At 48.4% G+C, this 143,560-nt stretch overlaps 2 long non-coding RNA genes, 2 pseudogenes and 1 gene segment (V, D, J or C); 4 read left to right on the plus strand and 1 right to left on the minus strand.

The window, feature by feature from the left end:
- Positions 1-24,740: 24,740 nt before the first annotated feature.
- On the minus strand, positions 24,741-32,798 carry SLC6A10PB (solute carrier family 6 member 8 pseudogene; annotated as a pseudogene). Its single transcript, XR_001756138.3, has 14 exons — positions 32,494-32,798; positions 30,850-30,981; positions 29,809-30,058; positions 29,233-29,365; positions 28,162-28,296; positions 27,971-28,074; positions 27,756-27,850; positions 27,328-27,437; positions 27,075-27,215; positions 26,896-26,998; positions 26,709-26,809; positions 26,456-26,626; positions 26,103-26,274; positions 24,741-25,120 (listed from the first exon to the last, which is right to left on the minus strand). The product of XR_001756138.3 is annotated as a solute carrier family 6 member 8 pseudogene, transcript variant X1 (transcript).
- Positions 32,799-33,855: 1,057 nt separating this feature from the next.
- LOC105379539 (uncharacterized) lies at positions 33,856-43,740 on the plus strand. 4 transcript variants are annotated; one of them, XR_002958848.2, is made up of 5 exons: positions 33,951-34,816; positions 35,075-35,182; positions 35,285-36,011; positions 42,570-42,759; positions 42,845-43,740. It is a non-coding gene; the product is annotated as an uncharacterized LOC105379539 (long non-coding RNA). The 4 variants fall into 4 exon arrangements; XR_001756140.3 differs by lacking the exons at positions 42,570-42,759; positions 42,845-43,740 and adding an exon at positions 33,856-33,944 and having other exon boundaries at positions 34,307-34,816; positions 35,075-37,832; XR_001756139.3 differs by lacking the exons at positions 42,570-42,759; positions 42,845-43,740 and having other exon boundaries at positions 33,951-34,431; positions 34,594-34,816; positions 35,075-37,832.
- A 7,160-nt stretch (positions 43,741-50,900) lies between these two features.
- LOC102723999 (rho GTPase-activating protein 23-like) lies at positions 50,901-93,659 on the plus strand (annotated as a pseudogene).
- Positions 93,660-134,778: 41,119 nt separating this feature from the next.
- On the plus strand, positions 134,779-141,018 carry LOC105379540 (uncharacterized). The gene is made up of 3 exons (XR_951353.1): positions 134,779-134,812; positions 138,688-138,811; positions 140,982-141,018. It is a non-coding gene; the product is annotated as an uncharacterized LOC105379540 (long non-coding RNA).
- Positions 141,019-141,874: 856 nt separating this feature from the next.
- On the plus strand, positions 141,875-143,482 carry LOC112268316 (immunoglobulin heavy variable 3-23-like). The segment is given in 2 exon segments: positions 141,875-141,955; positions 142,064-143,482. Coding segments are annotated over 2 exon segments (444 nt in total).
- Positions 143,483-143,560: the final 78 nt, after the last annotated feature.

The raw sequence follows: 143,560 nt of genomic DNA on the forward strand, positions 1-143,560 counted from the left end.
AACAGTACTGGCCTTTATTCTACCAATCCCACTACTGGGTAACTACCCAAAGACAAAGAAATCATGATTTCAAAAAGATACCCACACTTCTATGTTTACCACAAATCTATTCTCAATAGCATATATGACAACCTGAGTGTCCACCGACAGATGATTTTATAAAAGAATATAGCATATATGCACAATTTAATACTAGTCAGCCACAATAAGGAATGAAACTGTGTCTTTTGCAGCAAGATGCCTAGAACTGGGGGACATTATAATTAGTGAGCTAACTCACAAACAGAAAGCCACATATCACACATTATTACTTATAAGTGGGAGGAAAACAGTGTGTACACAAGGATATGGAGAGAGGGATTATGGACATTGGAGACTTAGCAGAATGGGAGGGTAGGAGTTGGGAGCATGATGAAAAATCACCTAATGGGTACAATGTACGTTACTTGGGTGTTGGGTACACTAAAGCCAATACCACTGTAATATTTCTGTGTAACAAAGGTGCACCCATAGCCCTTAAATTTATACAAATAAAGATAAAAGCAATTACAATTGAAAATATAAAATTATTAAGCATTGGGAGATACACCTAATGCTAGATGACAAGATGGTGCAGCGCACCAGCATGGCACATGTATACATATGTAACTAACCTGCACAATGCGCACATGTACCCTAAAACTTAAAGTATAATAATAAAAATAAATAAATAAATAAATAAAAAATAGTTGACCAAAGATCTTGAAAATTAAAGTTTAAATCATGATCAATAAATGAAATTAATATCAGTTGAACTTCATTTAACTTAAAATCCTTTTGTACTCAAGTGATTTTAAGAGAATGAATGTCAAGTTTTAGATGAGAAGATTTGCAAATCATATCACCACCTGTGTAATTATAGTAAGAAACTTCAAAACTCAACAGTGAATAAAAGAAGAGGCAACCCGTGGATAAAATAGGCAAAGTTTTGTGCAGGCATTTCATTAAAGAAGATGTACAGATTACACATAGGCATATAAACAGGATCTCAACAGGATTTTTCATCAGAGAAATTCAAATCAAGACCACTATAAGATACCCAAACACCCTTTTTAGAATGGCTGAAATTAAGAAGAAAGATGGATCACACCAATGCTGGTGAGCATACCAGGTTTCCAGAGTCTAAAACATTGCTAATGGGAATGGAAATAGAAACAGCTACACAGGAAAATAATTCTTAGTTTCTTGTAAAATTATATATGCCCTTAACACATTACCTAAAAATCCCCCTCCTGAATATTTGCTTCAGAGAAATATAATTTTATATTCAAACAAAACCTCTATGCAAATATTCAACATAGTGTGTGTGTGTGTGTGTGTGTGTGTGTGTGTGTGTGTGTGCATGTGTTAGAAACTAAAAATAACATGAATGTATGAAAATTCGAATGGGCAAAGAAGGTAGGCCCCATCTATACATTGAATACCATCAGCATAAAAACTAACAAATGACCGATACACAAACTATTACAAGTGAACTCCAGACATTACGCTAATTGAGAGAAGCCAGTCTCAACGACCAAAGGGACATAGTTGTAAGAAACACTGCCATTCTCAGATATCAGTTGTATGGGCTGAGCTTTCTCTGTCTCTTTCCTGACCAGGCCCAGATGTTGAATTCCACCACTTGCAGATTGAAAATTCTGTTCTTTTTAACAAAGCACTAAGGTTTGAATTGCATCACAGACTAATACAGACAAAACTGGGCTTGTTTGAAGAGTGTCTGATATTTGTTCTGACCCCAGAAGAACTCCAGGTCTCTCCCTCCTTGGTTTTCTCCAGCCAGCCAGCCAGCAGGCCTGCAGTTTAGCCATTGTCTCCCATGCATCCACCTGTTTCTTTCCAAGGGCCTTCCTTTCACCACAGCCTCCAATATTTTGGAGAGCACACTCAAGCTTTGAACTTTTCCACATTCTATTGTAAACGAATGTAGGTAGTTTAAGACCAGATTCAAGATTCTATATTATGGCTAAATTACAGCAGCCCCTCTTTCCTGGGACAGAGCTCCTAAGTAAGTTTCTGCAGATGGAGACAGATGAGCTTTTTCCTCCCTCAGCATAGGCTCTGACTGCTCAGCGGAGGGTTGGGGAGAAGTTTCCCACTTTATCAGCAAGCAGTTCTTGCTGGGGTGGACTCTCTGCCACAGGAGCAGGGCTGTGAACCAGGGACCCAATGTCCTCTGTGGTGCTGCACCCAGGGAAGAGCCTCCAGCCATGAGTGGGGCTGTGTGGAGGAAGTGAGTCTCTTATCAGTAGCTCTTGTCCAGAACTGAGCCTCAGCAGCTCGTTCTGTCATCAGGGTCAGAGGGCCGATGTCCTGGTTCCTAGGGAGCAGCATCCTAAAATGGGAGCTGGCATATATGAGAATAACAAAACCTACAAATTCAGAAGCCCTTTGGTTTTCTTTCCAGAAAATATAATTTCATTTTTTGTGGGTGTATGAGAACACCCTAGCAAACCGTATACACACCCACATTGATGTTTACAGGTCTATGACACTTTTATCTCTGTAAGTAAAAATTATTGGTCACTGTGATCTTTTCTGCAACTTTGCCATTTCACTGAAGGCGAGGACAGGTCCTTCTGCATGGGTTCAAACAAAAGGCTCAGAGACCACCTGGAAAGTGAGGAGCTCACCTGGTTCTGGAAGTTTGGTCTGTCTCTTCCCCTCTGTTGCCCCACAGAAGGTCAGCCCACTCTTTCCAGGTACTAAGAAGAGAGCCCAGGTTTGTCCTGATTATATGACTCACCCAGCTTCTGATGACTCTCCTGTTACCAAAATCCATGGATGCATATTTATTATGTAATTCACTAAACTAATATCAAATACCAAAGTTGCAATGCCCCTCACCAGAAGGTATGTTCATGCAATTCAGTGGAGGAGAGGCCTTTCAGAGACAGAAGGATCAAGCTAGATTGGTCAATATATGAATGAGGACAATAGACTTGATTCTTGTTGTCCTCAAGTACCCGTGTCACAGGTGTGATCTGTCAGGGCAGGAGCAGAGTTCTTTGTGTGCTCAGATGGGAGGGCTCACGGAGGTTCTCCCTGGTTCCCAGGAAAGTAAGTGAAGTAATCTTGGTGATGAGACTATTCTCCAGTTATGACCTATTATAGAGTTTGCATATGAAATTGTCACTTCAGTCTGCCATCTACATCTTTTAACATGAAAGTGTACAGAAATTAGGCCACATCCTCAGGATCACACGTTGAGGAGAATGCAGATAGGCCCCACTGCTTTCTCCAAAGATCTTCAATAGATCTCAGGGTTCAAAACTGCTCAGAATGGCAGCTCTCAGGTGTTTCAGTTAAAATCACCCACTTCCTGGGACTGGAAGTTTCCCTCTAACCAGGATGGATAAAAATAAATCACACTCTTGATCTTGTCCACACATTCAAAAATTCCTAAAGGCAGAGCTGATTGATGTCCTCACAGACAGACTACTGCCATTCAGAGGTGACCTTGGTATTCAAGTTCTAGCAATTCTGAGAATTCAAGGACATCTCCATCTCTCCAGTGCTTTGTACCTCACATAAAAACAGCTTTCTCATTGGAGTGTCTTGTGTTTCCTGATATAAATATGTCACAAAATTATTTTAAATAGAATGAGAAATAAAACCCAAACTTACTCAAAACACCAATTCCTTGGAAATTATTTTGAGAGCTGGGAGTTCATGAAGAACTCCAAATTATTATTCCAACACCTCATTGCCATTGTCAGTCTATGAGAAAATCAGCACCAATCACACATCACAAGCCAAATCAGTAAACCAAGAGTCTTCTATTGAAGATCTTAGGATCTCAGGCAGATGCTGAAGACACTGTCTCAGTAGCACCCAGAAGATCTCAGAGCTTGTCCATGGGGCCTGCTGGATACTCACATGGGACATCCAGCGGTCACTTCATCAGAGCCCCCAGTGGGCTGTGCTAGTGCCTGATGAAACCAGGATGAGGCAAAGGCATCTGCTCAGTGTCATAGACAGTAATGGTCCCAGAAATGATCCCAATTGTCTCCATGCTAATCAAATGTGGGTTCACTGTGAGGAGCATGTCCTGTGGGTGCTTGTTCTTCAGTGAAAGGACCTCTGTCTACAAAGTGTTTGGAAGTGGAGCAGGGCATGCATTTCCTCAAGTGAGATTAGGACTTGGAGCATTAGCATCTCACTCTTGGATGGCTGATGTGCAGCACGACCAGAGTGGCAGGACAGGGGCTATCCAGGGCTGCACCTTAGGTCACAGTGTAGGGTAGGTTGGGGACGCTATCCAGGGTGTCATTGCCTGCATTAGGGGTACTGGTTGGTAGCACTGTACAGGGCTGCACTGCCCACGGCAGAGAGGGTGGGTTATGGGTGCTTTCTGGGGCTGCAATGCCCGTGGAGGAGGACAGGTTAGGGCACTATTTGGTATACGCTACTGGCGGCATTGGGGGATGGAGGTGGGGGGTGCTATTGAGGGCAGGACTAGCTGTGGGGGGGTGAGCTTGGTGCTATCAGGGGCTGTACTGCTGGCAGCGGTCAGCAGAGTTGGCATCCAAGGAAGGAGTGGTTCTCCTCTCCCTGACTCCACACTCCAGAGGGCGACCCACACTGGGTCATACTGGAGTGCGGCAGGCGCACAGCGTTTGCATGGGAATCCTGAGCACAGCAGAGCCCCCACACCCACCGTGGTTCCTGGGCCTGTGCACTCTGGGTCTGTGCCTCAGAGGCTGCCAGGCACCCCTGGGGACACCACGGGAGACAGGGCACTGTGTGTGGAGGCGTTCGGAACAGGAGTTGGCACCTGCGTGTGGAGGGCTGGCTGGGTCTGAATTTTTCTGCTTCTCCTGCTCCCCAAGGAGTGCAGACCCGGTGGGCCCAGTGGTTTCTGTGGAGTGGGGAGCTGGGTGCTGTGGTGTCTCCAGCACCCACCCCAGACCCCAGTTCCCGGCCAGCTTGGGCCAAAAGGAGAGGCTGGACTTTGGAGGGTGGATGTGAGTGCCTTTGCTGAAACTGGCCCCTGCCACCCAGTGGCCAGCATGACAAGTTGAGGCTCTAACCCTTCCACCCCTCACATCTTCCTCTAGGCTTTTCTGGTTTTGCCCGCCCAGCTGCTCCATGCCAGGAGGAGGAGGAGACACCCAGAGCCTGCGACACCACAGCTCGCCTCGCTGCGAGTGGGTGGCAGCGACGGAGACTGCAGTGCACCAGAGCGGTAGGAGAGCGGCTGTGCTAGGAGGGCAGGCGGCTGCAGCCAGGGTTGGGGGTCAGGCTTACAGCGATGGATGGGCTGCAGCAGTGGCCAGGCCGTAGGAGCTTTGTAGGGAGGGCTGGTGCATTGGCAATGGGCCTGTCTTTGCCCTGCCCCTGCCATGGATCTGGCCCTTTACTGCCCTGCCTTGCCCTGTACCTGCCCTACTGTTACCTGGACTCTAGGCCCTGTCCTGCTCTGGTCCCATCCTGACACTGTCTTGGCCCTGTGCTACCCTGTCCCTGCCCTGGTCTTGCCCTGGCACTGGCCCTGCCCTGAACCTGCACTGGCCTGACCTTGGCTCTGGCCCTGGCTCTGGCCCTGCCTCTTGTCCTGACCCTGGTCCTGTCATGGCGCTGGCCCTGCCAATGGTCATGGTCCTGCTCCTGTTCTGTCCCTGACCGGGCCTTGGACATGTCCTGGCCTTGCTTTGGCCTGTCCCTGCCCTGGCCCCACCATGGGCCTTCCTGTTCTGCCCTCTCCTGACACTGACCTTGCCCTGTCATGGCCCAGTGGTGCCATTGTCCTGCCTTACCCTGCGCTGGTTGTGCCTTGGCCCCGCTTGGTGCTGGCCACTCCCTGGACCTGACCTGACCCTGCCTTGGCTTTTGCCCTGCCCTCACTATGGCCTGGCCCTGGCCCTAGCCCTGGTCCTGCCATATCCCTGGCCCTGCCCTTATCCAGGCCCTGCCCCTGCTGCTGCCCTGGCTCTGGCCTGGAACCTGGTCCTGTCAAGGACCTGCCCTGACTCTGCCATGGCCCTGGCCCTCCTCTGCCTTTGTCCTGGCCCTGACCCAGACCCAGACCCTTTCCTGGCTCAGCACTGGCCTTTCCCTGGCCCTGAGCTGGCAGTGGTCTGTCCCTGGTCTTGCCATCACCCTGCCCTGCTGTGCTCTGGATGTGTCATCACCCTGCCCTGGCCCTACTCTGCCTTTGACCCTGCCCTGGCCTTACCTTGACCCTCACCTTAGTCTTCGCTAGGCCCTGCTCTGGAGCTGGCCCTAGCACAGACCTGGCCCTGACCCTGGCCCTGGTCTTTGTCCTGCCATAGCCCTGGCCCTGAAGTGGACTTGGAGGTGTCCTGGCCCCAGCATAACATGGCTCTGCATTGGTCTGTCCCTGCCCTGCCCCTACCATCACCTTGCCCTGCTCTGCCCTGTCCCAGTACTGACCCGGCCATACTATTTCCCTGCCGTACCCTGCCTTGGCTGTGCCCTGGCTCAGTTCTGGTCCTGGCCCCAGCCCTGCCCTGGACATGCTCTGACACTGCCTCAGCCTTGGCACTAGCCTGGCTCTTTCTTGGCATCAGCCCTGCTCTCTCTGTGGACCGGCTCTTGTCCTGTCCTGCACTGGCCATACCATGCCCTCTCCTGCGCTGCCCTGACTCAGCCCTGACTCAGCCCTGGCCCAGCCTTGGCCTTGGCATTGCCCCTAGTCCTGCCATATTTCTTGCCCTGTCCCTACCCTGGCCTTGGCCCTGACCCTTACCTTGCTCTGGCCCTGCCCTTACCCTAATGCAGCCCCTGGCCCTGTCATGGCCCTGCCCTGGACCTGTCCTGGCCCTGGCCCTTCCCCGCTTGAGACCTTGCCCTGGTTCTCCTCTGGCCCTGACCCTGAAATGCCTGGCCCTTACCCTGGCCTTGCACTGCTCTGGCGCTTGCCCTGACTCTGGTCCTGTCACTGTCACTGGCCTAGCCCCAGCCCTGTTGCTGGTCTTACCATGGCCCAGACCCTGCCTTGGCCATGCCCTGACACTGTCCTGGACCCTGGCTGTGCCAAGAACCTGCACTGTCCTTGCCCTTGTTTTGCTCCTGCCCTGAACCTGGTCCTGCCCAGGCCATGGCCATGGCCCTGGCCCTGGCCCTGCTCTGGCTGTTCCCTGGCCCTGCCCAGGTCCTGGCACTGGCCTGGCCCTGCCCTGCCTTGGCCCTATTCTTTCCTGGCCCTGCCTTGCCGGCCCTGGCCCTGCCTTGGCCCTAGGCTGGCTTTGGCCCTGCCCTGGCCCTACCTTGGCCTTCACCCTAGCCTTACCTGGGCACTGTGTTGGACCTGGCCATAACACAGACCTGGTTGTGGCCCTGGCCCTGCCATGACCCTGTCCCAGACCCTAGCCCTGCCAGGTACCTGTCCTGGCCCTGCTCTGGGCCTGGCTTTGTCCCTGGTTCTTAGATGACCCTGGCCCTGCCCCTGCCCTTGCCCTTGCCCTGGCACTGGCCTTGGACATGTCCATGGTCCTAACCCTGGCCCTGCCCTGGAGCTGCCACTGTCTTGGCCCTGCCCTGGCTCTGGCCCTGCCCCGGCCCTGGCCCTGTCCCGGCCCCATCCATAGACCTGCCCTGGTTGGTCGTGCCCTACCTTAACCCTGTGCTACCCTGGGCCTGCTCCACCCTGCCCTGGCCCTGCCCTCCCTTTGGCCCTGCCCTGACCCCGCCTTGGCCCTCACACTGGCCCTAGCACAGACCTGGTCCTATCTGTGGCCTTGGCCTGGCATTGACCCCTGCTCCTGACCCTGGTCCTGCCATGGCCCTGGCCCTGCCAATGACCCTGACAGCCCTGGCCCTCGCCCTGTCTTGGCCCTGGCCCTGAACTGGCCCTACCCTGACCCTGGCCCTGAAGTGGATTTGCAGGTGTGTTGTCCTTGATTTAACCTGGCCCTACCATGGCCCTGTCCCTCCCTTGGCTCTGTCCTGGTCTTGTGCTGACCCTGACCCAGACCTTGGCCCTGCCCTAGCCTTGTCCTAGACCTGGCCATGGCCCTGCCTCTGCCCTGGACTGGCGCTGGCACTGGCATGGACCCTGGCCCTGGCCCTTTGCTACTTAAGGCCATACCCTGGCCCAGCCCTGGTCCTGACCCTGTCCTGGCCCTACTTTGGCCTGGCTCTACCCCGGCATGCTATTCTGGCCCTAGCCCTGACCCTGTCCCTGTCCCTGTCCTGGCCCTAGCCCCATTGCTGGTCCTGCCATTGCCCTTGTCCTGACATTGCCCTTTCCTGGTCCTGGCACTGGCCTTGTCCCAGCCCTGCTCTGGCCCTGGTCTGAACCCTGGCCCTGCAATGGACCTGCCTTGGTCCTGCCCAGACCCTGGCTCTGGCCCTACCTCTACCCTGGCCATACCCTTGCCCTGGCCTGGACCCCGGTCCTGGTCCTTGTCCTGCCCCAGCCATGGCCCTGGCCCTGCCCTGCCTGTGCCCTGTTCTATCCTGGGCTGGCCCTGCCATGGCCTGGTCTTGCCATTGCCCTGCCCTAGCCTGCCCTGCTTGTGCCCTAGATCTGCCCCGGCCTTTGCCCCTGTCTTGGTTCTAGCCTTAACTCTTAGACTAGCAAGGAGTATATATTTCTGGCAAAATTCCAGAAATGATTAACTAGATCGCTTATGGGCAACTGGTGAATCCACACTGATCCCTGGGATCACCATTTCCTTTTCTAAGAAGTCACCCAAGACCAACCTCATGGCTTTTTTGGATCAGGCTACTGGATGGGAACATGGGAGGGTGTGGCACCTGAGCCACCACGCCCAGCCTCCACATGCTTTTCAAAAACATTCCCATGTTTAAAAAAAGTTAACCATGGGGCTTTAAAGCACCACATGCTTTAAATGCCCCTTGGTGACTTGAATGTTCTACTCAGTTTATCATGAATGTTTTTCTGGGACAACTGACCTGTTTCCAACATATTTATTTATTTATTTATTTATTTATTTATTTATTTACTTATTTTTGAGACAAGTTCTCACTCCATCACCCAGGCTGGAGTGCATTGGTGTGACCATGGCTCACTGCAGCCCTGCCCTTTTGCCTCAGCCTCCCGAGTAGCTGGGACTATAGGCACGTGCCACCACGTCCTAATTTTTAAATTTTTTGTGGAGACAGAGTCTTGCTCTGTTGCCCAAGCTGATCTCAAACTGCTGGGCTCAAGAAATCCTCCCACCTCATCCTCCCAAAGTGCTAGGATTACAGGCATGAGCCACTGTGCCTGGCCTCTCCAGCGTTCTTGAGTGTTCCTGAGTGTCTACCCAATTCCTCAATGGTGGATGTCGAGACTGCAGCTCTGTTTCTGACGTCATAAACAGTGGCCTCAGCTAGTCCGTTTTCTTTGGGCCTCCTGATCCTCTTGGAGCACCCGTGCCACTCCTATTATCTGTCTGTTTCTTTGTTGTTGTTGTTGATTTTTTTTCTTTTTTCTTTTTCTTTTTTTTCTTTTTTTTTTTTTTTTTTTTTTTTTGAGACACAGTCTCTCTGTGTCGCCGAGGCCGGAGGGCAGTGGCACAATCTCGGCTTACTGCAGCCTCCGCTTCCTGGGTTCAAGCAGTTCTCATGTCTCAGCCTCCCAAGTAGCTGGGACTACAGTCACATGCCACCACGCCTGGCTAATTTTTGTATTTTTAGTAGAGAGAGGGTTTCGCCATGTTGGCCAGGCTGGTCATCTCCTACTCCTGTCCTCATGTGATCCGCCCACCTCGGCCTCCCAAAGTGCTGAGAGTACAGGCATGAGCCACCACACCCACCCCCTTTCTTTCCACATTCTTTATGTCCCACGGAGAGGCTCAGTTCTTGAATGCGAGCAGGTACTCATGGCGTGAGCAGGTACTCATGGCCTGAGCAGGTTAGATGGTTAGGAGTTAAGGGCTCCAGACTTCGTATGCAACTTTTCTGAGTGGTAGAGAGCCTGCCTAGTGGGTATTCCAGTACTGCTGGGATGCAGTCACCTGTGTGGATTAATATTTTGCAAGGGTGTATGGGATGGAGTGGAGCAGGAGAGCCTGAAGTGGGGAGACCAAGTTGGAGGTTGTCAGTGAGACTTGCTGGGAACCTGAACTGGGGCACTGGTAGCAGAAGTGGGGTTGAGGGGACAGAGCTGAGAGGCCCACGTGGAGTTGAATCAGCAGGCTTTTCCAGTCTCTGGGAGTCTGAGATGATCTTGGTTCTGCTCTGGGCTTTCGGAATGCCAGGACGCAGCCCCCTGCTGGAAAGGGAGCTCTGGCTGCCCATGGAGTAACACTATCGTGCTAGGTGTGAGGGCTGGTTGCAGAGTGGGACTTCTGGCCAGGCCTGGGGACAGCAAGGAAAGGAGGGGACAGGGAGAGCAGGGTTGAGCAGGGGAGGCCTAGCAGATGATCAGGATAGGGTGCTTCCGGGCAGTTGAGCTTGGGTTGCTGGCTTCACAGAGGTATTGAGGCTGGGACAGAGGGAATGTGATGACAGGATGGATTCCAGCCTCCAGCAGAGCGATAGAAGATCGGGGAGCAGAAGGAAGAGGGAGGCAAGATCAAGAAGGAGGATGTGAGCAGGTTAGTGGCCAAGGAGGGGAGCATGTTCCGGAGAAAGCCTGGTGCTTAGCACAAGTTTTCAGTGGGACTGGGCTTAGGACACATAGGAGGTTAGCCTGAGAACCCCTGAGTAGCCCTTGTAATTGGGAAAGGGGGCCTGGCCTGAAAGGAAACATCACACCTAGAAGCAAGCCAGTACCCTTGGCCCCCATAGTCTTCTGCTGCTGCCTGGATAGCAGTGGGAGAGTTCCAGCTTCCCAGCCAAAGCCTTCTGAGCTTTTGTCCTGCCTCTGCCACTACTGTCTCAGTCCTATCACTTGACCCAGAAGCCTGGGGCTGATCTGCCCTTTCTTCTTGTCCCATGTGACTGCCCAACCATCATGGCCATTTCTCAGTGTGTGGCCCAGCAGGGTGAGGCACTTTCACGTTTTCAGGTAGCCAACCTCAAGAAGTCTTCAGCCTGCAGAGCTGGACTCCACCCATGAAAGAGCCTGTAGATGTCGCCTCCTAAGCCTCTCTCTCACAACCCTTGGGACCACTGCTGTGGTGGGGCCACCACCATCCCATATAGACCAAGTGGGCTCCCTGCCACCTGCCTTCCCCCCTTTGGCTTGTGCACCCCACTTCCAGTGGCTTGCTATCACATGGATCCTCCAGGACGCGGCTCCCCCACAGTCTCTGCTTCGGCCTCCCCCTGTCACGAAGCAGCCATGTGGGTCTCATGGGAGAGCCTCACGTAATACATGCTCTCCCCCAACTCAATTCTCTGAGCATTTTGGGGGTCTCTGTGCGGAACACCCCCTCCAGCTGCCGGCCCAGCCAGAACCTCCTCTTCATGAATCTCTGAGGCTTCCCTGTGGAGCCTGTTCCGAGGGGCCCACACCATGTCCCTGGCTGACCCATAGTGCTGTCCTCAGGTCCCAGGGCAGCCTGCATATGCAGCTCTGAGGCGTGGCACTTGACAGGGTTGCCCATCATGGAAAACCTGGGCTCTTCCCCTTTAGACTGTTAAGCTCAGTGCCAAGGGCCTGGCACATATGAAGGGCCACTGAAACCTTTGGTGACTGAATGGGCTGTCCCGGGCTGACGGCGACAGCTTTAGGTGCATGTCTGGGTTGAACTTGTCGGGCTTTTTAGACAAGCAGCCCAGCTTTTCAGGTCTTAGGAGCTATGAGAGTTTGTGAAGATGGATGCATCGGGGCCACCTCCAGGGGACCACACTGGATGAGCCACTGGTTTCCGCTTGTGGAAAACTCCGGCAGTCGCTCCTGTTCCCTTCCTGCCAACCTTGCACTTCAGGGGGACAGCTAGCGAGAGGCCCTCTTGAGTCTTGGAGTGTGTTGGGGACAGCAGCTCCCTCTGGGCTGGGGTTTGTGTGTTCAGAGGACCTGCACTGCTTTCTCTGCCTTATTCAGCTTAAATGGTGGTCAAGGTTAGGCCCAAAGTGCTGGTTAGCAGCCAGTCACAGGAGGGCCCCTGTTTGTGTGGAAGCCCCCTGAATTTTTGCTGATCTGAACTTGATCCACAGGCATCTTTTGTTTCCTCCTTACCCCTCCAGGGTAGAATCCCATCGCTGTCATTAGCCCAGATGGAGCTGCCCGTGCTTCTCTGCTGAGCTGCTTTTTCTTCTTTTTTAGGTTGAGTCATCTAATCACAGACTACCTTTGCCTAAGTTGTCTTACCTCACTCGGTTGCTCTCTACCCTCCAGCTTACCCCAAACCGCTCAGATAGCTGGTTTTAAAAAAGATACACAGCAAAACCCCAGAAACCCAGCTGGTCTGTCACTTGTTCTCAAGAAGAAGGGAGGACAGGCGAGACCCACACCTGCCCCTTTGCCCTGTGCTTACTGCACTGTCCTCAGGATGGGCGAGCTCCATCTGGGTCATGGGCTGGAGCTGCCACAAGGCATGTTCTCATTTGAAACGGCCTCCATTTCCCCCAGCTCTAGCCCTCCTCTTCCCATCTTCTCCAGTGTCTGTGTGCTGGGAGGCTACAAGGAAGGCAACGCAGCTGTACCAAAATGGACTTGGGGCAGCCCTTTGGGGCAGCCTTCTCGGGTCTGCTCTAGGTGACTCTCCCAGTTGTAACCTGTTTTCCTGATTCCAGACTTGTGGGTAAGAGTCGCTCAGGGCAGTAGAAGCCCTGGTGTTAGTCATTCTTCACTGAAGCCTTCCTGAGGCATCACCTGACTTGCTTCCTTGCCTGGGCGCTGCCTCATTTTTTTCTTCCACAGTTGGGGCATGTTCACGCAGAGTCCACTGGCCACCCTGCGGTAGGCCTGGAAAGTCAGCAGGTGGCGCTGGGACACCAGCTTTCTGCTGGCTGGGGGCAGAGGAGTGAGCTTGTGTGAACGCCATGTATATACAGGGGCTGGGGGTTGAATGACTTGACTCACCTGAAACCTGTCAGGTCAGCAGGGCGGGCCGAGGGTGGCCACAGCATGGAATCTTTTGGTCGGGACTTGCTTCTTCCCCATTTCCTATTAAGCCCATGTCCTCTTCCCCTTGCTCATGGGGGAAGACAGGGCTGCCGAAAAGTGCTTATGAGCCGTGGCTCTCCCCACTTGATATGGTTGGCCCTGTTTCTCTAGAGTCTGTGGAGAGGATCTGTTTCTCCTGTCTTCTCTGGTTTACTCAACCCTTTATAAAAGCACGACAGCCCCGCTCAGTGTCCAACAACATTCTATCAAGGAAGCCCAGTCAGACTGAGGCATTTGGGGCTGCCGTGTGTCTGCCAAGGCCACATCTGGATTCTGTTAAGTTTCATTCACTGGCCTTTTTTTGGACCCCAGGCCATTCTATTGGTGACCACCCTGCCTCGTAGGTTCTTTCCTGTTTTCTGGAAATGAATAGCTAAGAACAGTGATTCGGGTAAGATTACTTGGGAGATTCAGCAGAGGCAGAAGCTAAAGACCATGTTCTGTGCCCTGTCCTGGGGGCCTGGGAAGCTACAAGGGAACAGACAGAAGCGCAAGTTAATGTGCCTGAGTGACCCAATGTGAGGGAGCAGGAAAATGTTCTAGAAGGCTGGCTCCCAGGCTGAAAAATGCCAGTGATCAGAGAGGACCTGGTCTGCATTGCTTGGGCCCTGGGTGGGGGCTGAGGGTGTGAGGATGCAGAGGCTGGAGCTCTGGGTTGTGCCTTCAGGTCGTGGCATTGAATGTTTTTTCTCCCTGCAGCCATGAGCCTGGCTTGCCCATCAGCACGGGTCTGAGATGGCGCCTTCCCACCCCTGTCTTCTGTCTCCTCTGTTGCTAGACTGAGCAGCTCTGTGTCTGTCTCTGCCACTCTTGGTGCCAGGCTCCCAGGTGAACACAGGTGCAATCTAGGCCCAGGGAGATTCTGTCCAGCCTTACATGCAGCCTCAAATCTGTACCTATCAGGGAGCACTTCCTCTCCTGGGAGTGGGATCTGGTCATCTGGAAGCCCAGTCCCGCCCCCCGCCCCCCTTTTTTTAGCTATACTTGCTGGAGTGGGTGCAAGACCCCTTTTCAGTGTGCCAGGTATGGGAGTGCAGAGATGAAGGCACAGTGCCCAGACTAAAGACCTTCATAGCCTGGTAGGGCAGCCATATAAATGGATGGCAGCCACGCAGAGAACCGAGAATGAGGTAGTTACATGCAGGTGCCTAGGGGGCTGCTGCAGGAGCCCCCAGAAGGCGTCCCTCTGATGGGGTGGGAGATCTGAAAGGGTTTCTGGGGGGGAGGTGAGGATTGAGCTGGGTCGAGAGGACATTACGGCCTGGAGGACTGCCACACAGAGCCAGGTGTGTCCCAGGAATGGTGAGGGGTTAGGTGTTACTAGAGAAGGGGGCCACGTGGTTAGTGAGGGAGGAGAGCTCACTGAGGGCATGCGTGCTGGCAGCAGGTGGCTTAAGCAGAGGGCTGACGTGGTCGGATTTGCCTTGCTCTGGGAGGTGGATGGGAAAGCCGTATGGTGGCAGATAGGGAGGAGGCGCCAGCAGTGGGGATGATGGCGGGTATGTTTGCAGTTGACATGGAAAGCGCTGGGTTGTGGCCTGGGCTAGGGGGCCAAGAGGGCCGAGTCTAAGGTGGTTTGCCTGCCCACGACTACAGCAGGGGCTACACGAGGTGGTCAGGTCAGGCAGGACAAGGGAAGGCCCATTTTGGACAAGCTGAGTCTAGAATGTCTCTGGGGACATCCAGGAGCCAATGTTTAGCAGGAGGTTAGGTGTGAGTCTGGGCCGCAGAGAAAACCCTTTCAGGGATAAGAGTGGCTGGGAAGAAGGTATAGGGTGTCAGCTGAAGAGTGCAGATCCCAGAGGGAGCAGAATAACAGTGGGAGGAGGGTGTTGTGAGGGGACCTCAGGAGGGTAACTTAGCAGCAGAGCAAGGAGCTCAGGGTAACCGCCTGCCTGGGTGGTTAGGAGGCCACTGGTGGCCCTGCTACTGGCTTGGAAGGGCAGGCTTTGGCCAGCCTAGATTGAGGAATACATGTGAGGGAAAAGACCAGGGGCTTGGGCAGGGTGACTCCAGGAAGGAAGCAGTTGAAGGTGAGGTTCCTGGGGGGAGAATGATCCCGGGTCATCCAGCAGGAAGAGAGAGGACCTAGAAGGTGTGAAAAAGAACTATCAGGCTGGGGGTGCAGTGGGAGGAGTATGCCTAGGGTGCTGTGGGGGTGGGGAGCACCTCTGAGGGTTGGCAAGAGGAAGGGGAACCAGGGCCTGGCAGAGGGGAGCCCCAGACTGTCTGAAGGCTGGGAACTAAAGGCCTGGGCTGGGGCTGAGCAGGGTCAGGCTTTCTGACAGACACGGCGTGGATCTTGCGCTGGACTTTGTGTATGCCCTGGCGTATCTTGGAAGCCCTGGTTCTCAATAGCCGGGAAAGGCCTGGAACGGTCCGAAAAGAGCTGGGCCTCTGCTGCACTGCCATGGAAGCATTTGTGTTAGCTATTTCCCTGGGTACTGGGGTGACAGCCATGGGCACTCACCAGCAGCCGCTTGCCTGGCCTGGTGGCGGGGATTATAGCCTTCAGTCTTGCTTGGTCCTCTCTCTACCACCAGGTGGCATGACCCCCACCCCTCAATTCCAGTTAGGAGTAGCGGTCCTCTTCCTCTCTACATCACTGGGATCTGCTCTGGGGCTGGGCAGCTCCTTGCCGGGGGTTGGGTCTTAGTCAGACTTGCCTTTCTTTCTAGGCCTCTCCAGTGACTTCTGGCCATGCCGATGTGAGTCAGATGCGTTCTTTCTCTCTGGCTCCTAGGGCGCTCAGTAGCTTCCTCCACCTTCAGGCTGTAGCCCAGTCGGGGGCAGGCTGGTCGGCAGCTGGGGGTTGAGGCAGGGAAACTTGAGCCCTAGGCCACGAGGTCCTGGGCCACTAATTTTAGAAAGCACATGTCACTGGAAACTCTCCTTCTCTGCCAGGAATCAATGGCCTGGCTCTTCTGGTGATGCCAGGGGCCCCTGGGAGCCTCTCCCCAAACCGGGAACCTCAGGGGTGTCTCCTGGCCTGGGTGGGTACTTTCTGTCCTGAGTACATCTCGAAAGGGGCTCTTCCGAGGCCCTGGACAGCCATGGCTTGGGCCAGGGAGGTAGCTCACCTTGTCTGCTCTCTACTTTCTCCAGCCCTTCCGGGCTGCCCCTGGCCATGAGCAGAGGCTGCGAAGTGTGAAGGCCTGGCTGGGGCAGGAGGCCACTTCGACTCTTCTGAGTAAGCTGTTGTTGAAGCACCCTGGACTAAGCAGATTTGTCTCTTCCTTCCCCCAGGCCCTGTGTGACCCTTGCCTTCTGAGGTGTGTGAGAAAGGAACCCCTGCCTTGTTTTGACTGTTTGAACAAGTCCTTCCCTCCTCTGTTCCTGCCAGCTAACATCTCGGGGCAAGGGTGAACCAAGGGAAATGAAGTGGCCATTCCAATCTCTGTTTGGGGACTAGCATCTGCCTCCAGCTGCCACGTGTTTGCCTGTCTCTCCTGGCTTCTTCAGATAGGCAGCGTGTGCCTGTGTCCTGATTCCTGTACACCCTCCAGCCCAAGAAGACCTCGTTTGGGGTGCTGTTACATAACGGATGTGTTCCAGTGCAGCCTGAATGACGGGTTGGGAAGGAGGCTGGCCAGAGAAGAGAGTTCTATCTTACGTTGGGACCTGGGAGCCGTTCCCTGTTAGTTTAGAGAGTAGAGTGGTTCCAAGCTCAGGTTCTGGAGTCAGGCAGACATAATTTGGAATTCCAGCCATGTCCGTTTCTGGTTTTTGGCCTTGGGTACATTGATTTACGCTGCTGAACTTCAGTTTCCTTCTCTATAAGCTGGGGCAGTGATAGTAACTTCCTCATCAGGTAGATGTGAGGATGCGGCCTGGCATGTTGGAAGTGCTCAGATTAATTAGCTTCTCTCGTTACCTTACCAAGGCAAGCCCAGCCTTGAGGGGAGGAAGGTGGTGCTGTGGCTTGTCTGGCACGTCTAGGCCCCGACCCGGAAAGTGCCACGTTCCGGGACCTCATGCTGTATCGAGGCTCTTCCCAGCCCCCAGGCTCCTGCTTCCAGCCCCTCCCAGAGCTGAGGGTGGCCGTTGGGCACAGCGGCAGAGGACAGCTCCTGGGCTCCACCTTTTCCCTCACGCTGCCAGCACCAGGTTGGCGGCTTCTCGCTCAGCTGCCTTGGCAAGAGGGCAGGTCCAGGCTGGAGCCAGGTGTTGAGTGGCAGCAACCAGGAGGTGCTCCTGCCAGCCCTTCATGCACTTTTTCTCACTTCTCCCTTCTTTTTGTAAATAATCACGCCTGCTTAGATGCCTGGTGACTCTCATCTTGCAGCAGGCCACACTGTTGGCCTCCAATGAAGCCTTTAAAAAGCAGATGGAGAGTGCTAGTGAGGCGGCCAAGAAGTACACGGAGAATGACCAGCTCAAGAAGGTGAGTCCAGTTTCTCGACCCACCATGGGGCGTCCTGGTGTTATACTGCAGGAGCCATATTCTTTAGGGCCTCAGTGGCCACTGCTAGCCTATCACCCTGGGAAATGTGCCTGAAAAGCCAGAGTTGGGTGGAGGCACAGAGGGGAAGTCCTCAGTGGGGAGAGTATGCCTGCTGGAGACGTCTGTGTGTGGGGGTCCTGGTGAGGAGGAGGGTGTTGCTGCTCACGTTTCCATCCATTGCTTCCAGTCAGACCCTTCCCTGAGAAAAATGGCCCCTCAGTGAGCCAGGCCCTCTGCTGTGAACCGAAAGCCCTCAGCTAGGCCATTGTTCCCTGCAAGATTGCCGCACCCCCTCTGGAACTCGGGGTCTGTGGCATCCCTCAGTGCTGGAGAGGAGGTGGGGCCAGGGTAGTTGGCCAGTCTTAGAAGTCCTGTCAGGAGGTGAGCTGCAAGGCAAGCTCGGAGGGATGTGGATGCAGAGGTGGGATAGAGCTGGCCAGGCCGACTGGGGGCCCCTGACTGCAGTGAGTGGCACCGTGTAGAGAGCACAAGGCACCGCCATCCGCGGAGGGGTTGGTGAGCACCATGGAGCTGCTGAGCCCTGCTGCTCGGGAAGGAGGCAGGGCCAGGGGCCAGGGCAGGCAAGGCGTGCCCGGCGAGCTGCAGCAGGTGGCCCCACTGGCGCTTCTCTTCCCCTTGGCGGGCAGCCACGCCCTGGCCTTTGCCTAAGAGCTGGGAGCAAGTGGTGGCTCTGTTCCGCGTTGACATTTCCGAAGAGGCGAGTGGCCAGGGCAGCTTGAGGAACCGCAGCTTGGTGGGGAGGATGGGGCTGGAACCTCTCCCTCCCTCCCTCCTGAGTAACCCTGACCTTTGGCACTTTTCCCAGTGAGCTGCTGTTGACGGAGGCAAGTTGGATGTCGGGAATGCTGAGGTGAAGTTGGAGGAAGAGAACAGGAGCCTGAAGGCTGAGCTGCAGAAGCTAAAGGATGAGCTGGCCAGCACTAAGCAAAGTGAGGCTTGACCTCATGTCCTTCCCCGCAGGGAAGTCCAGAGGAGCGTCCTCTGCCCGCTGCTGCCCATTTTGTGCCAAAGTACTAGTAACAAGCCTTGCACGCATGCTCAAGGGCTGTGTGAAAACAAACAAATAGCACCCTATGCCTCCAACCCCAATGCAGCCATGCTTAGCCGGCAGGCCAGTGAGACTAAGTGGTTTGAATGGGGCTCAGGAGGAACCAGGCTGCAGTTGGTGGGACTCGATTGCCCTGCGCTAGAGCAGTGCACGCTGGGGCTTTCCCATCCAGAGTGTGGCACGGTAGCCCCAGCCTGCCTGGGGGCTTAGAATGAGGGGAGTGTGGGAGTGGTGTTCAGGAGCGGAGTGGGCAGCTCCCAGGCGGCCTGCCTGTCTTTGGTCTCCCATGCATAGACTTAAGTCTGGGGCGTTTTCCCACAATACCACAGGCCTCGCCTGCTGCTGCTGTCTGCAAGGCATGGTTGTCATTGGGTCTCGCTTTCAGGCTGGGATCTTGTTCCCTGTCTCCCACTCTCAGCCTCCCTGGAGGTTACCCTTGCCGAGAGCCACTAGAGTTCCCCTCCATTAAAGGGACTGGGGGATGTCCTCTGTATTTCTTTTGCTTTATCTTGAGCTTTTTTGTCAGCCTTTCCCTCTACTTTGGGGGCCTGCAAAAGCAGAGCGGTTTTATTTTGAGAAGTAGGCTCCTGTATAACCTCGTTTGAGATAGATTTGGGCCAGTTTCTGGTGTCTGTAGAAGCTGGGTTTTTACCCCCGATTCCTGTCTTTTCATTTCTGTTTTCTTGGTCATTTACATCATTTCAAGAACTAGAGAAAGCTGAAAACCAGGTTCTGGCCATGCAGAAGCAGTCTGAGGGCCTCACCAAGGAGTACGACCGCTTGCAGTAGGAGCACGCAAAGCTGCAGGTCAGCCCTCACGTATCGCTGCGCCCAGGGCAGGAAAGCAGAGCAGGATGAGGCAGCCCCTGCGGGTGCGGAGGGAACCTTCCAGGGGCCCAGGGGCCGGCTGCCCTCTCCCCCACTCCCCCTGGCCACCTCTGCCCTACCGAGTGGGACCATTCACCGGGCAGGAGAGGGGTGGCCTGGCAGCAGATGTAGACACTTGCCGAGGCAGCCCTCAGGAGTGGCACTGGCTCACTAGGCTCTAAGCCTTCCTATCTTCGTGCTCAGGCTCATTCCATGGTTTGGGGCCCAGTCAAGAACAAAGAAGCAGGTGAAACTCTGGGACCCACTGCTGGCCTTCTTTCCTAGAGTGCTGGGGGGTGACATAGGGCAAAGATCCCTGGGCAAGTAAGGGCACAAGGTGTCAAAAAGGCACCTCCCCTAGCAGGCACTAGTTGTGGCCATCACCTGCTGCCCTAGGCCTGATCCAAGTCCTCAGACTAGCTTGGGTGCACCAGGCCACATTTGGAAGCCAGGCGGTCTTGACGTTGGGAGTGAGGGCCACATAAATACTCCTAACTTTGGACAGCTGGCCTCAGTGCTTGGTGGCCCAAGTTTGGGCACCACAGCAGGTGGGGAGGAAGGGTCCAGCCTCAAAGAGGGCACCCATGCCCTCTGTATAGGGCAGGCTTGGCAGACGGGACTTGGGCTTCGAGGGCACCTGTCAAAGGTGTGCAGAGTTGGGAAGGGCCTGATCAGGTCTTGAAGGGTACTGGATACCTTGCTGTTCCCTGCAGCCAGGACTCAGCCCCCAGTGAGGTCCTGGCAGTCCTCCCTGGCTGGCGTTAGGTCCAGGGCTTTCCTTAGAGCGTGGGCCAGGGCTGATGCTCCTACCCTGGCAGGCCTTTGGGTGTAGCCGGGGAGGGGGCCCCTTGCTCACTTGAATAGCTCTCATTAGGAGAGAGGGGAACCGAGCTGGACCTCTGGGGCAGGGGGCTGGAGATGGCAGGGGAAGAGTGGACCTGGCCAACCTACTGCTGTGGGATTTCTGTCCCTTTCCAGGCTACAGTAGTTGGTCCCATGGACAAGAAGAAAGAGTAAGGGCCTCCTTCCTCCCTGGCCTGCAGCTGGCTTCCACCTGGCACGTGCCTGCTGCTTCCTGAGAGCCCAGCCTCTCCCTCCAGTACTTCTGTTTGTGCCCTTCACTTCCCCCATTCCCTTCCACAGCTCATAGCTCGTCATCTTGGCCCTTGTCCACACTCTCCAAGCACATTACAGGGTACCTGATTGCTACACGTTCAGAATGCATTTGCTGTTATCCTGCTTGGCCTGGCCAGGCCTGGCACAGCCCTGGCTTCCACGCCTGAGCGTGGAGGACACGAGTTAGTTGTAGTTTGGCTTGCGGTGGGGCTGACTTCCTGTTGGTTTGAGCCCTTTTTTGTTTTGCCCTCTGGGTGTTTTCTTTGGTCCCGCAGGAGGGTGGGTGGAGCAGGTGGACTGGAGTTTCTCTTGAGGGCAATAAAAGTTGTCATGGTGTGTATGTGGTGCGGTGTGTGACTGTGGCCATGGAGAGGGCTCTGCTTTCTTTCCTGCCTGGAGCCCCCAAGGGGCCACAGGCCTTCAACCTGTTTCCACCACTGAAGGCCAGGCTCACACCTGTTCTCAAAGGCCCTGCCCTCTCTGTCCTCTTGCTCCCCGGGCTGGGCCAGGCCTCGCTTCAGGGCCACCCACTGAGTGTGTGTCCTGTCTGCCTCCCTGGGTGTGGGCAGCTTGGGAGGCTCAGTAAACCGGCAGGGCTTCTGGGTAGAGGACTCGCTTGCCTTCTCTGGGTTCCCGTTCGTCACATTTGGGACAGACAGAACGTGGCAGAATGCCACTAGTCACTCCCTGCCCCACCCCCTCCTGAAGGTTTGCAGGATGACCTCTGACTAATGCCAGCTGGGAGAGGAGACTTGTCCTTGGCAGTGACCTGGAGCTGGCCCAGGGCAGAGCTAGGCAGAAAGGGGCTGGGGCCCTTGGCCCTGAGAACGTGCTGGGTGTGTGCCTGCCACCAGAGCGCTGTGCTGGTGCTGGCTCCAGGGCGTCCCTCCCGTGGCTCCCTCAAAGCTGTGTCTTCCAGGCCCACAGCAAGCCAGGCCAGAACCGAGGCTTCCTGCCTGGCGCCAGTGCCCAGGCCCCTGCACTGTGCTGCTCTCCAGTAGCACATGAGGAAGGCAGTCCCCGCCCGCAGCACAGTGCTCCCACCCTGCAGGGCCTCTGCCATGCCTGGTGTCTGCATGAGGACTGGGCGGAAGGGTCAGGGGAGCAGGTTAGAGGTGTGTCTCCTGGAACTGGGGGGACCCCTGAAGGATGTTGATGCTGGCAGGGTAGCTGATGGCCTGCTGTGCATGCTTGCTTCTGCCTGCCCTGCCCAGGCCCAGGCCAGTGGTTCCCTTCTCTAGCATCCTGTCGCCCTTCCCTTGTGCTCAGAGCACAGCTGCCTCGTGACAAGTTCTGTCCCTTTCCAGGCGGTCTGAGAGGTGGTGTCTGAGGGAGTAGGGGACACGTGGGCAATACCCTCTGGTTGCTGTGCCAAGGCCGAAGGCTGATACCACTTCTCCAGGAAGTGTTCTCGGCTACCTTGGGCCTCCCTGAGCTCACCCTTCTCTGAGCTTTGAAAGGCTAAAGTCCAAATGGGTGCTTCCCTCACCAGCCCTGATGGCTTCTTCCACTGTTCTGCCTAGGCTAGCAGCAGACAGAAAGCTGCACGAGGCCAGCTTCTGGAGCGCCCTTTCTAGTGGAGTGATGGAACAACATTGGGGCAGGGGGTGTGGGCACAGGCTCTTAGAGATGAAAATTGAGGCGCTTGCCCAGCCTAGACTGGAGGGCGGCCTGCAGGCTTGCGCTTTCCTGGATCAGCTTCTGTTCCAGGGCATCTGCACCCGTGGGCATCCTGATCTGTTTTCTTACCCATCTTCCACTAGACTGTGAGCTGCTTGAGGGCAAAGCCTGCTGCTTGTTGATCTCTGTGTCCTAACCCCTCATGCGGGAGCTAAGTCCTGAGGTAATGGTGTCTCCATTTCAGAACCCACTTTAAATGACATGCTTCTGTGAAGTTTCCTTTTTTCAATGTCTTTTTTCTGTGTGTTTGGTGTCATTGTGGTGCATGAGGTGGCTTGGAGGGCATTTGGCCTGGAGGTGTGGAGAACAATTAGCAGAGGGTGATTGTCATCCAGGCAGAGACCTGGCTGACAGTGTATAAAGCAGTTGGCCTGAGCTCAGGGGTCCTGAGGGTGACCGTGGGCTGCAGGACAGTTGGAGTCGGTTGGGGACAGGGGCTGTGTGAAGGCCTGGGGCACCCTAGGGAGAGGTCTTGCCGACGTTGGGAAGCACCTTTGCAGCTAAGGAGGGCCAGGCTGGAGATCTGGGAGCTGCCAGCCAGGTGGGGTTCTTGAAGGCGCAGGCATGGTGAGAGGACAGGCTTCTCGGGGAGAAAAAGAAAACTAGAAACAGTGGTTGCCGAAGAGATGGGGGCCAGAGCAGGCTCCAGAGCCCCCAGCTGAGCTAGGGTGGGACTGCGCTGCCACTCCTTTCTCTGCTCCCTGTCTGGTCCATGTATTTCTCACCCAGGCTCTTGGTTGGCCGTATTCTAAGCCAGGTCCCTCTCCTGGCTCCAGAAGTTTAGGGGTAAAGCCCCTCCATAGGGGGTGCTGCCTGCTGAGGAGCAGGGCCTCTGGGGGTTCTCCCATAGCACGATAGCAGTCCTGGGCAGGACGCAAAGGGAGCAGCCCAAGCTGTCACTTTGCTCTGAGGGGTCACCTGCTCCCCCTTCACAGGCTCCAATCCCTGATGCTCTCTGTGCTTGCCTGAGCCACCCACTGCATTGCCTGCTGTGCCCTGCCATGGTGCCCAGCCCTTTCAGGGTGGGGTGCCACATGCTCATCTTGTGCATGGGTCCCGCCCCTTGAAGGACCTGTCTGTACTCACTGTCTTCAATTCCTCTCCGCCTCTTCTCATGGTAAAACGCATGTATATCACACATATATATAGTGTCATCAATGTATATGTAATGAGCCATTTTCACCATCGTTAAGTGTGCAATTCAGTGGCATTAAGTGCAGCCACAGTGTTGCGCAGCCACCACTTCCGTCCACCTCTAGAATTTATTTTCTCAAACTGACACTCTGTCCCCACTCAACACTCCCCACCCTGTCCCCAGCCCCTGGCACCCACCCTTGCCCTCTGTCTCTGTGGATCTCCCTCCTCTCATGTAAGGCCCTGTCTCTCTCTCAGGAGCAGAACCCTATAGCAAGTGTCTCTTTATGATGGATCATTTCACAGAAATGCCCTCCAGGGGTCAGCCATGTTGTGTCGTGTGTTGGAGTGCCTTCCCTTTCCAGGCCGGCTCATATTTCCTTGTCTGGGTAAACTATGTTGTTGTCTCTCCCTTCGTCTGCAGATGACAATGGGCTGCCGCCACTCCTTTTCTCAATCGCACACCAACCAGCCTTTCACACGCAACCCCTCATGCAAGCCACCCTCACCAGGCCCCTGTGACCCTTGCCAGACTCAGTGAGCATTTGCAGGTCACTGTCCTTCACCAGCAGCAGCAGCAGCAGCAGCACTGGACAGATGGAGCCAGCCACTGCTCCTCCCTGACCTGTGAGGGGTCCTCACTGGCTCAGGTTGCAGGACCCCACCAGGAGCTCTCAGGCATCCTCCCCCATTGCTGCCACATCTTCCCTCTGCCCCTCTCATTGTGTCCCCGGACTTGCGGCGTCCCTGTGAGCTCACCCAGGTTCAGGGCTTTCAGTGTCATCTCTATGTGGTAAGAACTTGCAAAGTTCCATCTCCAGTACTTTCTGGAACTCCTGTGTCCACCTGCCAACTAGACATCTCCACTTGGATGACACTTCCTGCATGACACACCCAAGGCTGACTCCGGACCATTCTCTCCTTGCCTCCCCATTGCAGGACCTGGCAGCTCCATCTTTCCTCTTGCTCAGGCCAAATCTGTTGTCCTTAACTCCTCTTTGAGCCCTGCATCCTGGTCATGCACAACCCCTACTGGCTCCACCTTCAAAATTGATCCCTGATGCAAAGAGTTATCCCCTCTGCTGCTATCAGCCTGGCCCAAGTGACACAAGGCACCTGTTCAGTGACAAATTCTTGGGGTAACATTTTGAAAATTTCAGCACCCATGGCTTTACACCCATCCTTCCCCGTGGGTGTGGCTGCTCTCCAGCTCTCTCATCCTGCTCTCCCCAGGTGCCTCGGCTCCAGGGGGACAAGGTTTTCCCTGGGCTGCTGCCTTCCCTGCTCCCTTCCCAGTCCCCAGAAGGGTGCCGGCCTCAGAGGCCTCCAGAGTAGAGCCTTGCCCACCACAGCAGCTCCAGCTGGAGGAGGTTCCCCCTACTTCCTGCACCTCGACCCCTTAGAGCAGCAGAGGCAGAAGCAGAGGCCTGCTTTGGAAAATGACAGGTTTTTATTGCTATGTTTGCAGTGGCTTTTTAGCACAGTAAGAATGTCCCCGCAGGCCCACCACCCTCACGCAGCCCCAGCCCTCCAGCCTCTGTCCGGGTGTCAGGGAAGCCTTTCTTGGGGTCACTCAGCCGTCTCGGGACTGGACGTGACAGACATACGTGGGTTAAAGCCGCTACACAGAAGACTGGAGGTGCAGGAAGTGCATCCGCCTTGAGCCTGGATGTGGGAGCCGTGTCCGGGGTCCCTTCCCGGGGGTGTGCCCAGCCCAGGGCACAGGGTGGGAAGCCTGAGCAGGCCAGGTTAGCAGCCCAGACACCCAGGATGGAATATTGCAGCCTCTTGCCCCACAGACCTGTGGGCAAAGGGACAGTGTGGGGACAGCCCCGAGGCCCCCACCATGCACTTTTCCAATCCATTCTGGGTCTGGGGACCACACACACACATCCACACAACAGACTCGCACATGCAACAGCTCGAAGCTTTTGTTTTGCCTCTGAAAGTTAGATCTATAAATTCACACTCCTAGGCTAGGGGCAGAGGGGTAAGGTAGGGCTCACAGGAATGGGAGTGGTAAGGAGAGGATGGTTTGGGCTCCTTCCTCTTTTTAGAAATATACAAGCAGAAATCTCATTCTCTCAAGTTTTTATAAAATGTGCAAAATACAAGCCTCCTTTGCCTAGAGGCACCATTTACATCTGGTATTCACCTTTGCTAAGAGATAGAGATCTATATATACTCTACGTGCTCACGCACGCGTGCACTCGCACCCAAGCTCACACAATTGATATTGGTGGTGATTGGCGCAGGAACCAGAAGGTTCCACTGCTGGCTGGCTCTCTAAGCTTCTATAACAGGGATGGGGAGAGGGGTATAGCCCAGCTGAAATATTTGTCTTGGTTCTGCTGCCCCTCCCTTGCCTCCCTTCTCCTCTCTCTCCTCCCTCCCGTCTCTCCCTCCTTCCCTTCCTCACATTTCCCAAGCTGCCACTGCTGCTTCTGGGGTGAGGGGTCACCCAAGGGTGTGCTACAGAGCAGAGCCTGGAGAGGTGGGCAGGGGGTGGGCGTGGCAGGGGCAGGAGGAGTGCAGCACTGTGGGTGGGGGTGGGGCACTAGGCGGGGCCTAGGACCAGCTGGGCTAGGACTGGAGGGGGAGAGGCATCTATTTTTGGTGGGTTGTGATATTTTTGGCGTTTTATTAAAAATGGAAAAAGTTGTTTTAGTGAGCACTCATGGTGCTTTCTCCCCTCCTCTCCCAGGCAGACCCCAAAAGCGTCAGGGAAAGGCAGGCCCCCTGGAGGGGTGGGGTGGGGATGAAGCAGGGGCTGCTATGGCTACCAGAGGTGAGCTGGTGATGTGAGCTGAGCTGTCCCATGACACTCTCCACCACGACGACCTTGCTGCTCTCGGACACTGGGGTCAGGGTGGTCAGGCCCCTGACATCTGCATCCTGAGCTCGGTACTCCAAGTGGTGGAGGCCCCAGATGGTCTGGGTCAGGTGCTTCCAGCACTGCAGGAGAGGACATGTTGAAGCCCCCAGAGTCACCTGCTCATCCCCATGGTGACTTCCTCTGCCTCTCTCCAGCTCCTGCTGCCTGCCACCCTAGTCAGGGCCACTCCTTGGCTAGGAAGCAGGCTGGGTTGAATGTTCATAGCAGGGGAGGGGAGGGCAGGCCGGGAGGGAGCCTTACCTCAGCCATGGTGCCCTTGGCCCTGAGGAGGCAGCCCAGGAGGTGCAGTGGCATGCACAGCATGGAGGACAGCACGAAGGCCCAGCCCATGGCCTCACCCCACCACGGGTACACGTTGGTGTTGTTGTAGACCAGCGGCTCGTAGTACACAACGTTGAAGATGAAGATGCCCTACAGACCAGAATGCCGTGGTTAATGGGGCCCCCACCCCGCCCCGCCCCCCCCACCCCGCCCCACCTCCCCCAGCCCTTACCATGCAAACCAGCGGGGTGAAGAAGGACCAGCACCATTTCATCCAGGGGCAAGGTCGGTACCCGATCATACAGGCAATGTCGTCCGTGAAGCGGTCAGCTCCTGTGGCAAGGCGAGGCGGGAGGGCCAAGCTGGAGACCTGCCTTCCCCGCCACCATGCCCCAGCCCAGCCCTCAGCCATGACCTACCATACACCCAGGCCACCACCACGCACTCCCAAAAGGCCTGCCAGAGCAGGGTGGTGCCGCTGGCTGAGTAGTAGTCAAACAGCTGGAAGACATACATCCCACCCTGGGGGACAGAGCCCAGTCAGGGAGGATGGCAGACGGCCACCAGAGGTCACAGGCAGACCCCCCACCCCACTCACATCAGTCACCATGGAGAGATCAATGACAAAGCGGAGGGCACAACAGAGGGCCACAGAGATCTCCCTTTGGAAACAGAAGTAGTAGGAGGCTGGGAGGAGGTTGAGGAGGCCGGTGATGAAGCCCTCCACACCTACAAACTGTGGCCAGGCCAGCTCAGGCCGAGCCCCGCACCACCCTCCACCCCTTTCCTTGCCCGCAGCCCTCACTCCGCCCCTCTCCTGGCTCCCTGTCCCAGAGCCCCATGCAAATCTGGCTGTCGAGACCAAGCAGCAACAGCATGAAGAAGAACAGGGCAGCCCAGAGTGGGGCCACTGGCATCAGTGTGACAGCCTGTGGGTAGGCGATGAAGGCCAGGCCCGGCCCTGTGGGAAAGGTGCAGGCTCTAGACCTTGCAGCCGATGTCCTGCCCTGCGCGCACCCTGAGCCCTGCCTGCAACACTCACGCCCATGCCCATGCCTGCCTCTGAGGTGCTGTCAACCCTGGGTCATGCAGCAGGGGCTGGGAGGTCCTGTCTCTGTCAACATTGAAAAATCCCAGGACCTGCCCCCACAGGCCCACAATCTGAGAAGTTCTGTTTGAATCCTCATCACTTTTCAGCATTTCTATTGCGTGTTCTTGTACATCATGCATCTGGGTGGCAGTTGCTGCTCTGGCGGCGGGGCTGGGGGTAGGGCCCTACCTGACTCTGCCACCTTGGAGATGTGCATGCCCTGCTCTGCAGCCATGAAGCCCAGGATGGAGAAGACCACGAAGCCAGCAAAGAAGCTGGTCCCACTGTTGATGACAGCCAGGATGATGGCGTCCTGGAGGGGTGGAGGGGCCAGAGTGGATGGGTTAGGCTGCTGGGCAGGGCAGGGCGGGACAGGGCACGGGTGGCAGGGCAGCAGTGCTTACTTGTAGCAGTTGTTGTTGAAGCGGTTGTAGCTGCCCAGGGCTGTGAGGGCCCCCAGGCCAATGGCATAAGAAAAGAAAATCTGGGTCCCCACATCTATCCATACCTAGAGGAGGGCTGGAGAGCGCAGGCATGAGGGGCCTGCAGGGCTCCCCCACAACATCCTGCTGCAGCCTCCCCACCTCCACCTCACCTGAGGGGACCCCAGCTTTGACCAGTCAGGCTTGAGATAGTAAATGATGCTGTCCAGGGTGCCAGGCAGCAGCACTCCAAGCACAAGCAGCACGACCAGGACCACGTAGGGGAATGTAGCAGTGAAGTACACGATCTGGGGGGCCAGGCTGCTCAGCGGGGACTGCGGCACCACCTCCCTCACAAGCCCACTCCGAGCACCTCCGGTCCCCCTTGCGGGCAGGTATGTTCAGAGGTCCCCATTCTCCTCCGAGCCATAGCTCCCGCCAGAGGAAGCTAGGGGCAAGGCTGGGCCCCGGCAGCCCTGGCAAGTGCAGTGGGGAAGCTCTCTGGGCGCCTCGTTTGTCTGCAGGGATGCATGTCAGTGGGGAGCGGGCGGGCCTCTGGGAGCTCTCCTCAGTGGGGACAGGAGGCATGGAGCATGTGGGGAGTGAGAGCTGTGTGAGTGTGTGGGCAGTGCACGCATGGGAGGCCCAGGCAGGGAGCGGGATATTGGATCAGGGCCGGGCCCCCCTCCTCTTCTGGAGAGAGGTCGGGGCTGAGCAGGTGAAGAGTGGAACTGGGCCAGGCAGAGGCAGGCAAGATGCGGCTGCCACACTGTCTGCCCCCTCTTCCCACATGCTGCTCTGGGGACCTTGTCCCCCAGGGAGCTGGCCATGTCCCACAGCTCTGGACATTGTCTTCTTTGTTCAGGTGACTCCCCAGCCTGACCAGGAGCCCCCAAGGGATGTGGCCAGACTCTGCTCTGTGTCCCCAAGGCAAGATAGGCAGGTAACAGATGGCCAGACCAGGTCCAGCAGACTGTCACAAGAGTCAGAGACTGGCAGGAGGGCACCGGTGGGGGTGATGGGCACAGGGAAGGGACAGTGCCTGCTGGGGCCTCTCCCCACAGGAGCAAAGGCTGCTGGGCCCTGGATTTGCAGGGTGGGGAGTGTTGCTTGGCTTTCAGTACCTCCCCCTTCCTTAGGGCTAGACTCTGTCTGGTCACCTCCCGTTGCCACGGGTGTGCCTGGCACAGACATCCAGCTCCCAGGGCTGAGCCACCCTCCCCCCTGCATGCCTCTAGTGGTACCTTTCCCATGGATTTGACCCCCTTTCAGACACAGAAGTAGACCAGCACCCAGCAGGCCAGCAGACAAAGGGTCACCTCCCAGTTGAGGGCCCCTGGCACCTCCAGTCCCCCAGACAGCCTCAAGACTTTGTTCCTAGGGGAGGGAGGGAGGTCCCATGAGGCCTGTGCCAGCAGAGGATGGAGCCACAGGGTCCACCCCCAGGAGTCGTGGCTCCCTTCTCTCCCACAGCCCAGGGTTCAGTGGGCCCTCTTGTCCATCTGGGCTGGGCCTGGAGCCCACGAGCCCCTGGCCTTTGGGAGGCCACTCCCATCCCACCCCACATGCAGCCCCAGCTCCCCCATCAGGCGGGAGTGACCAGGACAGTGATAGGCTGCCGAACCCAGGAGCAAGGCTGACCTGGCGCAGCCCCTGGGGCTGGCCCCAGGACTCTCCGAGGGCAGACAAGGGCAGGCAGGGTCCAGGAGGGACTGCCAAGAAACACCCTGGTCCCCTCTCAGGGCCATTCCCCTGGAGCCGGGCAACATGAGGGAGACCTGGGGGATGGGATGGGCTTGGCCCAGAGGTGCTGGACTCACTCCCAGAACTCGATGACAGGGGACCGGCGGTCAGCAAGCTGGTCACAAGTGAGGTTGGCCAGGCTGGCACTGGCACAGTCTTCATGGCGGAAGATCTCCACACAGTCGGGAGTGTTCCAGGTGTGGCCACATGTGGCCCAGGGCAGCGTGGTGGTAAAGGACTTGACCAGGTAATAGAAGCCCCAGGCCAGCACCATGATGTAGTAGGTGTTGCAGTAGAAGACGATCACCATGGAGGCATAGCCCAGGCCTGGGGCCGGGAAGTCCTTGCCATGTAGATTCTTTCCTGGCCACCTCCCCTGCCACCCCTTTATCTCCCCACCCAGGCTGGCAGTGCTCCCACCGTCTGTCCTTCTGGAGCCTTGTTTGTGGTGCTCCTGACTCCCCTGGACTCCCCCTTGTGTGAGCCCCAACACTGGGCTGACTCCCCAGCCTCTCTCCTCTCCTCCAGCCGCCCCCTAGACCCAAGGCAGAGCGAGCCCCTCTCCTCCTGTCCCCATCTGACCAAGTGCTGTTGAGTCTCCAGCCTTACACACCTGGCCCCTTCTGTGGGTCCCACTGCCACCATGGCGGTTCCAGGAGGTCCAAGCCTCCACCTGGCCACCCAGTAGCTCCAGTCCTCAGCAGCTGGTGGTGGTGGTGGTGGGGAGGGGGGGAGTTTCTAGTAGCCTGAGGTAGTGTTGGAGACAGTTGCCCCCGTAGTGGGCAACCTCAGTACGTCGCTCCACCTGTCTGTGCCCCAGCGTCCTTGGGGACAGTAATAGTAGGACCTACCTAGAGAGCCAAGTGTGCTGGGCAGGTCCCATCCCCAGCCCGGCTATGCCTGGCCTGTCCTTGCCTTGTGGAGCTGCCTATGCCCCCTCTAGTCCCTGCTTCCCCAAGTTCACTGTGCGGCCTGAACATCTCCTCCAGGCTCCCCCCTCGAGACTGGGATGCCATCACGTGGCCCCAGGCCTGGTGCTCAGGACAGGAAAAGATTTCTCAAGTGGGAGCCAGCTGGGAAAAGGGGGCAGTCCCTGAGGCTGGCCAAGGGCTGCTCACCTTTGAACAAGGGACAGATGTTCCAGACATTGATGCTGCCGGCCTTCATGAACTGGCCCAGCGAGATCTCCAAGAAGAAAATGGGGATTCCTCCGACCAGGGCTATCAGGATGCAGGGAATAAGGAACACACCTGGGGGTGGAGGCACAGGGTGGACTCAGGGTGGCCCCCAGCCAGGCTGCCCAGGCCCAGCGGGCCAGCCCAGACTCCAAAGGCCCCATCACAACTTCCCACTGGGTGAGTCAGTGTAGGGGTGGCCACGTAGGGTCTTGAGGGGCTGGGTTCAGTGTGTTGAAGAGGTGCTACAGTAGCCCCTGGGCCATTGAAGTCCTATTCCCTGGGTGGCAGAGAGGCGCTAGGCCCACAGGGCTTCCACCCCCACGGTCACTTGGGGTGATGGCCATGGAGGACACGCACGCTCAGACACGCAGCCTGTCCCTAGTGCCGCAATTCCCTGTTTCAGGCAGCACAGTGAGGGCACGTGCGTGTGTGCATGTGCGCCAAGGCTGGGTGATCAGGCCTGAGGGGCTCATCCAAAGGCAGGGAGCGCGACTGTCCTGCACTTGGACGCTTGCCTGCAAGTGTGAGGTCCAAGGCAGAGGGCGGATGGGTCACAGTCCCCTGCTGGTGGGATGGCCACGTGCAAGGACAGAGGGATACAGGTGCGGGAAGAGGGGCCAGGCCGGCCTTAGCAAGCCCAGGGAGTCAGGCTCTACAGGAGATAGGCAGGGCATGGCACAGGCCCTGGCCAGCAGGCTGGGGTGGGGGTGGCAAAAGGGCAGGGAGAGCTGGGTGCCACTACCCCCTTCTCCTCTCTGGGCCTCCTACCCTTGCCCTGGCTGGGCTCGCTCCACTACTCAGAGGCCGAGCTTGGCTGCAACTTGCCTGACTCCAGGTCCCAGCATCCTTCTCCTAACTTTGGGCAAAGGCCTTTGCTCTGGACCTCTGTTTCCCACCCATCACTGGGTCACTTCGGCTTCCAGAAACCCCAGTGCTGTTTTGTAGTCACAGGACACACGCGTGCCCATCGCTCTTGCTAAGCTGGGCCCGGGCAGGCGGACGGGCATGGGACGTGCATGCAGTGTTTCCAGTGGCGGCGCCAGGCGGGCCAGGCCACAGGCTTCCCAAGCCTGGCTCAGGTACCCAGTGTTCCAGGCCCGGGCCAGAGGGGAGGAGCGGGAGGGCTGCGAGGGGAGGGCAGGGAGAGGGACAGAGTGGCCCATTGTGTGTGTGTGTGTTCGTGTGTGTGCACACGTGGGGGGCCCACACAATGTGCCGCTTGTGTGCCCGACCCGCAGGGGCAGCCAGGGCTCCTTACCTCGAGGAGACCCCAAGGCGCAGGCCTGCTTTCCCACCTCGGCGGCCAATCGCTCCTTCCAGCCCAGGAGTCTGGGGGGCAGCCTCGCGGGCATCGCCGGCCCCCGCCCCTCACCCTGCCAGGCACATGACTGCGAGAGGGGTGGAGGCGGACGGCCCAGCCACCGAGCAGCAGCGGTGGACCAGGGGCGGCCCCGACCCCGCGTGCCCAGGGGCCAACCGCTGCCCGGACTTCACCCCTCCGCGGCGGCTCCGGGGATTGGGGGTCGGGCGTCAGGGGCCGGCGGCCTGCTGGGGGAGGGGGCCGCGGGGGGCGGGGGAGCTCACCTCCGCCATTCTTGTAGCACAGGTAGGGGAAGCGCCACACGTTGCCCAGATCCACGGCGAAGCCCACACACGACATGATGAAGTCCATCTGGCGCGTCCAGGTCTATCGCGCGCGCCGGCACGGCCAGGCCACCGCCGGGTGTCCCCAGGCCCGCGGGGCCGTCGCCCTTGGCCCGGGCCCCGTCAGGCCCGGGCGCGATGAGGGGGCCCTTCTTCTGGTCGCCGGACACGCTACAGATGCCGTTCTCGGCGCTCTTCTTCGCCATGGCCCCTGCGGGCCTCACGGCCGGGCTGGGGTCGCGGCACCCTGCGGGGGGCTGCGGTCAGGCGCGGGGCACCGGCGGCACCGGGGAGGGCCCCGAGGGCGCGGGCCGGCCGGGGGCCGGGGGGCGGCCGGGCCGGGGGACGGGGCGGCGGGAGGGCGGCGGGGTGCGGGTCACAGGCGGCGCAGTCAGAAGCAGTCCACGAAGCACTTGAAAGTGAGCCTGAAGAATCTCCTGTGTGTCAGGGGCCCGGGGGCGCGCGGGCGTCGGCGGGGCCCGGCCAGGCGTCCGCGGCAGCGGTTCCGAGGCTCTTGCCCGCGGCTCGGGCGGTGGCGGCTGCCACGGCTCCTCGGCCGACCCGAGGCTCAGCCTAGCGGGGCGCGGGCGATATCGGCGCCCGCAGTCTGCAAGCGGCGGCTGGAGCAGGGGCCTGTGGCCCGCGCCCCCGGCCCCGGCCGGGGCCCGCGGCGGCTGCCCGGCTCACCCGAGACTCCGTTGGCGGCGGCGGCAGCTCAGGCGCGCCTCGCCCTCTCCTTCTGGGCGGCGGCGGCTGCAGCCGCTCTCGGGGCCGCGGCGGGCTCAGCGACTCGCCACCGCGTTCCGACTGTTCCTCTCTTCCCGGTTCCCGGCCGGCAGCCGCTTAAAAACCGACTCCGGGATGATGTCACTATCGCCCCACCCCCACGGCTGGCCGGCCCCCCTCTCCCTCCCGCCCTGCTCGTCACAGTCCGCCCCCCTTGTCCCTGCCCTCCTCCCGGGGAGGAGTCGCCGCTCCAGCGGGAGGCAGGATGGTTGCTACCTGGGGCGGCCGCCAGCTCCTCCCGCAGGGCTCCGGGCCGCCCCTCACCCCAGGGTCGCCCGCTCCTAGTGTGGCCCAGGCTTCCCGGCCTGCCCCTCCCAGCCCTAGGAAGACGTCCCCCGGGCCCCCTCAGCCCTCCGCCTCCCCTTCTCTCCCTTTCTCCCCGCTCCTGGCAGGCTGCAGCCGTCTCCTCCCGGTGCTCGCTCCTTCCTTGAGCTCTGTCCACCGCTGCCCACTGGGGGCTAGAGCTTCCCGGCTACCCTGGAAGCTGGAGGCTGGGACCAGCTCTTCAGGTGACAGGCCTCTGTGTCTCCACAGTGGCCAGAGGGGAGCCTGCCTGACTGATGAGCAAGGCTCCACTTTGTCACCAAGGCAGAGAAGGGGCCCGGGTAAATGACCCCGGTGGCCCCCACCCCTGCCTGGCATGAGAGTGGGTAGGGGCTTCGGACTTGAGGGGACTGGAGCGGGAATAAGGCAAGGCTGCCCCCTGGTGCCTGGCGGGTGCACAGACCCTTCCCCAAAGGCCTCAGGTCTGAGGTCCTGGCTGCCCGCCCCCCACCCACCCCGTGTTCCTCTCCCCAGGACCCCCAGGCCTACCCAGCAAGAGCCAGCTTGTTGGGCTGCCTCTCCGCCACCAGCTGAGCAGCTTGGTTAGAATTTTCTAGGGCAAGAGTAGCCTGGGGGTGGGGTGGGGAAGGAAGTGGTCATTCTCCTGGCCTGGGAGGTAAAGTGTGCCCCCCTCAACTTCAAGCTCCCTGATCTGATCGTGGACACTGCAGTCCCCAGATGGCTCATCCCGTTAAGCTAAGCCCTCGGCCATCCCTCCAGCTTTAGGAAGAAAAGCAGTTCTGGCCCAAGCCAGACTGAGCTTCCTGGGTGAGGGAGGGGCAGTGTCCCTACCCAGGCTTGGAGGAGGAGCCTCAAGGGGTGTGTGTGGTTGGGGGAGACAGGCGGTGTCACCTGTGCTTAGACCAGGGGCGGTGGGCGGGTACCCTTGAGGTGGCAAGGTCACACTGCTCATCAGAAGTTTCTCACTAGGGTCTTCTCTGGCCCAGCCTTTGACTGAAGCTGGTCTGGAGACAGGGGCGTTAGAGAAGTGACTCATAGATGGCCTAAATAAGCGGGGCCACTCAAGGACCCAGGACAGGGGGAAGAGGGCCAACCCAGCTGGACCGCAGGCAAACCCCATGGCCTTTGAGAGAAGAGAGAAGAGGACCCGGTGAAGTAGGCTCCGAGGGCCTCAGCCCAGCAGGAGCGCAGGGTGGGCGCGTGATGTCATCGAAGGGAAGACAGTGACCTGGGGGAGGGCCGCTTTGAGGGAGAGTGCAGGCCACCGCCAGAGAGCTCTGGGAGCCGAGGGCAGGGAAGACTTTCAGATGTTGCTTGTCCAAGGGGTGGGGGTGGAAGGGAGAGAGAGCAGAGGCTCGAGAGGGATGTAGGAGAGCTGATGGCACTTTGGGGACAGCCTCAGGGCTGCAATTGAGGAGGGCTCCCTCCCTCATGCAGGCTTTTCCTCCAGGAGCTGCACCAGGAACTCACAGAGGATCAGGGAGAATTCTGAGAACATGCTACTGTGGTGCTGCCTAGAGAGGAAGGATAAATGATGACAAGTACACCTCTGAGTAACGTATGGGCACTTGTTCATGAAAACTGTTTTTCTGAAAGCTTGTGAAGGTCTTGAAATACTCGCTATCAGTTGAGGACAAACATTTACACCCTCCTTCCACAGGGAGTTCAAGCAGGCTGGATGGGTCCATCTATGGATGATCTTCCCCAGCCCCTTCCTCTTCCCAGCTCATCCCTGGCTCTCTGTGTGAACAGGTCTCATCAGTGGAATGTGGTTGATGAAGTGAGGTCTTCAATTTTCTCATCTACTGTGTAGTCATGTTATTTTCCTCATCTGAGGCTTAAAAACTCACCTGCATGCAGCACATGACAGCTTAAAATCTCTTGTGAACAAAACAGTAACAAAGACACCCACCAGCGTTGAGCATCCCGTGTTGATGACAGCGACCACCAGGGGTCAACGTCCTCTTCACAATCCTGTGTCAGAGCATCACTTGACTGATTTCATTAGCAACTTCCCAGGAGAATCAGCTTACAAAATACTTGTCCCATTTTCCATGCAGATGTAACCCATCTATTTCACTGAAGAAATGGGAAGAGCTGAATGCTGACTACACTGAATGTCTGCAGGTTGTGCAAGTTTGTGACTTTATCACTTTCTAATTTCTGATCTGTGTGGACCACTCTACAGATTTTTCTCACTGGTGTGATCAGCCTTCTGGATGTCAAATATAATAGACTTTCAATAATATAAAAGTCAACACAAGCTCCTCATGGTTTCAGTGCTCAGTGATGACTCTAAACTTACACAATGTGTTTCTTTATTAGTTTTGTTTTCTGGTATCTCTACTCGGCATCTTCACCACACCCATTTTATGTTTCTTATACAGGTAATTGATAATTTTAAAATTTATTGGTGCTTACTTTAATTAAATAAGCAGACAATATCTTAGAATTTAAAAAAAATGTGCAGTAAAAGGAAATGCAATAAATTTTAATGTAAGGAAACCAGCAGCTGAAAGCAAGGGAAATCTCTTCTGCTGCATAGGAGGGTATGGAGACCTCATAATACGATGATTTTCTGCAGTTTAATCATTATTGCCACACAAGTGATAGCATCCTCTCTCTTTATATCAGCACATTCCCTAACGTACAATAAAGACTGAGCACAGATACCGCCAACCAGACTGACCAGCACCTCTCACCGAGTGCCTGAGCTGATAGTGATAGATATCACATTTGTCTAACAAAATCATTACACCCTGTAAGGATACCCACCAGTCATAAGGAGACAATTTAAAAAATTTAGTCAAAGCCCAAACCTGATAGGTAGTCATTTATACTTAGAAGAATTAACTCTTATCTTCACATGTATTTTTCTTAATCATAGAGAAGCTACTAGAGTCACTGTCCAAGTTACTGAATATCTTATTCCTAGAATGAGACACTGCACAATATGTTCTGACACGAGGGGATGTAGATATAGTTAAGGGACAGGAGATGTGATCACGGGAACAAGAGTCTGTGATCCAGCAGTTCTTTCTCCCTCACAGTTGACCAGAAACAAGGCCCCAGCAGAACAATGGAAACATTGACTTAGGTCTCCACAGTCTGATGTGAGATAAACAGCAGGTAGTTTATGCTTCCGTTTTATAGTAGGAAATTTAATAAAGAAGGGCCATTTTGGGGATAATACTATTCTCTAGGATGCTTAAATGCCCCCAAACAGAGAGCACTACAGTGTCCCATGGCCAGGAGCTACAATACCTGGGTCTAGAAAGCAGTGGACAGAAATATCGGTTTCTCTTGCCACATGTATGATGAAAATTTGAAGAATGTTTCTTTCCTTCTCCATAATCATAGGCTGCGATGGACTGGAGGTCCTGGTACATAAGAATAAATGTGTCTCCAGTAGGAACAGAATTAGTCCCATAAAATAATTGTGCTGCCGTGGTTCTCATACTGTTGGAACAGCTGACCAAGAAAGTGTTGTAACAGCTGCAGTGTTTATTGATTCCTATCATATTTGGGGCTACATTCGCAGCTACCAAGGGAAAGAGAGAGAAGTAATTCTGGCCTAGATAGAGTCTATAGATTTTTTTTTTCTTTCCTTCAAACTGAGGTTTAAAAAAATCACATCAACTAAAATGCAGATGATGATCAAATGATCAAGGACAACAGCCATTAAATGTTTCAGGTGTGTTTTAACCCAAAGTCGCACAACATGTGAGAACATGAGCTCTGGAGTCGGGAGAATCTCTGAAGAGAATCTAGAAGGTGGGTGGGAGGAAACAGTGATTCACGTCTAAGGAAATTGCAGGGCTACCTCCTGTAGGGGAAAGGAAAGCCTGAGCCTCTCCTACAGTGTGCTGTCTAAAAATTTTTGGCTGACTTATTGTATTCTTCAACACCAAATTTTTTTAGTTCTCTTTTAAATTTTTTTATCTCTTAAAATTCTCACAGTGTTCTTGCATGCTGCCACTAGCTTATTAAACAAGATTGTAATATTTAAATTTTCTGCCAAGAAATCCATATGCTTTTATATTCATTGATGCCAGTTTCTGGACCTTTATGTTGTCCCTCTGTTTGGACCATATTTCCCCATTTCTTCATTTTCCTTGATGGTCTTTGCTGCCATCTACTCATCAAAAAAAACAGCTCTTTGTTCATCATAACAAACAGCCATACTCTTCCAAGCCTAGGCCCTTAGAGAAAACCCTCACCAATCACCCCATCAGTGATTGTGGATCTCTCAAAAACTTCATAATAACTTCATAATATTCAAACTTCTGTCTTTGTTCTTAGTGGCCCCCAGGTTTTAGAGCATGTTGGGTTGTGGCAGGACTCCTAAGTAGGGGAGGTAGAAACTATTTACTCAAGCAGCCTCTTGAACAGGTACACCATTCAATACAGTTTTATTATTGAGGTATGATTCATCAGAATAATGTCAGTTCAAGCGCCTCTCAACCAGTTGTCTAGCATTGAAATGTTATAATTTATTATTTGGATCTGTCTGTCATTTATCTTTTGAATCTTAGGTAAAATTACAAACTGATATAAAACTGCCTATTTGGCAAATGATCTGCTGCAGAATTTTCATCTTCTATGTATCTCTGTTTGCACTTAAATCCAAGTTTATATTAGGCATGTATCTAGAATGTAGAAATAAATCTTAAAATTCCTTCATTTTTAAAAAGATTATGGGGTTTCCAGAAGATGGGAGAACCTTCTTTATTTATAAAATACCTGATTCCACATTTTCCAATAGTTTCCTCTTTATCAATCTCCTCTCACATTATACTATATTAAGCAAGGAGAAATTAAAACACACCATCCACACTTTGCATAGAAATCCCCTCAATCCCCTCAGCTTTTTTTTTTTTTTTGACGGAGTTTCACTGTTGTTACCTGGGCCTTGGCCTCCCAAATTGCTGGGATTACAGGCATGAGCCACTGCATTGGGAAGCTTGAACTGGGCAGAGCCCACCTCAGCTCAGCAAGGCCTACTCTCTCTACAGACTCCAGCTCTGTGGGCAGGTCATAGCTGAACAAAAGGCAGCAGAAACTTCTGCAGACTTAAACGTCCCTGTCCAACAACTCTGAACAGAGCAGTGGTTCTGCCAGCATGGCATTTGAGCTCTGAAAATGGACAGACTGCCTCCTCAAGTGGGTCTCTGACCCCCGTGTAGCCTAACTGGGAAACACCTCCCAGTAGGGGCCAACAGACACCTCATACAGGTGGGTGCCCCTCTGGGACAAAGCTCCCAGAGGAAGGATCAGGCAACAATATTTGCTGTTCTGCAATATTTGCTGTTCTGCAGCCTCTGCTGGTTATACCCAGGCAAACAGGGTCTGGAGTGGACCTCCAGCAAACTCCAACAGACCTGCAGCTGAGGGACCTGACTGTTAGAAGGAAAATGAACAAATACAAAGGAATAGCATGGCCAGGCACAGTGGCTCATGCCTGTAATCCCAGCACTTTGGGAGGCTGAGGCGGGTGGATCACAAGGTCAGGAGATCGAGACCATCCTGGCTAACACAGTGAAACCCCATCTCTACTAAAAATACAAAAAACAATTAGCCGGGCGTGGTGGCGGGTGCCTGTAGTCCCAGCTACTCGGGAGGCTGAGGCAGGAGAGTGGCGTGAACCCAGGAAGCGGAGCTTGCAGTGAGCCAAGATCGCGCCACTGCACTCCAGCCTGGGCAAGAGCAAGACTCTGTCTCAAAAAAAAAAAAAAAAAAAAAAAAAAGAAAGGAATAGCATCAACATCAACAAAAAGGGCATCCATACCAAAACCCCATCTGTAGGTCACCATCATCAAAGACAAAGCTTAGATAAAACCACAAAGATGGGGAGAAACCAGAGCAGAAATGCTGAAAATTCTAAAAAACAGAGCATCTCTTCTCCTCCAAAGGATCACAGCTCCTCACCAGCAACAGAACAAAGCTGGATGGGAATGACTTTGACGAGTTGATAGAAGTAGGCTTCAGAAGGTCAGTAATAACAAATTTCTCCAAGCTAAAGGAGCATGTTCTAATCCATCACGAGCAAGCTAAAACCTTGAAAAAAGGTTAGATGAATGGCTAACTATAATAAACAGTGTAGAGAAGACTTTAAATGACCTGAGGGAGCTGAAAACTATGGCACAATAATTTTGTGATGCATGCATGAGCTTCAACAGCTGATTTGATCAAGTGGAAGAAAGGATATCAGTGATTGAAGATCAAATTAATGAAATAAAAATAGAAGACAAGTTTAGACAAAAAAAGAGTAAGAAGAACAAACAAAGCCTCCAAGGAATATGGGACTATGTGAAAAGAAAAATCTAAGTTTGATTGGTATACCTGAAAGTGATAGGGAGAATGGAACCAAGTTGGAAAACACTCTTCATGATAGTATCCAGGAGAACCTCTGCAACCTAGCAAGGAAAGTAAACATTCAAATTCCGGAAATACAGAGAACACCACAAAGATACTCGCTGAGAAGAGCAACCCTAAGACACATAATTGTCAGATTCACCAAGGTTGAAATGAAGGAGAAAGTTTTAAGGGCAACCAGAGTTGTGCCATGGCACAGTGTTGTGCCAGGTCCTTTCTCTGTTTTCTTGCCTGTTTATTTATGTCAGATGTGCCACCTACATGTAATAAGGTCAGAATTCTGCCTCCAGTAACACATCAAAGGTGACCTTTGATTGTACTTTTGGTTTATGCTCCAAAATATTGATTATAAATTTCATCACCGTCATATTTTATGTCAAAATAAATCTGCATAATCTGAATGTCAATACATTTTGGAATCTACTAAATAACTGAAATTGCAAGAAATATTACCCACTCCAAAAGCTGGAGAGATGGGCATGTCCAGAATTGCAGTTAGCACTTGCTTAACTGGTGCAGAAACTGCAGAAGCTGCAGAAGCCACAAGCTGTTGAAGGCACTTATATGGTAACCACTATAGACGTCTGAAAGACAAATGTGGACTCGGTAAATGTGACCATTCCAGAGGGTCTTATACTTCTAAGGTTTCTGGACTTTCTCTCCAGAAACCTCCAGATTCTAAAATATACAATCCAAATAAATTTCCTGTGGGTCAGAATTGAAGATGAAATGAAGATGATTAATTACAGAAAACTATACCAGGAGCCTACTTCAAAAGCTTCTAAAGGGAATGACTTTTCCAGAACCTTATCCTATGTGAAGGAAGACAAATCTCCCATTCCAGATTCTCTCCCATTCTTCCATTATTATATGAATGAGTAAAGTTAGCCAAAAGGGGTAAGATGTACGTAAATAGTCCAGGGAAGCCAAAACCACAAAAGGGAGTAACAGCCAAAAATGAGCTTTTCCCCTGGAGATGCTTTTTCAAGGTCACAGCCCAGAAGAGGAAGCCTATCGAATCTCTAGGTTTCCATTGGAAGAACAGGCAGTGCTTACCTGCACTGCACAATCCATTCTAACTAGGATGATGACTATGGATTAAAGATGAAAGTGTGGCAATGCACAGACTCTATCTGAGGAGAATACAGAAACACTAAGACAATGACAGAGGGTGAGACAAAGGCAGTACAGCAATGTGAAGCCTCTGACATCATGATTTTTAAGACCAACATCTTGTAAATGCCATCATAGATCTCAGCTTCTTTTATTATGGGGACTTTGCTGGTTTCCTAGCTGAGAAAGTGAAAATAACAACCTGCATGCACTTCCCAAGTCTCCACCTGTATCCTGTTTGCTTTAAATCTCTAGGAGAAGAAAGTCAGATAACTGGGCCTAGTGTCAGCATAGGAGGCACTTCCTAAAAGCTACATATTAGGAAGAAGGGAAAATGTGTGTTATTGGAATAGTGGATATGGAGTGGGCTTTCATCTGAATGTATCTGCACCTGCTGGTATTCTCAGATGCAACATTCAACTGCAAGAGCCCAGTGAAGAAACACGGCACTCCCAAATCTCCTGTAAGTTTTTGTCTTCATTTTGGTTCCACTAATGAAGTGAATCTGGAGCTTCAGAGAAGGGGCTCCCTTCTGTGTCATTGAATCCTTGCTCTGGGTCTCCTTGCAGAGTTCAATAGGTTTAGTAAGGCTAATCAGTTGTTTCAAGAGATGGTGTCAGTAGCATATGGTGTCACTGAAGGAGTGTGATAAACCAGGACACAGCCATTTCATGCTGGGCTAGAGAAGCTTGGGGGAAATGATTTGTAAGTCCCAGCAGGAACCTCTTTGCAAGGCAGGGTCTGGGCTGTTGGGGGCACAGACCAGGTGAGTTAGATATCAATATGTAAAGATGAGGACCTATGGATATTAATTGAAAATACATAAATACTTCAAAAAATTCCAATAAATTGAGTCCAAAATTAACCCCAAATTATTCAAAACACAAATTCCTTGACAAATATTTTGGGAGCAATGAGTTCATAAAGAATTTGAAACTACCGTTTCAGCTTCTGATTCTTATGGTTCCTGAGATGAGAAAATCATCTCTAATCACACATCACAGAGCAAATCTGTAAACAAGAGTGTTTCTATTGAAGATCCTGGGGGATCTGAACACCAGGCAGGTGCTGGAGACACTGTTTCAGGAGTGCCCAGCAGATCTCAGAATGACCTGCTGGTCACTCACGTGGGACATGAGCAGTAACTTCCTCAGTCATCAGTCAGCTGTGCTGGTGACTGATGGATCCAGGACAGAACCACGGCACCTGCTCAGTGTCATGGAGAGTGATGGTTCCAGAAATTATCCAGGTGGTCTCTGTGCTTATAAAATGTAGGTTCACAGTGAGGAGCGTGTCCTGAGGGGGATTGTTCTTCTGTGAAAGGACCTCTGTTCATGAATGTTCATAAATGGAGCAGGGCATGCATTTCCTCAAACAGGAATAGGGCTTGGACCATCAGCATCTCACTCTTGTAAATCTGATGTGTCATTTATCTTCCCTTTCTTATTATTAACCAGGCTTTCTTCTATGAAATGCTATGTCATGAATATGCAAATAACCTGAGATCCACTGAGGTAAATTTGGATGTCTGTGCCCTGAGAGCATCACCCAACAACCACATCCCTCCTCTATAGAAGCCCCTGAGAACACAGCTCCTCACCATGGACTGTACCTGGGGGATCCACTTCTTGGTGGCAGCTGCCACAGGTAAGGGGCTCCCAAGTACCAGTGATGAGGAGGGGATTGAGTTCAGTCAAGGGGGCTTTTATCAACTCCTCCATTCTCCTCACAGGTGTCCATTCCCAGGTTCAGCTGTTGCAGCCTGGGGCTGAGGTGAAGAAGCCTGGGTCCTCAGTGAAGGTCTCCTGCCAGGCTTCCAGATACACCTTCACCAAATACTTTACACGGTGGGTGTGACAAAGCCCTGGACAAGGGCATAGTGGATGGGATGAATCAACCCTTACAATGATAACACACACTATGCACAGACGTTCTGGGGCAGAGTCACCATTACCAGTGACAGGTCCATGAGCACAGCCTACATGGAGCTGAGCAACCTGAGATCTGAAGACATGGTCATGTATTACTGTGTGAGAGACACAGTGCAAAAACCCACATCCTGAGAGTGTCAGAAACCCCAGGAAGGAGACACCTGTGCTGACACAGAGGAGATGACAAAGATTATTAGATTAAAGATTTGCTTAGAAAATGACATTAAGTCATTAAAGAAAAGGAACAATATTAATGTGTATTTGAGAAATTTTAATTATTTGAGAGATTTTTCATACAACATTTATTCTGTAAACAAATTTCAATGATTAGAGAATGAATCAAATTAATGAAACTAATATAGAACTTCCTCTGAAGGTATCTCTGTAAACATTAATTTCTTAATCAGTGCTGTAAGTATTTTGGAATACAGACACAAAATCACATTTTAAGTCTGCATTTATATCTATTAAAAATGCCAAAAAAATCTCCTTTTGTGCGTGTAGCATTTTGAATTCCCACCCTCAATGCATGATAGTTCTTGGTTTTCCACATTCATATTGCCATGTATCCTTATGAGAGTTGTGTGTTTTAACCAATCTAGTAGGTGAGTAATGGGATCTAATTTTTATTTAAATGCACATGTCCCTCAAAAAGTTCATATTTAACAATTTTCCAATAACTTTTGTTGAGATGCCTCTCCTGATATTTGGTTCATTTTAAATGCATTGCTTTGTTTTGATTCATTGTAAGTTTACTTGCATATTGTTTATAAAAGTCATTTAACAAATTAAAAGAATTCATTTAACAAATATGTGACTTGGAAGTATTTTTTCCAAGTCTGTGGCTGTCTTTACTCCCTTATCAGTGTGTATTGCAGAAACATACGTGTGTGTGTGCATGTGTCTGTGTGTGTATGTGTGTGTTTGTACAAATTTAGATTCAAAAACATGTAAAATTGTATTCATTCATAGATGATGTTTTTGACATTATATCTGAAGTCTCATTATAGAATACCAAATAGTGGTTATTTTTTCTATGTGTCTAACCTCAGGCCACAATCAACTCATGAGTGTTTAAACTTCACCTACTTGATTGGAGGACTATTCACCTCAGATATTTGGAATACTTCTGTAAGGAGATGTGTTCGTCTTCCCAATATTTATTTTCATAATCATCTATTAATATGTGTATTGGTTTATGAATATATATTTCATACTCTGAAGAAGATCCATGCTATATTACTCATTTTATCGTTCAAATCACCACAGATTTATTAGGTCCTGGGAGCTCATTTAGTTTGGATCCTGTATCCTTACAGTGCACCTCATCCTTTTGTTTTTGAACACTTCCCTGTTTCCTTGTATTACAACAAATTCTAAGTTCATTTTCTATATTACCTCTTTTGTACATAGAATTAGCCATTTTTCTAAAGCTTGCTTGTTTCTAACGTTAACGAATAGCAGTAAAATAAAAAAAACTGTGATACCGTGTATAATTACTTCTAGGACCTCTCAACCTACTGGCCTAGCAGACGTGCATGTTTATATGAACCCATGTTTATGGACGCATCAAAACTACTTATGTACCTAATCTTCTGTAACTTTATTATATTAAAAATGAGAACACACTGGTCTCCTGACCCAACTATGCTACCACGTGGACCTTTCTAGCCTTCCTTCCTTGACTGTCCATAACCATCCACTTTAAAGTGAGGAATCCTATCCCACCAATTGCCTTATTATTACCTGGTTGCACAATTTTAGGACACATGCATAGCGGTATCAGAAATGTAAAGCTCATTGGAAATATGTTTATCTACTAGAATAGAGTGCTATGTGTAGTTTCTTTACATTTTAAACATACAGAATTTCCTCATTTTCAAAGTTAATTAGACTAGCAACTTCATTTTCTACTTTCTTCAGTGAAGTCATTTCAATTACACCATATAATATCATTTATTTGAAATTCGGTATAAACCAAAACTATAGTCAAGTAAACAGATAGAGGATATTCAAGGAATTTAGAGAATGAGTATTAAATAAGTAAAAATGGCACTGTTTAAGAATAGTAAAATTATTTTTAGTGCTATAAAATGGTTGAGACACGATGCAGTTAATTTTTCTAAGCTCATAATTGTGTGATGGAAAATATAAACCTAAATATATACAATTTTTGTAAAAAGTATTTAGCAGTTCATTAAACCCAGGATTAAATGCAGACTGTATAAAGTTATCTAATAACTTATTTGGTGAGGGTGGGGATATCATGAGATGCATGCAAAAAAGAATGAAGTAATTTTCCTCATTTGCATGTAAGATGTTACCATTCACTAAAGACCTTTAATTTAAAAAAATCAATTTTCAACGTGACCCAGGTTTTTTCTTCCTGACAAGCAAATAACCCAGATAATTCTTTTCTTTCCTTGGTTGATAAAGATTTTCCCCAAACTTCAGCTCAGTTCAGGCACACACTGTCCCTGAATGGGCATTTACCCACAGATGGGTACACACACCTGTCAACATGGGGACTCTTCCGTCAGACAAACACACCTTTACTCACGTGGATTCTTCCCTCAGACAAACACATATGTCCCCACATGGACTCTTTTCTCAGACCACCACGTATGTCCTTACATTTACTCTTTCCTCTGGTAATGACATTTCCTCATGTGGACTCTTGTCTCAGACAAACATGTCTGCATGTGAACTCTTCACTCTGATAAGTACACATATTTCCACAGTGACTGTTCCCTGACACAAGCAGATATATCCAATGTTGAACTGTTTTATGGGAAAATGATCTCAAGATAATAATTATAAAATCCCTCCCTGACAAGGTGTAGATCTGCATTTTTTTATTGTACCTTAACTTTGCCTTATTGTCAAGAACAGTAGTTTGTAGCTCTAAATGCACCGATTAGAGATTGGTGTCCGTTTTCTCTGGAAATGTATTTTTAAGTTCTTACTGGATGTATTTTTTTGATAATGTTTGCTACTGTGAAGATACCTGAACAGGGTCCACACTAGAAAATAAAAAAGACTAATCAGCAGATTAACCCTGTGCATCCAGACCCACGAGTCCTTTGACCCTGCCCCCCTGAAATGGAGACACAGAGGATGGATGAGCAATGCCGAGCGGTGCACCCAAGACCACAAAAAGAAAGACAAGGAAATGTGTCCCCTCCCCTCCTCATGAAAGGCAGCTCATCCCCTGTTCCTTCAGGCCCTAGCGAGGAGCCAACCCATGTCTCTTCCCTTCCTCAGTGTCCACACCGTGGGATCTGCACTGATTTGGGCTTCCCTTCTCATCACCCTCAATATTAGTGTCCCTTGTGAATCAGGTCCAGGTGCGGCTGCTCCACATGGGGCCGTTCTTCCATTTCCTCAGTGTTTGCAGAAGTCCTGTGTGAAATTTATTGATGGAGTCAGAGGGGGAAAAATTGTACACCCAGTGGCTCACTGAGACTCTCATGCAAAGCCTCTGATTTCACCTTTACTGGCTACAGCAATGAGCTTGGTCCAGCCAGCTTCACGACAGGGATTTGTGTAGGTGGAAACAGTGAGTGATCAAGTGGGAGTTCTCAGAGTTACTCTCCATAAGCACAAATAAATTAACAGTCCCAAGTGACACCTTTTAATGTGCAGTCTACCTTAAAGGGACCAAACTGAAAGTCAAGGACAAGGCCTTGTAATACTGTGAGAGACACAGGAGAGGGAATATCTGTGTGAGCCCCAACAGAAAAATCTCTGCAGGAAGACAGGAGGGAGCTGCATGGTAGATGCTCCTCAGAACCACCAGGGCGCCTTGAGGACAACCTGGGGGCACTCAGAACCACCAGGGTGTGCTTAGGACCATGGGGTGCTCAGGATATTAGGGGGTGCTCAGGATCATGAGGGGGTGCTCATGACACCAGGGGGCACTCAGAATCACAAGGGGGCACTCAGGACACGAGGGTTTGCCCAGGACCACCAGCAGGCACTCAGGTCACCAGGGGGTGTTCAGGACCACCAGGGGGCGCTCAGGACACCAGGGGGCGCTCAGAACCACCAGGGGGTGCTCAGGACACGGGGGGGGGGGGGGGCGCTCAAACCACCAGGGGGCGCTCAGGACACCTGGGGGAGCTCAGAACCACCAGGGGGCGCTCAGGACACCTGGGGGCGCTCAGAAGCATCAGGGGTGCTCAGGATATCACAGTGCCCTCAGTACCACGAGGGGGCGCTCATGACACCAGGGGCACTCAGAACCACTGGGGGGTGCTCAGTACACGGGGGTTCTCAGGAAGCAGCTCCAAATCAGGAGCCTGAGAAGCTGTGGTTTTCTTTTAAACCTTGGTGATTCCCGACCTGGTCAAGCAAAAGTCTTCCCCAGGATCTCTCACCATTTCTTCCTTGTAAATCCATGATTACTTTTACCTACAAAACATTAACTTAGAACAGGAATTTAATTCAACTTTTAATGCTGCATATTTTCCAAGTAATACTAGCAATGATCTCTCAGGACAATTTTTAAAATAGGTTATTTATATATTCTCTTGATTAAAAATAATACTATTATTAAAATAGTAAAATTATAAAAATCACACCTGTAATCCCAGAACTTTGGGAGGCTAAGGCAGGCAGATCACTTGAGCTCAGGACTTTTAGAACACCCTGGCAGCACAGTGAGGTCTTTTCTATACAAAAATAATAATAATAAATACCTGGGTGTGGTTCCACCTGTGGTAGCAGCTACTTGAAAGGCTGAGGTGGGAGGATCCCTTAAGCCTGGGAGGTTAATGATGCAGTGAGCTGTGATTGTGCCACTGCACTCCAGTCTCGTTGACAGAGTGAGACCCTATTTAAAGAAAATGTATATCCTCAATATAAACTGTTTCAATGATTAGAGTTTTGTATTTTTGTGCTGTAATAGTCAAACAATTGTACATGTTTTTTAACATTAACTCAGCGTATACATGGCATTTTGTTTCTTTTTCTTTCATCTGCTGTTTTTGGAAATTAAACACGACTTTAAATGCTCTTGTTCTCCATTTTGGTTGGCTTCAGGTGTCCTGTTTTTCAGACTGTTTCTCCATCTTCCCTTTTTCTTTGAAAGTATTTTACCTTCCTCAGTCTCCATGAAGGAAAAAGAAAGTCACTTTACTTTCTGACCTCCAAGTCTGGTGAATCAGTTCCCTTGTCTTCATAATCATTGAAGCCAACCAAGTTTAGAGGATAATGGCTCTCCTTAGAATATGCTCATCTACCTGCAGACTCTGCCCTACTCACCCTTTTCCAGGTCCTGCAGACCATCCCCTCATTTCCCTAAGTACCACAGAGTGGGCTCTGCAGCTCCTGCTGCCCTCTGTGTGTTCAGCCCTGGGGCTCACTAGTGTTTTGATGATGAAGTCCAAATCCCCATGTGCTTGGACCCTCTGAGACCATCCTCTAGGAAGATGCCATTGTGAGTGAGCCCTGAAAATCATGGGCTGTGTTCAGTTTCATTATCCTGGATGTTCTCTATCATAAAGGAATATTGACAAATAAATACCAGAGTTTGTATTGAATATTCATGCCAAAAAAGTTTTTTTTTTAATTTTTCAAATGAAACAATTTTATCTTTCCTGGTTTGAAAACTACAATCTAAATTTAACAAATAATGTAATACAATGTTTGTCTTATTAGTTATTCAATTTATTAAAAACAGACTGATATTTAAAGTTAATACCATTGCACATTTGAGTGACATATTTGGCAAGAACAGCATTTACATTCAGCTTTAACAAAACATGTATTTAAATATATTTGTCTTTTTAGTATTGGAATAGGCAGACATACACGTAGAAGAGCATTATTTTCTACTACCACCTCAAACTGCAAACACAGTTTAAATTCAATTAAGTAATTAAAAAATATGAAACAAATAGGTGTGCTATTTTGGTGTTTAGATATACGTTCACTTTTGCATGGGCATATGTATGTGTCTTTGCTGGGCTGTTGTGTATGTATGTGTATTTGTAGAACCATGAAGTTTTCAAATACATCATTAAATGACATATTAATCTTGGCCAGGCATGGTGGCTCAGGCCTGTAATCCCAGCACTTTGGGAGTCATAGGCAGGCAGATCACCTGAGGTCAAGAGTTCAAGACCAGCCTGGCCAACATGGTAAAACCCCGTCTCTACTAAAAATACAAAAAATAGCCAGGTATTGTGGCAAGTGCCTTTAGTCCCAGTGTGACAGGGAAATGTGGGGTCAGAAATCCCACACAGAGTTTCTACTGGTGTACCACCTAGTGGAGCTGTAAGAAGAAAGCCACTGCCCTCCAGAACCCAGAATGGTAGATCCACTGACAGCTTGCACTATATTTCTGGAAAAACCACATACACTCAATGCCAGCTCGTGAAAGCAGCCAGGAGGGAGACTGTGCCCTGCAAAAGCTTTTTAAAACTTTTCATTTGAAAAATTTTAAAAAAGTTCTGCCACAGGGGCAGAACTGCCCAAGACCATGGGAACCCACCTGTTACATCAGGTAACCTAGATTTGAGACATGGAGTCAAAGAAGATTATTTTGGAACATGAAGATTTGACTGCTCAGCTGGATTTCAGACTTGCATGGGGCCTGTAGTTTGGACCAATTTCTCCATTTGGAATGGCTGTATTTACACAATGCCTGAACTCCCATTCTTTCTAGGAAGTAACTGACTTCGTTTTTATTTTACAGGCTCATATGGAAGAGACTTGCCTCATCTCAAATGAGACCTTGGACTGTGGACTTTTGAGTTAAGGCTCAAATGAGTTAAGACTTTGGCAGACTCTTGAACAGGCATGATTGGTTTTGAAATGCGACAGCAATCATGACTCTAGAGGACCACATGTGAAATGCAACAAGCAGGAGCAGAAGACAAGTAATTCATGATTTCACTGTAGTGCATTAAAATGGTAGACTCACAGAAGTAGAATAGAATGTTGGTTACCAGGGGCTGGAGGGGTGGACTGGAAAAGGAGAGATTTTGGTCAAAGTGTAAAATGTTCCAGTTAGACAGAAGGAGTAAGTTGCAGTGTTCTAATGCACAAGATGGAAAATATGGCTATGAATGCATTGTATATTTCAAAATGGCTAAAAATGTAAATGTTAAAATTTTTCCCACTAAGAAATTATACAGGTCGGGAGTGGGGGCTCACACCTCTAATCCCAGCACTTTTGGAGGCCGAGGTGGGTGGATCACAAGGTCAGGAGTTCAAGACCAGACTGGCCAAAATGGTGAAACCCTGTCTCCACTAAACACACAAAAGTTAGCCAGGCGTGGTGTTGGGCGCCTGTAATCCCAGCTACTCGGGAGGCTGAGGCAGGAAAATTGTTTGAACCTGGGAAGCAAAGGCTGCAGTGACCGAGATCGCACCACTGCACTCCAGCCTCGGCGACAGAGTGAGACTCAGTCTCAAAAAAAAAAAAAAAAAAGAAATTACACATTTGTGAGGTGATGGATATTTTAAATAGCTTGATTAACAATTCCATGATGTATACATGTATCATAGCATGTGTGAAGCGACCTACCTGTATGAAGGTGAGGTGACCTGGTCACGTGACAGTGAGGTGACCTGGGGGATGTGTGAGGTGACCTGGGGGATGTGTAAGGTTACCTGGGGGTATGTGTGAGGTGAACTTGGGCTCATGTGAGGTGACCCAGGGTGCATGTGTGGTGGCTTGGGTGCGTGTGAGGTTACCCGGACATGCATGAGGTGACATGGGGAACTCATGAGGTGACTTGGGCATGTATGATGTGACCTAAGGCATGTGTGAGGTGACCTGGGGGACGTGTGAGGTGACCTGTGGGACGTGTGAGGTGACCTGGGGGATGTGTGAGGTGACCTGTGGGAATGTGTGAGGTGACCTGTGGGACGTGTGAGGTGACCTGTGGGACGTGTGAGGTGACCTGGGGGATGTGTGAGGTGACCTGGGGTACGTGTGAGGAGACCTGTGGGACATGTGAGGTGACGTGGCGGATGTGTGAGGTGACGTGGGGAATGTGTGAGGTGACCTGGGGTATGTGTGAGGTGACGTGGCGAATGTGTGAGGTGACCTGGGGGACGTGTGAGGTGACCTGTGGGACATGTGAGGTGACCTGGGGGATGTGTGAAGTGACCTGGGGGACGTGTGAGGTGACCTGGGGGATGTGTGAGGTGACCTGTGGGACATGTGAGGTGACGTGGCAGATGTGTGAGGTGACGTGGGGAATGTGTGAGGTGACCTGGGGGACGTGTGACGTGACGTGGGGAATGTGTGAGGTGACCTGGGGAACGTGTGAGGTGACCTGGGGGATGTGTGAGGTGACCTGGGGGACGTGTGAGGTGACCTGGGGAATGTGTGAGGTGACCTGGGGAACGTGTGAGGTGACCTGGGGGATGTGTGAGGTGACCTGTGGGACATGTGAGGTGACCTGGGGAATGTGTGAGGTGATGTGGGTGCGTTTGAGGTGACGTGGGGGATGTGTGAGCTTAGCAGGAGTGTGTGTGAGGTGACATGAGGAATATGTGAGGTGACCTGCCTGATGTGTGAGGTGACCTGAGCACATGTAAGGTCACCTAAGGCGCATCTGAGGTGACATGGGGGACGTGTGAGGTGACCTGGGGAACGTGTGAGGTGACCTGTGGGACATGTGAAGTGACCTGGGGAATGTGTGAGGTGACCTGTGGGACATGTGAGGTGACCTGGGGAATGTGTGAGGTGATGTGGGTGCGTTTGAGGTGACGTGGGGGATGTGTGAGCTTAGCAGGAGTGTGTGTGAGGTAACATGGGGAATATGTGAGGTGACCTGCCTGATGTGTGAAGTGACCTGAGCACATGTGAGGTCACCTAAGGCGCATCTGAGGTGACATGGAGGATGTGCGAGGTGACCTTGGGTGAGTGTGAGGTTACCTGTGGGATGTGTGAGGTGAATTGGGACTTGTGTGAGGTTACCTGGGAAATGTTTGAGGTGACCTGCGGGATGTGTAAGGTGACATTGGGGATGTGTGAGGTGACTCAGGGCACATGTGAGGTGACCTTGGGGATGTGCAAGGTCACACTGTGTGAGTGTGAGGTCATGTGGGATATTTCAAACTTTGTAAGGAAAGCCTGCAACAATATATGGCTCTAGAAGCTTCACACTCCAACACTGTTAATGCGCACATCCTCAAGGAACTCTAAATGTTTCCAGGTTAGCTTAAATGCCATGGAGTGACACCTGCCCCAGGTACACTCATATATGCATCCTGGGTCTCCCTATCAACCCCTATCCTCAAATTTTCAGTTCATGTTTGCTCCATGATATCAACTCTGATATGCTGAGGTTTTTTTTTTTTTTATCTGTAGTTGTTCAGGTTTGCTGTTTCACTCTCATTACTCTGGGCTCAGTCCTCTCCTCAGGTGTCCCACTTCAGAGCTTGCTATGTAATAGGAGACATGCAAATAGGACCCTCCCTTTTCTGATGAAAAGCAGCCCAGCCCTGACCCTGCAGCCGTGGGAGAGAAGCCCCAGCCCTGGGATTCTCAGGTGTTTCTATTGGGTCAACAGCAATAAACAAATTACCATGGAATTTTGGCTGAGCTGGGTTTTTCTTGCTGCTATTTTAAAAGGTAATTCATGGAGAACTAAGGATATTGAGTGTGAGGGGACATGAGTGACAGAACAGTGGCTATGTGTGGCAGTTTCTGACCAGGATGTCTCTGTGTTTGCAGGTGTGCAGTGTGAGGTGCAGCTGGTGGAGTCTGGGGGAGGCTTGGTCCAGCCTGGGGGGTCCCTGAGACACTCCTGTGCAGCCTCTGGATTCACCTTCAGTAACAGTGACATGAACTGGGTCCTCTAGGCTCCAGGAAAGGGGCTGGAGTGGGTCTCGGGTATTAGTTGGAATGGCGGTAAGACGCACTATGTGGACTCCGTGAAGGGCCAATTTACCATCTCCAGAGACAATTCCAGCAAGTCCCTGTATCTGCAAAAGAACAGACAGAGAGCCAAAGACATGGCCGTGTATTACTGTGTGAGAAATCCTGTGAGGAGACACAAGTGTGAGCCCAGACACAAACCTCCTACAGGAACGTTGGGGGAAATCACTGCAGGGGACGCTCAGGACCCATTCATCAGAGTCAACCCCAGAGCAGGTTCACATGGAGGCTGGGGTTTGTTTCCTGTCAGGATTTGGGACTTCCTCTGCTTCTGACAGTTTCTCTAGGGAAACTCTTTAATTTTAGATTTCTGTACCCACCAATGTCATCTCTACATATTTTTTTTAATCATTGTAATATGAGGACTCATTCTCACATGCACAGTATGTACATTGCCACCTACAGGAATGAGAACTCCTCAACCATGCGCACCAGCATCAGAGTCGTGAGGAAGCTCAGGGGTGCCCGGTGAGTCTTCTCCAGTCAGACTCAGGACAGGAACTTCAATGGGATTCCCTGACTAGAATGGCTTTTAGGGATTTTGATTACAGCCAAGAGAGAGGCTGGACCAGGTTCAGTGTCATGTAGGACCTCACAGGTTTTATGTATGACATTTCTCCTGAAAATATTCAAATGAGTATCAGCACTGATCTGGTGCTTTCTGACTTTCATTTTTAGTGGTTCTTGCTTTTCCATTTGCTTTTCCTGCTTTCTGGAAAAAATGATGTTGTCCCTGTGGTCTAAATCCTGGGGCTCAAGCCCTTTCCCTGGAGCTTAGGTGGGGCTCAGGCTGTGACTCCTGCAGCCATTGGGAGAGGCTGCTGAGACTTTCTTCTCTCTCATTATTAAGCACACTCCACTCTGTTTTCTGGAGACGCATCTGGGAATGCATGTGGCCATTAGGAATGAGGGCATAAGCTTCTTTGGTCAAAGTGGGGTGAGGATGTGGAATTGATCCTGTGCTGTGTAAACTGTCACAGAGTCACCTTCTTTACCGGTAGTGTTAGAAGAGCCTGTAAAAGTTGTCGGAATCCAACTGGAGTCCCTTGTGTTCAAATCCTGACACATGGAGCTGGGGAAGGCCATTTATGGAAGCTTCTCATGCACATACCCCTGAGAACAAGACCTAGTTTTATAACACTCCAAAAAACCACAAATTGAACAAAGGCAACCACAACAATAAAAGAATTACTTATATCCCTAAGAACAACAGCTAGCTTTATAACACTCAGAATAGCCACAACTGTGCACAAAGGCAACCACAACAACAAAATAATTACTTATATCCCTAACAACAAGAGCTAGTTTTATAACACTCAGAAAAGCCACAACCTTGCACAAAGACAACCACAACAATAAAATAATTACTTCTGTGAAAATATCTGCACAGCAACTGCCTGTCCAACCTTACACTGATGTCAACCTTATTATTGATGCTTCTAGCCTGGGATCGTTCTCATCAAAATGTCATTCAGATGCTGCGTATGACAAAAATTGTGTTTTTCAGTGCAGTCATGTTCTAGTAAAGCCCTCAGAGACCCTCTCCTTCACCTGTGCCGCCTCTGGATTTCCGATCATAACCAGTACTTCCTCCTGGAGCTGGATCTGCCAGCCCCCAGGGAAGGAGCTGAAGTGGGTCAGGTGTGTAGGTCATGAGGAAGCACACAGTACCACCCGCTTCTCAAGAGTCCAGTCACCACCTCCAGATACACATTCAGAAAGCAGTTTTTCCTACAGCTGAGCTACATGTGCAATGAGTACACCACCATGGATTTTTATGCAAAAGACACAGAGGGGGAAGTCATTGTGGGGCCAGACACAAACCTCCCTGCAGGGAAGCTCAGAACACCAGGGGGTGCTCAGGTCACCAAGGGGCGCTCAGGACACATTAAGGCAGGTGCAAGAGGGGAAAAAAGGTGCTGGAGGTGGGGTTTTTCATCACTGACATATTTTACTCTCCACCATATGTATTCTAATGTATATTATTGTATTATTAGACAATGATATTTATATAAATATATAGCCATACGTAGGTGCACCAAGTTGTCCTCTCCATCTAATGTGGACCTTGTCCTTCAGGACTAAGTCCTTGTATATATTTGAGCACCTCATAAATTATGGTCAGTTATGTAGGATCTCTCACTTGTTCTGTGTCCCTTCCTCCCTCCTCTCTCACACACAAACTGACACACACAAAGAGTTCTACAACTTTAATTACCTGATGTGTTGAAGAAAATGTATTGAAGTGCAGCTTTTTCAGTTTAACTGCTGTTCACGTTGATGTAGGAATAAGAACATTGTCTTTCTCAACTGTGTAGTTCTCTAAGCTGAGTAGCACCTTTCTTTACAATACCCAGATACTGAAAGCAATCCAAATATTGATCAGCAGGTTAAGCAGTAAACACTTTGTTCTAAATTCATTCACTTGAATAATACCCACTGTTCAAACAAGTACTGCTGGAAATGAGCAACAAGGGTAAATTCACAAGTACTTATGACGAGTAACATAAACCAAAGAAATACAAGTACATACATACAGTTCCACTTTTATAAATTCTATAAAATGAAAACTAATCTAAAGTTACATAATGAAAACCAGTAGTTGGCCGTGGTCATGGTATGAGAAGGGAAGGTGTAGGAAGTGGAAATTACAGGACAACAAGAGGAAATTTTGAGGATAATTTTTTCTGTTTTGAGAAAAGTTATGGTTATGTCATTATTTGTTAAATGGTACACATTAAGGGAAGATAGTTACTTTCTAATTTCAACTTATTAAAATACTACAAATTGAAACATATATAATTTGGTAGAAAAGAATTTAGAGATGGATAAAATATATGAGAAATAAAAAAGAAAATCTCAGAACGATGGCATAAGGACTTCAATCATCAAACTAAAGAAATTTTAAATTTCTCAACACAGAATTAAAGATTCATAAAACCAGCTCCTGGATCATTGATTTTTTGGAGTTGATTTTCATGTCTTTATCTCCTTCAGTTCTGCTCTGATCTTAGTTATTTCTTCTCTTCTGCTAGCTTTTGAATTTGCTCTTGCTTCTCTAGTTCTTTTAATTTTGATGTTAGGGTGTCAGTTTTAGATCTTTCCTGCTTTCTCTTGTAGGCATCTAGTGCTATAAATTTCCCTCTACACACTGCTTTAAATGTGTCCCGGAGATTCTCATATGTTGTGTCTTTGTTCTCATTGGTTTCAAAGATCATCTTTATTTCTGCCTTCATTTCTTTATTTACCCAGTAGACACTCAGGAACAGGTTTTTCAGTTTCCATGTAGTTGTGCAGTTTTGAGTGAATTTCTTCATCCTGAGTTCTAATTTGATTATTGCACTGTGGTCTGAGAGACTGTTTGTTATGATTTCTGTTCTTTTGCATTTGGCGAGGAGTGTATTACTTCCAATTATGTGGTCAGTTTTAGAATATGTGCAATGAGGTGCTGAGAAGAATGTATATTCTGTTGACTTGGGGTGGAGAGTTCTGTAGATATCTATTAGGTCTGCTTGGTCCAGAGCTGACTTCAAGTCCTAAATATCCTTGTTAATTTTCTGTCTCGTTGATCTGTCTAATATTGACAGCGGGGAGTTAAAGTCTCCCACTCTTGTTGTATGGGAGTCTAAGTCTCTTTGTAGGTCTCTAAGGACTTCCTTTATGAATCTGGGTGCTCCTGTATTTGGTGCATATATATTTAGGATATTTAGCTCTTCTTGCTGCATTGATCCCTTTACCATTATGCAGTGCCTTTCTTTGTCTCTTTTGATCTTTTTTGGTTTAAAATGTTTTATGAGAGATTAGGATTGCAACTCCTGCTTTTGTTTTTTTTCTTTCTTTTTTTTTTTTTTTTGCTTTCCATTTGCTTGGTAAATATTCCTCCATCCCTTTATTTTGAGCCTATGTGTGTCTTTGCACATGAGATGGGTCTCCTGAATACAGCACATCAACAAAATAGATAGAAAGTTAGCCATATTAATAAAGAAGAAAAGAGAGAAGAATCAAATAGATGCAATAAAATGTAATATAGGGGATATCACTACTGATCCCACCGAAATACAAACTACCATCAGAGAATACTATAAAAACCTCTATGCAAATACACTAGAAAATCTAGAAGAAGTGGATAAATGCCTGGACACATACACCGTCCCAAGTCTAAAGCAGGAAGAAGTCGAATCCCTGAATAGAACAATAATAAATTCTGAAATTGAGGCAGTAATTAATAGCATACCAACCAAAAAAAGTCCAGGACCAGATGGATTCACAGCCAAATTCTACCAGAGGTACAAAGAGGAACTGTTACCATTCCTTCTGAAACTATTTCAAACAATAGAAAAAGAGGGACTCCTCTCTAACTCTTTTTATGAAGCCAGCATCATCCTGATACCAAAACCTGGCAGAGACATAACAAAAAAAAAAAAGTTCAGGCCAATATCCCTGATGAACATCAATGCACCAATTCTCAATAAAATACTGGCAAACCGAATCCAGCAGCACATCAAAAAGCTTATCCACCACGATCAAGTCGGCTTCATCCCTGGGATGCAAGGCTGTTTCAACATATGCAATTCAATAAGTGTAATCCATCACATAAACAGAACCAATGACAGAAACCACATGATTATCTCAATAGATGCAGAAAAGGACTTCAACAAAATTCAACACCACTTCATGCTAAAAACTCAATACTCTAGGTATCCATGGAATGTATCTCAAAATAATAAAAGCTATTTATGGCAAACCCACAGCCAATATCATATGGAATGGGCAAAAACTGGAAGCATTTACTTTGAAAACCAGCACAAGACAACGATGCCTCTCTCACCACTCCAATTCAACATAGTATTGAGAGATCTGGCCAGGGTAATCAGGCAAGAGAAAGAAATAAATTGTATAAAAATAGGAAAAGAGGAAGTCAGATTGTCTCTGTGTGCAGATGACACGATTGTATATTTAGAAAACCCCATCGTCTCAGCCCAAAATCTCCTTAAGCTGATAAGCAACTTCAGCAAAGTCTCAGGATACAAAATCAATGTGCAAAAATCACAAGCATTTCTATAACCCAATAACAGAAAAACAGAGAGCCAAATCATGAGTGAACTCCCACTCAAAATTGCTACAAAGAAAATAAAATACCTAGGAATACAACTTACAAGGGATGTGAAGGATCTCTTCAGGGAGAACTACAAACCACTGCTCAAGGAAATAAGAGAGGACCGAAACAAATGGAAAAACATTCCATGCTCATGAATAAGAAGAATAAATATCATGAAAATGGCCATACTGCCCAAAGCAATTTATAGATTGAATGCTGTCCCCATCAAACTACCAATGACTTTCTTCACAGAATTGGAAAAAAATATTTTAAAGTTCATATGGAACCAAAAAAAATCCTGCATAGCCATGACATTCCTAAGCAAAAAAAAAAAAAAAAACAAAGCTGGAGGCATCATGCTACCTGACTTCAAACTATACTACAAGGCTACAGTAACTGAAACAGCATGGTACTGGTACCAAAACAGATATATACACCAATGGAACAGAGCAGAGGCCTCCCAAATAACACCACACATCTACAACCATCTGATCTTTGACAATCTTGACACAAACAAACAATGGGGAAAGAATTCCGGAACTATTTAATAAGTGGTGTTGGGAAAACTGGCAAGCCATATACAGAAAACTGAAACTGGACCCCCTTCCTTACAGCTTATACAAAAATTAACTCAAGATGGATGAAAGACTTATCAAGACCTGAAACCATAAAAATCCCAGAAGAAAATCTAGGCAATACCATTCAGGACATAGGCATGGGCAAAGACTTCAAGTCTAAAACACCAAAAGCAATGGCAACAAAAGCTAATACTGATAAATGAGATATAATTAAAGTAAAGTGCTTCTGCACAGCAAAAGAAACTATCATCAGAGTGAACAGGCAACCTACAGAATGGGAGAAAATTTTTGCAATCTATCCATCTGACAAAGGGCTAATATCCAGAATCTACAACAAATTTACAAGAAAAAAAAACCCATCAAAAAGTAGGTGAAGGATACGAACAGACATTTCTCGAAAGAAGACATTTATGCAGCCAAAAAAACATGAAAAAATCCTCCTCATCACTGGTCACTAGAGAAACGCAAATCAAAACCACAGTGAGATACCATCTCACACCAGTTAGAATGGTGACAATTAAATAGGAAACAACAGATGCTGGAGAGGATGTGGAGAGATAGTAACATTTTTACACTGTTGGTGGGAGTGTAAATAAGTTCATCCATTGTGGAAGACAGTGTGGCGATTCCTCAAGGATCTAGAACTAGAAATACCATTTGACCCAGCAATCCCATTACTTGGTATGTACCCCAAGGATTATAAGTCATTCTACTACAAAGACAAATGCACCCGTGTGTTTATTGCGGCACTATTCCCAATAGCAAAGACTTGAAACCAACCCAAATGTCCATCAATAATAGACTGGATAAAGAAAATGTGGCACATATACACCATGGAATACTATGCAGCCATAAAAAAGGATGAGTTCATGTCCTTTGCAGGGACATGGATGAAGCTGACAACCATCATTCTCAGCAAACTAACAGAAGAACAGAAAACCAGACACCGCTGTTTTCACTCGTAAGTGGTAGTTGAACCATGAGACCACATGGACACAGGGAGGGGAATATCACACACTGAGGCCTGTCAGGAGGTAAAGGGCTAGGGGAGGGATAGCATTAGGAGAAATACCTAAGGTAGATGGCAGGTTGATGGGTGCAGCAAACAACCATGGCGTGTGTATACCTATGTAACAAAACTGCACATTCTGCACATGTACCCCAGAACGTAAAGTATAATTTAAAGAAAGGATTACATATTCCATTAAATATCTATGAGAAATCAGTGACTCCTGAATATACACATGAATACACGCTGGGTCTACCTGTATTTTTAGGGAAACACTAGAATACAGCAAAATAATGTCATGATTTTATTAAAAATGGGGGTTTATCAAACCACACCAGGCATGTCCAGCTCTGTCCTGGAGTTGGTTCAGGGAACAGGTGGGTCCTGTGTTTAGCAGCCATGACAACAAGCTCACAGCGTCAGTTCTAGTTGACACCTCAAAAAGGCGAAGGGATCTCAACTAAAATGTCATGTGGATGTCACATCTGTGGGTGCTGCATACTCCCTCGATGTGAATATGGAAAAGTTAATTACCTCTTGAGGGGTCTGTTGAGATTAGTGCTGGTCTCTAAGGAACACCCAAAATGGCTCGATAGAGCCAGAAAGCAGACTGGCTCAGGGCTTTTGTGATGGTTTCGTGGTGGGTCAGAGTGAGGCTTCCCACTCACAGGAAGGGGATTGCACAGTGTGAAACACCCACTGGTGTCAAATGAGGAAGCTCCTGCGATTCCTAACTAGATTCACATTGTGTGATAAAAGACACACAATAGACATAACTTCATGGTCGGATATCACAAAATGCTGTTAAAAGATGTGGTAAAAAGGCAACTTTAAATTTTTAGTCATTGGAGTGTGTATAACACAAAAATCATTTTCAATATTTTGTTAACACATGCAGGCAATAGGACAAAGGTATGTGATGAGGGTAAAATCTCGAAAGTGTGAATCTTCCAGCTACCAAGTCATAGGGTAATAACTGATGTGTGCTGAGGGAGGAAACCATCATGCCATAGTGCTAATGGTATAACCCTTGGTGAATAGAGTTCAATATTTTATTGAAGTTTTCATAATTTTTATTTGAAGGTGCCATTTTTCAACATATTCAGATGCTTGTGAGTGCCATTGATTCTGTATCATATGAACAATGGCAATACCTTCCATGTTTACATAATATTAAAAACCATGTTAAGACTGAATATTTGGTGTAATGGTGCATCACATTATTCTAGCTTCCATACTAGTTGTTTTATTTGTTTGTTTTCTCCTTTGTTGGCATTTGGTTTCAAATTCATATGTCAGGTCTCTATAATGTAGGAATTTATTTAAAAGTGTCTTTTTTGTCCATTTTGATGGGGCTTCTAGGAGACATAAGAACCTCCTCTGCTTGCAACACATTTCAAAATTACACACTAATGTAGAACATCTGTATTTAATCCTGGTTTTTAGTTAATTGACAAGCTCTAGTAAGAGAATTAACTTCTCCATTCTGGGCTGATTTTACATCAGGTATAGGAATATACCCTAGGTGAAAGTTTGTACCAGTAATATGAATTATTAGGTAATAACCTCCACCTTTATGATTTAGGTGTTATTCATCAGGAAATAGTGTTAAATCAGGAGTCTCAATGAAAGTATTACTTAAGGGATATACAAAATATGTTGCTAATCTACATAAAACAGATGTGAACACACTCTTAGTATCCAGCCATGTTTCCTCTCAACCACACAGTAACTTTGACTTCACTTGGGACTTGTTCTAATTTTCAAATTAGTTACTTATTAATCTTAATGCTTCTAGATATTATGTGTGACTATTTTAGCAGAGAGTGAAGAAAGACAACCTAGGCTGACTACACAATGAGGAAAATCACAACCTGATGAAACAGGAAGCCTCTGGAAGTGAATGGCTCCAGGATTGAATAATTTGACAGCTCATGTGCCCAAGAAGTTTCTTTTCTCAATTTTCCACACTGATGCATCCAGAAAGTCAGCTTCACCCCTCGGGTGACTCCCATCATGCAGTTACATGGTGACAATATTCCCATGGTCACATACATATTTTATATATTGGCTGGAAAAGGGGCAGAGACAGTTCTTCAATTCTCCTCTGAAGGACCAGGAACACCTGAACAGACCACCTCCCCTGCCCCCATGACTAGAACTGCACCACGTGCCCACATGGACACTCATCCCTGATGGGGATAATAAGACTCCACTGATGAGGCCAACTATTTTAGCATATAAATTAGTAAAGACTGATATAAAGGTTTCAACAACTAATTGAAGTCTGTTCTTCTATGTCCACCAGAGACTACAGATGCTCCAGTGATATCTTGTTCTTCTTTGCTGCGTGACTGTGTCTCTTCTCCTTGTTCCATCCTCCAGAGAATCTCTTTCAGCTCCCACAGGTGCATTCCTCTGTTATATGTAACTGACAATTGATAAATTAGTGGAAGCCCTTACACTGAAGGAAGAGTCTCTGACCTCATCTCGGTCCATATTCCTAGAAAGGCATTGTGCCCGTAAGTCTGGGTGTGACCTTCTGAGTGTTCCTGACCCTCCTCCAGATGAGATGCTCATCTGTGTGTTCTTGTCCCTTCCACTGGGGTACAGCCCCCCTGTTTCCCCCAGGTGTTCCCTCCCACAGCTCCAGTGTTCCCCATCAGTGTCATCACCTCCCAGATCTGCTGCCCTGCCCTGCAGACTAAAGCTCTGATTCCATAAGGAAGAGAGTTGTGTCTCAACAGAACTTCGTGGCAGTGACCTCTGTTCCCATCTCAATTCCTGAGGAGTTGCACCAGTGCCCCTAGGGTACTGGTTTTGGTGGTTCCCCTGCAAAGTAATTTTTAGTTCTGTAGTGGATATAAGGGAGTCGAGTCTGAATGCCTTTCAAAAATGGGGGCTCTTGTTCTCTCCCAGACAGACACTTTGGGAAAGGAAGATTTTGTGACTGCCCCTTTTTTGGGGAAAGGGATTCAAGAGGATAGAAAAGCTCTTCAGTATGTGGTCCCTTAGAATTTCAAACTACAACAAGCTAACCATATTCAATTTCAAGCAATCCCATATATATTTGTATTTTTATCTTTAACAGCCTATATTTCATACGCCAGACTCTGCCTTAGGTAATCTCATATGCTGGCTTTGTTACTCTCTACAAGAACTTGCTTCTTGTTAAATTTAAGATTTTTTTTTAACTTCAGTTATCCTAAGCATTCAGAAATTTGCAAAATTTCATCTTGACTGTTTATCTGTTATTGTTGATGTAGTTGTAAGAAAAAAAGAAAATATATTCCTCATTTATGTACATTTTCAAGTTGAGTAGTAGATTTTTAGTACTACCAGAGTAATAAAATAATTTGAACATTGTTAAGCTGCTTAACAGAAAATCAAATTATGGTAAATTTGTTCAATGGAATACTACACAACATTTATAATAAATAATTGTCTGATACATGCAACAAGAAGGTAAAATATCTAAGTATTTTTGCTGAGTAAAATAAACCAGGCAAATGAGAAGATTTACCATATAATTTCATTTATATAAATTCTGGAAAATAAAAACTGAACTTAAGCAATATAACAACAAGGTAAAATATCTAAGTATTGATGTTCAGGAAAATAAAGCAAACAAGAATATGTACTATGTTATTCCATTTTAATAAATTCTGATAAATTAAATTCAATCTACAGCAATATAAAGAAGATCAGAATTTACCATTTGGGGAAATGGTAGAAGAAGGGAAGAGGAAAGGAGGAGGAATATGGAAGAATGAGAGGGAAATTTTGAGAATTTTCTGGTTCACCTTGATAACTAGGATGGTTACATCAGGTTTATCAATTGTACACTTTAAATATGTGAAGTTTATTATCAGTAAACTGAAATTTATAAAATTTATTACCAGCAAACAAATGAAAACTTGCACAAGAAGTAAGTGATATAAAGATAGAAAAAATACTAAATTTCAGAAACACCTAATAATTTATCTTCGTGAACCCTAGTTCTCACCATATTTTTAGGTGAATGCTAGAATGCAGCAAAATTACACATGTTCTCAATACAGAAAGTGGGTTTCACAAGCCACACTAGGCATGCCCAGCTCTGTCCTGGAGTTGGGTTAGGGAGTAATATAGGGCCAGTGGATGAGGAGCACAGGCCCAGATACTGGGGCTCACTAACCTCAGGTATGAGCTCTTAGATACATACAAAGCCCCTCCACGTATGGGTTTACTTCGCCATCTGTAAATAGAGAAACCATTGACCCCTAAAAATATGATTTACACAAATATGTAAAAATGTAAGAGAGTGATTAGTGCAAAGTGTTTATCACAGCACAATTTCCTAATAAGACAGCAAGTTTTCCAAACACCATCATTGTCATCAGATTCTTGCAGGGCATCATTACCTTATCTGGGCACTGCCCTCTGCTCAGGCGTCCCACCCCAGAGCTTGCTATATAGTAGGTGACATACAAATAGGGCCCTCCCTCTCCTGATGAAAACCAGCCCAGTCCTGACCCTGCAGCTCTGGGAGACGAGCCCCAGCCTTGGGATTCCCAAGTATTTTCATTCAGTGATCAGGACTGAACAGACAGGAATCACCATGGAGTTTGTGCTGAGCTGAGTTTTCCTTGCTGCTATTTTTAAAGGTGATTTATGGAGAGCTAGAGAGATTGAGTGTGAGTGGACATGAGTGAGAGAAACAGTGGATATGTGTGGCAGTTTCTGACCTTAGTGTCTCTGTGTTTGCAGGTGTCCAGTGTGAGGTGCAGCTGGTGGAGTCTGCGGGAGGCCTTGGTACAGCCTGGGGGGTCCCTTAGACTCTCCTGTGCAGCCTCTGGATTCACTTGCAGTAACGCCTGGATGAGCTGGGTCCGCCAGGCTCCAGGGAAGGGGCTGGAGTGGGTTGGCCGTATTAAAAGCAAAGCTAATGGTGGGACAACAGACTACGCTGCACCTGTGAAAGGCAGATTCACCATCTCAAGAGTTGATTCAAAAAACACGCTGTATCTGCAAATGAACAGCCTGAAAACCGAGGACACGGCCGTGTATTACTGTACCACAGACACAGTGAGGGGAGGTCGGTGTGAGCCCAGACACAAACCTCCCTGCAGGGGCGCGCAGGGCTACCAGGGGGCGCTCGGGACCCACTGAGGACGGGACAGGTCCCAGGAGCTGGTGCCGGGAGAGGTTTCCTTTCTCCTCAGCTGGAAAAGTCACGTTTATCTTCGCAGGACTCTGGAGTCTTCTAGGCTGTGATATTTTGTTACTTATATTTATTATGAATTTTATCATTAATATTTAAATTTTAGTAATTATTAACATTCTACATATTATTATATTTTTAAGTATATACTTTCAAGAAATAAACATTCCTAATTGTTTGCACTGATTCTTCCAGAGTTTTATTAACATTTGTTGACATCAGCAACTACATAGCTATAGGGACAAAAATTTATACCCATAGAAAGATGTATAAATACACAGACCAATGCGTATATATGTAGGCATTTGTATTAAACATTACAATGAAATGATAAAAAAAGTTTGAAAAAAATCAAACTTAATTAACTACATTATTAACTTTTAATTATTAAATTATTACAGTAATTCATAATTGATTTCCCAGATTTTCAATTGTTTACATAAATTGGTTTCTATTGGTTCATTTAAAATAGTACATTGGTCATTTTAAAGAGCTAAGAGTAAATGTTAAATGTTGTCACAATAAAAGATAAAAATTTGAAACAATGAATGATAATTATATCAGTTATTTCTTAATTATCTTAGTTATTTCATATTGTATTCACAAACCATAACATTGCCCTTTACCATGTACATATAAACAACCATAATTTGTAAATTTGCAATAAATTTTTTATTGTAATTTTTTATATTTATCCCAGATTATAATCTTTTTCTTCACTTCCAGATCTCACTGGATTGTCTCAAGGGCCCCATCCACACCACTGAGCCCTGATGAAAGGCTCTAGGCTGTGGCCGGGAGAGGCAGTCTCTTCTTCCAGAGCACACTCTGTTTGAGGGGGAGATGTCATCTCTGCCCTTGAGGAGCCCCAGCTGATGGGGGAGCTTTTGCCCTTAGGAAGCTCTCAGTCTGATGGGGAAGACGCTGTCCCTGCCCTCAGGAGGCTCTTGGTCTGAGAGGGGAGACATAATTCATTCTCTCTGAGTGCCCTCAGTCTGATGGGGGAGACACCGTCCCTGCCCTCAAGAGGCTCCAAGTCTGATGGGGGAATATTGGCTCTGTCCTCAGGAGTCCGGTCTAAGGAGGGTGTCTCAGCCCCACTCCTGAGGGTAAGGATTCCATGGCCACAGTCTGGACAGTGGGCCAGTCACGCTTGACAGTGGGCATGTTGCCAGCAGGACCCTTTGGGATGTGTCTGAGCCTGGAGGTGAGTGGCACGGGGGCTGGCAAGGCTAGGGTGGAGGCAAGCAGGTTCCGCTGTCTGCCGCCTTCACACCTTTCTCCTTCCACATGCATAGATGAGCCCACCAGCCCCAGCACTGACCTCCAAGCCAAGCATGTCCCTGCCTTTGCTGTGGTCTCCAGTGCCATGAACTCAGCCGCTGTCCTGGGCACCAGCCCATCTTCCCCGACCTTCACCTTCACCCTCGGACGGCATTACTCGCGGGACTGCAGTGAGCGCTCCCCACACCCACAGCCCCACCCTTTCCCTCACTGCCCAGTCCCAGGGGTCTCTGTTGGGTCTGCTGCTGGATGTCTGGCCTCTTCCTCTGGTTTCTGCTTCTCCTGGGGCACCTTGGGAGAGTCACCTCCCCTGCCTAGAAGGGAGGGCTCTGGGAAGCCCCTGACCTGCTGCCCCGCTGACCCTGAGGCCCGATGCAGGCGGCTTTGCAGGCAGCATCAAGGCTGGCCGCCGCTCCTCCTACCTGCTGGCCATCAGCACGGAGCGCTCCAAGTCCTGCGATGATGGACTCAACACCTTCCGTGACGAGGGTCAGGTTCTGCGGTGAGGCCCTGTCTGGACATGGGGTGGGGTGGCCACAGCCACCCTGGCCAGCTGCTCTGGGGCAGGGCTTTTGGCCTTGGGGGTCCTCTATGCATGGGACAGTGTGCCTCCCCCGCTGGAAGGCTTCTGGGCTTGGGGTTTGGTGGGTGACGAGATAGTGAGGTCCCAGCTTTGCTGCCCACATCCCTCACCCTCCACCCTTGCTTCCCAGGCACCTGCCAAACCGCATACCCAGCCTGCTGTTGCTCCGGAGCTTCTTCACAGACGGGGTGAGTTGCAGGTCTGTGTGTGTGCGCAGGAGTGAGGGTGTGGAGAGAGAGGGTGTCAGGGAGGTGGGGCCACAGCCTCGGCATGGGGGTTCCTGCTCCAGCTCCTGCCTTCCCCCTCCTCCCTGCACCCCTCACCCTTGTGTCCACCGCGGGACCGGCCCTCTGCTGTGGGCCCCGACATCCCTGAATGACACCATGCAGCCCCACCCAGGGGCCCCCGTCTGGACTGCCTCTTTCCAGACTCATCCCCCATAGCCACACAACTCACTTCTCCACTGTCTTCGCAGCTTTTTAGGTCTTCCCTGAAATTCCAGCCTCCACTCCTGACATTTCATGCCTCCCTTCGCTACTCTGTTTTCCTCCTCAGCACGCCTCATGCACAATTGGTGTTTCCCTTCCTCCCTGCCTGGCTCCCCAGCTAGAATAGAAGCTCCCCGAGCTTATATTTGGGGCTTCATATGTTTCCTTCACTACCCTGAGTCAGTATTTGCATCGCATCTTGTCTTCATGGGATGGGGTCGGGGTGGACACTGGAAAGGTGTGGCCTGGACACAGGGTTGAGATTGGTGGACAGGTGGAGTTCCCAGCCTCAGGACCTGGGGAGGCAGGATCAGGCCTGTGATAGCCCTGGCTGTTTGTTTGTTTTGAGACAGAGTCTCACTCTATTGCCCAGTCTGGAGTGCAGTGGCATGATCTTGGCTCACTGCAACGTCCACCTCCTGGGTTCAAGCTATTGTCCTGCCTCAGCCTCCCGAGCAGCTGGGATTACAGGCGTGTGCCACCACACCTGGGTAATTTTTGTATTTTTAATAGAGACTGGGTTTCACCATGTTGGCCAGACTGGTCATGAACTCCTGACCTCAGGTGATCCACCCACCTCGGCCTCCCAAAGTGCTGGGATTACAGGCCTGAGCCACCGCACCTGGCCTCAAGTGATCTTCTTGCTTCGGCCCCCCAAAATGCTGGGATTACAGGCATAAGCCACCACACCTGGACATATTGTTGTTTCTAAAATCACATATATATTTTTCATGCACGATTTTTCTTTTTTTTTTTGAGATGGAGTCTCACTCTATTGCCCAGGCTGGAGTGCAGTGGCACGATCTCAGCTCACTGCAACCTCCATCTCCTGGGTTCAACCAATTCTCATGCCTCAGCCTCCCGAGTAGCTGGGATTATAGGCATGTGCCACCACACCTGACTAATTTTTGTGTTTTTAGTAGAGATGGGGTTTCACCATGTTGGCCAGGCTGATCTTGAACTCCTGACCTCAAGTGATCTGCCTGTCTCAGCCTCCCAAAGTGCTGGGATTACAGGCATGAGCCACCGTGCCCGCCCCACCTTTCCCTGGCTGTTTTTGATTATAGATGGACTGGAAAAGCCATCTTGATGTCAAGCGCTCTGTCTCATTGGTTGGTTGAACACCCCGGTGATATTGGCACCTAGCTTATTTCTTATCACTTCTTCTGCTTACTTAACTCTCCCTTGACTTGCGCCCTCTGGCTGGAGTCCTGTTGACACTGTCACTTCCTCTGTTTAACGCCTCGTGGACATGACTACCTGCTCCACTCCCTCAGCCTTTGTTGATGTTCCCACTTCCCCTGTTTATTTAACTCCTCGTTGACACGATCACTTCCTCCATTTTCTTAATTCTTCTAAGTCTATATAGTTACGGGAGGCTCCGAATTGGCTCCTCTAGCGTGGTGAGGCGTGTGGTCTGCTGACAGGTCATAGCCTTTCCTCCTTTCTGGCTTCTCCTTTATGTAGGTCTCATGACCTCAACACAAGTGGTCCAGAGAGGACAAGCAATGCCCATGAGGTCGCATGGCACATCGGGGTGTAGCACAGATATATATCAGGACTGTGCAGCCACAAGTGGTCCATGGGGTTCCTGAGATGCTGGCATTGTGGGAGCCACCCTAAATTGTCCTCTGTTGTCTCCCTGCAGTCCTTGGATAGCTGGGGCACCTCTGAAGATGCTGACGCTCCTTCTAAGCGACACTCAACCTCTGACCTCTCAGATGCGACCTTCAGCAATATCAGGAGAGAAGGCTGGTTGTATTATAAGCAGATTCTCACCAAGAAGGGGAAGGTAAGATGGGTGGAGGAATGAGGTGGAAGCTGGCTCCAGCAGAACCCTCCAGCCTCTCCTAGGCCTACCCTGACAGCCTCTGGAGCCAGAGAGAACCAGTGTAGGTTGTTGCATGAAGGATGGAGGATAGATGCTAGGAAGAACTTCCTGGCAGGGGGATTTAAAGAACTTATGTAAAAGAAGTTAACAAGAGAGGTGGATTTTGCTGTGGGATGGATCTGATCGAGTCGTGCTTGGAATTCTGGCAAAACCATCCCACAGTGGCCCTGGCTTGACAGGCCATCCTGAAGATGGCCGCTGGGGCTCATGGAAAACAAGGAGCAAGGCCGGGGTGATTTCCGTAGGAGAGTTAAGGCCCAAGAAGATGCAGGCAAGCCAGCAAAGGGCTTAGTGTTCATCCTAAGGGCAACCAAAGGCTCTCGGGGGCTCTTGCCAAGGGAGTTACAGCTTTAAAATATTCATTTGGCTCCCTGGGAGTGAGTTAGGGAGGGGCCACGCTGGAGGCAAGAAGACCAGTTAGAGCCACCATGGAGATCCAGGTGAGAGGCAAAGGGGGCTTCGGGTAGTACTTGGGGAGGGCCTGGGAGGGAACCAGCAGGACTCTGAGAGGAGAAGGGCAGAGCCCCTGGATCCATGGGGTGCAAATCCTGGCCCCAGGCTGTGCTGTGGGCTGGAGAAGTGGGAGGAGAGACCACTGCCTTCCCTCCCGGCAATTAGGATGAACCCGGGTTTGACTCTTGACTACATCACCCATTGCTCTGAGAGCTGGGTGACTCACCTGGCCGTGACTCAGTGTCCTCGTCTGTAAATGGAGCTAACAGTAATCCCTAGCTCATAAGCCTATTGCTAAGGATTAAATGAGATGATCTAAGTAAAGGGTTTACCCAGTGCCCAGCACTTGAAACTGCTGTACTTCTGCTTACTGCTATTTGTTTTCTTTTTTTGAGATGGAGTCTCACTCTGTTGCCCAGGCTGGAGGGCAGTGGCGCAATCTCAGCTCACTACAACCTCTACCTCCTGGGTTCAAGCAATTCTCCAGCCTCAGCCTCCTGGGTAGATGGGACTACAGGCACTCACCACCAAACCCAATTAAATTTTTTTTTTGTATTTTTTTAGTAGAGACGGAGTTTCACCATGTTGGTCAGGCTGGTCTCGAACTCCTGACCTCAAATGATCTGTCTGCCTTGGCCTCCCAAAGTGCTGGGATTACAGGCGTGAGCCACTGTGCCCAGCCCACTTACTGCTATTTGAATTTTTTGCCCTGCCTTCTGGGGTCTTGAGGGTCCCTGGAAAGAACATAAGCTTTGAAGCAGACAGACTTCGAGTTCCTATCCAGCCACATATCAAGCACATGGCTTTGGGCACCCCACTTACCTTCCCCGAGCCTCACTTTCTGATCTGTACGATGGGAACAATGTTATCCTACCCCAAGGGCTGCTGTGGATTAAGTGAGGGTGAAGTCGAGGCGGGACTGATGCGCCTCCGTGGAGAATGACTAAGGCCTCCCTGCTCGGGAGCCTCTGTGGAGGTTCTGGGGAGTTAGTGGTGAGGGAGCCAGGGCAGCCCTGCCCTCCTGGGGCTCCTGTTGCTCCTGTTGAGCAGAGAGAACGCATGTGGCATCATGGTTCCAAGTGCACAGACTGCCGTGATGCCCGGGTGCAGGGGCAGGTGGGCGTGGGTAGGGAGGTATCCAGAGGCTGAGACACGAAAGGATGAGAAGCCACAAAACTGGGAGACAGTGGAGGGGCCTGACAGGGAGGATGTCTCCTTAGAGGGTCCTGGGGAAAGGTGGGGAGAGGTGTGCTGGGAGCCAGGGCGAGAGGTGGAAGATGAGCTGGGTAATTGGGTGCCTGCCCAGAGTGTGGGGCCTTCATACCCAGAAAGAGCCTGTCCAGGGTTTTATTATTTTATTTTATTTTATTTTATTTTATTTTATTTTATTTTATTTTATTTTATTTTATCTATTTTTGAGATGGAGTTTCACTCTGTTGCCCAGGCTGGAGTGCAGTGGTATGATCTCAGCTCACTGCAACCTCCGCCCCCTGGGTTCAAGCAATTCTCGAGCCTCAGCCTCCTGGGTAGCTAGGACTACAGGCGCCTGCTACCACACCCAGCTAATTTTTGTAGTTTTAGTAGAGACTGGGTTTCACTATGTTGGCCAGGCTGGTCTCGAACTCCTGACCTCAAGTGATCTGCCTGCCTTGGCCTCCCAAAGCGCTTGGATTACAGGCGTGAGCCACCGTGCCCGGCTCTGTCCAGGGTTTTAAATGTGGGCTGGGGCTGGCAGGAGACTGGGGTTATGTCTGTGACAGGAGGAGCCAATCCCATTGCTCTTGTCCAGGTGAGTGAGGGTGGGGGCCCCGACCCAAGGCAGTGGTGTGGGGCTGGGTGGAGCGGACACTTTAGAGAGAGATTCCATGGGAAGGACGGCCAGGGCTTGCCAGCTGCTGGGAGGTATGGAAGGAGGAGGAGGCGATAAGGTTCCTGGATTCCTGGCTTGGGCTGAGGGAGGGTGGTGGGTGGTGGGTGGTGGGACCCTCCCTGGGCCATGGCACACTGGAGGAGCAGGTTTGGGGAGAGGAAGCCAAGTGGCTCCACTTGGGCTATGTGAGTCTGAGGGCCCTGGGACAGACCCCAGTGGAGATGTCCTGGGGACAGAGGCTCTGAGGGCGTATTACTAGAGGGAGGCCCACCTGGGGACGGCCTTTGTCTGTCAGCACCCACGAGTTACATATGCCTCTGTGCAGGGGCTTGAAGGAAGAAGGCAAGAGACCTGGCTGAGCCTTGAGAGAAGTGGGGGGGGCCGGGGAGGCCAACAGAGACCAAAAAGAGCCAGCAAGTTGGCAGCGACCCGTGGGGTGGGAGCCATGAGGCAAGGAGGGACCAGCCACGTGCACTGTGCGAGGAGAGCCGCAAGTGGGCCAGCCCTTCCAGTCTAACGTGTGAGCCACATGAAGGGTCCTTGTGAGGGTGGCTGGCTCCCCCTGCTGGGGAGCCTGACCCTCAGCCCCTTGGGGCCCTGAGCCCAGTTCAGGGACAGGAGCTGTCCCCTTCCTGCTCACTGGCCAGTTCTGGAGGACCAGGCCTCCACTCCCTTGCTGGCCAAAACCCGATGTCACTTGTTCCTTTGGTGCTGTGGCCTGGACGTTAGAGGAGAGTCTTCAAGTCAGCCTCAGGCCCTTGGTCCACCCAGGCCGTGGGCACCCTCTCTGTGCTCCCTCCCAGCCCCAGCCTCTTTCAGAGACACGGACTGTCAGGCAGAGGAGGGAAAGGGACAGTGACTTGTCCCCTCAGCCTCAGCCCCAGCATGGGAGCTGCATGCAGCCTTGGTGACCAACTCCCTCACTCATTTACCAGCCGGAGACACTGAGGCCTGGGAGTGCGGTTGACTTGTCCTAGGTCATGCCGCTGGTTTAGCCTCAGAGAGGTGCCCTTGTCACCACCTCACTGTCACATTAAAATTCTCCCTGGAGGGCTCTGCTGTCTCCTACTCTGAATGTCCCTGTCCCCCTCCAGCAGTTCTGTGATGAGCAGGGCTCACAGCTCAGGATCCACATGATGGGAGGCCAGATGTGGGCTGTGCCCATCTGCCAGCCACGGGACCTCTTTGTCTGGTTTGTTCTGAGAGCTGAGGCCTGTGCTGGATGTGGAGCCACCAGCCAGCAGAGAGGAGCTCTTGGTCTGATGGGAGATGGAGCTCCTGCCCTCAGGGTGCTCCAAGGATCATTAATTCATTTATTCAGCAAATATTGATGAGCGCTTGCATGCTGCTGTAGGCCCTGGGATATGGAAATGAGAGGACGGACAAGCTCCCTGTCCCCAGGACAGCCTGAGGCTGCAGTAAGTTCTTGGAAAGGATCAAGCTGATCAGAAGCGGGAGCTGCATTGAGGGAAAAATATGGCCAGAGAAAGCCTCGCTGAGGAGTTGACATTGGTGATGCTGGAGTTCAGATCTGAAGGGGAAGAAGGAAGCAGCCACATATAGAAGTGAGGGAGGGGGGCTTAGGCAGAAGGAACAGCAAGCGGAGAGGCCCTGAGAAAAGAAAGGCTTGGCTCGCTCACATGCAAGGGCCCCCTGGCTTGACATAGTGAGAAAGGTGTGAAGATGAATTTGGAGAAAGGCAGGTACAGACCACAGGAGACTTTAGATTTGATTCTAAGGGCGATGGGATCTCTTGAGAGGATGCTGAGCATGGGAGAGATGTGATCTCCTTTTCATTCTAACATGATCGCTGCAGCTGCTGCTGGAGAATGGATGCAGGAGCAAGAGTAGAGACTGGGAAGGTCTGTGCATCCTCCAAGCAAGAGGCGTTGATGGCATGGAAAGATGTCTTTCCTCTGGCAGGAAAGACAGAGACAGGGGATGTTTTGGAGGCAGAACAGTTGTGACTTCCTGATGGATGGGATGTCAAGGGCGAGGAAAAGGGAGGAGTCAAGGGCAGCTCCCAGGTTTCTGGACAACTGGATGGATTGACTGAGCTGGAAAAGATGGGGGTAGAGAGTGGAGAAGAGGTTTGATGGTAAGAAATCACATGGCCTGGCAAGTATTGTGCAAAGTGCCCATGGGAACTGCAAATGAAGACACTGAGCAGGGTGGGGGTGCCGGGCTGTGGCTGGGGGAGATGCTGGGCTCGGGAATGGCCATCAGCAGGTGGACCTGGTTTAAAGGCATGGCACAGGTGACATCCTTGAGGGAGGTGTGCAGGGAGAGGAGAGGAGGGGAGAGTCAGGGCGAAGTTCTGGAGCTCCGCCTCCTTTAGGGCGGGGTCTGTTACCCTCTGCTCTGCTGACATTTTGAGCCAGATAATTCCTTGTTGGGGGAGGCTGTCCTGTGCATTGCGCAATGTTTAGCCGCATCCCTCAGATGCCATAGCACACCCTCCAGCTCCCTCCACACAAATGTCCCGTGGTGACGAGTCTCCTGGCTGTTTAACTACAGGTGTAGAGGGTGGGGGAGGGGAAGTAGAGAAGACTAGGAAGGAGCCAGTGGCATTAGGAAGAAAGCCGGGAACGTGGGGTCTCAGGTGCCGAGATGGGGTCTGGAGAGGGAAGGAGGGGCTGGCTGTGTCAGATGCCGCCAAGGGGTTAAGGCAAGTAAGTTGGGGAGAAGCAGCCATTGGCTTTGGCCACATGGCGGTTCTGGGTGTCCCTGAGAGGAGCTTCTGGGCAAGTGGAGTCTTGGGTGGGCGGCAGGAAAGTGGGGAGAACGACCCTCTAAGAGTGCGGACAGCTTCTGAGCAGGTTTGCTGGGGTGAGGGGCAGCCTGGGGAGGGGCGTGGGCTGGGAATGGCTTCCCGAGGATTTCATGTACGGAGGGCCATGCTGGGTGTCTGAGCATTGCCACCGCTCGGTGAGTGTTGATGTTGGTGTTTAGAGGGGGAGAGGGTTGGGGTCTGCTGGCGGGCTTTAGGGTGATGGGTAGGGGTGTCTAGGCAGGCGAGGGACTGAGAAAGCATTGGTGGGCTGTGGGCAGGAGGCTGCCCAGGTCTAGCCGGGTGGAGCAGGGGGCTCCTGGTAGGCAGCGTGGGGTCCATCCCCCGGCTGTCCTCTGTCTGCTACTGTGAGAGCAGTGGGCAGAACTGACCTCTCACCACTCCTGTTTCCCCCAACCCCGTGTCTCCCTGCAGAAAGCGGGCAGCGGCCTGCGCCAGTGGAAGCGGGTGTACGCCGCGCTGCTGGCGCGCTCGCTCTCGCTGAGCAAGGAGCGGCGGTAGCCCGGGCCGGCGGCGGCGGGGGCTGTGGGGGCCGGCGCAGGTGAGGACAAGGCGGCGCCCGTCTGCGTCGGCTCCTGCCTCGTGGACATCTACAGCGAGACCAAGAGGAGGCACGTGTTCCGGCTGACCACCGCTGACTTCTGTGAATATCTCTTTCAGGCTGAGGACCGGGATGACATGCTGGGGGGATCAGAGCGATCCGGGAGAACAGCAGGGCCGAGGGCGAGGTGAGGGCCCGGCCAGCCCGGCGGCCACAGAGGGCGGGCGGGGTGGCCTCTCACCGGCTGTGGACCTGGGATGTCCGCTCTGAGCCTCACTTCCCTCTGCTAGAAAGGGGGGCTGACAGGAGTGCACCTCGTGATTGTGTCCCCCTAGGTTTCGGGGTGACGAGGGTGCAAGGGCAGGGCTCATGGAGGACCTGGCGTCCTCGGGTGCGGGGACCAGCAGTCACCATCCTGACCCTAATGATGACAGGGATTATTGTGACTGTGTTAGGATCGCCATGAGCAGGCTCTGATGTGGAGTGGTCAGCTCCAGGCCAGTCTCAGCTTTTCTCAGCAGGCGAGGAAGGCAGGGGCCTCCTATGGAGTGTGTTAGGGCATGAGTGTCCCCACACCAGAACTGCACTGGGCTGGCCTGACTGCAGGAGGATGAACACATTGACCTTGTGAGGAGGCTGAGAGGCTTGGCCTTTGGCCACAGGTGGGCAGGGTTGGAGCCAAGGGCCTCGGCAGGGACTTTGGGAGAATTTTTTTTTTTTTTTGAGACAGAGTCTCGCTCTGCTGCCCAGGCTGGAGTGCAGTGGCGCGATCTCAGCTCACTGCAACCTCCGCCTCCCAGGTTCAAGTGATTCTCCTGCCTTAGCCTCCTGAGTAGCTGAGACTATAGGCACATGCCACCATGCCTGGCTAATTTTTTTTTAATAGAGACGGGGTTTCACTGTGTTAGCCAGGATGGTCTTGATCTCCTGACCTCATGATCCTCCCACCTCAGCCTCCCAAAGTGCTGGGATTACAGGTGTGAGCCACTGCGCCCAGCCGAAGAATTTTTTTTAATGGCGCCCATTGCGGTCAGCCGTAGCTACACTCCAGGGGCCTAGGTAGGGATTCCTCCCTGTTTACTTCTTTGGCCAGGAGCCTGCACAGAAGTGCCTTGAGACACCCACACAAAGTCATGTGGGCATCCCGGGCCTGGGGTCTCTGCCAAGAGGGCAGTGGGCCTGGGCCTGCTCTGGCCGTGGGAGGGGGCGCTAGTGCATGGCCTCTTGCTGAGGACACATCCTCTCGCTGACCAGGCTCTGCTCTCCCGGGAACAGCTTTCCCCACTGCAGGGAGGAAGGCACCTGGAATTTGGGCCTCCTCCTCTGGGGGCCTGGCTTGGCTGTCTCCAACAAGGCTTAGTCAGGGGGGTTCCAAGTCACATCACTATGGCAGTAGCAGTCCCTCCTGGGGCACCTCCTCCATGCCTGCTCAGCATCTGCCAGGAAAGTGGCGAGTGCTGCATGATTCTGCACCCAGCCCCGAGCCTTCCCTTTTAGCCCCCCATGTTTATTACCGAGGAGACTGAGGCTCAGAGAGCCTAAGAGGCTTCCCCAAGGCCTCAGCTGGTGAGAGGGTGCTGGGGAGTCCAGGCCTGGTCTTTCTCACTCCAGGGTCTGGGCTGTCCACCTGGCAGGTGGACAAGAGGGGAAGCAGGGCTAGGGATGAACCCAGGGGTGGGCTGGCTGTGGGCACTGACATGATCCGCTCTCTCCTCTCCTGCTTCAGGACCCCGGCTGTGCCAACCAAGCTCTGATCAGCAAGAAGCTTAATGATTATCGCAAAGTGAGGTGAGGCCTAGCCCTCATGGAGCAGTCTCCTCTGTGGGGGTGGTAAGGGGCTGAAGGCAGAGGATGTCTTCCTGGACCACCTCCAGGGCTGCCCTCTGCTGGGGAAAGGGGTATCCAGGGTATCCAGGGTCTCCAGGCTGCAGTTTGGCATGGAGGCATTGCCTCAGGGTGGAGGGGATGTCCCGAGGGGCAGGAGGCCAGGGTGGGTGGCCTGCTTGGCCACCCCAAGTGAAGACCTCTCCTCTCCCCCTTTTTCCTACACAGCCATAGCTCTGGGCCCAAAGCTGATTCCTCCCCCAAAGGCTCTCGCGGCCTGGGGGGCCTCAAGTCTGAGTTCCTCAAGCAGAGTGCGGCACGTGGCCTCAGGACTCAGGACCTGCCCGCAGGGAGCAAGGGTAGGAAGGTGGCCACTGAGACAGGGTGGTGTGTTGGGGAAGAGGGCATGGAGAGGGGAGGGCATGTGTGTGTGTGTTGGGCTGTGTCTGCTCGTGTGTGCCTGACTGTGTGCCAGGGTTACCGGTATGTCTGTCTGCGTGTGCATGCCTGTGAGGGTCTGGGGGCTCTCAGGGTCTTGGGGTGGAAGGGCCTGGAGCCTGATTCCCCTCCCTGACATCCCTGCTGGGTGGTCCTCTAATCTTTGCTGGTGTCTCTGCAGGGATGAGAGGCCCACCCTTTCCAAGAGCAACCTTTCCCATTTCCCTCACCTTTGGCTATTAGAAAGTTCTTACCTGGCTGGGCAAGGTGGCTCACACCTGTAATCCCAGCACTTTGGGAGGCCAAGACAGTCAGATCACCTGAGGTCAGGAGTTCAAGACCAGCCTGACCAACATGGCGAAACCCCAACTCTACTAAAAATACAAAAGGCCGGGCACGGTGGCTCACGCCTGTAATCCCAGCACTTTGGGAGGCCGAGGCGGGTGGATCACAAGGTCAGGAGATCGAGACCATCCTGGCTAACACGGTGAAACCCCATCTCTACTAAAAAACACAAAAAATTAGCTGGGCATGGTGGCAGGCACCTGTAGTCCCAGCTACTCAGGAGGCTGAGGCAGGAGAATGGCATGAACCTGGGAGGCAGAGCTTGCATTGAGCCAAGATTGCGCCACTGCACTCTAGCCTGGGTGACGGAGCAAGACTCCGTCTCAAAAAAAAAATACAATAAAAGTACCCGGGCGTGGTGGTGTGCGCCTGTAATCCCAACTACTTGGGAGGTTGAGACACGAGAATCACTTGAGCCTGGGAGGTGGAGGTTGCAGTGAGCCGAGATCACACCACTGCACTTCAGCCTGGGTGACAGAGCGAGACCCTGTCTCAAAAAAAATAAAATAAATAAATAAATAAAAGAAAGTTGTTCCCTTGGGCCAGCAGGCATGGTGGCTGACACCTATAATCCCAGCATCATTTTGGGAGGCTGAGGCTGGAGGATTGCTTGAGGCCAGGAGTTTGAGACCAGCCTGGGTAACATAGCAAAGTCCTATCCCTACAAAATATTTTTTTATATATTATTTATTTATTTAGAGACAGAGTCTTGTTCTGTCACTCAGGCTGGAGTGCAATGGCATGATCTCAACTCATCGCAACCTCCACCTCTTGGGTTAAAGCGATTCTTGTGCCTCAGCCCCCTTAGTAACTGGGATTACAGGCATGCGCCACCCCGCCCGGCTAATTTTTTTTTTTTTTTTTTGAGACGGAGTCTTGCTCTGTTGCCCAGGCTGGAGTGCAGTGGTGTGATCTCGGCTCACTGAAAGCTCCGCCTCCTGGGTTCGCACCGTTCTCCTGCCTCAGCCTCCTGAGTAGCTGGGACTACAGGTGCCCGACACCACATCTGGCTAATTTTTTTGTATTTTTAGCAGAGACGGGGTTTCACCGTGTTAGCCAGGATGGTCTCGATCTCCTGACCTTGTGATCCGCCCGCCTCGGCCTCCCATAGTGCTGGGATTACAGGCGTAAGCCACTGCACCCGGCCCACGCCCAGCTAATTTTTGTATGTTTAGTAGAGACAGGGTTTTGCCATGTTGGCCAGCTGGTCTCGAACTCCTGGCCTCATGTGGTCCTGCCAGCCTCAGCTTCCCAAAGTGCTGGGATTACAAGCATAAGCCACTGTGCCTGGCAAAAAAATTTTTTTTAATTAGCCAGGTGTGGTGGTATGAGCTTATAGTCCCAGCCACTCGGGAGGCTGGGGAGGGAAGATTGCTTGAGCCCAGGAATTTGAGGCTGCATTGAGCTATGATCATACCACTGCACTACAGCCTGAGCGACAGAGACCCTGTCTCTAAAGAAACAAAGTTCTATGGCTTCCGCCTTGTAGTTTTGGCCCACGAGCCACACAGAAGTCCTTGCATTGCTCTGGGCCTCTCCTTTGGGGTAAGCATCCTCCCCTTCAGGCCTTCTCTCTTGCCATACAATGTCCCATCAGCCCTGGGCATCTGGTTTCTTCTCTGATGGAATCCCCATACATCCAAATGTGTGAATGTGGCAGTGAATGTGTGCGACCCTCCTGGATACTCCAGCTCACTCTGGCTCTGTCTCCCCCACTTCAGATGACAGTGCTGCAGCCCCCAAAACCCCCTGGGGCATCAACATCATCAAGAAAAATAAGAAGGCTGTCCCAAGGGCATTTGGGGTCAGGCTGGAGGACTGCCAGCCAGCCACGGAGAACCAGGTGGGTCTCTGCCACACGCCAGAGCAGGCCCGGCAGGGGGAGACCAAGGCACAGAGGGTCAGAGCAGCAAGGGACATGGAACAAGCTCTCCACCTCATTGTACAAACACAGCTGGGAAAACAGCCCAGAGAGGGGAGGCCTGCCCTGGGCCTCCCAGGGAGGGAGCAGCAGGGCTGAGGCTGAGCCCGGCTCCTTCTCAGACCATGGCGAGGCTTTGGTGTCATTTGTAGCTCTCAGACTGGAGGCAGCAAGGGCCTTTTGTTCCCCCCAAGGGTTCCTGGCAGCAGCTCTGGGCCTTGCATTGTCCCCTTCTTGGCCTCCCCAGCTCCTCTGGCCCCTGTCCCCCCTAACACCCCTCCCCTGTGTCCCCAGCATGTCCCCTTAATCGTGGCTGCATGCTGTCACATTGTGGAGGCACGAGGGCTGGAGTCCACAGGCTTTTACCGAGTGCCTGGCAATAATGCAGTGGTGTCCAGCCTACAGGAGCAGCTCAATCGTGGGCCTGGTGACATCAACCAGCAGGATGAGGTGGGTGAAGCTGGGGGCATGGTGCCCCCTGGAGGACAGAAGGGACAACGACCCGGCCGTTAGTTCTTGTACTCAATAACCATTTATTTTAGAGTAGGGTTTCTCAACCTCAGTGGACATTTTGGGAAGAACAATTATTTGTTGTGTGGGGTTGCCCTGTGCGCTGGAGGAAATTTGGAATCATCCCTGGCCTCGATCCACTAGATGCAAGTGTCACCTCCCAGTTGGGAAAATCAAAATGGCTCCAGACATTGTCAAATGTCCTCTGGGGGTGGAGTGGGAGTTTGGGGGACAAAATTGCCTCCTTCTGTTAGAACCACTGATTTAGGGCCATGTAAGTATCAGGTTAACTGTCCTAGCTAGGTGATAGGAGCACAGTGGGAAATGAGACAGACGGGATCCTGGCTCCTCCTGGAGCTTACAGTCCTGCAGGGAGACAGGCATGAACATAGAAACAAAAGCAGAAAATAATGACAAATTGGGTTAAGCGCCATGAAGGAAACAAAGTCAGGGCTGGGGTGCAGGTGACAGGGCAGTGGTGAAGGTGGCTGCTTTAGCTATGAGGGTCAGAGAAGGCCTCTTTGAAGAGCGACTTTTAGGCGGGGATGAGGAGCCAGTTGTGTGGAGGCGGGGAGGAAAGTTCTGGTTGAGGGAACCAGCACATGCAGAGGACCTGAGACAGGAAGGAGCTGGCATGAATGACTGCGGTGTCACGGATGCTTAAACTGTGCCCAGTGGAGGCAGCAGCTGCCACTCACTGTGTCCCCACAGTGCCTGGGACTTTCTGTGAATGGGGAGGTGTTGGAGCCCCCGCGCTGGCAGGAGCAGGGAGGGGCTGGGGCCAAGTGTGAGTGTGGGCACAGGACCTCTCTGGGGACTCAGTTCTGCTGCCACCATCCTGATGAGTAGAGAGCTTAGTCTAAGTGGGTCCCAGGGAGGGCCTGGTGGGCTTGATTGGGCTCTGGGGTGAATGATCATGGAGGCATGGGCATTGGGCTAGGCCTGCCTGTGGCCTGACATCTGACTCCTCCCCCAGCGCTGGCAAGACCTCAATGTGATCAACAGCCTGCTCAAGTCCTTCTTCCAAAAGCTGCCCGAGCCTCTTTTCACTGATGGTGAGTAGGAGGTGGAAGTGGGGGTGGGGAGGGGACACCAGTCTGTGCCGCACCCCTGACCACTACTTTTGCATTTGGTTTTACTCTTTTTTTTTTTTTTTTTTTTTTTTTTGGAGACAGTCTTGCTCTGTCGCCCAGACTGGAGTGCAGTGGCGCAATCACAGCTCATTGCAGCCTCAAGCTACTGGGCTCAAGCGATCCTCCCACCTCAGCCTCCTGAGTAGCTGAGACAGCAGGTGAACACCACCACACCCAGCTAATTTAAAAGTTTTTTTCAGAGATGGGGGGAGTTTCTCACTATGTTGCTCAGACTGGTGTTGCACTCTTGGGCTCAAGCAATCCTCCTGCCTGCCCCAGCCCCACAAAATGCTGGGATTACAGGCATGAGCCACCACGCTGGCTTTTTTTTTTTTAACACAAAATCTTATTAAAAAAAAACATAGATTGTGCAGATGTGAATAAAAACAGCACAGGACCCTGTGAATCTCCTCCTCCCTTTCACGGGAGGTTGTGGCTAACACTTTCTGAGCATTAGTGTGTGCCAAGCACAACTCCCTACAGCAACTCCATGAGGAAGGTGCTATTGTCTTCCCTCTACAGATGAGGAAACCAAGGCTCAGAGAGGTTTAATGCCTTGCCCAAGGTCACACAGGTTGTAAATGGCAGAGCCAGGATTCCACCCCAGGCGTCGGGCTCCGATGCGCTTTGGCTGTTTGCTGAACTGCTTATTCACAATCTGTTGTGTTTCTCTCCTGGCCCTCTTATATGCATGGCAGAGATACACACGTGCCTGCGTGGGGTTTGGAGTTGGGTGGGTTCAGGGGTGTGCTGGCAGATGTTTAACATCTGTTTCTGGGAGAAAAAAGCCCTAATGCCTAGCGTTTTCCAGCTTCCATGGTGTAAATACTCCTACCATGGTTTATTTCAAGCCACCAACATGATGTCACCAACATGGAATTGGGAAGAGAGGCACACAGTTGCTCTCAGGAGCTGGTGTGAGCGGACTCCAGCACACCGCTGGTTGAGTTGTCTTTAACAAAAGCAGAGTTGTAATTCTGAGATTCATTCGTGTCAGTGCAGAGAGCTCTACCTCATTCTTCTTTTAAATCAACCACATAGAATTTCATGGTTTGAATAGACTATAATTTCTTTAAGTACTCCTCTATTGATGGATATTTAGCTTGTCTTCAAATGTTTGCTATCACACAACCTGTTGCAATGGCTTTCCTTGAATAAGTCCTTGCACGCCTGGATCTGTGCTCTCTAAGGGGATTCTTAGATGTAGAATTGCCGGGTCAAAGTCCTGGTGAACCTTTCTGAGACCAGTGTCAATTGCACTCTGAGAAAGAGGCCCTGATTTAGACTCCCACTAACAATGTAGGAGTCTGTCTCTCCACATCCCCAACAGCATTGGATATTACAACTATTATTGTTATTTGAAGGCCAGGCATGGTGGCTTATGCCTGTGATCCCAGCACTTTGGAAGGCTGAGGCGGGTGGATCACCTGAGGTCAGGAGTTCAAGACCAGCCTGATTGTGGTGAAACCCCATCTCTACTAAAAATACAAAAAGTAGCTGGGTGTGGTGGCAGGTGCCTGTAGTCCCAGCTGCTAGGGAGGCTGAGACAGGAGAATTGCTTGATCCCAGGAGGCAGAGGTTGCAGTGAGCCGAGATCGCACCACTGCACTTCAGCCTGGGTGACAGAGCAAGACTCCATCTCAAAATAAATAAATAAATAAATAAATAAATAATACAATAAAATAAAAATAAAAATACTATTATTTGACACAGGATCTTGCTCTGTTGCCCAGACTGGAATGCAGTGGTACAATCATGGCTCACTGCAGCCTCAACCTCCTGGGCTCAAGTGATCCTCCCATCTCAGCCTCCTGAGTAGCTGGGACTACAGGTTTGTGCCACCATACCCATCTAATTAAAAAAAATTTTTTTTCTGGTAGAGGCAGGGTCTCACTACGTTGCTCAGGCTGGTCTTCAACTCCTGGTCTAAAGTGATCATCACTCCTCGGCCTTTCAAAGTGCTGGGATTTTAGGCTTGAGCCACCTCACCCAGACAGCATTAAATATTATTAATATTTTAAACTTTTGCTAATCAGATAAGAGAAATGGTATCTCATTATTGTTTTTATTTTCATTGCCCTAATTACTAGGGAGATTAAATCTTTTTTCATTAGCATACTGGCTGTTTCTATTTTCTCTGTAATTACTTGATCAGACCATGTGCCCATTTTTCTGTTGGGTTGTTTATCTTTTTCTTATGTTGATTTGTGGGAGAAAAGCTCTTTGTGTTTTACACATATTAACCCTTTGTTAGTTTTTGCAAATATTTGCTTTGGCCTGCCATTTGCCTTTTCACTTTGCAGTATAGAAACTGAAAACAAAATTTTTGTTTGTTGTTGTTTTGTTTTGTTTTTTGAGACAGAGTTTCACTCTTGTCGCCCAGGCTGGAGTGCAATGGTGCGATCTCGGCTCACTGCAACTTCTGCCTCCTGGGTTCAAGCGATTCTTCTGCCTCAGTCTCCCGAACAGCTGGGATTACAGGTGCCCACCATCATGCCCAGCTAATTTTTGTATTTTTGGTAGAGACGGGGTTTCACCATGTTGGCCAGGCTGGTCTCAAATTCCTGACCTCAGATGATCCACCCTCCTTGGCCTCCCAAAGTGCTGGGATTACAGGCGTGAGCCACCGCGCCCTGCCTAACAATTTTTAATTTTATTTTTATTTAATTTTATTTATTTTTTTGAGACTGAGTCTCACTCTGTCACCCAAGCTGGAGTGCAGTGGTACGATCTCAGCTCATTGCAACCTCGGCCTCTTGGGTTCAAGCCATTCTCCTGTCTCAGACTCCCAAGTAGCTGGGATTACAGGCACCTGCCACCATGCCCAGTTAATTTTTATATTTTTAGTAAAGATGAGGTTTTGCCACATTGGCCAGGCTGGTCTTGAACTCCTGACCTCAATTGATCAGCTGATGTGCCTCAGCCTTCCAACGTGCTGGGATGACAGACGTGAGCCACCGTGCCTGGCCGAAAACAATTGTTTAAAATGTGACCAAAGCTGTTCATCTTTTCTTCATGGATTCTGCATCTCATGTTTAGGATGGCCTTAGGATTATAAAAATATTTTCTTATTTTTTCCCCAGAGCTTTTATAATTTTCACAATTGGCTCTGCCGTGTGATTGCATTTGTGTATTGTGAGCTAGAAATGATCCCCCCCGCCCCTGATGGTAGCCATTTGTCCCGGGGACATCTGTTGAGGCCCCCATCCCTCCCCCCGATTGGAAGTGCTGCCTTTATCATATAATAAATATCCACATGGCCCACTTCCCCCCTTTCTAGCCTTAACATTGCTCTGCCTTTTCTGCCGTGCCAGCCGGCTTCAGCTGTGCCATCCATTCAGGATGTTTCAGTCCCTGGTAGGGCAGATCCTCCCGCGTTACTCTTTCTTTAAAAACTATTCCTGGCTGTCTTTGTGCATTAGCTCATCCAGATGAATTTCAGAATAGGCTTATCATGTTCCATTCTTTAAAGGTCCCCATGGAATTGTTCTGAAGGGAGTTGGGGGAATCCTTGGTCGAGGCTGTCTGAAGCCCCTCCTCCTCTCCAGGTGCCCTTCTCTTCTGACCTGCTGAACCTTGGTGTCCATGTCCTGGAGACGGGGGCATGGACCCCTTTTCTGCGATCAGCATGCACCTCAGGTCGTATTGCCTCCCAAATGAACACAGCTGGGCTACCCCAGGTCAGGTGCACACCCGAGTGTAGCTGTGGTGAGTGCAGCTGTGGTGAGTGCAGCTGTGGTAAGTGCAGCTGTGGTGGGTGTGTTCACATACACAAGAGGCTGTCGCCCATGCTGGAGCCCCCGAACTGGAGGAGTTCAAAACACAGCCCTCCCAGCAGGGCCCTCGGCCTGGAGAACAGGGTAAGGTGCTGCCCCTACCTCTCTAAAGAGTCTCTGCTGTGTTCTAGACAAATACAATGACTTCATCGAGGCCAACTGCATTGAGGACGCGCGGGAGCGGATGAGGACGCTGCGGAAGCTGGTAAGGAGAGAGAGGTGCTGCCAGGCACGAGGTGGGGCAGCTGCCTGAGCACCTCTGTCCCAGGAGGCAGGGAGTCCGGTGTTACCCACGACCCCTGTGGCCTTGCCCTGCTCCACTCAGGGCATCAGTTTCCCCATCCACACAAGAGAACGGGGGGTTAGAGGATAGGTTCCAGACTCCCTGAGGCATGGTAGTGGGAGATCTTTGGGGCATGGTGGTGACGGGGGACAGCGGCAGGCCCTTACAGCCTGTCCCCATGCCCCTCCTCTCTCCTGCTCAGATCCGGGATCTCCCAGGACACTATTATGAAACGCTCAAATTCCTTGTGGGCCATCTCAAGACCATCGCTGACCACTCTGAGAAAAACAAGGTGGGTAGGAGTCCCGCATGGAGTCTGGGGGAGGCAAGCACGGACTTACTGTGTGGGGGCCCTCAGCACGCACTGAGCTCCTGCAGGTCCAATAACTCAGGCCCCTCTAGGCACGCCCTCCTATATGACTGCTCCGTCCCCATCCCGCTCCTACATGCTGGTCAGTGCTTTCCCCCAGAGAGCCATCTCCTGAGTTTCTGAGGGCTTTCCAGAGGCAGGGAACCCCGGCTCCCCGTATCGGATGCATTGCCATCCTCCGACTTAGCTCAAGTCCCTCGCATTGCATTTTCCTCATCAAACCCCTTATGCCTTCTGGTTCTGCAGTGGGGAAAATGAAGGGAGTGATAGGATTTTTTGTGTTTTTTGTTTGTTTGTTTTTTTGAGACGAAGTCTCACTCTGCCACTCAGTCTGCAGTGCCTTGGCACGATCTCAGCTCACTGCAACCTTCACCTCCCGGGTTCAAGCAATTCTCCTGCCTCAGCCTCCCGAGTAGCTGGGATTACAGGCACCTGGAAGTGATCGGGTTTTTTCCCAGGCCTAAAATAACCCCTGGGACCTCCAACATGTTTCCTACTGCAGGGTCTCCCACTGCTGGCACTGACCACTCAGGGCTGCCCTGTATAGGTGTGCAGGTTGGGCACTGCTCATGGCTGCTGGGCCTGGGGATGAAAGGGGCTGAAATCTGGCCTGTGCTCTACTCATCAAGCATCTCCATGCCCATACAAGGGGGTGTCCACCCTCTAAGCTGGGGACTGGTGAGGATGTAGTTGGGGACAGAGGCCTTAGGGGCCAGAGTGAGGGAGGACTGAGTTCAGGATGTTGACAGTGACCTGCTTTCCCTGCTGCCCAGATGGAACCCCGGAACCTGGCCCTGGTCTTTGGGCGGACACTGGTGAGGACGTCTGAGGACAACATGACAGACATGGTGACCCACATGCCTGACCTCTACAAGATCGTGGAGACACTGATCCAGCACGTAAGCCCCTGTTCCGGGGGTCACCCGGCAGCCCCTGGGGCCCAGGCCATGTTCCTCTGAGCCCCTCACTCTTGCTCAGCCTGGCGGGGTGTGCCCCAGGAAGGGCTCGGCAGCTTTAGAGCATGCTGCTAGGGTGGTATGTACTCCTCCAAAGCCATGGGCTGCATTTCAAGGCAAGGCAGGAATGGATCCTGGAATCCTTGCTGCCCTGGGATGTTGTGTCCCCAGCAGGAGAGTCAAGAGGCCCCCGAGCGTCCAAGATGCCTGGGAAAGGCAGAAGAGGAGGAAGGGCAGGGAAGGTGCTACAGGTGGAGGGCAGAAGGGGCAGCTTCAGAAGGTGGCCCCTGGAGAGGTGTCCTGGCAGACACGAGCAGACGGGGGCCAAGGTCTGGCCTGACATCAGGAGGCCCCGGCTCTAGTGACTTTCCCTGCTGGCCCCACTGAGGTTTTGGGGAGGTAGAGGTGATGTCCATGGTAACAAGGGGTGGATGGGGCAAGGCACAGGGCCTTGGCCTGAGGCAGGATCCTGCACCAGTGCTTGGCATGTACTGGGCTGGCCACCTCCCTTCTCATGGCTTCCTGGATGCCAACAGCCGTGGTCCTGTAGGTTCTTGTTACCGTGCATGGGCGGAGGAGAGCCCAGAGTGGCCAGCAGAGGGCTCAGGAGGCCTTGGTCTTCCAGAGCCCAACCCTAAGGCAGCACTGCCGCCTTCTGGGGCACACACAGATGTCATTATGAATCATAGATTTTCCATTTCCAATTCTTGTTACAGCCCACAGAGGATGAGAACAGAGCCCCTCCTGCCAGGGGAAATAAGACTGGCAGCTGGTCAGAGGAAGGGAAGCCTCAGTCCCAAGCCCCCTAGACACTTTAGGGAAGGAAAGCTGGGCCCTATCACCCCCATTTTACAGAGGAGGAAACAGGCTCAGAGAGGCAAAGCAACTTGCTCATGGTCACACAGCTAATAAGTGGCAGCCCAAGATTTCAAGCCAGATCTGACTGACCAAAGCCTGTGTTTTCCTCCTGCTATCAGCCCAAAGGCCAGACTCCTAGGTCCCTCCTTGAGCTGGCTTGGGACGGAGGGAGGGGGCCAGGGTAAGGATGCGAGGTGGTGGGCAGCTGAGCCATGTTAACAGCCTTGCTTGCCCATCTCCTCCTTCACTGCATGCTCAGGGCTCCGAGCCACAGGAGGGAGCATCACAGCCTGCTGCATCCGGACACTGGGAACACCACTCCAGAGCTGTCTGGGAGGCCAGGGCTGCCCTGCAGCATCCGGGATCCTGGTGAGGCCTTGGGAAAGCTTAGCTCTCCAGGGCACCAGGGAGCCCCGGAACCTCCCAGGAGGGTGTGTTTTGGGGGCAGCAGCAGGGAAGAGTGGGTGTCTGGCCCTGTGCTCCTGGAGAAGCCCCTGGAAGCCCAAGGTCTGAAGTCAGCTGAGGTGTCAGGAACTGCAGTCTTCAGGGAGGAAGGAGGCCAAAGCCCCAAGGGGGAGTCCCTGCTCTGGGCAGGGTGGAGAAGGTGGAGTTTGTCTCATTTAGCACTGACACTAGCGCCTGGCACACAGTGGATACTCAGTGTTTGTGGAGTATAAATGAATGAGTAAATTGCTAATTGAGGTTATATCAGGCTGGGCTTTTCTTTCTCTTTCTTTCTCTCTCTCTCTTTCTTTTCGCTTTCTGGTTTTTTTTTGTTTTTTTTTTTTTTTTTTTTTTTTTTTTTTGATAGAGTCAGTCTGTCGCCCACACTGGAGTGCAGTGGGCAAATATGGCCCACTTCCAGGCTCAGGCGATCCTGCCATCTCAGCCTCCTGAGTAGCTGGGACTAGAGATGCCACCACCACACCAACTGGCTAATTTTTGTATTCTTTTGTAGAGATGAGGTCTTACTATGTTGCCAGGGCTAGTCTTGAACTCCTGGACTCAAGCGATCCTCCCATCTCGGCCTTCCAAAGTGCTGGGATTACAGGTTTGAGCCATCACGCCCGGCCAGGCTGGGCTTTTCTACTCAGAGATTCATTCCCGAGAGCTAACTGAGCTAGTGTCCTTCCCTTCTCTGCCTCCTTGGCATTTGAACGTAACCAGCCCTGGATGATTGTCAAGGGAATGAGCCACCCACTCTGCAAGCCCTGAAAGCCTGCCCACCCAAGCGTGCCAGCTCTGTCTAGCCCAGAGGCTCCATAGCCAGGGCAGTGCTGCTGTCACTTGGGGCACCCAGACCAGTCTTCAGGTCGGAAAGAGGGTGGCAACTGAGGGGTAAAGAGGAACAGCGACTTGCCCAGGGCCACGCAGCAAGATAATGGCAGAGCAGAGAGGAGAGCAAACCTGGATGTCTGATCTTGCAGCGGGCAAGTTGCCAGGAGCCTCTACCTATGTTTACGAAGTCAAGTGGAACCCAAACAAAGATCACCCAGGGCATTTGCTCAGGGACTCACTCAGCAAAGGCAGTGACACCTAATGTTTCTCAGCTTCAGCACTAGTGACCACTGAGGTCCAGATAAGTCTTTATTGTGGGAGGCTGTTCTGTGTGTTATAGGACATTTAGCAGAATCGCTGGCTTCTACCTGCTGGATGCTGGGAATATCACTCTAGTTGTCACAATCAAAAATGTCTCCAGACATTGCCAAGTGCCCCCTGGGGTGGGAGATTGACGGCAGTGGCTCTAGGGCCAGCCTGCTCCTATGTGCTGTGTGGCCTTGGACAAGTTCCTTACCTGCTGTGCCTCAGTCTCCACACCTGTAGAGATGACAATACTGTTTACCTCACATTGTTGTGAATGTCTGCTAAAGCACTCACGGCGGTGCCTGGCAGGTTCTAAGTGTTGTGTGAGAACTGAATGTCATCCTCTTCCTCGTGGTCATTATTCCACGCCAGAGACAGATCCCCATGCTGGAAACACGGAGGTGAATGGGAACCTGCTCAGAAGGAATATTGCCAGCGGGTGTGGTGGTGCGTGTCTGTGGTCTCAACTACTTGGGGGGCTGAGGTGGGAGGCTGCAGTGAGCCGAGATTGCGACACTGCACTCCAGCCTGGGTGACAGAGTGAGACCCTGCCACACACACACAAAAAAATCCATAAAATGATGTTTCTCATTCATTTATTCATTTAATAATGTTTATCAGAGTAAGAGCTGCATCTCTTTTTGCTCTGGGCTATGTCCAAGGAAGCCCCACAGAAGGACCCACCCTGGCCCTGGGTGCAGGGCTGGGGTCGTAGTCATGGAGTTCTTGAACTGCCTTAGAGGACCATGATGAGAACTTAGCCAGGCAGAGCAGGGAGAAAGGGCATCCCAGGCGGAAAGAACAGCATGTGCAGAAACAGGGTGGCAGGAACTAGTGTGGATTCCTCTTGAGAGCCGTGGCCACCCGGGCACTTCCTGTAGATGCTGTGGCTTGCAGAGTACTTCTGGGCACCTTCCAACCCGAGTTAACAGCTGGCTTCTTTGGGCCGATCCTCAGGCTCCCCCTGGTCAGCCTGTCTCTGGAAGACGCACTTTTGAATAACGGTAGCTGACATCTATTATACATTAACAACGTGCTGCACTCAACATTTTCCATACAGTATTTCATCTCAATCCTCCTCAGGCCTAGAAGGAGGTACTCACATCATGCCCGTTTTAGAGATAAGTAAATAGACTTACAGAGGGAAAGTAACTTGGCTAAGGTGAACTCGAACCAAGATAACTGACTCCAGAGCTTCCATTTTTCTTTTTCTTTTCTTTTTTTTTTTTTTTTTGAGACAGAGTCTCACTCTGTCGCCCAGGCTGGAGTGCAACAGCGCAGTCTCCACTCACTGCAGCCTCCAGCTCCTGGGTTCAAGTGATCCACCTCAGCACCCCCAAGTAGCTGGGATTATGGGCGCACGCCACCATGCCAGGCTAATTTTTGTATTTTTAGTAGAGCTGGGGTTTCACCCTGTTGGCCAGGCTGGTATTGAACTCCTGACCTCAGCTGATGCACCTGCCTCAGCCTCCCAAAGTGCTGGGACTACAGGTGTGAGCCACTGTGCCCAGCCAGAGCTTGCATTTTTCTTATCTTCCTTCGCTCTCTTCTCTTCTATCTCTTTCTTGTTTCCCTTCTGGCCTTCCTGTGCTGTTTGATTTAATCACATGTCAGATCATGAGCAATAATAACTGAGGCTCATGGCACATGCTCAGGCAAGTCCCCTTGTTTCCCCTCTTCATTCCCCTAGGTGCCCACTCTTAATAGGCTAATATGTGTCCTTCCAGGACACCTTCCACTTATTGTAAATGCATGGCTATCCTTAAATATATATAATATTCTTTGTGTGTTTTGAGTCTACATAATGAGATTATAAATTGCCTGTTCCTGTTCTTTCATAGGTGTTGAGGGGGGTAAAGGGTAATTGACTTAATTTTTATTCATTTATTTTTTTTGAAATGGAGTTTCACTCTTGTTGTCCAGGCTGGAGTACAGTGGTGCGGCCTCAGCTCACTGCAACCTCTGCCTCCCGGGTTCAAGTGATTCCCCCACCTCACCCTCCCGAGTAGCTGGGATTACAGGTGTGCACAACCATGCCCAGCTAATTTTTATATTTTTAGTAGAGATGGGGTTTCACCATGTTGGCCAGGTTGGTCTCAAACTCCTGACCTCAGGTGGTCCACCCATCTCAGCCTCCCAAAGTTCTGGGATTACAGGTGTGAGTCACTGCACCCAGCCTGTCACTGTCAATTTCTAATGCTTATCAGTTTCTGTGTCTTCCTTCCACCACATCTAAAAGCCAAAAGTGGTGGGTGCAGTGGCTCATGCTTGTAATCCCAAAATCTACAATTTTTTTTTAATTAGCTGTGCAAGGTGGCACATGCCTGTAGTCCCAGCTATTCAGGAGGCTGAGGTGGGAGAATCTCTTGAGCCCAGGTGTTCAAGGGTAGGATCATGCCACAGCATTCCAACCTGGATAACAGCGAGAGACCCTATCTCAAAAATAAATTAATAAATACAATAAAAGCCAAAAGTGCCTTAGTTATTTCTTGGAGCTTGCCGAAGTCCATCTCTTTACTTGCTCAAGTATTCAATTAAGAGAGTCTTTGTGTAAAAAATTTTCTGCTGTCTCAGGATAGCTTTATTTCAAGGCCAGGTGTGGTGGCTCCAGAGAGCAGGAGGTTCACTTAAGGGGTGATTAAAACAATCTGTGGTATGCCTGTAATCCCAGCACTTTGGGAGGTGGAGGTAGGTGGATCACTTGAGGTCAGGAGTTGAGACCAGTCTGGCCAACATGACGAAACCCCATCTCTACTAAAAATACAAAAATTATCCAGGCGTGATGGCATGCACCTGTAATCCCAGCTACTTGGGAGGCTGAAGCCAGAGAATCACTTGAACACAGGAGGCAGAGGTTGCAGAGAGCCAAGATTGCACCACTGCACTCCAGCCTGGGTGACAGAGTGAGATTCTGTTGGAAAAAAAAAAAAAAGAATAGCTTTATTTTACATTCTCATTTTTTTAAATGAGAGTTTAGCAGGGTATAAAATTCTAGGTTCCTTCAACACATCAAAACTTACTTTCTTGTCTTGTCTTCTTGTGTCTTGCTGCTGAAAGTTCCAAGTACCTGTGATACGTGTTCATTTATAAGCAATCTGGATTTTTTTTTCAGAAAACTTAGAATTTTATCTTCAAGATTCTCAAATTTTACAAAATATATTAAACTGTGGGGGTCTTTATTTTGTCTCTTGTTTGGCCTTTATGAGAAAGCTCTCGCCTCCTGCCCGTCAGGAAACCTCCAACACCTTTCTCCTGTCATTTTCCTTTTCTGGGCTGAGTATGTGACACCCCTGTTGTCAGTGTGGCACCCATGGGTGGCAGGTGGCCTGGGGCATGCTCGGCTGTCACAGCCATGGACCTGGCCAACACTAACGGCACTGGTGCCTCCCTGCCCCCCGGCTCGCTGTGGGGAGTATGCCATAGGGGTGTGCCCAGGACAGTGTTTAGAGAAAAGCAAGTAAAAGCGAAGCTCTCCCTAAGCCTATCTCCCGTCTGACGTGGCCGCTCCCACTCACTGCCGTGTCTCCTCCCACACTGGGGTCCCACCTTTTCTCTCCCCCAGGGTTTTTCATAGTCTGTGGAGTCAGGTTTTAGCATCCATCAAGCTCCCTCTGAGCCCTCTTTTGCAGCCCCACCAGCCTGGGGTTTGTTGAGAGAGAGGCTCCCCTTGCCGCCTGAGTGGGTCCTCTGGAATGAGCAGGTGGAAGAGACTCTTCTTTCCCATGCTGATTTCATCCCTTCCTTTTGTCTTCTCTGCAGTCAGACTGGTTCTTCAGTGACGAAGAGGACAAGGGAGAGAGAGAGTAAGTGATGCTGCGGGCTGGGCTGGCATGGGGGCTGGTCTGGGGTGAGCCCCAGTCCTTGGGGGTGGGGCAGGCAGCGAGACTTAAGCTGGGGAAGGTGTCTGTCCTTGAGGCTTCCCTCAAGTCTGATGGAGGAAACACAGACCCTCTCCTCAGGAGCCCCTAGTCTGATAGATAAGCACAAAGCTTGCCTTCAGGAATCCCCAGTCTAAATGGGGGAGATACAGGCCTTGCTCAGAGGGAACCCAATTCAGGAGTAAAGGCAGCTCCTGCCCTCCAGGCTACTGAGAAGGACTTAGGTTGGAGGAGTTCCAGTCTAGTGCGGGAGACACAGCTCCTGCCCCTAGCTGAAGGGGCCGCTCTGGCCTTCGTGGTTCTGAGATGTTGAGGAAAGCACAAAGCTGTCTAACAGGGGACATGTAGGTATCATCCTTAAGAGCACCCGGCTGATGAGGGAGACGGTCCCTGCCCCAGTGAGCCCAGTCTGATGGAGGAGACACGGGCTCTGTCATCAGGGCACCCCCCTCTGGGGGGTCGGCAGCCCAGCATCCGAGGGCATGCCAGTTGACCCCTCCTCCTGTTCGCAGACCCCTGTGGGCAGCAAGGAGCCTCAGGCAGTGCCCAACATTGAGTACCTCCTGCCCAACATTGGCAGGACAGTGCCCCCTGGTGACCCGGGGTCAGGTGAGCACAGGGGCCTGGGAGTGGGGAGGCAGGAGGGTGGACACTGCATTCCTGAGGGTCCCAGATACCTGGCCAGATGCCCAGCTTCCCTGTGCCACCCCAGCGGGGCCCTCCCCTGCCAGCCACCATGGAGATGGGGCTGTTGGGGGCCTTCTACCTCCCTGGGGAAGTCCAGCTTGCCCCGTGCCCACCTCCTGTCTGTGCAGCTGCCCCGCCCCAGGCAGGGTTGGAGCTTTGTTCCCCCTCTCTCACTGGTTTCTTTCCTCAGCCTTTAATTTCTCATGGGCTGGCTGTGTCCCTCTGGGCATGTTCCTCTTTTTAATTTTTCTTCCTTTTCTCCTTGCACACCCACCTCTCCCTCCTCCTCTCCCCGTGCTCTCCTCCCACCCCTTTCTCTTCTCCTCCCCCTCCCCTCCTCCAGCGGACCTGTTGGAGATTTAAAGAGTACAGTGCAGTGTCGCGGCCTCGGTCACTAACAGTGGCGGGTGATTATAAGAAGGCTGGGTGGGCACAGAGGCAGGCAGAATGTCCCGGACTGTGAGGACCCCACACTGACATGCCAGTTACCCCTGCTTGTTATCCACTTACCCCAGCAGTCCATGCCCCTCCCATCCTAGAGCCCCTTCTCAGGAGGAAGGAGGCACTCACTGGGCCCAGGGCCCTCCCCGTTGCCTGGACACCGGGGCATCGAATTGCTGCCCTTCTGCAGTGCCACAGACCTTGTGGCCTCTCTTTGCCGAGTCTCACCACTGCTAGTCATCCGGGCTGGGGACCGACACTCTCTGGAGACCAGCGATGCCATGCCCAGAAGCTTCTCTTTATCTCTAACTCCTGCCTCAGTCACCCCAATGGGCCGCCTCCTCCTGCTTAAGAAACCGGGGCCCTAAGTCCTGTTTGCAGGGCCTTTGGCCCTCTCATGGCAGAGGACAGATGATTTACATGCTCAGAGACAGATGAGGGCCACTCCCTTTGTGGCTGCAGCCACTGACTCCTCCCCCCGCCATTGTTGTCCCTCTCTTTAGTTTTAGCATTTCTGTTTGTCTCTGACAGAGGCACACAGGAGCTCCCTAGTCACCAGAGGCAGGCTCAGGAGGGGCCAGAAGACATGGGGGTGGGACGGCAGAGAGGGACCCCATGTCTCTTCTAATCACCCACCGCCCCCCGCGCCCCGTGTGTCATGTGTGGTCGCCCATCTTGCTTTTCTCACCTTGTGCAGGGGGAGGGGTCCGGAGAGGGGGGCATCTAACTTGCCTGCCAGAGAGTGTGGATTAACCACACCTGCCCACTACCCTGTGGGACCCCAGGAGGCCCTTGGACCAACCTGCTCCCTCTCTAGCCTTGGAGAGGACCCACCAGGACGTGTTTCTGGTTCCTTCTCCACCCCAGTGATATTAAGGGAGTGGGACCCAAGTCCCATAGAAATCATGCTTTTAGTCTCCTTCATAACTGGGTGATAACTGGGGACCCTGCCCATGAGGCAGGGTGACCCCAGGTCTGGAGGTGCACTGTGTGGTCTCCATTTCTCCAGAGCATCTGTGATTTGCTGTGTTTCACTGTGGTGGTTTCCATGGACTGCACCTGATATTTAGCATTTTCTCTCCAGTGCTTCAGAGTAACAGGGACAGGCGGGGAAGGAGAGAGGAACTAGGCTCAAAGACAATGCCCCCTTGCCCTTAGCCTTCGGTAAATGAGGGGCCAGTGGCTGGCAGCCTGATGTCACTTCCTGCCTCTAGAGGAAGTGGCAATTAACATCATTTTCTGCTCCATCCCTTTCCCATAGATGGACATCAGAAGTCCATCATACTCCTAGGGCCTGGGGAGATCTCATGTTTCAGAATTCCCTGGTTTCTGAAGCCTTTGAGGAGAGGAATTGTGTGCATAAGACTCAACTTTCTTTTTCCCTGATGCAACTTTCATTTTTTTTTCTGTCTTTCACCAACAGATTCTACCACCTATAGTTCAGTCAAGTCCAAGGTACGTACAAAGGCAATTCTGAAGGCTTGATCCCTGTACAAGCCAGCCCACTTTGGTTTTTGTTCAAGAGAATTGAGGGAATGGCAATTGGACCGTGGGGAAAGTTGATGGTCCCTGGGAGGGAAGGCAGGAGGTACCGAGTGCCCAAGGTAAGCTGAGAAGTTGCTTACCTTGGCAGTGTTTAGTGAGGCATCTGCTGTAGTAGAAGGACCTGGCCTGGGAGTTATGTGGCTAGGAGGCAATGTCACTCAGTAGTTAGAAGCACAGACTCTGGAGTCAGACAGTCCTGGGTTTGAGTTCTGGCTCCACCATTTAGTAGTTTGGGACATTGGGCAAGTTACCTAACCACTTTCTGATCCTTAGCTTCCTCATCTATAAAATGGGAATATCAGTAAATCTGTGGGGTGCTATAATAAATAAAACAGATATCCTTTAAGGTCTTTGGAGAGCCTAAAGCAAGCAGAAGGAAATAAAGAGAGGAGCAGAAATCCATGAAATTGAAAACAGTTGAAGAAAAGCAATGAAACCAAAAGCTGGTTCTTTGAAAAAAAATCAATGAAATTGATAAACCTCTAGCCAGACTAACAGAATAAAAAGAAAGATGGCACAGATTATCAGTATCAGGGATGAAAGAGGGACATCACTACAGACCCCTAAGTTATTTTTTATTTTTTATTTATTTATTTTTTTGAGACGGAGTCTTGCTGTGTCACCCAGGCTGGAGTGCAGTGGCACCATCTCGGCTCACTGCAAGCTCCGCCTCCTGGGTTCACACCATTCTCCTGCCTCAGCCTCCCGAGTAGCTGGGACTACAGGTGCCCACCATCACGTCCAGCTAATTTTTTGTATTTTTAGTGGAGATGGGGTTTCACCAGGTTAGCCAGGATGGTCTTGATCTCCTGACATCGTGATCCGCCCCCCTTGGCCTCCCAAAGTGCTGGGATTACAGGCGTGAGTCACCACGCCTGGCTATAGACCATAAATTTATGCCCATAAATTCAATAACTTAGATGAAATAGACCAATTCTTTGAAAGATTCAGACTGCCAAAACTCACTTAAGAAAAAATAGATAACCTGAATAGTCCTATACCTCCTAAAGAAATTGAATATGTAATTTAAAACCCCCCAACAATGAAAACTTCAGGACCAGATGGTTTCACTGTTAAATTCTACCAAATATTTAAGGAATTTTTTAAATGTTTAAACAATTTACTTTAATAATTTTAAAATATTCTAAATAGAAAATAGTATAATTTTAAATATTGATATATTTAAATAGTTATTTAAATATTTGAATTATTTAAATATTTAAATAGTTATTTAAGAAATAATACCAATTCTCCACTATCTCTTTTGGAAGATAAAAGAGGATGGCTGGGCACCATGGCTCACACCTGTAATCCTAGCACTTTGGGAGGCTGAGGTCGGATCTTGAGATCAAGAGTTAAAGACCAGCCTGGCCAACGTGGTGAAACCCCATCTCTACTAAAAATACAAAAAAATTAGCTGGGTGTGGTGGCATGCACCTGTAATCCCAGCTACTCAGGAGGCTGAGGCAGGATAATTGCTTGAACCTGGGAAGAGGAGGTTGCAGTGAGCTGAGGTCGTGCCACTACACTCCAGCCTGGGCAACAGAGCGAGACTCCGTCTCAAAAAAAAGGAAGGAAAATAGAAGAGGAAGAAACACTTTCCAACTCATTTATGAGGCCAGCATTACCCTGATACCAAAACCTAACAATGCTTTTGAAAAAGATAGGGCTAATTCATATGATAATACCACAAATATTTGTTGAATGTCTACTTTATATCAGTACTGTGCTGGGTACTGAAAATATAAATAATGAGCCAAACAGATAGGTTCCTGCCCTCACAAAGCTTATCTTCTACTGAGAGACAGACACTAAGCTAATGAAGAAATAGACTATCTGTCTGGCAGATTTGGAGGCACAGTGGAGGCAGAAACCAGATGGAATGAGCTAATAAAGTGAGGGAGGGAAGAGCGCATACATAGACCACTCTTGTGAGAAGTCCGATTGTGAAGAGATATTTACAGAACAAAATGGGAAAATATGTGGCTTGAGGGAAACTTTCATGAAAAGATGAAAGCAGCCAGGCATGGTGGCTCATGCCTGTAATCCCAACACATTTGGAGGCCGAGGCAGGAGAATCCCTTTAGCCCAGGAGTCTGAGACCAGCCTGGACAACATAGTGAGACCTCAACTCTACAAAAAATGCAAAAATAACCAGGCATGGTGGGGCATGCCTGTAGTCCCAGCTACTTGGGAGGCTGAGGCAGGAAGATCATTTGAACCTGGGAGGTTGAGGCTGCAGTGATGAGCCATGATCATGCCACTGCAGTCCAGCCTGGGCAACAGAGCAAGACCCTGTCTCAAAAACAAACAACCAAAAAAAAAAGATGAAAGCACATATTTACTTGCCAATGGGAATGATCCAGGTGAGAGACAGAGAGAGAGGAAGAGCTGGGCCCAGAGCCCATGAAGCAGCAGTAGCCTGTGCTCCTAGCAGATGCATCCCCAGGTGTAGTAGGAAGAGAGGGAGGTGGCAGGGGCACACTAGCAGGCAGTGTTGGCAGCAGGTCATTGGGGTTGCTCCCAGCTGATGGCTCTTTCCTCAGTGAAGTGGAAGGTGAGGACCTCTGCTGGGCATGAAGGTGGCAGGGAATGTCTGAGCAGAGTGAAGGAAGTCTGAAATAGGTCCCATAAAGCAAGGCAGATTTCCTGAAGGGGCCGAGGAGCATCATGGGCAGGCTGAGGCCTCTGAAGGCTGCGGCCCCTTCTCGAGAGCCAGCACTTTGCCCAGCAGCCGTGCCCTGCCCCTTTGGGCCTGGCTTCTCCACACTCCCCGGAGAGCCCCTTCTGAGTCCCTTCTGGCCAGAAGATGTCCTCATTTGCTTCCTGTGACCCCACCGTGTCTCCAGTGGACTCAAAACTGACCTCCCCAGAGCTCACAGGCCACTGCCTCCCTGAAGCCTCCTGGCTTGAAATTCCTTCCTCCTGAGACCCTAGCAGTTACCGCTTCCCAGTCTGGGCCTGCCTGACTCCTGCAGGAGGCCTTCTCAATTATAGGGGCTTGAACAATAGAACGTGCTTTTCAGAGAGTACGTCTTTACTGTAAACTGACTCAGAGACCTCACTGTGACCCAGTGAGTTCATCACAATCACTAGCATGAGATGAAAGAGGAGGGAATGCACATTTACTGAGCACCTACTAGGTGCCAGCCAGTATGCAGATAACTTTTCACAAACATCGGTTTCATTTCATTTTTACGGAAGACCTTGAATTTTGTACCATCCCCATTTTACAGATGGGGGAACCAAGGCTCAGAGAACTTAAGTAACTAGAAGGTTGGGCATATTCTTGGGCCTCAGGCAAGGGAGCTGGTTAGGTGGCCTCCTTCCTTGGTGGTGCTCTGGTATCTGAGTTCTGATCCTCTGTTCTCAGGCTCTGAGTGTTTCTTGATTTTCTGGCACACGGACTGGCTCTGTCCTGAGCCTGAGCTGAAACCAGCTGGCCAAGCCTCTAAGAAACGGAGGCATGGATGAGGCTGCCAGTCTATTAAGTACAGCGATAGGAATAACTGTTGCAGGGACAGGGACGTTGAGTTGTGTTTGCCGCAGTGGTCTCAGTCTCATCTACTGGGGAGACCAGGAATCAGAGTCAGGGAAGCAGGAGGCACCAGGTGTCTGAGAACCTGTGGCCTCCTGTCCCAGCTGTAGGGAAGGGGCTGCCTTGGGCACCAGGGCCTGGCCTCCCACCAGGCTGTGAGCGCTGAGGGTGGGCACAAATCCTGCAAGTGCCGGACACTCACAACTGCCAGCCTCTGTCTCTCTTGCCTGACTCTAAAACCCAGGTCCGTGATGGTCAAACTGTGTTCCCTGGAGCCACCATGGGGTTGTGACCACCAACAGGTATATGAGAGGACCAAGTGTGCAGGCATCCAAGCTCCCACGGCCTCCATCTGAGCCACTCTTGGTTCTGTCTCACATTGCTGGGTTTCTAGGGAGGATTCAATTTGGACAGGGTGCTCCCAAGCTCATCAGAAACCATTGTTCTAGATGTGACAGCCCTGTCTCTAGACTTTCTCCAGGCTGTGTCCAGGACACCCAGGCGGCGTCGGTGCCCCAAGTTACAGCCACATTCTGATCCCGCCTCCCTGTGTGGATGGTTTAGGCTGTCCCGGGTAGGAGTGTGGGCAGGCACACATGGCGGTCTCTTAGCTCCACCACAGGTGGAGTGGAGCTGTTCTTTACTCAGAAGGCTCCCTTATCATCTTTTTTTTTTTTTTTTTTGAGACAGGTCTTGCTCTGTCACCCAGGCTGGAGTGCAGTGGCCTGAACACAGCTCACTGCAGCCTCTAACTGCTGTGCTCAAGTGATCCTCCTGCTTCAGCCTCCTGAGTTAGCTGGACTACAGGCACACACCACCACTCCTGCCTAATGTTTTTGTATTTTTTTGTAGAAATGGGGTCTTGCTTCTTTGTGCAGGATGTTCTTGAATTCCTGGCTTCAATGGATCCTGCTGCCTCGGCCTCCCAAAGTGCTGAGATTACAGGCATGAGCCACGGCACCCCACTCTCCTTATCATCTTAATTCTAAGTTCTTGAGGAAGGGGACCACTTTTGTCTTCTCTGGTGGTCCCTCGCCTAATGCTTAGCTTTCTTTACGGCCTGCAATAATCCCCGAGCACCCCCACTGGTACAGGGAGAAGTCTAGCTCCTGACCAGGCTCTGATTTCCTCAGCCCTGCCCTATTCAAGTTCCTCAAATTCCTTGACCCCAACCCTTGCCCCATAAGAAACCTCCCCATGACCCTGACCCTGACAGAGAACTGGCCGTGAAAATTTTTGCATTGACAACAGATATTGGAATGCAGGGATTCCCTATCTACTTCAGGCCCCTTCAAGAATCAGAGAAGGCCAAGCATGGTGGCTCATGCCTGTAATCCCAGCACTTTGGGAGGCCAGGGTGGGGAGATCACTTGAGGCCAGGAATTTGAGACCAGCCTGGCCAATATGGTGAAACCCCGTCTCTACTAAATATACAAAATTAGCTGGGGGTGGTGGTGCACGCCTGTAATCCCAGCTACTCGGGTGGCTGAGGCAAGAGAATTGCTTGAACTGGGGAGGCGGAGGTTGCAGTGAGCCAAGATGGCACCACTGCACTCCAGCCTGGGCAACAGAGTGAAACTGTGTCTCCAAAAAAAAAAGAAAGAAAGAGAGAGAGGGAGAGAGGGAGGGAGGGAGGGAGGGAGGAAGGAAGGAAGGAAGGAAGGAAGGAAGGAAGGAAGGAAGGAAGAAGGAAAGAAAGAAGGCAGAATCAAGGAATAGAGGAACAAAAAAGGCAAGACATATGAAAACAATTAGCAAAATGGCAGACATAAATCCTAGCTTATTAGTGATACATTGAATGTAAATGAATTTAACACCCCAATCAAAAGGCAGAAATTGGCAGAATGGATTATTATTTTTTTCTTTTTATAAGACTGGGACTTGCTCAATTGCCCAGGCTGGAATGCAGGGGTGTGATCCTAGATCACTGCAGCCTTGACATCCTGGGCTCAAGCAATCCTCCCACCTCAGCCTCCCAAATAGCTGGGACTACAGGGCCACGCCACCACGCTTGGCTAATTTTAAAAACAAAATTTTTGTAGAGACGAGGTCATGCTATCTTAACCAGGTTGGTCTCAACCTCCTGGGCTCAAGTGATGCTCCCACCTGGGCCTCCCAAAGGGCTGGGATTACAGGTGTGAGCCACCGGGCCCAGCCCAGAATGGATAAAATAAAATAAAATGATCTGTGAGAGATTTACTTTAGAGTCAAAGACACAAGAGTTGAAAGTAGAAGGATGCAAAAAGAAACCATGTGAGGAGTTATTAAAAGAGAGCTAGGGTGGCTACACAAGCGTGAGACAAATTAGACTTTAAGACAAAAATTCTTACTGAAGCCTGGGCGAGGTGGCTCACGCCTGTAATCCCAGCACTTTGGGAGGCTAAGATGTGTGGATCACCTGACGTCAGGAGTTCAAGACTAGCCTGACCAACATGGTGAAACCCCATCTCTACTAAAACTACAAAAATTAGCTGGGCGTGGTGGCATGCACTATAGTCCCAGCTACTCCAGAGGCTGAGACAGGAGCTCCTAATTGCTTGAACCTGGGAGGCAGAGGTTGCAGTGAGCCGAGATAGCACCACTGCACTCCAGCCTAGGCGACAGAACAAGACTCTGTCTCCAAAAAAAAAAAAAAAATTGTTACTAAAGATACAATATCTTTTATAATGATAAAAGAGGCAGTTTATGAGGAAGATAAAATGATTGTAAACATATATACTCCTAACAACAGAGCCCAAAATACATGAAGCAAAAACTAATAAAACTGAAGGGAACTGAACTGAATTAGACCATTCAATATAGTAGTTGGAGACTTCAATACCCCACTTTCTTTTCCTTTTTTTTTTTTTTTTTGAGGCGGAGTCTCACTCTGTTGCCCAGTCTGGAGTGCAGTGGCACGATCTCTGCTCACTGCAAGCTCCGCCTCCCGGGTTCACGCCATTCTGCTGCCTCAGCCTCCCGAGTAGCTGGGACTACAGGTGCCCGCCACCATGCCCGGTTAATTTTTTGTATTTTTAGTAGAGACGAGGTTTCACCGTGTTAGCCAGGATGGTCTCGATCTCCTGACCTCGTGATCCACCCACCTCGTCCTCCCAAACTGCTGGGATTACAAGCGTGAGCCACTGCTCCCAGCCCCCACTTTCAATAACGGATAAATCAACGAGGCAGAAGATCAACAAGGAAGTAGAAGCCTTGAACAACACTGTAAGCCAAGACCTGAAAGACATCGAAACACTCCACACAGCAGCAGAACACACATTGTTCTCAGCTACGCATGACACACTCTTCAGGATAGACTTATACTAGGCCTTAAAACAAGCCTCAATAAATGGAAAATGATTGAAATTATATAAAGGCTGTTCCCCAGCTGCAATGGAATTAAATTAGAAAATGACAACCGAGGAAATTAACAAATATGTAGAATTTATTTTTTTTCGAGGTGGGTCTTGCTCTGTCCTCCAGGCTGGAGTGCAGTGGCGCTATCTCGCCTCACTGCAGCCTCTGCCTCCTGGGTTCAAGTGATTCTCCTGCCTCAGCCTCTCAAGTAGTTGGGACCACAGGAGTGTATCACCACACCCGGCTAATTTGTGTATTTTTAATAGAGACGGGGTTTCACCATGTTGGCCAGGCTGGTCTCGAACTCCTGACCTCCAGTGATCTGCCTGCCTTGGCCTCCTAAAGTGCTGGGATTACAGGCGTGAGGCACCATGCCCGGCTAGAAATATGTAGAAATTTTAAAACACTCCTAAATAATCAATGAGTGAAAGATGAAATCACAGGGAAATTAGAAAATATCTTGAGATGAATGGAAACTAACACACAACATAACATAACTTACTGGATGCAGCTAAAGCAGTGCTTAGAGAGACATTTGTAACTACGTCAATATTAGAAAAGAAGAAAGATTTCTAATTAATAATCTAAACTTCTGCCTTAAGAAACTAGAAAAAGAAGAGCAAACTCAACCAAAAGAAAGCCAAAGGAAGGAAATAATAAAGGTACGAGTAAAAATAAATGAAATAGGAAATAGAAAAAATAGAGAAAGTCAGTAAAACCAAAAGTTTTTTCTTGGAAAAGAGCAACAAAATGACAACTGTTTAGCTAGACTGACCAAGAAAAAAAAAAAAGAGAAGACTCAGATTAATACCTCAGGCATGAAAAGGGAGCTATCAATACTTATAAAAAGTAAAGGGGGGCTGGGTGCAGTGGTTCTCACCTGTAATTCCAGCACTGTGGGAGGCCGAGGCGGGTGGATCATTTGAGGTCAAGAGTTCAAGACCAGCCTGGCCAACATGTGAAACCCTGTCTCTACTAAAAATACAAAAATTAGCCAGGCATGGTGGCGGGCGCCTGTAATCCCACCTACTCAGGAGGCTGAGGCAGGAGAATCACTTGAACTTGGGAGGCAGAGGTTGCAGTGAGCTGGGATCGTGTAACTGCACTCCGCCTAGAAGACAGAACAAGAGTCCATCTCCACACACACACACACACACAAGTAAAGGGATAATAAGGGAACACTGTGAACAACTGCATGCCAGCAAGTTAGAGAAATAGAAGAGATGAAAAAATTCCTAGAAAGACATAAATTACCAAAACTGACATAAGAAGGAGAACCCATAAATAATCTGAACAGACTTACAACATGGAAAAAGATTTAATTAGTCATTTAAAAACTTTCAACAAAGAAAATTCCAGACCCAGATGGCTTCACTGGTGATTTCTATCGAATATTTAAAGAAAAATTAATACAAATCCCTCACAAACTCTTTCAAAAAAAGAAGAGGAAGGAACCGTGAGGCCAGTATTACCCTGATACCAAAGCTAGAAAAAGTTATCACAAGAAAACTTCAGACTAATATCCCTTGTGACTATAGAAACAAAAGTCCTCCACAAGCTACAAGCAAACCGGTTGGGTGTGATGACTCACACCTGTAATCCCAGCACTTTGGGAGGCCGAGGCAGGTGGATCACTTGTGGCCAGGAGTTGGAGACCAGCCTGGCCAACATAGCAAAACCCTATCTCTACTATTAATAAAAATACAAAAATTAGCTGGGTGTGGTGGCACACACCTGTAATCCCAGCTACTCTGGTGGCTAAGGCACAAGAATTGCCTGAACCCAGGAGGTGGAGGTTGCAGTGAGCTGAGATCACGCCACTGCACTCCAGCATGGAAGAGAGAGTGAGACTCTGTCTCAAAACAACAACAACAAAAAGACACCAGCAAAACAAATCAAGAAACGTATACAAAGGATTATACACCATGACCAAGTGGGATTTACCCAGGAATACAAGGTTGGTTTAATATTTGAAAATCAATCAATGAAACACACAAAATTGAGAGAATAAAGAATAAAAATTACATGATCATCTCAATAGATGCTGAAAAAGCAAGACAAAATTCAACACTCTTTTATGATTATAAAATTCAATAAACTAGGAATAGAAGGAAACTTCCTCAACCTGATAAACATACCTATGAAAAATCTGTAGCTAGGCCAGGCAGGGTGGCTCATGCCTATAATCCTGGCACTTTGGGAGGTTGAAGTGGGTGGCTTGCTTGAGCCCAGGAGTTTAAGACCAGCCTGGGCAACATGGTGAAAGCCCATCTCTACAAAAAATACAAAAACTAGCCAGGCATGGTGGTTCACACCTGTAGTCCCAGCTACTTGGGAGGCTGAAGTAGGAGGATTGCTTGAGCACAGGAGATCGAGGCTGCAGTGAGCCATGATTGAGCTACTGCACTCCAGCCAGGGTGACAGAGGGAGACACTGTCTAAAAAAAAAAAAAAACTACAGCTAATATTGTATTTCATGCTATTAAATTAATAGACTGAGAGCTTTCCCTCTAAGATCAGGAAACAGAAAAGATGTCCACTCTTACCACTTCTAGTCAACATTCTACTGGGAGTTTTAGCCCAGGCAATTAGGCAAGAAAAAGAAATAAAAGCCATCCACAAATAGAGATGTAAAACTGTCTCTATTTGCAGATGACATGAGATTGTATGTAGAAAATTCTAAGGAATCCACTAAATAGGAAACTCCAAGGGGCCTCAAATAGTGAAAACAAAATTTAAAACAAAGTAGCAGTACTTACATTTCCCAATATCAAAACTTACTACAAAGCTGCAGTAATCTAAACAGTGTGGTACTGGCATAAGGCTAGATAAATAGACCTATGGAAAAGAATTAAGAATCCAGAAATAAACCCAAATATTTATGGTCAACTGATACATATATTTTTTACATCCATGATACACACTGGATGTCAATTTGATATTTGACAATGTTACCAAGACCATTCGATGGGGCAAATGATAATCTTTTCTAAAACAATGGTGCTGGAGGCTGGGTGCAGTGGCTCACACCTGTAATCCCAACACGCTGGGAGGCCGAGGTGGGCGGATCACAAGGTCAGGAGATCGAGACCATCCTGGCTAACATGGTGAAACCCCGTCTCTACTAAAAATATAAAAACTTAGCCGGGCATGGTGGCGGGTGCCTGTAGTCCCAGATACTCGGGAGGCTGAGGCAGGAGAATGGTGTGAACCCGGGAGACGGAGGTTAGTGAGCCGAGATTGCACCACTGCACTCCAGCCTGGGCGATAGAGCAAGACTCCATCTCAAAAAAAAAAAAAAAAATGGTGCTGGGACAACTGGATAACCACATGCACAGGAATGAAATTGGACCACTATCTCACTCTGTCTACAAAAATTAACTCAAAATAGACCATAGACTCTAAAATAAAATCTAAAACTCTTAGAAAAAAAACATAAGGTAAATCTTCATGTCCTTGAATATGACAATGGATTCTTAGATTTGGCACCAAAAGCTTGAACAATGGAAGAAAAAACAGAAAAATTTAAAACTTCTGTACGTCACGAGACATCATCAAGAATGTGAGAAGAGGCCAGGCCGGTGGCTCATGCCTGTAATCCCAGCACTTTGGGAGGCTGAGTTAGGCGGATCCCTTGAGCCCGGGGGGTTCGAGACCAGCCTGGCCAACGTGGTGAAACCCCATCTCTACTAAAAATACAAAAATTAGCCGGGTGTGGTGGCAGGTCCTGTAATCCCAGCACTTTTGGACACCGAGTTCAAGACCACCCTGGGCAATATAGCAGGACCCCCTCTCTACCAAAAAAATTTTTTTCCTCTTTTTTTTTTTTCTTTTTTGAGATGGAGTCTCACCCTGTTGCCTAGGCTGGAGTGCAGTGGCACAATCTCAGTTCCTTGAAACCTTCACCTCTTGGGCTAGAGTGATTCTCCTGCCCCAGCCTCCCGAGTAGCTGGAATTACAGGCTCCCACCACCACGCCTTGCTAATTTTTGTATTTTTAGTAGAGACGGGGTTTCACCATGTTGGCCAGGCTGGTCTCAAACTCCTGACCTCAAGTGGTCTGCCCACCTCAGCCTCCCAAAGTGCTAGGATTATAGGCATGAGCCACCATGCACAGGCAAAAAAAAATTTTTAATTAGTGAGGTATGGTGGTGTATGCCTGTAGTCCCAGCTACTTGGGAGGCTGAGGTGTGAGGATCTTCTAGCTGCGACACCAAAAGCACAACCTATAAAAGAAAAAAAATTGATAGATTGGACTTCATAAAAATTAAAAACTGTGTGTGTCAAAGGATACTATTAGGAAAGTGAAAAGACAACCAATCATTGGATGGAAGAAAAAGTGTGTGTGTGTTTGTGTGTGTGTGTGTGTGTGTGGTTTTTTTTTTTCTGAGACAGGGACTCACTCTGTGGCTCCAGTTGGAATGCAGTGATATGATCATGGCTCACTGTAACCTTGACCTCCTGGGCTCAAGTGATCCTCCTGAGCTGGGATTATAGGCATGCACCACCACACCTGGCGGGAAAAAACATTTTCAAATCATATATTTGATAAGGGACTCATATCTAGAATATATAAAGAACAATAAAACTTCAACAATAAAAAGACAACCCAATTTAAATAAAAATAAGCAAAGGATCTGAATACATTTATCCAAAGAAGATATGCCAATAGCTATTATATACATGAAAATATTTTCTTTTTTTTTTTTTTTTTTTTGAGATGGAGTCTCGCTCTGTCACCCAGGCTGGAGTGCAGTGGTGCGATCTCGGTTCACTGCAAGCTCTGCCTCCCGGGTTCATGCCATTCTCCTGCCTCAGCCTCCCGAGTAGCTGGGATTACAGGCGCCCACCAACATGCCCGGCTAATTTTTTTGTATTTTTGGTAGAAATGGGGTTTCACCATTAGCCAGGATGGTCTCGATCTCCTGACCTCGTGATCCGCCCGCCTCAGCCTCCCAAAGTGCTAGGATTACAGACATAAGCCACCGCTCCTGGCCAAGATTTTCAACATCAGTAGTCATCAGGGGAATACAAATCAAAACCATGAGCTACGTCTTCATACATATTAGGGTGGCTGCAGTAAAAAGACAGACAATAACAAGTGTTGACAAGAATGTGGAGAAATTAGAATGCTTATTACATGGCTGGTGGGGCAGCCACTTTGGAAAACAGTTTGGCAGTTCCTCAAAATGTTAAACCTAGAGTTATTGTAAAATCCAGCAATTCTATTCCTTAGGATATACTCAAGAGAGCTGAAACATATGTCAACACACAAAAAAAACTTGTACACAAATGTTCATGTACTGACAACCTAAATATCCATCAACCGATGAATGGATAAGTAAAATATGATATATCCATACAAGAAAAAATTATTCAGTCTGGGCGCAGTGACTCATGCCTGTAATCCCAGCACTTTGGAAGGCCAAAGTGGATGGATCACTTGAGGTCAAAAATTCAAGACCAGCCTGACCAACATGGTGAAACCCCTTCTCCACTAAAAATACAAAACTTAGCCGGGCATGCTGGCACACACTTGTAGTCCCAGCTACTCGGGAGGGTGAGATAGGAGACTCGCTTGAGCCTGGGAGGCAGAGGTTGCAGTGAGCCGAGATCACGCCATTGCACTCCAGCCTAGGCAACAGAGAGAGACTCTTGTCTCAAAAAAAAAATAAATAAATAAATAAATAAAAAAAGAAAAAAAAAAGAATGAAATACTGAGGTAGGAGGTGGGACTTGACACCAGAGTCAGCTCTTGGACACTGGACCAAATTGAGAACTAGCTAAAACAAAGATGGAGTGGAAGCAGTTCTCCATAAGACATGCCTACCAGTGCAGCATTTCAGTTTACCATTGCCACGGCAATAGCCAGAAATTACCACCCCTTTCCATGGCAACGACCCAATGACCCAAAAGTTACCAAAATTTTCCTACAAATTTCTGCATAATCTACCCCTTAATTTGCATACAATTAAAAGTGGGTGTAACTATGAGTGCAGACCCACCTCTGAGCTGCTACTCTGAGCACACGGCCTGCGGGGTAGCCCCGCTCCACAAGGAACAGCACCTCTGCTGCTGTGCACTGTCGCTTCAATAAAAGCTGCTGTCTAACACCACCGGCTCACCCTTGAATTATTTCCCAGACAAAACCAAGAATCCTCCTCTGCTAAACCCCAATTTGGGGGCTTGCCTGCCCTGCATCAGTACTGATACATGCTACAACATAGATGAATTTTGGAAACATGTAGAAAGAAGATTATCACAAAAGATGACATGTTGCATAATTCCATTTGTGGGAAGTGTCTGCAATGGGAAATCCATACAGATAGAAAGTAAATTACTAATTCCCTAGGGCTGTGGGTCGGGGTGAGGAGGTAGGTGGCAGGGAGGAGGGTGCAGGAATGGGGAATGACTGTCAAGTGGTCAGGGTTCAGGGAGTTGAAATAATCTAAAGTTAGATTGTGGTGATGGTCACACATATCTGTGAATATGCTAAAAATCACTGAACTGTAGCCTTTAAAAGGGTGCATTTTGTGGTATGTGAAATAAATCTCAATAAAGCCGTAACAGGCCAAGCATGGTGACTCACGTCTGTAATCCCAGCACTTTGGAAGGTGGAAGTGGAAGGATCACTTGAGCCCAGTAGTTTGAGACCAGCCTGGGCAATATACTGAGACCTTGGCTGTACAAAAAACTAAAATTGACCAGGCATGGTTGCACATACCTGTAGTCCTAGCTACTCTGGAGGCTGAAGTGGGAGGTCTGCTTGAATCCAGGAGGTCGAGGCTGCAGTGAGCCAAGATAGTACCACTGCATTCTAACCGTGGTGACAGAACAAGACCCTGTCTTGAAAAAATAAAATAAATAAATAAATAAATAAATAAATAAATAATTTAAAAAAGCCATAACAGGTCGGTCGTGGTAGCTCATGCCTGTAATCCCAGCACTTTGGGAGGCTGAGGTGGGCAGATCACTTGAGGTCAGGAGTTCAAGACCAGCCTGGCCGACATGGTGAAACCTCGTCTCTACTAAAAATACAAAAAATTAGCTGGGCATGGTGGTACGTGCCTCTAGTGCCAGCTACTCAGGAGGCTAAGGTGGGAAAATTGCTTGAATCCAGGAGGCGGAGGTTGCAGTGAGCTGAGATTGTGCCACTGCACTCCAGCCTGGGCAACAGAGTGAGACTCTGTAAAAAAAAAAAAAAAAAGAAAGAAAGAAAGAAAAAAAAAGCAGCCATACAAACAATAACAAACTGTACTCTAAAACTTGCTCTAGGCCAGGCTTGCTGGCTCACGCCTGTAATCCCAACACTCTGGGAGACCAAGGCAGGAGGATCACTTGAGTCTAGGAGTTCAAAATAAGCCTTGGTAACTCTGTCTCTGCAAAAATTGAAAAATTAGCCAGGGGTTGTGACTTGCAGCTGTAGTCCCAGCTACTCAAAAGGCTGAGGCCAGAGGATCGCTTGTGCCCAGGAGTTTGAGGTTGCAGTGAGTTATGATGGCGCCACTGCACTTCAGTGTGGGTGACAAAGCAAGACCTTGTCTCAAACAAATAAAATAGGGTAAATAAAATACAGTAAAACTTGCTCTGCCTATCCAGTGGGTTTTTTTTTTTGAGATGGAGTTTCACTTTTGTTGCCCAGATTGGAGTGCAGTTGCGCGATCTCAGCTCACTGCAACCTCCGCCTTCCAGTTTCAAGCGATTCTCCTGCCTCAGCCTCCCGAGTAGCTGGTACTACAGGCATTCACCACCACATCCAGCTAATTTTTTGTATTTGTAGTAGAGACAGGGTTTCACCATGTCGGCCAGGATAGTCTCGATCTCTTGACCTCGTGATCCACCCGCCTTGGCCTCCCAAAGTGCTGGGATTACAGGCATGAGGCACTGCGCCCGGCCTCCAGTGGGGTTTGATATATTTCATAGGAAACATTTCTTTTTTTTAGACAGAGTCTTGCTCTGTCACCCAGGCTGGAGTGCAGTGGTGCAATCTCGGCTCACTGCAACCACCGCCTCCCGGGTTCAAGCAATTCTCCTGCCTCAGCCTCCTGAGTAGCTGGGATTACAGATGACTGCCACCACGCCCGGCTAATTTTTGTATTATTAGTAGAGACGGGGTTTCACCATGTTGGTCAGGCTGGTCTCGAACCCCTGACCTCGTGATCCACCTGCCTCGGCCTCCCAAAGTGCTGGGATTACAGGCGTGAGCCACCGCGCCCGGCAGGAAACATTTCTTTGGGAAAACTCCAAATCTATGAGGGCTTAGGTGAAAGGAATAGAGATTTTTTCCTGCCTTTCTAGTATGGACACGGAGAGGCAGCATGATTGTCACCCTGAACTAAAGCACAGGCTGAGATTTTGAGTGAAGATTTCTGGAACAATGACAAAGGGGAGGGGATGGAGGGATCCCCCTGCCAGGTGTGCCATTATGAGTGGTATCAGCCAGTCAGCACCAGTGAGCTTCGAGGAAGCCTGTTCTCAGTTAAGGAGCACAGATGCCACTAGCCCCAGGCCCCCATCCTGTGGATGGTGCTCTGTCACTCTGAGCTCAGGGACCACTTAAGCCACTCAATGATCAAACAGTCAGAAAATGCCCAGGGGGGGCCCAGAGAGGATGTGCAGACAGTGAAGGAGAGAAGCTGAGGGTTTCCCCGACCACTACACGTCAAGTAGCGCCTGCCTCCTCTCCATCAGGAACCTGAGCTCTGAAGGCAGTCAGATCGCACTCAAATCTTGGCCAGAGTCAGCCTTCCCCACTGATAGCACAGAGGTAATAATATCTATTGTCTGGGTTGTTAGAAGATTAACGGACTCTTCATAAATTGTAGCAATTAGTATCATAAAACATTAATAAAGCATGGCTATTGGGAGGGATAAGTTCCGGTTTTTCTTTTTTTCTTTTTTTTTTTTTTTTGAGACGGAGTCTCACTCTGTCACCCAGGCTGGAGTGCAGTGGCGCAATCTCGGCTCACTGCAAGCTCCGCCTCCCGGGTTCACGCCATTCTCCTGCCTCAGCCTCCCGAGTAGCTGGGACTACAGGCGCCCGCCACCATGCCCAGATAATTTTTTTTGTATTTTCAGTAGAGAGAGGGTTTCACTGTGTTAGCCAGGATGGTCTCGATCTCCTGACCTCGTGATCCGCCCGCCTCTGCCTCCCAAAGTGCTGGGATTACAGGTGTGAGCCACCGCGCCAGGCCTATTTTTCATTTTTGAGACAGGGCTGGGGACTGGCTTTCTGTAAGTCTCAAGGTTTGCTAGGCTTTGGTGGGTGGGTGACTCATGGAGGGGCCTTCCCTGCAGACAGTAGGCAGTATTGTATTTGAGACAGGGTGTCCCTCGGTCACCCACACTGGAGTGCAGTGATGCCATCATAGCTCACTGAAACTTCGAACTCCTGGCCTCAAGCAATCCTCCCACCTCAGCCTCCCCAGTAGCTGGAACTGCAGGTGCATGCCACTCTGATTAACTTCTTTTTTTTTTTTTTTTTTTTTTGAGACGGAGTCTCATTCTTGTCACCCAGGCTGGAGTGAAATGCCATGATCTTGGCTCACTGCAACCTCTGCCTCCCAGGTTCAAGTGATTCTCCTGCCTCAGCCTCCCCAGTAGCTGGGATTACAGGTGCCTGCCACCACGCCCAGCTAATTTTTGTATTTTTAGTAGAGACCAGGTTTCACCATGTTGGCCAGGCTGGTCTCGAACTCCTGACCTTGTGATCTGCCCACCTCGGCCTCCCTAAGTGCTGGGATTACAGGCGTGAGCCACCACGCCCAGCCCACTCTGAGACAACTTCTGAAACAACATGTCAGTTCATGACACTTTCTTACTTTAAACCCTCCTATTGTTTTCCATGGCACCTTCCTTACCACAGCCCATAAGGCCTCACATGAGGTGTCTTCTGCCCACCACACTGCACTTTCCCCTCCTCACTCTTCTTGGATTTCCTTCATTTTCCAGAACCCACTGGTTACGTCCCACCCAGGGCCTTGTGCCTGGGACCCTCAGCCACCAGCACCCCCAAAGCCCACTCCTCACCCACCCACAAGGTCTCCTCTCAAATGTGACCAACCCTGCTACTCCCCGCCACACCTGTCACTGGCCTCTTTCCTGTGTGCTCCCAGCACCTGCCTTGGTTGAGCTCGGGTGTCTGTGTTCTGTCTGCTGGCTGTCCTGGCAGCTCCCCTGCCAGACAGAGCCCCAGCCCCAAGGAGTGGATGAGCAGTGCCTCACAGGGAGTGCATCCTGGATAGGCATCTGGCGGCTGAATGAGTGCTGGCCTCCTTCCAGGTGTGCAGCGGATGGTTCCGTTTGTTACTTGATCTTGAACTGTCATGAGTGCAGTGATTCTGGGAGAGGGTTTTTTTTGGCTCCTCTCCCAGTTTTTGGGGAATAGGATGGCAGAGAGAAGGCAAGATCTGCTGACATTCTAAAAAGGACATAGGGATGGGCTACGGGCAAGCTGGGGACTGGCTTTCTGTGAGTCTCAAGGGTTGCTGGGCTTTGGTGGGTGGGTGACTCATGGAGGGGCATTCCCTGCAGACAGTAGGCAGGTTGCTGCCCTCTGTCTCCAAAGAGGTCTTTAGGAGAAGAAACTGCAACTGGGGCCCCTGTGATGACTGGAAGATTGTGGCTCCAGGACACGGTCACTACCTTCAGGGATGGAAGTGAAGTGATGCTGAGGGGGGAGAAGAGATTCGGTAACATGCCAGCCCTCAGTCATGCAGAACAGCTGGAAGGCAGCCTCGGGGACTCTTAGAACATGCTGGAACAGTGGCACAGCCTTCAGAATTCCGGGAAAGCCTGTAAAACCCAATCAGGACCCGTGGCATACACCATGGTGCTCTGTGTAGCAGGTGCTGCTTTGCTGTGGCTGTTTGTGCACATGTCTGTACATACCTAAAGCACAGAGGTGTCAAATGCATTTTGTATTGTTACCACTTTACGGGTTTGAAAGCTGCTGCATCTAGAAAAGATGGGTGTGGCCGGGCTCGGTGGTTCACGCCTGTAATCCCAGCACTTTGGAAGGCCGAGGTGGGCAGATCACTTGAGCTCAGGAGTTCGAGACCAGCCTGGGCAACATGGCGAAACCTCGTCTCTACAAAAAATACAAAAAAATGTAGCCAGGTGTGGTGGCAGGCACCTGTAGTCCCAGCTACTTGGGAGGCTGAGATGGGACGATTACCTGAGCCCAGGGAAGTTGAGGCTATAGTGAGCTGTAATCATGCACTCCAGCCTGGGTGACAGAGGGAGACCCCGTCTAAAAAAAAGAAAAAAAAGAAAAGAAAGAAAAGATTGGTGGACCCCCACCAAGGGTCATCTCACTCAAAGGGCAGGAGGCTGAGACCCAATTCAGGGGACTGCTGGAGGTCATCAGCCCTGCTTGGTTTTAGGGTAACCATGGGCTTTGGTGTCAGGCAGAGCTGGATTCAAACTTACTGGTTTGTCTACAACCTACCAATTGTATGACTCTGGGTAAGATGCCCAACATCTCTGAGCTTTGTCACTTGCCTGAGTAGGTAGTACCGGTAGCTACCTCACCGATGGTTGTGAGGGTTAGGCAGGACACCTCCTGGAATGCCAAGCCGAGAACTGTTTTTTTGTTTTGTTTTGTTTTTGTTTTTTGAGACAGGGTCTCACTCTGTCACCCAGGCTGGAGCTCAGTGGTGCAATCTCGGCTCACTGCAACCTCCACCTCCTGGGTTCAAGCGATTCTCATGCCTCAGCCACCCGAGTAGCTGGGATTACTGGTGTTACACCAGCCCACCTGGCTAATCCCAGGGGCCCTGTTCTGTCCTCCCCTTCATGCTCTGCCAGCTGAAGGCCAGTGGCTGCCAGGGATTCCCCACCTGCCACCCCACCCATCCCAGCACCTTCCAGATCCTCCAGAGTGAAGCAGAGAAATAATGAGACATCAGCCTATAGGAAGGAGATCCAGGAGGGGAAAAAGAAACAAGTTTTATTAAAGCCCCAAACACTTGGCTAGAAAAACTGAAAAGGAAAGAGAGCAGGGAGGTGGGGAGAAGAAAAAAGGACATTAAAAAAAGAGACAGAGAAAACGCAGCAACCCTTTTCCATTTAGAAATTGTCAAGTTACACCGACAGAGGTCACAGAATATCCACAGAAGCCATCACCGCTACACCAACATGGGCCCTACAGGGTGGATGGGGCAGGGTGTGGAGCCGGGGCTCACCCCAGGGGGCCCCCTGGGGACCCCACTCCGAGCCTCAGGCCTGAGCCTCCTGGGGGAAACAGCATATTGTGGAAGGGGCAGGAAATCCCCCATGCGAGTAACACAGCACAGTGGGCGGGGGCTGAGAGGACCAGGTACAGGGGTTCCCCGAGACGTCTTAGTTTTCTCTTGGTCAAGCACACACTGATGGACAGAGCAGCGAGGCGCATGCAGCTGGGGGCACTGATGTGTTGCAGGCTGTGAGAGGGCCAGTGGGGACGGGGGCTCAGGAAGGGATCTGGAGCCAGTGGTGCAGGGATGATGGAACACACGCACACAGAGGCACACCCACACACCTGGGTCTGCACCAGCACACATACGTGCACACACACACTCGGAGACACAGATTACATGCACCTCCATGTATGCGTCTCTGTCCACATGTACGTGGCCCACACACAAGTCTCTGGCGCTCGGCATGTCTGCACACACATTACACATGTTCTCACACACAAAGCTCCTCTCACGCTAACATGCAGGTAGGCACGTGCCAATGCGCAAACAGGTTACATGCACCTATGTGCCCACGCCTTCCCCCACACATGTGCTCGGCCATGCCTGTGGGTGCAGGCGCCATGCGTCTGCACACACAGTGCATGGGCTTGTGCCAGCACACACACAGGCTGCACGCAATTCCACACGGATGCCTCCCGGCCCATAAATGTGCAGGAACCAAAGGGAAAGAAAGATGCAAATCCCACTGGGCTTCCCCCGAGCAGGTGGGGCAGGGCCCGTGGCTCCCTCCTTCTGCCCCTTTGTGGATGGACACTGCCCCCACACCTCCCCCACAAAGGGACATTCAACTCAGGACAATGACGGTGGGGCACACATTCCAGTCACAGGGCTGAGGGTGGGAGCTGGGGGCAAGCGAAGTAGCAAGCAGAGAGTAATGGAGTGGAGGGAGGAGGGGGCACCACTCCCCCCTCCCCTCCCAAGTCAGGGGATCTCTGTACAGCCAAATCAAACCAGACCATTTCACTGGGACCACAGAAGCCAGGCCGACGTGCCCGCCCCCCCCAGCCCCCCTCCCCCACCAAAACAGTGGCCAGGAAGAGTGCCGTGGTTTACTTTTTTCTTTTTTAAATATTTATATATATTTATATTACGTATATTATATATAGAATATGTAAATATATTTTTAAAACCGTATAAAATGTTAAGACACTTCACTTAAATGTAAAGAGTTGCCTGCAATTAAAAGTAATTGCATCATTTATGAGGTCCTTTTTTTTTTTCTATTTTCCAGGGTTTTTTTTTTTTTTCCAGGAGGGATTTTTTTTTTCCTCTTTTGTTATTTTTCAAAAAGGCTTGCTCGCCTTGGTACAAAAATGATCCAAAGCTAGAAAATAAGGATGAACCAACAAAGTCAAAAACAAAAAAAGAAATGAAGAAACACAACCCGTTTCCCCTCCCCCCAAACCTTCAACAGCTCCCAGCTCTCCCTAAGTGCGGACCTTCCCCAGCCAGGCCCCAGGGGCTGGGGGGCTCTGCCTTCTGCGCAGCTCCTCCTTTCTGTGCTTGCTGTGGGGGACTGATTCTAGTCCCCCTCCCCTGTGCTTGCTTCACTTTGTGCTCCAAGTGGGAATCCTGCTGCCGGGGACACCGCTCCTCCTCCTCTTCTCCTATCCTCTCCCTACTGGCTCCTCACTGTGCCCTCTGGGGGGCCAGGAGTGAGAACCAAAATTGGCCTCTCTCTGCCTCCCCAGGACCCGGCCAAAAGCCAGGTGGCACTGCCAACCGCCTCTGCAGGGCAGGCAGGGCGTCCAGAGGCCAGGGGCGCTGGCTGGATGGTCAGGCCTCGGGGACCTTCAGACATCTCACCAGGGTCACCAGAGCCCCATTGAAAAACTATGTCTCATCGTTTCCTGGGAAAACCCTCAAATCACCAAGAGGATGACTGAAGGTCAAGTCACCCCACCTGTGGGTCCCAGGTGTCTTCAGTGTGTTCATTAATTTTTTTATTTTCAGATGTTACATTTATCTTTCTTATTTCTGTGATTTTATTCTAGTAGATATAGCTGAATGCACATTAATAATTATTGTAACAATCACATTCTCATTTTGTATTTGAATTTTCATATTTATTTTAAGATTTTAATTTTAATATAAAATATTTTTCTACAATTGTCTATTTTCCATTTTTGTGAGATAAAATTAGCATATACAAAATGCACAGATTTTCCAGGTACAGTTAGAGGGTTCCAGGCAAATGTGCACATACTTGTCTACAGCAGCTAAGTGAGGGTGAGGAACAGGTCCATCTCCCCACAAAGTGTCCTCTTCAGTGCTTCAAGTTAGTTCTCCCATAAGGATTTTTTTTATTTCAACTTTATAATTTAGAAACAGAGGGTTCATGTGTGGATTTGTTACATGGGATTATTGGGTGATGCTGAGGTTTGGAATACAGATTTCATCACCCTCTCCCTCCACTGTCTAGCAGTCCACAGTGTCTGTTGCTCCCATATTTATCCATGTGTGCTCAATGCTGAGGTGCCACTTAGGAGAATATGTGGTGTTCAGTTTTCTTTTCCTGAATTAATTTGTTTAGGATTAAGAACTCCAGCTCCATTTGTTTTGCTGCAAAGGACATGATTTCATTCTTTTTTATGGCTGTGTAGTATTATACATTTTACATATACCACATTTTATATATCCACTCTACCATCGATGTGCATCTGGGCTGATCTTTGTCTTTGCCACTGTGAATAACACAGCAATAAACATACACACACATGTGTCTCTTTGGTAGAATTATTTGTTTACCTTGTAGTGTATACCATGTAGAAGGATAGCTGGTTCATATAATATCTCCGTTTTAAGTTCTTTGAGAAATCTCCAGTCTGCTTTCCAAAGTGGGTGGACTAATTTATATTCCCATTAACAGTGTGTAAGTGTTTTCTTTTCACCACAGCCCCATCAGTATCCACTGGTTTTTGACTTTTTAGTGATAAAAATTTGAGTGGTGTGAGGCTGCACACCTACAACCATATGATATTTGATAAGGCTGACAAAAAAACAAGAAATGAGAAAGGAATTCCCTGTTCCATAAATGGTACTGGGACAACTAGCTAGCCATATGACAAAGATTCAAACTGGATGTCTGCTTTCAACATATATAAAAATTAACTCAAAATTGATAACAGATTTAAATGTAAGACATCAAACTATAAAAATCCTTGAAGACACATGAAAATACTCTTCTCAACACCAGCTTTGACAAATACTTTTTGGCTAAGTATCCAAAAGCAATTGCAACAAAAACAAAAATAGATAAGGAGAGACTAATTTGCTAAAGAGTTACTATGCAGCAAACCAACCAGCTAACCAACCAACCAAACAAACAAACAAACAAAACTATCAGCATAGTGAGCAGACAACCTACAGATTGTGGGAAGTTATTCACAAATGTTGCATCCAACAATGCCCTAATATCCAGAATTGTATTAGTTGGTTTTCATGTTGCTAATAAAGACATACCCGATATTAGGCAATTTATCATAAAAGAAGAAGAAGAGGTTTGATCCACAGTTCCACAAGGCTAGAGAGGCCTCACAGTCATGGTGGAATGTGAAAGGCACGTCCCATATGGCAGCAGACAAGAAAAGAGAACTTGTGCAGGAAAATCCCCCTTTATAAAACTATCAGATATTATGAGACATTCACTCTCAAGAGAATAGCATGGGAAAGACCCGCCCCCACGATTTAATTATCTCACAGGGGGTTTATTCCACAATATTAGGAAATTACTGAAGCTCCAATTAAGATGAGAATTGGGTGGGGACACAGTCAAATCATATCATTCTGCCCCTGGCTCCTCCTAAATCTCATGTACACACATTTCAAAATGGATCATGCCTTCCCAACAGTCCCAAATTCTTAACTTATTTCAGCATTAACTGAAATGTCCACATTCCAAGGCCTCATCTGAGACAAGGCAAGTCCCTTCTGCCTATGAGCCTGTAAAATCAAAAGTAAGTTAGTTACTTCCTAGACACAATGGGAGTACAGGTATTGGGTAAATAGAGCAATTCCAAATGGCAGAAATTGGCCAAAGCAAAGGGGCTAAAGGCCCTGTACAAGTCCAAAATCCAGTGGGACAGTCAAATCTTAAAGCTCAAAAAAGATCTATTTTGACTCCATGTCTCACATCCAGGTCATGCTGATGTAAGTGTTGGGTTCCCATGGTCTTGGGCAGCTATATGCCTCTGGCTTTGCAGGGTACAGTCTTTCACCCAGCTGCTTTCACTGGCTTGCTCTGAGTGTCCATGGCTTTTCTAGGTGCATGGTGCAAGCTGTTGGTGGATCTACTATTCTGGGGTCTGAATAACTGTGGCCTTCTAATCATAGCTTCACTAGGCAATGCACCAGTGGGGACTCTGTGTGAAAGCACACACCCCACATTTTCTTTCCTCGCTGCCCCTAACAGAGTTTCCCATGTGGGCCCCTCCCTGCAGCCACCTTCTGTCTGGACATCCAGGCATTTACATACATCCTCCGAAATCTGGGCAGAGGTTATTAAACCTCAATTCTTGACTTGTGTGCACCTGCAGGCTCAACACCAAATGGAAGATGCTAAGGCTTGGGGCTTTCACCCCTTGAAGCCACAGCCTGAGTTGTATGTACCTTGGCCCCTTTTAATCATGGCTGGAGCAGCTCCGATGCAAGGAACCGGGTCCCTAGACTGCACATAGCAGAGGGACCCTGAGCCCAGCCCATGAAACCATTTTTTCCTCCTAGGTCTCTGGCTTACGATGGGAGAACCTTCCACAAAAGTCTCTGACATGCCCTGGAACATTTTCTGCATTGTCTTGGTGACCAACATTTGGGTCCTCATTACTTATGTAAATTTACGCAGCTGGCTTGAATTTATCCTAAGAAAATGGGATTTTATTTTCTATTGCATTGTCGGGCTGCAAATTTTCTGAACTTTTATGTTCTACCTCCTTTAAAACTGAGTGTGTTTAACAGCACCCAAGTCACACCTTGAATACTTTGTTGCTTAGAATTTTTTACTGCCAGATACCTGGTATCATCTCTCTCAAGCTCAAAGTTCCACAAATCTCTAAGGCAGAGGCAAAATGCCACCAGTATCTTTGCTAAAGCCTAACTAGAGTCAACTTTGCTCCAGTTCCCAACAAGTTCCTCGTCTCCATCTGAGGCCACCTCAGCCTGGATTTTATTGTTCACATCATTATCAGCATTTTGGCCAAAGCCATTCAACAAATCTCTAGAGAGTTTCAAACTTTCACACATTTTTTTCTGTCTTCTTCTGAGCCCTCCAAACTGTTTCATCCTCAGCGTGTTTTCCAGTTCCAAATTCGCTTTTATGTTTTTGAGTATCTTATCAGTAGCACTTCACTCAACTGATACCAATTTACTGTATTAGTTGCTTTTCATGCTGCTGATAAAGACGTACCTGAGACTGGGCATTTACAAGAGAAAGAGGTTTAATAGACTCACACTTCCACGTTGCTGGGGAAGCCTCGAAATCATGGCAGAATGTGAAAGGCACATATCACATGGTGGCATACAAGAGAAGAGAGGACATGCAGGGAAACTCCCCTTTATAAAATCATCAGCAAGAGAGGAGAACTCATGCAGGGAAACTCCCCTTTATCAAATCACCAGATCTCATGAGACTAATTCACTATCATGAGAATAGCATGGGAAAGACCCCCCCACCATGATTCAATTATCTCCCACGGGGTCCCTCCCACAACACATGGTAATTATGGGAGCAACAATTCATGATAAGGTTTGTGTGGGGACACAATCAAACCATATCAAGAATGTATAGGAAACTTAAACAAATCAAGAATCCAAAGACAAATAACCCCATTAATAAATGGGCAAATAACAAGAACAGACACTTCTGAAAAGAAGACTTACAGGTGGCCAGCAATATTTTAAAAGATTCTCATCATCACTAACCATCAGAAAAATGCAAATAGAAAAATGTTCTAATTTTTGTCACTATAGGTTAATTTTTTCTGTTTTGAACTTATTTTTGCTATTTTTTAGGTTTATTTATGTAATTTCATGTCTCAAGGTTTTGTCATCATATATATACATATGTACGTACTAATACACATATGAATATTTCATATCTGAATCAATCCATAACATCAGTAAATGACAGTTTATTAAGTAAATAAATCAGTTTATTATGTGAAATAATGACAATATGTATATTTGTTTTCCTGTTGATGAAATTTAAATTTCTTTCCAACATAAATGTTATAAACAAACTGTTGTAACTATTTTCGTACAAGTTTTTCTGTTTATATTCTCACATATTGATAAAATACATAGAAATATAAGTATGCATTTTTTTATTATAAGACTGAGTTACATTTTCAGCTTTATGGAGCTAAAGTTGACAAATAAAATTGTATGTATTTAAGGTACACCAGTTGATGTATTGATATACATGGGAAAATGCTGGATGATAAATAAGTAAACAATGCTAAACAGCACTAATTATCAGGGAGATGCAAATTAAAACTGCAATGATATTTCTTAAACCAGTCAGAATGGCTACTATTAAAGAGCCAAAAATAACAGGTATTGGTGAGGATTGAAGGCAAAAGGAACGCTCGGACACTTGTGGTGAGGATGTAGATTAGCACAGCCTCTATGGAAAACAGTATGGAGATTTTTCAAAGAAGAAAAGTAGAACTACTTTGATTCGATAACCACAAATAACTACCTAAAGGAAAAATAAATCATTATATCAGAATGATAAGCCGACTTTTGTTTTCTTGCAGAACTATTCATAATAGCCCAGTCATCAAACTTAGGAATTAACCTATGCCTAACAACAGATAATTTTATAAAGAAAATGTTACATATATATACATTTAAATACTATCCAGCCATATGAAGGAATGCAATCATATCTTTTGCAGCTACATGGATGGAATTCATCATTATTTTAAGTATAATAATTGAGAAACAGAACATCACACACCACATGTTCTCACTTATAAATGAGAGCTAACTCATATGTGCACAGGGACATAGAGAAAGGAATGATGGACACTGGAGACTCAGAAAGATGGGAGAGCAGAAGGTGGGAGAATGGTGAGAAATTACTTAATGGGTACAATGTACATTATTTGGATCATGGATACATTAAAGCCAAGACTACTATGCAATATATATATGTAACAAAATTGCAGTCACTCCCCACAAATTTATACATATAAAATAAAAACAAATATAATTAAAACATGATTAGTAACAGTTGATCAACAATACTGAAAATTAAAATTGTGACCAATAAATGAAAATAACGTTAGTTGAACTTCAAATTTTAAAACATTTTCTACTCAAGTGACTATCAAGAAAATTAAGGACAAGCTGCAAAGGAGAAAATATTTGCAAGTCATATATCTACCAATGTAATTATAATATGAACCGGCAAACCTCGAAGATGTACAGATGACACACCAGCATATGAATGTGATTTTCCACTAGAGAACTGCAAATCAAGACCAAAAGGAGACACTACCATAGACTTCCTAGAAAGACAAAAAATAAAGAAGAAATACTGACAATATCAGGGTCGGTGAAGAAGTCAGTCACCCTAGAGACTAATATATTGCTAGTGGGAATGCAAAATGAAACAGTTTCTGGGAAAATCATTTACAGTTTCCTATACAATTAAACATGTCCTTAATCCATGACCTAGAACTCTCACTCCTAAGTATGTCCTACAAAGGATTAAAATCATATGTTCACACACATGTATTCAGATGTTTAACATTGTGTGTGTGTGTGTGTGTGTGTGTGTGTGTGGTGTGTGTATGTTAGAAACTAAAAACAACATGAATGTCTTTGAAAATTTGACATAAAGCATTACAGGTGAACTCCAGACTTTCTTCTGAGTGACAGAAGGCCTGCCTGAAAGATCCCCAGAGACACAGTTGTGGATTTCACTGTCACCCTCACATGTCATTGGTTTGGGCTGGGCTCTCTCTGTCTCTTCCCTGACCAGGACCAGATGTTGAGCTCCACTACTTGCAGTTGGAAGTTTATATTTTCAACAATGCACTGAGGTCTAAGTTGCTCTACAGATGGAACCAAACAAACATGGGCGCCTTTGAACAAACAGTGCCTGACATTTGTACTGATCCCAGGAGAACTCTTCCCAGCTCTCTTTCTTCTTGGTTCTCTCCTGCAGGCCAGCAGCCCTGCAGTTTAGCCTGGATCTCCCATGCATTCACCCATCTCCGTCCAAGTGCATTTTACCACAGCCTCCACCGTTTTTGAAGCAACTCTTGGGCTTTGTAATTCTCCACACTCTGTTGTAAATGAAGTCAGGTCCTTCAAGACCAGATTCGGGACTCTATTTTATGACCAAATTTCAGCCTCACCCCCGCTCCTGAGACAGAGCTCCAAGATAAGATTCTGCAGGTGGAGATTAGGAGTGTTTTTCTTCTTCAAGGTAGGAGCTGAGTGCTCAGTGCAGGGTTGGGGAGAAACTTTCCACTTTATCAGCATGCAGCTCCTGCTGGGATAGACCTTCTTCCATAGAAGCAGGGTTGGGAACCAGGGGGCCAACGTCTTCAGTGCTGCTGCACCCAGGGCAGAGCCTTCATCCATCAGTGAGGCTGTGTGGAAGAAGTGAGTCTCTGGTTCTCAGTAGCTCTTGTCCAGAACTGAGCCTCAGCAGCATGTTCTGTCGGCCCCAGTGTCCTGGCCCCTAGGGAGCAGCATCCTAAAATGGGAGCTAGCATATTTGAGAATAACAACATCTACGCATTCAGAAGCTCTTTGGTTTTCTTTCCAGCTAATATAATTTCCTCTTTTTTGTGTAGCAACCTGTACACATGCATACTGATGCATAGAGACCTATGACACTTTTTTCTCGATAAGTAAAAAATTATTGGTCACTGTGATCTTTTCTCCAAGTTCACCATTTCCCTGAAGGTGAGCACAGGTCCTTCTGCATGTGTTCAAACAAAAGGCCCAGAGACTACCTGGTAAGTGAGGTGCTCACCTGGTTCTGGATGTTTGGTCTGTCTCCTCCCCTCTGTTGCCCCACACAAGGTCAGCCCACTCTTTCCAGGTCCGAAGAAGAGAGCACAGTTTTGTCCTGATTATATGACTCACCCAGCTTCTGATGATTCTCCTGTTGCCAGCGTCCATGGAGGCAGATTATTTATTATGTAATTCACTAAACTAATATCAAATAACAAAGCTGTAATGCCCCACACCCAAAGGTATGTTCATGCAATTCAGTGGAGGAGAGGGCCTTTCAGAGATAGAAGGATCGAGCTAGATTGCTCAATATATGAATGAGGACACTAGACTTGATTGTCGTTGTCCTGCCCCGTGTCACAGGTGTGATCTGTCAGGGCAGAAGCAGAGTTCCTTGTGTGCTCAGATGAGAGGGGTCACGGAGGTTCTCTCTGGTTCCCAGGAAAGGTAATTGCAGTAATCTTGGTGATGAGACTATTCTCCAGTGCTGACCTATTATAGAGTTTGCATATGAAATTGTCACTGCAATCCCCAATCTACATCTTTTAACACGGAAGTGTACAGAGGTCAGGCCACATCCTCAGGATCACACATTAAGGAGAATGGAGATCTGCCCCATTGCTTTCTCCTGCGATCTCCAATAGATCTCAGGATTCAAAACGACTCAGAAGGAAAGGTCTCAGGTGCTTCTGTTAAAATCACCCACTTCCTGGGACCGGAAGTTTCCCTCTAACCACGATGGATAAAAATAAATCACACTCCTGATCTTTTCCACATCCAAAGATTCCTGAAGGCAGAGCTGATTGATATCCTCACAGATAGACTACTGCCTTTCAGAGGTGAACTTGGTATTCAAGTTCCAGCAATTCTGAGAATTCAAGGACACCTCCATCTCTCCACTACTTTGCACCTCACCTAAAAACAGCTCTCTTGTTAGAGTGTCTTGTTTCCTGATGTAAATACATCACAAAATTATTTTCAATAGAGTGAGAAATAAAACCCAAGCTTATTCAAAACACAGATTCCTTGGAAATTATTCTGAGAGCTGGGAGTTCATGAAGAACTCCTAATTGCTATGCCAACCCTTCATTGTTATTGTCAGTCTTATGAGAAAATCAGCGCCAATCACACATCACAGGCCAAATCAGTAAACTAAAAGTCTTCTGTTAAAGATCTTAGGATCTCAGGCAGATGCTGAAGACACTGTCTCAGGAGCACCCAGCTTGTCCATAGGCCCTGCTGGACACTCACATGGGACATCCAGCATTCTCTTTCTCAGAGTCACCAGTGGTCTGTGCGGGTGGCTGATGAGACCAGAATGAGGCAAAGGCATCTGCTCAGTGTCGTAGTGATGGTCCAAGAAATGATCCAGATTGTCTCCATGCTAATCAAATATGGGTTCACTGTGAGGAACGCGTCCTGTGGGTGCTGGTTCTTCAGTGAAAGGACCTCTGTCCACAAAGTGTTTGGAAATGGAGCAGGGCATGCATTTCCTCAAGTGGGATTAGGACTTGGACCATCACCATCTCACTTTTGTATGGCTGATGTGCCATTTATCCTCTCTTTCTTGTCCTGAATCAGGTCTTGAGTTATAAAATTCTCTGAATCATGAATATGCAAATATCATGAGATCCACTGAGATTAAATATGGTTATTCTTGTGCTCTGAGAGCATCACCCAACAACCACATCCCTCCTCTAGAGAAGTTGCTGAGAACACAGCTCCTCACCATGGACTGGACCTGAAGGATCACTTTTTTGGTGGCAGCAGCTACAGGTAAAGGACCACCTACTCCGAAGGATGAGAGGACTCTTTTCAGTCAAAAAGAATTTCATCCACTCCTGTATTCTCTCCACAGGTGCCCAATTCCAGGTGCAGCTGGTGCAGTCTGGGGCTGAAGGAGGAAGCTTGGGGCCTCAGTGAAGGTGTCCCGCAAAGCTCTGGATACACCTTCACCAGCTACGATATTCACTGTGTGCGACAGGCCCCTGGATAAGGGTTTGAAAGGATGGGAGGGATCTACTCTGGCAATGGTAAGACAGGCTATGCACAGAAGTTTCAGGGCAGAGTCACCATGACCAGGGACATGTCCACGAGCACAGCCTACATGGAGCTGAGCAGTCAGAGATCTGAGGACATAGATGTGTACTACTGTGCGAGACACACAATGTGAAAACCCACATCCTGAGACAGTCAGCAATCCTGAGGGAGGTGGCAGCAGTGCTGGGCTTGAGAGATGACAGGGATTTTATTTGATTTAAAGACTTTTTTTAGAAAGCGAGTTTAAGTCATTGCTGAAAAAAGGAAAATAGAAATGCGTATAGACTCTAATTATGTGGGAAATTTTCCATACAACTTTTATTCTGTAAGCAAAATTCAGGGAGTGGAAAACAAATCAAATTAATAAAACCAATAATAGAATTCCTCTGAAAATATTAGTGCGAGCATAAGTTTTGGAACGGGTGTTGTAAATGTTTTGGAGCACAGCTGCTAAGATCACATTTTAACTCTACACTTATCTCCATTATATAAAATATCAAAATGTTTTAATGTTTTCCATTTTGTGCAATTATAATTTTGTGTTCATGCCAGCAATGCATGATAGATCTTGTTCTTCCGCATCCTCATTGCCATTTGGCACTATGAGTATTGCGTATTTTAACTATTCTAATAGATTAGTAGTGATATCTCATTGTTGTTTAAACGCACATATTTCTAATTAAAATTTTGTATTTAATTATTTCATATAATTGTGATGAAGTGTCTCGTATGGTATGTGGATTATTTTTTATTGCATTGTTTCTTTTTGATCAGTTGTAAGTTTCCTTATATACCCATTATATAAGTCACTCACGAAGTTAACAAAAAATTGATTAACAAATATGTGTTTTACAAGTATATTCTCCAAATTGTAGTTGTTGTTTTACTCCCATATCAGTGTCTGTGGCAGAAAAATATTTATATACATATGTGTGTGTGTGCATATATATATAGTGTGTGTGTGTGTATGTGTAAACTTACATAAAATAATTATTTCATAGCTCATACTTTCGGCATGATATCTAAAAACTAATTATGAATTCCACTAACAGGATTTTTCTCTTGTCTCAAATCTCAGGCCACAATCACAGCATAACTATTTGAATTTCTCCTATTTAATGAGAAGATTATTAAGATGTTTAGAATTCTTCTGAATGGAAGGTGCCTTTTTTCTAATTTTCTTTATTCAATAATCTGTTAATGTCGGTGTTGGCTCATGAATGTTTATTTTTTACTATGGAGAAGATCTGGTGCTACATTATTTATTTTATCGCTCAAATCACCACAGCTTTTTTTTAGGTTCTGTGAGCTCATTTAGTTTGGATTCTGTATTTTTACAGCATGCCCCATCCTTTTGTTTTTGATCACTTCCCTATTTCCTGGTGTTACAAGAAATACTAAGCTCATTATCTCTATTATCTTTTCTACACATAGAATCAGTTATTTCTCCAAGGATTGCCGGTCCTTGATATTAAAGAATTATATTAACACACAAAATTATGATGTTGGGTGTGTGTGTTGTTAATGTACTGTCAGTGTTTCTAGAATCTCTAAGCTAACAGGCCTAGAAAATGTGTATGTATATATTAACCCATGTTAATGGACCCATCTAATCTATTTATGTATCCAATCTTCTGTATGTTTATTGCCTCAAACTTTAGAACACTGGTATCTACAATCTACTATGATGATACATGAATGTTTCAAGCTTTCCTTCCTTGCCTGTCCATAACCACCTACTGCAAAGTGAGGAACCCCTCCCATCATTTGCCATTCATTCAATTTGTTGTACAATTTAGAATATATGCATCGTGGTATTAGAATTGTTAACTTGTACCCCTGTTGGAAGTATGTTTATTGACTAGAAAAAAGTGTTTAAGTGCAGTTTCTTTATACTTTAGATTTACAGAACACCCTGATTTCTAAGTTATATAGGTGAGAAACTTTATGTGCCACCTTCTTCAGTGAGGTTATTTGAAATATGTTGTATACATTTTATTTGACATTCTGTAAAAGACAAAACTGTAGATGTCATAAATATATGAGGATTTTCTAGAAATTTAGAGAGAGGGTATGCATTAGGAGAAAAAGGTACTGTTTGCAAACAGTGAAACTTTTTTATGATCTGCAGTAGTGAACGCATGACACAATTTGTTAATTCTCATAATTCTATGATGTAAACTATGAATCTAAATATATACAACTTATAAAATGATGTAGCACATCATGAACCCCAGGATAAAATGCAGAGTGTACAAAAATAAAATATCAAATACATTTACACCGTGTGGGCAGGGAATTGCATGAGATGCAGGCAACAAAGAATGAAGTAACTTTCCCCATTTGCACATAAGATGTTTCCATTCACAAGAGACTTTTCTTTTATCAGGTTCATGTGCAACCAAGTTTCCCTGCTGACAAGCAATTAATCCAGATGATTCGCATCTTCCTTTGACTGAGAAAGATTTCCCTCAAACTTCAGCTCAGTCCAGGCACACACCGTCTCTGAATGGGCATTTACCATCAGACAATGCCCACACCTGTCCCCACGTGGACCTTTCCCTCAGACAAACGCATCCTCAGGTTGACTCTTCCCTCAGACAAGCACCCCTGTCTTCATGTGAACTCTTCCCTCAGATAAGCACACATGTCCCCACATTGACTTTTTCCTCAGACAAGCACATATAGCTGACAACGAACAGTTATGTGGCAAGATGAGCTTAGGATAGTGGTAATTATGGACTCCAGCTCTGATAGTTTGTAGAAATTGTCATTTTTAAAATTCTAACTGAAGACTTTCCTTTATTGTAGAAGACAGTCCTTTACAGCTCTAATTGCACAGCCTACAGGCAGGAGTCCATTTCCTCTGGGCAAGGTTTATTTTTATTTGTTTACTGTACTTATTTGTTGATAAATATTGATACTGTAAAGATACCCTATAGGGGTCCACATACGAGAAAAAAAAGAGTAATGGGCAGATCAACCCTGAACATCCAGTCCCAGGAATCCTTTGACCCTGCCCTCCCTGGAATCCAGAGACAGAGATGGGAAGAGGCCTGCTGAGCAGTGCACTCATGTCCCCAGGGAGAAAGACATGGAAATGAAGCCCCTCCTCTGCAAATGAAAAGTAGCTCATCCCCTGTTCCTGTAGATCCTGGTGAGGAGCCACCCCACATCTGTGCCCTTCCTCAGTGTCCACACCATGGGGTCTGTGCTGATCTGGGCTTCTCTTGTCATCACTCTCAATATCCAGGTTCCCCGTGGATCAGGCCCTGCTGTGGCTGCTCAAAGGTGGGGCTGTTCTCAGTCTGTTGCCTCTGTGTTTGCAGAAGTCCCCTGTGACGTTAACTAACGGAGTCAGACAGAGAAATACTACAGACCAGGAATTCTGCCTTTTCTGCAAAGCCTCTGGATTCACTTTCACTGAAAACAGCATAAGCTTGATCCAGCAGGCTTCATGACAGGGGTGGGTGTGGGTAATAACAATAATTCAAATGGAAGTTCTCAGTGGGACTCTCCTTGAGTAAAAAGATGATTAACAATCCTCAAATACACTCAGTTCAGGAGATTCTCTTTTAAGATGATTAACCTGAGAGCTCAGGAAAAGTCCGTGTATTACTTTGAGGGACACAGTGAGGGGACATCTGAGTGAGCTCAGACACCAACCTCCCTGCAGGGGGACAGGAGGGGACTGCCTGGTAGATGCTTCTCAGAACCACCAGGGGGTGCTCAGGACATCAGGGGGCGCTAAGAACCATCAGGAGATGCTCAGGACACCAGGGGGTGCTCAGGACACCATGGGTTACTCAAAACCACCAGGGGGCGCTCAGAACACAAGGGGGCACTCAAAACCACCAGAGGGTGCTCAGAACCACCATGGGGCACTGATGACAAGAAAGGATGTTCAGAACCACCTGGGGGTGCGGAGCCTCAGGAAAACAGCGGGTGCTCAGAACCACCAGGGGGCACTCAGGACACTGGGGTGGGGGTCACTCAGAACCACCAGGGGGCACTCCAGACACGGTGGTGAGGGGTAGCTCAGGATAGCAGGGTTGCTCAAAACCACCAGGGGGCGCTCAGGACACTGGGGGGGGGGGTGTGGCGGGGGGGGGGTCACAGAGAACCACCAGGGGGCACTCCAGACACAGTGGTGAGGGGTAGCTCAGGATAGCAGGGGTGCTCAGAACCACCAGGGGGCACTCAGGACACTTGGTGGGGGTCACTCAGAACCACCAGGGGACACTGGAGACACCAGGGAGCCCTCAGGACACTAGGGGGAGCTCAGAAACACCAAAGGGCAATCAAGACACCAGGGGGATCTCAGAACCACCAGGAGGTGCTCAGGACACCAGGGGTCTCAGAACCACTAGGGTGTGCTCAGAACCACGAGGGGGCCCTCAGAACCCCAGAGGATGCTCAGATCCACTAGGGGGATCTTAGGACCCCAGGGGGCTCAGAACCACTAGGGGGTTTTGAGGACACCAGGGGGCGCTCAGGACACCAGCGGGTGCTCAGAACCACCAGGGGGTACTCAGGAAACCAGGGGACTCAGAACCACTAGGGAGCACTCAGGACATGAGGAGGCACTCAGAACCACCGGGGACGATCGGGACACCAGGTGGTTCAGAACCACTAGGGTGTGCTCAGAACCACCAGGGGTGCTCAGAACCCCAGGGGGGCGCTCAGGACACCAGGGGCATCTCAGAATCACCAGGCCGTGCTCAGGACACCGGGGGGTGCTCAGGACCTCCAGGGGCGCACAGGACGCAAAGGATAGCTCAGAACCTACAGGGGGCGATCAGAACACCAGGGTGCGTTGAGGACAAGGGGCTCACAGGACACAACGATGTGCTTAGTAAACCAGGGGTTGCTCACAACCACCAGGGGGTACTCAGGACACCAGGGGGTGCTCAGGAAACCAGGGAGCAGTGAGGACACCAAGGGGCACTGAGGACACCACTGCTCCCTTAGGAGGCAGCTCCAAATCAGGTCCCTGAGTGGGAGCAGGGAGGAGGGTTCCTCTTGTATCTTGCCACTAACATGGTGGGAGTTTTTCTGCTTCCTTTGTGGTTTCAATCATTGGCAGATTCTTCGGTATAAAGCAGAGCAAGTATAAAGCTCTGCTTTCTTGTATTGTGTCATGTTTTTGGCTTTGGATGCTACCAGAATTACGTTGTACTTTGAGAGGATTCATTCATGGTGTGTGCAATAGTGAATGAAAGCGGTAATTTTAGGGGTGGCTTTGAAAGCTATGTTAGGTGTGGCTGAGGGCAGTTTACAGGAAATGGTCATCACTATAGAAGGCTACTCATTTCTTTGCACATTTGCATAAGCAATTGTACTTTATGAATTAAAAACTGCATGTTTTCTTGGCCCTTTTTCTTAAATGGTCCCACTCTAAGGGCAGTAATGTAATCAAGCTGTGTTTCAAAGACCTCCAATCAAGTTAAGTCTGTTTAGTGAAATGCTTTGTAAAGAAAATGTACATCTATTTTTCAGAGTCACCTTTACATTTTACATTGCTTTACAAATATTAATTTGGTAAATTTAGACTCATAATTGTCTTCAGTAATTTAAAATCTTAAACTCATGTCATGTTAAATTAAGTAATCCTAGGCTTCTCACTGTGAATTAGGGTTACTAAAAATTAGAATAGTAAGAGAGTATAATCAATTTATGGTGAAGTTTATAAAGAAAGATGAGGATATGTTTTTGGCTTAAAAATATTTTGTTTTCCGGTTTACAGGGCCTTTCTACTGGTTTTAAGATGACAACCACTGTTTACATCTAACCCTTTTTTGTTGAACATCTGTTGAGTTTGTATTGATATTCCATAGCTAGAGTTTTAAAGTAAAAGCTCTAGTATCTTTGTATTAGTGTGAATGTGTGCTTGTATGTATTATGTACATATATATATATTTTTTTGTTATGTGTTATGGCTACAAGGTACAAAATTGACTTTAAAATAAATAACTATTTTAAATTAAGTCAATGAGCCCTAACGCATCTGAAGTACATGTAACTTAAATAAATATGTAATAAATAAGCTGGCTTCAAAATTATTGGTAAAATAAAATTAGAAATATTTTAACAATTATCAGAATACCTTATGGTTTATATCAATTGATCAAGTGATTTTATATTTAAAATTGCAGCTGGATGTTATATGGTGTGAAACATTTCTATGAAGATTATAAAATTATTAACCTAGTTAAAACCAGAATGATCTTTGTAATTTGACAAATAAAATGTTTAATATTATTGTTTTAATAAAAAACAGGTAAATAGTTATTGGAAATACAATCATTTATTTAATAAGAATTTTACTTAGGTAAACACCTGAAATTCATGGGTTATAATATGGATAACAGGGAAAAAGCTTTAAAGGATGAGTATTATAGTTTTCATAAATGATCTAGGTAAGCTATTTAAAAAATAAATTAAGTTAATGTAACACAATAAACCTTTTAAATAAACTTGTTCTACAATTTAAAAATCTAAAGTTTAATTAAATAATAGATATTGACTAAATGTTTAGGTCATTGCTAATCATTTTAAGAATGTATACTATAAGAAAATATTTTTGTAAAATATTTGTTCTTACAAAAAGATTTTATTTAATTCAGAGGTTACTTATAAAACATCCTAAACATAACCAGTAAATAAGAGAGATGCCACTGCACTCCAGCCTGGGTGAAAGAGCAAGATTCTGTCTCAAAAAAAAAAAAAAGAAATTTTTAGACATAGAGGAGTACTTTTGGTGTGAAAGGTTAAAATAAAAAAATAAAAATAATTTTATATGAGAAAGAATCTTGTATTGCAACTTTTTATCCTAAAATAAAAATGACTTTATTTAAGAAAGAGTGATGTTTAGAATAAAACTATATGTTCAAGTATGCCATAAGCGTTTTTTGTAAGTCAAACTAAGGTTTGTAAAAAGTTAATTTATTAAAATAACTTCATATTATGAAGTTGACTATAATTAAAAGGGAAGTATTTATAATAGTCCTTATAGATTTGTAGAGATCTGGCTTTCATATAAAAATATATAAATATACTAAAGATTGGTTAGAATGAAAAATTGTCTTAAAGTATTGATTTACTCAATAAAATTATAAGATATTTTAATTTTTTAACCCAAAAGTTTAACTCTTAAACTGCGTCTTGCCAGTTTTATTCTCTTTTGAGAAGGCTTGAGAGGATCTCAAATTTTTCATGAGCTCATCTAACAATTTTTTTCTTACAGCAGTTAGCCTCTAACAGAGTTAACTTCTAACGTTGTTAGCTTCTAACTGCTATGATTGCCTGATGCTAAAAATCTTTTATATTAAAGTTCTTAATAAAATGTTTTATTTCAATATAGTATTCTGCACTCTTGGGTTTTTTAAAATGTCTATATTTGTCTATGAAACCAAAATCTTCACTTGTAATCCAAGACACATTCTTCCTATGTCTAATTAATCAAATACTTCGTTTCATTAGAGTTGACTTGCAGGTTATCTACATGGATTTCCCCACAGGGAAACACAGTCACACTGCTGAAGGTGTTTTTTTTTCCCATTTGGTAAATGGCATAAAACAAATTTTATATTTTCTTGAAATACTTCCTCTGTAGTTGTTTTTAAGTTTTTCAACTACTTAGGAATACTGAGATTTTGAGAAAATATAAATTAATGTTATTACGTTAATGTAACTATCTGCGTAACTTTTAAAGGCCTTGTGCTGCTACATTACTGATCTTTGATTCCTAGGTCTAAAAAGGATACACAACACTTTGGGAGGCTTTGGAGGGTGGATCTCCTGAGGGCAGGAGTTAGAGACGAGCCTGGCCAAAACGGCACAATCCCATTTTAATAAAAAATACAAAAATTAGCTGGGCGTGGTGGCGGGCGCATGTAATCCCAACTGCTTGGAAGCCTGAGGCAGGGAGAATTGCTTGAACCTGGGAGGCAGAGGTTACAGTAAGCCGAGATTGCACCACTGCACTCCAGTCTGGGTGAGACTCTGTCTCAGGAAAAACAAATAAATACAATAAAAATAAAAAAGACACCGAGTCTTGCTAAATTTTAAACTCTGACAGCAATTGAAGCCCCATCTAGAGATGTGGAAGAAAATGACAATAAAAATTAATCACACACTTAAGACACAAGGCCAGAAATTGAATCTACTCAACCACTCCAGGCCCAGGGACTGTTACAGAAGAAGTGGTTTGTAAGATTGTAAAAGCTAATTTTGAAAGATGAAATTACTTGAAAGTTTCTTTATACAGTAAACATTAATTGACAAGGGTTTCTTGAAGAATTAATCCACTTTTTAATTTGAAAAACTTATAAAAGTTTATAAGAGATCATTTGAAATTAAATTTTATGGTAAAAGTAATTATAATGTAATAGATTTATTTTTCGGAATTGAGAGACAGTTTTAACTTCTCTCATGCTGTTCTTATAAGGGGTTATTGTTTAGAAAATTAATTCTTCTCTTTGAAAAATAAAAGTTTTTGCTTTCTTTCAAAATCACTGAGTTCTCGCTGGACTAAATAAATAACTTACATTACAACAATCTGTAATCCTATTTTGTAATATCAAACATTGTAAACTTTTGATATTTGACAAACTTCACAAAATAAAATTCTAAATGCAGTCATTTGACCTCATTATTCTTTTCTGATATTAGGTCCCCAAAGCCAAAATTAAACTTATTCAGCTTATTTGGTATAATTAAAATATGCAGGGAGCTACGTCAAATTTGCAAAAGTGTTTTAACTTTGGACTATATTTAAATAAATGTGGACTATATAATTGGACCATATTTATATAAATTAAAGAGCATATTTTCCAAAATCGTATGAGATCCAAGTGATTTGATATGTCTTAGTATATTTTATCGGTAGTGTTTATGATTATTATGTAAAATTTCTGTTTATTGCAGAAGTAACCAAATTTTCCCCTCAATTCTGCCTTTAACCATGGCTATTCTAAAACTTCAGTCATCCACAGTTGGTGTTTTACTTTGATTCTTTATCAAGTGGCTTATAATAATCTATAGAATTTTGAGGAGTACTCTTAAATATACGATTGTGACAATTTTATAAATTGTGCCATTGGTATAGAGATTAAAACTTCCAAGACTCTCATTGATACCTGATTGATTTATGATGATTGTTAATCTAATATTAAGCAGGACAGGACTTAATTGCATGAACTGAATTGACAGAAGACTGAAATTATTTTTATGGCTTATTCTTTAAAGCATTTGCTAATTACTTATGTTCTGTTTTTTCAGAATCAGGAAAAGTTTGTCTTTTAAGCTATTCACAGTTGTTAACAATTGAGTATGGTATACTTTATTAAGAAAAAAATAAAAACATAATATCTTCTTATATACATAATTTCTCCAAAATTTGGAAACTGTGAGTATTCTTATATCAAAATAGTTATTTGCATAGGTTCAATAAAAATCTGCTTTCTTCCATAACAGGGCACAATTGGAGACAATGGTCATTTTACTAAGTCTTTAACTTGAATTATATATTTTCATATTTACTTTATAAAATGAATCTAACCTGGAGAGCTGATAAAGCCCCTTGGGAAAACTGGCATGTACCTTTTTTTTTTTTTTTTACAGGGCCCTGAAGTGTAGTAAGTAAACAATTTAATTTCTGACAGACCCAGGACTCCCAAGTTTTCTTGGAAACTTGAAAAAAGAGAAAGTAACCCAATTCACATAGCTATCTGGTGGCACAGATAAAATATTGACTGGGCTTGAAGATTTTAAAGACTCTACCCTTTGACTCCTTACAAAAAATTTCTAGCAAAGTCAATTTATGAATAAAATTGCCTATGTACAAACAAAAAATAGAAAACAAAAAAGAGAGCTAATATGTTAAATGATTATTTTGCTGCCTCTTATACAAAAAAACCAGGCCAAGTCTCATAAGCCTAAAACTGATTTTACAAATAAATTGGTCCTACTATGATTTTGTCTCGAATAAAATTGGGGAATTATAGAGAGAAATATTATTTCAAAATAAACTATAGTGCATCAGTTAATAGATTTTAACCTTGTCCACTTGCTTTTCAATTTATATTATCTTCTACAATTTGGACTGAATTTTAAAGCGTATCTTTGCACAAGTCTCCAAAATAACGTTTTCAATTATTTCCCTTTTTAAATATTTTTCCTAACTTGAAACCAGCAGAAGTTAAGCTGTGCTTTCTTACAGCTAGACAATGTAAATTCTAAAGAAAATAAAATCAATGATATGGTTTGGCTCTGTGTCCCTACCCAAATCTCACCTTTTATTGTAATAATTCACACATTGCAAGGGTGGAATGAGGTGGAAATAATTGAATCATACGGGCTGTTTTCTTCCTGCTTTTCTCCTGTTAGTGAGTGAGTTATCACAAGATTTGATAATTTTATGAGGGGCTTCCCTCTTCACTTAACACTTCTCTCTCCTGCAGTCATGTGAAATAGCATGTGTTTGCTACCCTTTGCATCATGATTGTAAGTTTTTTGTGGCCTCCCCAGCCATGAAGAACTGTGAGTTAATTAAACCTATTTTTCTTTATAAATTACCCAGCCTCATGTATGTCCTTATAGCAACCTGAACATGGACTAATACAAGCAACTTAATTACATATGAAGTCTCCTTTTGTACCTGCCTATTGTGAAGAGAAAATAAATCTTGAGACCCCAAAATCACTAAGCTAAAGAGAAGAGTCCAGCTGGTGTAATAGGAGATAGAAAGAAATTATTTAGGTAGATAGTTAGGATGAAAGAGTCTCTGGCAAAAACTTTTCTTCTAACAAGAATCAGCTCAAAAATAACTTCTTTTCTAATCAGACACAGTTCAAAGAGATCACTTCTAACAAAGAGCAGCCTGAAAGATTGGGCTGTAAAATATAGATAAACAACTCTGGCAGAGAGGGTATTTCTGTTTGTAATCACCAAAGTTCACATACATAGGATGGGTCCCAATAAAAACACTGGGCCTTAATGAGCACATTCCTTTCCTTTTCTGGGGTCACACTGAGCTAGGAAAGCTGTTAGCTTGTACGGGGTTTGGGATGCCCCCAGCTGCAAGGAGGTACCTGGGACCTGGCATGGAAACTCCTCCCTCCTTTTTCAGCACACGCATGGTGGAAGGAGATAAGGAACGTGGAGCAGACCAAGCTAAGTCCCCACCTGCATAATAAAAGCATGAGATGGGGCTGCCAGAGACTTCGCTCTATGCAGATGGCACACCTGGTCCTGTTTTTGCATCCTATGTTGATAAGATACCCTCTCCCCAGTAGCACATTTATAAAAATCCTTACATTTTACTGCAGCACAGCAACCCATTTGGGACCCCTTTCTGTGACAGAGAGCTTTTTTTTTTTCCTTTTACATATGAAATTTCTGCTCCAACCTCACCTTTTGTGTGTCTGTGTCCTTGATTTTCATAGCCACGACACAAAGAACCTTCGGTGATATTCCAGAAAACAAGGGTGTTTTACTGGAAAGGGCTTTGGGCAAACCTGCCTCCCTTTCTATTCAAAGTCATTCCTCTGAGGCCCACATGAGACAGATACATATCTGATTGCTTCCTCTTCAGTATCACTTATGAAAAAATGAAGATTCACTAAGTCTGACTAAATTGTGGATTCAGTGGTAGGCTGATAAAGGACTTAAAACAATGCAATCTACTGTGTCTTATCTACTTCTAAACTGCAAAACCCCCTCTCAATTTGTCCTGTCTTGAAGGAAAAAAAAATGTACATTTTACATATATTGATTGATGTCTCATGTCTCTCTAAAATGTATAAAAGCAAGCTGTACTTCTATCACCTTGGGCACATGTCTCAGGACTTCCTGAGGCTTGCCATGGGTGGGTTCTTAACTTTGGCAAAATAAATATATTAGTCTGTTCTCCTGCTACTAATAAAAACATAACCAAGCCTGGGTAATTTGTAAAGGAATGAGGTTTAATGGACTTATGGTTCCACATGGCTGGGGATGCTTCACAATCATGTCAGGAAAGCAAGGGACATCTTACATGGTGGCAGACAAGAGAGAGTTTGTGCAGGGGAACTCCCCTTGATAAAACTATCAGATCTAATGGGACTTATTCACTATCATGAGAACAGCATGGGAAAGTGCTGACTTACTGCAGGAGAACTACGTAATTTTATATTTCCCTATGTGCTTCTTTTTCATTACACATGTAAATTTTCTTACCATCCAAACTTCCCCTCTACCCAGCTTTTCCTCTGTGTATATTGAAAGCCCTAAAAATCGTCTTTAAGGAATGGCACTAACCACACACAGTTTCTGTGGTTACTTTTATTTTTCTTCCAGGCTGTCCTAACTTTGAGAAAATTAATTTTAATTTGATTGAGATCTGTCTCAGAAACCTTTGGTTTACACTAGGAAAGATCCCAAATTAGGAGCCAATTACTGTAAAAATCAGCCATACCACTCTGCGTGTGTGTGTGGGGGGGGGGTGGTTGGTGTATATGTGTGTGTACATGCATGTTTTCATTTCTGTGGGCTTTAAGCCATGTAGTTCTCTCTGTGAAGATACTTTTTGGCATGAACTTTGAATAGAGAATTGTAAGAGAAATAAGAGGCTCCTATGAATTATCTGAAAGTTTCTGGACTCACCATGGATCTTGACTGTGTCATTGCATCTGACAGTCCCAGGGAAGTGACTCTCTGGTGGTTTCATGAATCTGTGCTTGGGCTCTCCCTGCAGTTTACTGGGTATAGTAATGACAAATCACTGTTTCAAGAGACAATTTCAAAAGCATCAGATGCTGCTGAAAGAGGATTGTGAACCAGGGGACAGCCCTTTCATTCTGGGAGAGCAACATTGGGAGAATATGCTCTGTGAGCCCAAACAGCATCCTCCCCAGCAGGGTGAGGGCAGAGCTGCAGGGCAGGCCCAGAACCCACTCAACACAGACGTCAGCCCTGAGCTGGTGCAAAGGAGTCTGAGGAGAAAATTTTACCAGCATCTGAATTACACTTATTTCAAACAAAAATGCATGTCCTGTGAGTGTTTGTTTCACTATTAGAGGAGTTCTGTACTCATGAAGTTCTGGACATGCCAGCGGACAAATATCAGTAAACAAACATCAGAACTTGAACCTCAGCTTCCCACTGTTGCATTCTCCATGTGTCATGTCTATTATTTCTCATGCTAGATCAGGTATTTAGCTATGAAATATTCCAGTTAATTAACATGTAAGTAGCTTGAAGTCTACTGAGTTAAATACATATATTTTCTCCTGTTTTTCCCAGGTGTTCCCTCCCACACCTCCAATAGTCTCCACTATTATCATCGTCTTCTAGATCTTCTGCGATGCCCTGGAGATTAAGGATTTGATTCCATGACAGAGAGGAGGTACATTTCGATGGAACTTTGGTGAGAACCTTGGTTTTTATCCCATTTCCTCTGGGGCTCCACCAGTGCCTCTGGAATCATGGTTTCAGTGGCTTGCCCCTGTATGGTAGGTAATCCCTTTATTCTGTAGTGCTGATGAGGGAGGTGGGTCTGAACGCATTTCGGTAGTATGGGCTCTCCTTCTGTCTCAGACAGACACTTTGGGAAAGGAAGATTTTTCTGAGTGTCCTCATTCTAGAACAAAGGGATTCAATTGCATAGGAATGCGGATAATAGAAAACCTTCAGCCAAATTAAGGTTAATGAGATTAATTGAGCAATGGATGATTCATGAATTGGGCAGCCCCCAGAATCGCAGCAGATTCAAAGAGACTTCAGTGCAGTCACATGGTGGAAGAAGGTTTATAGATTAGAAAAATGATGTACAGAAATCAGAAGTGAGGTACAGAAACAGCTGGATTGGTTACAGGTTGTTTTTGTCTTATTTAAACAAAATGTGCACACTCAAGAGTGTATGAGTGGTTGAGGTATGGCTGCTGGAATTGGCCAAGACTCCGCTATTGTTACAGGCTCATGCTCTGAAGTTGGCTTTTCAATCTTGTCCACCTATTCAGGTAGGTTACAGTTTGTCCAGAAGGACTCAAACACAGAATTACGGAGTCCTTCTCAGGCCATATTTAATTCACTTTATCAGTGCCCTTCAGTATGTGGTTCCTGAGAATTTTACACGACAACACGTTTACCACACTGGAATTTAAGCAATCCAACACGTTTGTAGCTTTGTCTTGTTTTATTTATTTATTTTTTTATTTTTTGAGACGGAGTCTCGCTCTGTCGCCCAGGCCGGACTGCGGACTGCAGTGGCGCAATCTCGGCTCACTGCAAGCTCCGCTTCCCGGGTTCACGCCATTCTCCTGCCTCAGCCTCCCGAGTAGCTGGGACTACAGGCGCCCACCACCGCGCCCGGCTAATTTTTTGTATTTTTGGTAGAGACGGGGTTTCACCTTGTTAGCCAGGATGGTCTCGATCTCCTGACCTCATGATCCACCCGCCTCGGCCTCCCAAAGTGCTGGGATTACAGGCGTGAGCCACCGCGCCCGGCCTGTAGCTTTGTCTTGTAATAGGCTATATTTCATGTGGCAGCCTCGGCCTCAGTTTAGCTAACACTATGGCTTCATTTCTCTCTACAAGAACTCATTTCTTTCAAGATTTCCACGTTCCTGAAAGGAAAATAAACCTTTGGGACCACCAAATCACTAAGCCCAAGGGAAGTCAAGCTGAAAACTGTTTGGGGTAAATCCACCTCCATTATTTCACTAAAATGATAGCTACTACGGTTTTTAAAAGCTACAGACCTCCTTCAAAATTTGACCACAAGTAAAATCCTTGTGGGCCAAAGACAGACAGAGTCATTTCTCTGCTCATGTAAGTCAAATGCATATCTGATTGCTCCCTTTGCTCTATTATTTCACTAAGCCAGATTAAGGCCTACGTGACTATTCCTGTAAATTGTGCATTCAGTTAAAGGCTAATCAGAAACTCAAATAATGCAACCATTTCTCTCAAACCTACCTATGATCTAGAAGCCCTCTCCCCACTTCAAGTTGTCCTGCCTTTCTGAACTAAATCAATGTACATCTTATATACATATATTGATTAATGTCTCATGCCTCCCTAAATTGTATAAAACCAAGCTGTGCCCACAAGCTTGGGCACACATCATCAGGACTCCCTGAGGCGGTGTCACAGGCATGTCCTTAATCTTGGAAAATGAACTTCCTAAATCTATTGAGATTAGTCTCAGATACTCTTTGATTTACAGGTTTGTTTTTTGTTTCATAACTTCAATTATTTGACATGCTAAAGAAAATTTGCCAAATAGCACATTCTCTTGTTTACGTGTTATTGTTGTTGCAAAAATAATATATTTTATATATAATTTATCATCTATGTACATTACCAAATTGAGTAGCAGATTTATTAGTAAGACCCAAAGTAATGAAAAGTTTGAATACCAATTAGCAACTTAGAAAAACAAATTATGCTACATTTGTTTGCTGAAATGCTACCTATTATTTATTAAAAAATAAACAATACAACATAAAAGGTTTAATTCTCGGTATTTCTACTGAGAAAAATAAGCCAAATAGATAAGAGTACATACTATATTGTTTCATTCTTATAAATTCTAGAGAATAAAAACTAGTCTAAAGAAATATGAAAACATCAGTACTTTTATAAAGAAATGGTAGAAGAAAAGAGGAGAAAAACAAAATTATGTCTGTAAAAGAGCAAGAGGAATTCTGAGGTGAGTTGACTTGTCACCTTCTTGAAAATAGAGATTTTCTTTATCAAAGTTTACTATTATGCAGGTTAAATATGTGAATTTTATCATCTGTCAATTAAAACTCATAAAATGTATTACAAGTAAACAAGTGAAATTTTAGACAAAAAAGGGATGATAAGAAGGAACAAATGAATACATTAAATATCAGATACACCAAAAATTTATCTGCCTGATGCCTAGATGTTTCCGTATTTTTAGGTAAATGCAGCAAAATCACACAGGTTCTCGTGGCAGGAAGTGGATTCTGCAAACCACACTAGGCCCATTTAGCTCTGTCCAATAGTTGGTTAAGAGAGCAATTGAGGCCAGCTGTGAGGAGCATAGGCCCAGGTACTAGGACTCACTCATGCCAGATATAAGCCCTTAGACACATACATAGCCCCTCCATGTGTGGGTTCACTTTTACATCTGTAAACGAAGAAACCACTGAGTGCTAAATAACATCATTTATACACATAGGTAAAAATAATTAAAAATATGATAGTTGTTAAATGTTTATCGCACAACAATTTCACATTAAGACAGCATTTTCCCAAACACAATCATTGTCATCAAAATCCCCCAGGACGCTCTCATCTACTCTGGGCCCTGCCCTCTCCTCAGGAGTCCCACCCCATAGCTTGCTATATAGTAGGTGACATGCAAATAGAGCCCTCCCTCTCCTGATGAAAACCAGCCCAGCCCTGACCCTGCAGCTCTGGGAGTGGAGCCCCAGCCTTGGGATTCCCAGGTGTTTCCATTCAGTGATCAGGACTGAACACACAGGAATCACCATGGAGTTTGTGCTGAGCTGGGTTTTCCTTGTTGCTATATTAAAAGGTGATTCATGGAGAACTAGAGATATTGAGTGTGAATGGGCATGAATGAGAGAAACAGTGGGTATGTGATGTGTGGCAATTTCTGACCTTTGTGTCTCTCTGTTTGCAGGTGTCCAGTGTGAGGTTCAGCTGGTGCAGTCTGGGGGAGGCTTGGTACATCCTGGGGGGTCCCTGAGACTCTCCTGTGCAGGCTCTGGATTCACCTTCAGTAGCTATGCTATGCACTGGGTTCGCCAGGCTCCAGGAAAAGGTCTGGAGTGGGTATCAGCTATTGGTACTGGTGGTGGCACATACTATGCAGACTCCGTGAAGGGCCGATTCACCATCTCCAGAGACAATGCCAAGAACTCCTTGTATCTTCAAATGAACAGCCTGAGAGCCGAGGACATGGCTGTGTATTACTGTGCAAGAGACACAGTGAGGGGAAGTCAGTGTGAGCCCAGACACAAACCTCTCTGCAGAATGCTTGGGGGAAATCAGCTGCGGGGGGCACACAGGACCCACTGATCAGAGTCATCGCCAGAGGCAAGTTGCAGATGGAGGCTGGTTTCCTGTCAGGATGTGGGACTTCATCTTTTTAGAGTTTCTCTAGGGAATCTCTCTAAGTTCAGAATTCTGTGCTTACCAATGTCATCTCTACATATTTTTAAAATGATTATTTTAATATGAAAACCTATTCTCCTATGCACAAAACACAGATTGATGCTTACAGAGATGAAAAGCCCTCAACCATTGTCACCAGGATCAGAGTATTGAGGAAACTCAGGGATACCTGGTGAGTCTTCTCCAGTCAGACTCAGGACAGAAACCTCAGTGAGATTCCCTGACTAGGACGGTCTTTAGGAATTGTGATCACAGCCAATAGAGTCTGGGCCAGGGTCAGTGTCGTGTAGAACCTCACAGTTTTCATTCCTGACCCTTCTCCTGACACTAAAGTATGCAACTTAGTATCAGCACTGATCTGGGGCCCCTTTTGCTCTTAGCCCACTCTATTTCTTTTTATTTGTTGTTGTTGTTCTTGCTCTTCCTTGTGCTGTTCGTGCTTCCTGTAAAGTGGGGATGTGGTTCTTGCTGCCAAAGCTCGAGGTCTCAAGCCCATTCCCTGCAGCTGAGGTGGGGCTCAGGCTGTGGCTCCTGCAGCCATGTGGGAGAGGCTGATAGGACTTTTCTCTCTCCCATTGCTCAGCACCCTCCAGTGTGTCATGTGGAGACTCACCTGGGAATGCAAGTGGCCAACAGTAGTGAAGAGGATGAGCTTGTGTGGTCAAAATGGGATGTGGATGTGAAATTTATCCTGTGCTGTGCAAAGTACCACAGAGTGAGTCACCTTCCTCACCAGTAGTGTTAGAAAGAGGGTGTGAAAGTTGTCAGAATCAAAATAGATCCACTTGTGTTAAAACCCTGACAAAAGGAACTAGGAATGACCATGAAGGAGGTTTCCCATGCACATACTCCTGATAACAAGAACGACCATGAATGGATTCTGCTTAACCACAACCTTTGATAGAAGCCACCATGACCTTATAAAAATCACATCTACAAGGACATCTTCCCAGCAAATCACTGTTTAACCCTATATTGATGCCAACCTTGGTATTGACTCTAC

Source organism: Homo sapiens (genome assembly GCF_000001405.40).
Source record: "Homo sapiens chromosome 16 unlocalized genomic scaffold, GRCh38.p14 Primary Assembly HSCHR16_RANDOM_CTG1".
NCBI classification, from domain to species: Eukaryota; Metazoa; Chordata; class Mammalia; order Primates; family Hominidae; genus Homo; species Homo sapiens.